General features: G+C 42.7%; 10 protein-coding genes across 31 annotated transcripts in view; 6 read left to right on the top strand and 4 right to left on the bottom strand.

The window, feature by feature from the left end:
- gpsm2 (G protein signaling modulator 2) overlaps positions 1–10,233 on the bottom strand; it is a 10,311-nt gene extending 78 nt beyond the window's left edge. The window contains exons 1-16 of one of the 9 annotated variants that reach the window (XM_035170504.2): positions 10,011–10,233; positions 8,906–8,944; positions 6,584–6,958; positions 3,869–4,090; positions 3,654–3,789; positions 3,400–3,539; positions 3,120–3,243; positions 2,908–3,023; positions 2,201–2,356; positions 2,014–2,122; positions 1,807–1,930; positions 1,626–1,702; positions 1,333–1,521; positions 1,067–1,226; positions 768–958; positions 1–669 (exon numbers count right to left, since the gene is read on the bottom strand). The exon at positions 1–669 is cut by the window's left edge and continues 78 nt beyond it. In XM_035170504.2, the coding sequence (XP_035026395.1) occupies positions 493–669; positions 768–958; positions 1,067–1,226; positions 1,333–1,521; positions 1,626–1,702; positions 1,807–1,930; positions 2,014–2,122; positions 2,201–2,356; positions 2,908–3,023; positions 3,120–3,243; positions 3,400–3,539; positions 3,654–3,789; positions 3,869–4,090; positions 6,584–6,648 (1,986 nt within the window). In that variant the 5' untranslated portion in view covers positions 6,649–6,958; positions 8,906–8,944; positions 10,011–10,233 and the 3' untranslated portion in view covers positions 1–492. Of the gene's footprint in view, positions 670–767; positions 959–1,066; positions 1,227–1,332; positions 1,522–1,625; positions 1,703–1,806; positions 1,931–2,013; positions 2,123–2,200; positions 2,357–2,907; positions 3,024–3,119; positions 3,244–3,399; positions 3,540–3,653; positions 3,790–3,868; positions 4,091–4,176; positions 4,248–5,529; positions 5,636–5,726; positions 6,513–6,583; positions 7,426–8,905; positions 8,945–10,010 lie in introns of those variants that run through there. The other 8 variants (XM_035170507.2, XM_035170509.2, XM_035170508.2 and 5 more) reach the window with 8 other exon arrangements.
- A 2,177-nt stretch (positions 10,234–12,410) lies between these two features.
- On the top strand, positions 12,411–14,722 carry LOC118118425 (tubulin alpha-1C chain). Its single transcript, XM_035171637.2, has 4 exons — positions 12,411–12,571; positions 13,151–13,373; positions 13,465–13,613; positions 13,721–14,722. Exons 1-4 carry the CDS (start codon positions 12,569–12,571, stop codon positions 14,696–14,698), a joined length of 1,353 nt encoding a protein of 450 aa, XP_035027528.1. The 5' UTR covers positions 12,411–12,568; the 3' UTR covers positions 14,699–14,722.
- A 3,987-nt stretch (positions 14,723–18,709) lies between these two features.
- Positions 18,710–27,477, top strand: LOC118117968 (microtubule organization protein AKNA). Of its 2 annotated transcripts, none has more exons than XM_047342049.1 (22): positions 18,710–18,906; positions 19,582–19,840; positions 19,993–21,131; positions 21,249–21,323; positions 21,414–21,519; positions 21,809–21,957; positions 22,036–22,095; positions 22,437–22,570; positions 22,660–22,852; positions 23,029–23,207; positions 23,669–23,827; positions 24,204–24,363; positions 24,492–24,586; positions 24,668–24,873; positions 24,967–25,081; positions 25,188–25,370; positions 25,534–25,589; positions 25,876–26,016; positions 26,144–26,239; positions 26,602–26,716; positions 26,801–26,966; positions 27,118–27,477. In XM_047342049.1, the coding sequence occupies exons 2-22, from the start codon at positions 19,642–19,644 to the stop codon at positions 27,283–27,285; spliced, it is 3,894 nt and encodes a 1,297-aa protein (XP_047198005.1). In that variant the 5' UTR covers positions 18,710–18,906; positions 19,582–19,641; the 3' UTR covers positions 27,286–27,477. The 2 variants fall into 2 exon arrangements, with proteins under 2 accessions (XP_047198005.1, XP_035026571.2); XM_035170680.2 differs by having other exon boundaries at positions 27,115–27,477.
- Positions 27,478–31,862: 4,385 nt separating this feature from the next.
- On the top strand, positions 31,863–41,226 carry fndc7a (fibronectin type III domain containing 7a). The gene is made up of 14 exons (XM_035170765.2): positions 31,863–31,919; positions 32,410–32,428; positions 32,608–32,865; positions 33,637–33,891; positions 34,300–34,557; positions 34,651–34,905; positions 35,920–36,174; positions 36,635–36,892; positions 37,839–38,096; positions 38,308–38,562; positions 39,008–39,271; positions 39,360–39,383; positions 40,159–40,195; positions 40,784–41,226. The coding sequence occupies exons 1-13, from the start codon at positions 31,863–31,865 to the stop codon at positions 40,188–40,190; spliced, it is 2,448 nt and encodes an 815-aa protein (XP_035026656.1). The 3' UTR covers positions 40,191–40,195; positions 40,784–41,226.
- An 18,460-nt stretch (positions 41,227–59,686) lies between these two features.
- LOC118117282 (fibronectin type III domain-containing protein 7) lies at positions 59,687–68,132 on the top strand. The gene is made up of 16 exons (XM_035169392.2): positions 59,687–59,939; positions 60,030–60,293; positions 61,172–61,429; positions 61,514–61,774; positions 62,513–62,770; positions 62,880–63,140; positions 63,411–63,668; positions 63,765–64,028; positions 64,116–64,379; positions 64,491–64,760; positions 64,946–65,206; positions 65,319–65,579; positions 65,668–65,958; positions 66,316–66,552; positions 66,634–66,681; positions 67,283–68,132. Exons 1-16 carry the CDS (start codon positions 59,918–59,920, stop codon positions 67,564–67,566), a joined length of 3,762 nt encoding a protein of 1,253 aa, XP_035025283.2. The 5' UTR covers positions 59,687–59,917; the 3' UTR covers positions 67,567–68,132.
- A 366-nt stretch (positions 68,133–68,498) lies between these two features.
- Positions 68,499–73,966, bottom strand: prpf38b (pre-mRNA processing factor 38B). Of its 2 annotated transcripts, XM_035170628.2 has the most exons (7): positions 73,521–73,580; positions 72,935–73,014; positions 72,571–72,722; positions 72,082–72,354; positions 71,700–71,758; positions 70,370–70,608; positions 68,499–70,006 (listed from the first exon to the last, which is right to left on the bottom strand). In XM_035170628.2, exons 4-7 carry the CDS (start codon positions 72,314–72,316, stop codon positions 69,268–69,270), a joined length of 1,272 nt encoding a protein of 423 aa, XP_035026519.1. In that variant the 5' UTR covers positions 72,317–72,354; positions 72,571–72,722; positions 72,935–73,014; positions 73,521–73,580; the 3' UTR covers positions 68,499–69,267. The 2 variants fall into 2 exon arrangements, with proteins under 2 accessions (XP_035026519.1, XP_035026518.1); XM_035170627.2 differs by lacking the exon at positions 71,700–71,758 and having other exon boundaries at positions 72,294–72,354; positions 72,946–73,014; positions 73,521–73,966.
- Positions 73,967–74,345: 379 nt separating this feature from the next.
- On the bottom strand, positions 74,346–82,711 carry LOC118118244 (protein FAM102B). The gene is made up of 11 exons (XM_035171267.2): positions 82,428–82,711; positions 80,487–80,607; positions 80,282–80,311; positions 79,764–79,880; positions 79,247–79,293; positions 77,923–78,026; positions 77,593–77,688; positions 77,279–77,486; positions 76,611–76,747; positions 75,447–75,510; positions 74,346–75,178 (listed from the first exon to the last, which is right to left on the bottom strand). The coding sequence occupies exons 1-11, from the start codon at positions 82,571–82,573 to the stop codon at positions 75,136–75,138; spliced, it is 1,113 nt and encodes a 370-aa protein (XP_035027158.1). The 5' UTR covers positions 82,574–82,711; the 3' UTR covers positions 74,346–75,135.
- A 1,160-nt stretch (positions 82,712–83,871) lies between these two features.
- LOC118118360 (calcium-binding mitochondrial carrier protein SCaMC-1) lies at positions 83,872–90,721 on the top strand. The gene is made up of 10 exons (XM_035171528.2): positions 83,872–84,515; positions 84,652–84,778; positions 84,896–84,983; positions 85,133–85,244; positions 86,250–86,408; positions 87,702–87,854; positions 87,938–88,045; positions 88,208–88,375; positions 88,535–88,685; positions 89,330–90,721. Exons 1-10 carry the CDS (start codon positions 84,297–84,299, stop codon positions 89,509–89,511), a joined length of 1,467 nt encoding a protein of 488 aa, XP_035027419.1. The 5' UTR covers positions 83,872–84,296; the 3' UTR covers positions 89,512–90,721.
- A 1,038-nt stretch (positions 90,722–91,759) lies between these two features.
- Positions 91,760–96,962, top strand: prkab2 (protein kinase, AMP-activated, beta 2 non-catalytic subunit). 3 transcript variants are annotated; one of them, XM_035169536.2, is made up of 8 exons: positions 91,760–91,908; positions 93,145–93,324; positions 93,461–93,618; positions 93,720–93,813; positions 94,073–94,187; positions 94,834–94,967; positions 95,082–95,150; positions 95,261–96,962. In XM_035169536.2, exons 2-8 carry the CDS (start codon positions 93,166–93,168, stop codon positions 95,336–95,338), a joined length of 807 nt encoding a protein of 268 aa, XP_035025427.1. In that variant the 5' UTR covers positions 91,760–91,908; positions 93,145–93,165; the 3' UTR covers positions 95,339–96,962. The 3 variants fall into 3 exon arrangements, with proteins under 3 accessions (XP_035025427.1, XP_035025428.1, XP_035025429.1); XM_035169537.2 differs by having other exon boundaries at positions 91,776–91,908; positions 93,142–93,324; XM_035169538.2 differs by lacking the exon at positions 91,760–91,908 and adding an exon at positions 91,915–92,125.
- A 1,352-nt stretch (positions 96,963–98,314) lies between these two features.
- Positions 98,315–137,819, bottom strand: LOC118117355 (myomegalin). Of its 10 annotated transcripts, XM_035169535.2 has the most exons (45): positions 137,194–137,819; positions 132,040–132,116; positions 129,497–129,620; positions 129,249–129,406; positions 128,913–129,069; positions 128,278–128,331; positions 120,479–120,616; positions 120,275–120,394; positions 120,093–120,185; positions 119,767–119,991; positions 119,504–119,662; positions 119,304–119,405; positions 118,527–118,664; positions 118,212–118,391; positions 117,726–117,920; positions 117,460–117,642; positions 117,268–117,384; positions 116,888–116,968; positions 116,667–116,773; positions 116,423–116,565; positions 113,816–114,110; positions 113,374–113,701; positions 111,954–112,158; positions 111,749–111,865; positions 111,394–111,656; positions 111,088–111,299; positions 110,761–110,878; positions 110,548–110,665; positions 110,197–110,251; positions 107,932–108,179; positions 107,750–107,854; positions 107,499–107,660; positions 107,075–107,329; positions 106,652–106,783; positions 106,452–106,568; positions 106,176–106,365; positions 105,974–106,095; positions 104,968–105,204; positions 104,759–104,860; positions 103,924–104,144; positions 103,701–103,844; positions 103,432–103,570; positions 103,016–103,062; positions 102,700–102,754; positions 98,315–101,108 (listed from the first exon to the last, which is right to left on the bottom strand). In XM_035169535.2, exons 1-45 carry the CDS (start codon positions 137,332–137,334, stop codon positions 100,978–100,980), a joined length of 6,810 nt encoding a protein of 2,269 aa, XP_035025426.2. In that variant the 5' UTR covers positions 137,335–137,819; the 3' UTR covers positions 98,315–100,977. The 10 variants fall into 10 exon arrangements, with proteins under 10 accessions (XP_035025426.2, XP_035025421.2, XP_035025418.2 ...); XM_035169530.2 differs by lacking the exons at positions 128,278–128,331; positions 128,913–129,069; positions 129,249–129,406; ... (1 more) ...; positions 132,040–132,116; positions 137,194–137,819 and adding an exon at positions 122,153–124,339 and having other exon boundaries at positions 107,601–107,660; XM_035169527.2 differs by lacking the exons at positions 128,278–128,331; positions 128,913–129,069; positions 129,249–129,406; ... (1 more) ...; positions 132,040–132,116; positions 137,194–137,819 and adding an exon at positions 122,153–124,339 and having other exon boundaries at positions 116,423–116,562.
- Between the last annotated feature and the right edge of the window lie 3,175 nt (positions 137,820–140,994).

Raw genomic sequence — 140,994 nt, 5'->3', positions numbered from 1 at the left:
TAGTTTGTTCAAATAGTTTTTGTTCATTTCCTGTCTGACCTTGGTAACTTTAAAACCAAAATCAAGTCCTCACATACAAAACAAAATACATGGATAGAGTGCTGTACTTCAGCGTTCACTCTGAGAATAACCACATGACTTTATAGTGGTGGGACGGCAGTTAGTAGAATCATAACGATCAGAAAAAGTACAATAAATACAAACTGAAGTTGTGTATTGAAAAATACACGTGAAGTGAAATATGCAGGAGCACAGAATAAGGAAAAACAAGGAATAAAAAACAACACGTGTCCCTGATACTATATGAGTTTGTTGATGTTGCGCAAAACAAGTCCTCATTAGTGTTACTGTATTCTACATAGAATGCTGACAGTGCTTTGTTTTGTCCAAAAGGAGAAATACTAAGAGAGACGAGGCTTTCTTCGGAACGACCACTCCACAATATCGTCCACTGCTACATGAGATTTACAGAAGAAAAGCCTGTCTGTCCCTTTAGTGCTTAGTTGGAGGGGGGCCTGGCCTTGGCGCAGAGGGCAGGGTGACGCGTTGCTCATCCATCCGTTTGGCCTGAGAGCGCATGATGAGGCTGAAGAAGTCCTCATCTGGTACGGTGGGCCCTCGGACCGGAGGAGGGGGAGGGGCACAGCGCTGGTCATCCAAACGGGACCCCTGGAAAGAGAGCATAAAGGTTGGGATCTGATTAGAGAGAGCGCACATTGCTTTTTGTTGTTGGTGTCAAACACTGATTATCTGGTTCCACCCAGTACCTGGCACTTGACAAGCATATCGAAGAAGTCGTCGTCAGGCTCAGCGTTGTCTGCGTTGGCCATCAAGTGGTTGAGCACGGCCTGGTTGCTGTTCTGATGGAGCCTGAGGCCGGGCAGGCTCCCCCCTGCTGCCGACGGCTCGTCTAACCGCCGGCCTTGTCCGCCCGTGATGTTGGCAGACTCGGACACAGCTGCAGAGGGAGAGAGGTTCAAAGAGGAGACAGATGAAGATGATGCGTTTTATTTCAGAGTGAAGAAGTTCCTCTGAACGAATTGGATGATTCGATGTATGGACTCACATTTCCTGATGGCTCTTGGAGGCTGCTCTGGGTCGCTGTTTAACGATACCCTGCTGCCCTTATCCTGTATGGAACAGCGCTGGTCATCCATGCGGTTGCTCTGGAAACGGCTAAGCAGGTCAAAGAAGCCCTCGTCTCCGAGCATGTCCGGACTGAGTCGCTAATGAAGAGGAGAAAACCAACATGAAACAGAGCAGAACAGGCCTTGTGTGGTGACAGCTATCTGAGACTGGATGAGGCGTGTGTGTGGTTATCAGCTGTGTTACCTTCTGAGGTCCCTGTGCAGGCGTCTGACTGGTGTCCAGCGTGTTGCTGGTGTCCTGGAGGACCTTACTGGAGCCACCGGCCTTGTACTTCTTCCCGCGGAGACGATTGACAAAGAACAGCTTGGAGGTGCTCTTAGCCAATGAGGGTTTGGGCGGTTTGGTCAGGATGTCGCTGTTCCACTTCTGATTCTTCACAAACACAGAAACAGATTATTTACCACAATGATGAAGGAAACAGTCAACAAGGAGAAATCTGGTTTGTGCTGAATAAAGCTGGAGACTTTTTGACTTACATTCATCTTGTCTGGAGTGAGTTTCATCAGCTCCAGGTTCTCCATGCTGCGTCTCCTGCTCATCCTGGGTCTCGCTCCTAAAACACATGAAAACTCTTTAAAACCTGTTGTACAAACGACACACATGATGTTATAACATCATATAGAAAAGGAAGGTTTGTGAACAGTTGCTTTTATTTACCATGCTGGTCTATATCTTTAGTCTCTGAGAAGGTGGAGTTATTTGTGCTATAGCTCAGACCCAGAACCATCTGGAGGTCGGACACATTCATACGGGCCGTCAGCTCCCCGCTCCTGTCTCCAGTCTGGAAACAAAAAAGGGTTGGATTTACAACTGTACAATACCTTAACATGTTTTGGAAGATTTTAAAACATTTCATTCATGAACCTCTTTGCAGATCTCCAGGTGCTTCTCAGCAAAGTGCATGGCCTGATCATGGTTCCCCAGTGCAGTGTGAGCATTTCCTAAACTCCAGCATGCACGGCCTTCCCCAATCCTGCAGCAAAACATGTTTAAGTCCATGTGCAGGGGCTTACTAAACACATTCTGATCCCTATAGTGAATGTGTGTGTACCTGTCGTTGAGGTCCTGGGCTATGATGAGGTGTTTGAGGTGGTAGTCTATGGCTCTCTCATAGTCCTGGAGAAGTGTGTAGGTGTTGCCCAGACTGTAGCAGGCCTGGGCCTCCACAGCTCGATCTTTCAACTGCCTGGCCAGCTGCAGTGTCCTCCTGACAAACACACACACAAGCTGGGTCAACACACTGCAGAGAGCCTCAGTCATCACCTGCATCTGAGGCCCACTTGTCTGGGGACAACATACAATGTCATACACAGAAAAGTGTCTCTGTTTTTAGACATTGGAATTATTCTTTTTTTAACAGTTGGCAGGTTTCCAGATACTTGTGTAAGGAAAAAAAGAAAGTAAAGCTTAATTTATGCTGAGTGGTGTAACACACCAAACCCAATATTTGTATCTTGGTGACAGTTATGTACAAAGAGAGAACAAGTGTTTGCTCAGTGAACCGCCTTCTACACCGCTGATTTGGATACGACAGATAAAATATGAGCACAGAAATAAAATTAAAACTATTAACAGTGCACAACTTTAGTCAGTCAATCAGTCTGATCTAACCTATCAGTTTAGATACTTGTTTTTTAATTTATCCTGCCACCCTTTCGGAAAAATGTACTTTACCATGGCAAAGCCTTTCCAGTACTTTGTGGTGTTTATGTGTTTCAAACACAGAAAAGTTTTTTAAAAGATTCATGTGCTGCTTACTTGTAGTGCTCGGCTGCCACTTCAAATTCTCCCAAAAAGATGTAGGCGTTCCCCAGGTTGCAGTAAGCGCGTCTCTCTGCCGAGCGGTCACCAAATTCCTTCGCTATGAGCAAGCGCTGAAATAGAATCATAATTAGAAACATAGCTTCTACTTGAAACACACACATTTGTTTCGATTGAAAAAAAAAAATGATTTTCAGGGTTCCCTGCACCTGTTCATGAGAAGCCACAGCTTTGCGAAAGTTTCCCAACAAATAGTGTGTGTTGCCGAGGTTCCCATAAGTTCGACCCTGGGCGGCCCGGTCTCCAAGCTCCTTCACTATCGCCAAGTTGGCCCTGAAAATCCACGAACAATCAAGTCAGACAGCAACTAGCGCTCTACTATAGATATTTGATACAATAGTTATGATAGCAGGCATTGTATCATTAATATGTACTGTATAAAAAAAGATTACAGATTAAAAACTCTCACACACACACTGAGCGACTTACTCGTAGTACTCAGCTGCCTGCTTCAGTGCTGTCATCACCTCCTCTGGGAAATCTCCAGGCTCAGCTCCGCTCCAGCAGATACTTTTGCCTTTGGCGTGGTAAACATTCCCAAAGTTATACAGAGCTCGCGCCTGACCCACCTGACACACACCCAGGAAGAAACAGTCGGCGTTACAAGGTCAATATTTTCCAAACCTTCTCATACACTACTGAATATATCACTCTTTGTTTGCCTGAACACACTATTGCCTCACCTTGTCGCTCATGTCTCTCGCTATGTCCAAGTGCCTCTGACAGCAAACTACAGCCTCATCAAACCGCCCCAACACCTTTAATGTGTTGCCAAGGTTACCACTGGCTTTGGCTTCTCCGAGCAGGTCCCCGATGGTTCTATACAACGACATATCATGTTAGTAATAATATAATAATGATCTGTTAGCAGAGATAACAGCGCTGCTGTATGTCTAACCTCGTCAAGGTGAGGTCATGCCGGTGGAACTCCAGGGCTTTGGCGTAGTCATGCAGGTGGAAGTACGCATTGCCCAGTTGGCTGTAGATGGCGCTGAGCACCTGCAGGTCCTCTGTGCCCACCTGGATGGCAGCCTCGAAGAAGGAGACACCCGCTCTGTAGTCGCCCACCTTACAGAGCCGCTCACCCTCCAACGCCAGCTCCAGGCAGGAGACCTCCATCCTACAGCAGATAGAAGCAGAGTCTAGTTTGAACCAGTGGAGAAAAATATTAAATTAGGGGCTCAAATGTGCCAAGAGTACAAATACAGTAATGAAGCCAAAGTTGAATAAGCTGTGGAGAAACAGATCCTCTGTGGCTGTGATGAGTGGCCAACTGACCGGACCTCTTTCTAAGCAAAGGCTTTCAACCGGGGAATATTGTTTAGCTACTTCCTTCCAGATACAGAGAACAATGGCTCCAGCTAGAGGTTCTTTGTTATGGTAGATCTCACATCCTTTTAAAATGCCTCAAAATAAGGTGGGTTCCTTTTACAGTCATATGAGACAAAGAACAGAAGTACATGTTTTATCATTACTCTGTTTATTAGCCTTGAATTCGTGCTACAAATAGTTTAAATGTTTTGTGTTGCTTAGGAGTTTTATATGTTTTAGCCCATTGACGACCAGCTGCATTTGGGACAGGATATTTCTTCAGTCTTCATAACACAGATGAATATTTACAGATGGTCTGGCAGTTCAGATTTGTGAGTTGGTTCTCAAAATTCAGTCTTTAATATAAGAAACTAGAATGGCACTTAGTATAGCGCATACCTGGATAGGCAATAAAAATGTAATGGGTTCTTCCCTGACCAATATCACATCCTTCCACCACATTTCATGGAAATCCCTTCAGCAAACAAACCAACCTATGAACAAACTGGTGAGAACATAACCTCCTTGGCGGAGGTGACGATCCGATTATCCTAGAAGTAGGACAATATGGCTTGTAAACTCAATGCTCTCTACTCCTAACAATGAGATTACTAAAAAGGCAGGTTGTTTTTTTACTCTTAAAAACAAATCTGGATTTAAAAAGATGCAGCAAATGGCCTCATGTAGTAAAACTGTGAAAGCATGGGACATGACTTTTAACACAATTAGTAGTGCGTCCTCCAAGTCGGCTGAACGACCAAGGTTTTTCAGTCTCAGGCATTTCTAGCTCAATGAAAGGGAGTGTCAGACGATTGCTGGTGGTTTAGCTGCAAAATGCTGCTTATCTGTAGCTTTAGCAGCATATCTGTGCAGAGCAAAAACTGAGACTGCCAAAGCTTGTTTTTCAGGAAGCTGTATTGTTGGAAGGAGATCAGCTTCACACAAAGTCCTTTCAGTTTGTTTATCTCCAGATTTCCTACAGCACCCAACCCAAGGCTTTGTCTAAAACTTATCAAAAAAGTGACCCAGAAGCACGAGGAGGAAAAGCTTACAGTCTACCGTTGTGCCATTAAAACGACACGAAAACACCAAGGAAAGTAGCTTGTTTCATCATCCAGCTCAGTTATAATTATAAACAAAGGCAAACATGGTCTCCTGAATAGTTGATTAAATAAAAAAAATCCTTTGTTTACTACCAGGTTAGCAACATATAATTTAAAACTACACCTGTGGCAAACACCAGCCTACCTGCTTCGTGTCTTACAACCACAGCAAGAGCACATGGCAGAGCTGAGAGGAGTCTACTGAGGTTTCCACTGGAAAGAACTCACAGACTGCTGCTCCTTTTCTTTCTCTGGCGCATGGAGAGATTAACTCAACAAAACATCGTAGCTTATATGAAAAGAAGATCTTGTTTGTTGTTTATTTAGGTCTAAAGAAATTACCTTCTTTTCTTGTGACAGCAAATCCATCTGATGTCACAGAGATATTTTCGCATCATACGTTGGAAAACCCTCAATGAGACGTGTGATGTGGTCATAGTATTAACTTCCTATGCATGGCAGCTGGGAAACTGTTCGATCAGCAGTTTCTCAGTTAATCTGCTTAACTTTCTATCAGGTTCTTCTCTGACCTGGTCACCTGAGCTTATGGCTGTGGAGTGTGCACCCGACAGATTAAAACGCTGCTAAGGAGATTTATTCGAGGTTTCAGACACAGGCAGACTCTGTAGTAATGTGTATAATGGAATCAATAAAATTAGGGCGATGATCCAGCATCTATTCGAACAAAAAAGAAAACAAACATCCTCCCAGCTTGCAGACACCTGCTCCATTCAAATGAGATGGACACACATGTGGCGAAAAACAAAGCTGGCAGTGATGAATTTTTTAGGGCTCGTTAAATATTGAAGCTGGATTCTTTTTGTGTTTAGCAGGTCACACCTGCTGCTGGAGTTCTGGATATATGAGGACAGCTGGTCGATGCCTTTTTTATTTTTTAGGAAACTTACCGGCCTTTAGTCAACAAACTCACAGAAGGCACTATGACAAGAAACTCCCACTCCACTATTTTTATATCCACACAATACCATCAACTAGGCAACACCCTCAGTTACTTGACACTAATACATCTTATGTACGTAACAAGCATTAATATAATCCCAATTATAAAGAGCTTTTCTTCTCTTTACATCAACTAATACATCCCATCTGAAAGTCATTATGAGGCAAAAATAAAAGGCTGTATCAAGTCACAGTTTCTACTCTACAACTACAGCTGAGTTGAGAGAGGAGATTCCTACCTGTAGCGGACATGAAGGGACTGCTCCTCAGCTTGCGTGCTAACCACTGAGCAACTGGTATCCATTGAAGTGCATAATATGAGGGAAAATCCCAGTTTTGTTCCTGAAAAAATGGTGGCGTTTAAAACAAGAGCCGACGGGAAAGAAAAATAAATCTTTGGTTGAAGGGGAGTTAAGAGGAGGCGATCCAAATAAAAAGTGACCCGACGTGATGAAGTACGCTAAAGTCCCTCTGCTGCTGAACGCTGAAAGGGAACAGTAACCCCATGAGTGTCAGACAGAGCTGCAGAGTCCTGAGTGTCAGTCCAGCCCGGCTGCTTTCGTACACTGAGTGTGTTTTGCGTCACTGCACCTCAATCTCTCGTCAGCGGCCCTCTGCAAAGAGAACACAAGATGCTGTATGTGAAGCCTCATTCTGGCCAAACAGTGCCATGGCAACCCCAACCAAACAGCAGCGTGCACAAGGTGGAGGAGGTGCACAGGCAGGGAGCGAAAGAGAAGGAGCGGGAATGGATGGGGGGGGGGTCAACACAGGCAAGCTGTCAATCTAAGACGATGATTCAATTCATCCAGGATTGGAGAAGTGCGTATGTGCTCCAAAGTTGCAGCAAGGTGAGAGAGCTAGGTTCGCTTCAGCAAGCAGAGATTCCAAATGATTAATCGAGAAAGATGTCACTAAATTAAAAGAGAAGCACAGAAACAGACCACACACGTCTTGCAAAAGGAAAAGAGGACAAACTTATGAATTGCTGTGTATGTGACTTCCACCAAAGGAAAGGACAGTGATAAGCAGGCTTCATGGATTCAGATAGACTAAGTAAAGACCAGAGCCAACCATGACCTCATTTATCCATGAGGTCATACAAGCCACACCCATTTGTCCCCCAACTTTAACTCATCACACCCTCCCCTCTGCACACACACACACACACACACACACACACACACACACACACACACACACACACACACACACACACACACACACACACACACACACACAAACAAAGGAAAATGACCAAGCATTAATTATATTCCTCTGCTAAATAGCAACTAAAAGACAACACAGACATAAAACAAGCAGTGTGCATATTTAAAAAAACTTTCAGAGACAGAGGCTATCTTTCATTTCTCTGATAGTTCCAGTTTACTCTGTCTTGACAGTTGAAACACATAATACTGTCAAATAAACTGCATATGATTTTATATATGAGCATTTTAAATGACAATCATTGTGTTCTTTTTTTCACCAAAATGTACAGACCTACACTAGAGTCACTCATTGGTGACCTCTTCCTACTGCCTTACCTTATTTTCTTAGCAAATAACTATGATTAACAAAATAACAATGTGAACATATGATAAGTTATTTGGATGTAACGCTTGTGAATTTGACACTGAAAACAAGCAACCCAGGTTTTAGAGTCTAAGAGTATAAAGTATACTATAACTATAAAAAACACCCCAAATGATTAACTAAGGATTATCAGTAGCTATGTCAGTATATTATCAGATAGTTACTAAATGAATGAATCTAGTTCTGCCCAGAAAGTTTAGGTGATGCTGACGTGGTACTTTTTACGTGGTATTATTAGCTCAGCACTGAGCTCATTCTGCAAGAGGAGCGCAAATCTTAAAAACAAACGACGACTAAAAATAGCAACAGAAACCTGTTGTGACAACAGACGACACCTCCACTATGCCTCATTAACGTCAGGGTTTCCTTTTTAACTGAGGTTAAAGCTGATACTGCTGTTTCTCTCACAGTGAGTGGATATCTGTGCTTGAGAATTAAAGGGGAACTTTGCTGTTGATTCAGCACATTTCTACCATAATCCACAAATTAAAACTAAACAGGCTCTAGCAGGTTAGGCCTCACATGTTAAGTAGTTGCGATTAAACAACTAATCTCAAAAGAAAAGAAGTAGCCTTGCATGAACATGAACAGTTAAGTGCATGTTGCAGCATTTTCCACCATTGTATGCCAATTGGGTGTGTTTCCAAGAGACCTGCCCTGCTCACAGAGTTTGTAAAATGGAGAAATGATGTGTGCTTACATGCACATAAGAAAATAGTTCTTTGACATGACCGCACCAAGGGAGGTAATCACTGAACTGAGTCACATGCAGCACATGATTTCAACCTGGACACACAGCAGATGTGATCTATGTCCTTGTGCTTACAGCCCACTGATGCACTGAACTGCCTCTGACCTCAAGATCTAAAAATGGAAATGCCACTATACTACAACACCATGAGCCAGCAAAACCTTGGAGCAAAACAAAAGAAAGAAACAACTGAAATGAGTAATGGAATACTGACCGGTAATTCTTCCTCACAGGAAGAGGAACTCTGAGAAGCCTGCGAGGAGAAGTGTGGTGACAAATGAATAACATCACACAGAAAATAATCAGGTGTTGAAGTTGTAGTAAAGACTCCAGATGATATACAGCTGCCAGTTTATTATTAGGTACACCAACCTAAAACCCAGTATAGATATAGATAAAATAGGTGTACCTATTAAATAGGGTTGGGCAATAAAACAACATCAATAATTATCCCAATATAATTTTCATCAATAGTAATATTTAAAAAAGTTCTTTATATACCTGTTTAATGCTTATGCATAATGTGCAAGCAACATAAATTAATTAACCTCAGGTTTATAAAACGTTTTGTTGTTTATCAAGTGTTTGTCATTTTATGTTCAAAGAAGAGTTTAAAACCACAACCTCCACTCAGGAGCATAATCAGTCTTTAAACTATTTAAGATATAATAATGTGACATTTATCAATATCAACTAAATAACAGGGTTATGTCTTGATATAATCTTTAGCCACATAGTTCAGCCCTTGCTATTAAAACAGAGTCAATGAAGTATAAAAAAACTTCTCTCAGTCGGTGTGATCACTACTTTGAATCAGCAGCTTTCTAAAGGTTTAAACACTGAAGCACTTATTGAAATACTATTGTATTGGACTGCACTAGTTTTAGTACACATTAACTGTACATGTCACATACTAAAGGTTCATGTGTGAGTGTGATGTGTAAACTACATAACATTGGTGCATTCATAATATAGTTTTAAATACCTAAATTTGTCATACATATACTCTAATTTCTTATATGAAGTACACACAAACTACTAATATACTACTGTGTACAACACATGTGATTGGCATACAGACAGTAGCACCATTGACTTATGCAGACTTCTCTGTCACTATCAGCTCCATTCATACACATACACTACTACACTGTCGAGAGAGGACGCAGGACTCCGTGCAGGAATGTAAACACCCGACTTCCATAATGAACTGTCAGAGGTTCGGCGAGTGAATGTAACATGAGAGGAGCCATTTCTCTAGTTACAGTATCAGCACCAGCTACAGGTCAGCTAGTTAGCATGCTAGCCGCTGAACTTACGTTAGTCGATCCAGCTCGAACAATGGGGGACTTCTCCTCTGTTTTTTGTCTTCACTGTTTCAAGAGAATAAAAAACATGGGTCCGTTTAAAAAGTAAAAAATGCCAGTAATTCATAGACGATGACATTAACATCCACCTACAGCTACATTATCCTTTTAACTTGAGCTAAAGTTACTTCTTACTTCTCTGGGAAAGAAGCAAAACCTTTCGGCTGAACGAGCGTATGTGTTTTTCGAGAAGCAGCCAATCAGAGGGGGACATTCAAAGATAGCCACGCCCCTGAAGCACAGCGATTGGACCAATACATTTGAATAGAAAAAGAGATGACGTAGGGTAAAATTGTATCTGACAGTGGACAGTGGGAAGTAAAGCTCTCTCTCTCTCTCTCTCTCTCTCCTCAACACTAATTATAACCTCAATAGAATCTAAAACACAAAGTTTATCATTCTCTGTCTTCACCAGATCTGTTTATTAATGAGCTCTAATACACGGATTCAAAGACATTTCACAACAAACGGTTCAGACATTGACCAACCAACTGTATCCAGAGCAGAGGTAGCCAACACGGTGCCCGTGGGCACCTGGTCGCCCGCAGGGACCCCGCGAGTCGCCCGTAAGGCATGCTCTAAATTAAAAAAAGATTTAAAAATGAAGGAAAAAAAGAAAAACTGAAATTTGAAATAAAAAAAAAAGTCAAACCGCCATCTCACTCTATGCTGAGACAAGCTAGCGGGAGCAGCAACGATGGCGAGCTAGATGTGTTTTTTACCCCCCAAACTAAAGAAAACATGGCAGAAAAGCGAAAAAAAACATACTATTTTCATAATGATTGGGAGGAAGAGTTATTTTTTACGGCAGTGATTTCCTACAGCACCCAACCCAAGGCTTTGTCTAAAACTTATCAAAAAAGTGACAAAGAAGCACGAGGAGGAAAAGCTTACAGTCTACCGTTGTGCCATTAAAACGACACGAAAACACCAAGGAAAGTAGCTTGTTTCATCATCCAGCTCAGCTATAATTATAAACAAAGGCAAACATGGTCTCCTGAATAGTTGATTAAATAAAAAAAATCCTTTGTTTACTACCAGGTTAGCAACATATAATTTAAAACTACACCTGTGGCAAACACCAGCCTACCTGCTTCGTGTCTTACAACCACAGCAAGAGCACATGGCAGAGCTGAGAGGAGTCTACTGAGGTTTCCACTGGAAAGAACTCACAGACTGCTGCTCCTTTTCTTTCTCTGGCGCATGGAGAGATTAACTCAACAAAACATCGTAGTTTATATGAAAAGAAGATCTTGTTTGTTGTTTATTTAGGTCTACACCTGAATTGATATTAATTTGAATATTGTCATTGAATAGAAAAAGTTGCACAACTGCCTCTCTTTGTGTATATTTATTTCTTGTACATTCAGCCTTTAACAGAAATTGCAAAAAATTATAAATATGACCCTCCTAAGTAGGTTTTTTGGAAGATATCAGGGTGGTAGCTCTCGGCTTACGTTTGGAATTAAAAAGTGCTCTTGGGCTCGAAAAGGTTGGTGACCACTGGTCTAACAGCTTTAGGTTTCGTGGTAGAGACAATTTCAAGGTGTGTAAGCCTATAGTGTTTTATATTACAAATACTAAGTCAGTTGTACTTTTCCAATCCACAGAACAGTCTCTGGGCAAATCATGTCAAGACTGCCTTGGTGATGTAACCAGTTTCTGATGCCAACGGGAATGATGTGTCTTTCTGCGTAATGACCTTTATCCAGATATCATTTTTAGATCTTGACAAGGAGTTGAGCTGTTGTTAAAACGATGTACAACAATCTGGTACACACGAATGTGGTAGGACTTGGCAGTGATGTCAATGGAACATGATGCTTAATGACTGAAACTGGAACACTGCTTTCTTTTCAATGAGTTACATAAAAAGACTCGTATTTACTATGACTTTACTCCTCTGTCTGAAATGATGATGGTGAGAAGCTGTTATTAATGTATCATTAGCCAATTAATGTTTGTGCCTTGTGAACTTCAAAGATTTTTTAATATTAAAGTCACTTTAACCCAGTTCTTTCTACAATACCTTTGATAGTTTTGATGCTTTAATTTAGTTATTGTGAACTGCATTTGCAGAAATAAACTTTCATAAACCAGTATACGTATATATATATGTATACTGGTTTAGTACTGGTATATGTTTGAATAAATCCAAACAGCTTTAGTTGCTCTCAGACAGTGGGCAGCAGTGACAACTGCCCCAAAACACTTGTGGCATCAAAGGCAGCTTCCTCAGTCTAAACAGTGTGGCAACAAAGGCAGCTGCCTCTAAACAGTGTGGCATCAAAAGCAGCTGACTTTACACATCAGTGGCAGTTTCTGTTGAAAACAGAAGTGCCTCTACGAGCTACCGCTGCCACGATTTGAGTTTGTCCTTACGCCAGTAATAAATAGCTCTGTGTAACGGCTGCACTAATTCAGTTGATCCAAAAAACAGGACAGATTGAGTCTTGTAGCCAGAAGCAAATCAACATCTTCGTTATTTAATCTTCAGTGTTCTAGGAAACATGGTGAGTAGGAAAACACTCTTTAAATCATGTGATCAAAAATGTCTGGAGTTTAGTTTAGCTCAGTTCAAGAAGCAGCTGCAGCTGCTAAAGTAGCAGAATGTGTGTTTTTCTGTGCAGCCAAATCCAATACAATTAATGTAAATGATGAGCATGTCTTCAAGTTTAAAAAAACTAAAAGCCTCCATGCTGCTGTGTGTCCATGCAGAGTTATCTGTTCAGTGGGTAAATAATGAATGTACAGAATCTGTCAGGTGATTTTGAATACAGGGCTGCAACAACTAAAATATTTAATCGATTATAAAAATAAAAATAAAAATAATCAATTAGTCTGGTCTCATATAATACACATCACGCACTGTGGCAGCGTGTCCTAAGGTGGGGCAGTAAACCAGCCAATCCTGTGCCTTGTTTCGCTCGCATGACGACGTTGTCTCCTCTCTGGAGCAAATGTTTGAAAAATGTCAGAGAGGAATGCAGCTAATGATACAGCGGAGGCAAGTCCTTAAAAGTGTGAGAACAATTCTTCAAAGAAAATAAATAAATGCACATGGTTGAATAATATTTCTCTTCTTTCCGCAGCGTGAGTGTATCTCCGTGCACGTTGGTCAGGCCGGTGTCCAGATTGGCAATGCCTGCTGGGAGCTTTACTGCCTGGAACATGGGATCCAGCCGGATGGACAGATGCCCAGCAACAAGACCATTGGAGGAGGAGATGACTCCTTCAGCACCTTCTTTAGTGAGACCGGAGCTGGAAAGCACGTCCCCAGAGCTGTTTTTGTCGACCTGGAGCCCACTGTCATCGGTAAACTGTCGCGAAAAGCAGAAACCACGGTTACTCTGATTTCCTTAAAATCAAACTGTTGAGTCATTTCTGACTGACTCTGTCTCTTCAGATGAAGTACGCACTGGAAGCTACCGCCAGCTGTTCCACCCTGAGCAGCTGATCACTGGTAAAGAGGATGCTGCCAACAACTACGCCCGTGGACACTACACCATTGGCAAAGAGATCATTGACCTGGTGCTGGACAGGATCCGCAAACTGGTGGGTAACTTTACATCAGGAGTTAAACTTTTATTAATTTTGACAAACGTCAGACTAAATCATAATATTGTCTCTCATATTTAATCCGTCAACCTCTCTGTCTTCAGGCTGACCAGTGCACTGGTCTTCAAGGCTTCCTGGTTTTCCATAGCTTCGGAGGTGGCACCGGCTCTGGCTTCACCTCACTGCTGATGGAGCGTCTGTCCGTTGACTACGGTAAGAAGTCCAAGCTGGAGTTCTCCATCTACCCAGCCCCCCAGGTGTCCACTGCTGTGGTGGAGCCCTACAATGCCATCCTGACCACCCACACCACCCTGGAGCACTCTGACTGTGCCTTCATGGTAGATAACGAGGCCATCTATGATATCTGCCGTAGGAACCTCGATATCGAGCATCCCTCCTACACCAACCTGAACAGGTTGATGAGTCAGATTGTGTCCTCCATCACTGCTTCCCTCCGTTTCGATGGTGCCCTCAATGTTGACCTGACCGAGTTCCAGACCAACTTGGTGCCATATCCCCGTATCCACTTCCCTATGGCCACCTATGCTCCTGTCATCTCTGCTGAGAAGGCCTACCATGAGCAATTAACGGTGTCTGAGATCACAAATGCCTGCTTCGAGCCAGCCAATCAGATGGTGAAATGTGACCCTCGCCACGGTAAATACATGGCCTGCTGCCTCCTGTACCGTGGAGATGTGGTGCCCAAAGATGTCAACGCTGCCATCGGCACCATCAAGACCAAACGCACCATCCAGTTTGTGGACTGGTGCCCCACTGGTTTCAAGGTCGGCATCAACTACCAGCCGCCCACTGTGGTTCCTGGTGGAGACCTGGCCAAGGTCCAGAGGGCTGTGTGCATGCTGAGCAACACCACCGCCATCGCTGAGGCCTGGGCTCGCCTTGACCACAAGTTTGATCTGATGTACGCCAAGCGTGCCTTCGTTCACTGGTATGTGGGTGAGGGTATGGAGGAGGGAGAGTTCTCTGAGGCCAGAGAGGATATGGCAGCTCTGGAGAAAGATTACGAAGAGGTCGGAGCTGATAGTTTGGGAGAGGATGATGAGGAGGAAGGGGATTATTAAACACATGCATTCCCTTGTATTTTCCTGAGCATTGTCATTTTGTTCTGAATAAATTGTGTTCATTGACTGCAGTATTGTTTCCTTTATTTAAATTTTGTCTCTCTCTCTCTCTCTCTCTCTCTAAATATATATATATTCTTTTTTCACAGAGCAGTGGATTTGTTGCACTTTCCATGCTCATATCAAACTGGATTGTATTTGTACACGGCAACAATCACTGATAAAAGTATCAGTTTTACATGTTAGATGTTTTACACAACTTAACATCTAGAATAAAATGTGTCACCATTTAAAAGATGTAATATGCTTTGATGAGATGATGCTTTAATTCAAACTGTTTCTTCATACTCCAATAAATGACAGACTGTGAGGAAATGCACAACAAACAAAGCTATAAGAATTTTAAATAAAACATCCAATCCAGTCTCTGTAAATCTAAAAGCGGTAAAGTTTAAAGTCTTGGTGGATATCAAATTTATGTTTAAAACTTTGACTACCCAGCCTTGTCCAGCCGCATTTGATATGAGGGGAAGTCGACATCAATTTAGAGGAATTTATGTTCAAGAAACAAATCGGTGACGACAAATACGTCTGTGGACTTATTACCTGCAGTTAACTGTCTAACAGCTTTAGGTTTCGCGGTAGAGACAATTTCAAGGTGTGTAAGCCTATAGTGTTTTATATTACAAATACTAAGTCAGTTGTACTTTTCCAATCCACAGAACAGTCTCTGGGCAAATCATGTCAAGACTGCCTTGGTGATGTAACCAGTTTCTGATGCCAACGGGAATGATGTGTCTTTCTGCGTAATGACCTTTATCCAGGTATCATTTTTAGATCTTGACAAGGAGTTGAGCTGTTGTTAAAACAATGTACAACAATCTGGTACACACGAATGTGGTAGGACTTGGCAGTGATGTCAATGGAACATGATGCTTAATGACTGAAACTGGAACACTGCTTTCTTTTCAATGAGTTACATAAAAAGACTCGTATTTACTATGACTTTACTCCTCTGTCTGAAATGATGATGGTGAGAAGCTGTTATTAATGTATCATTAGCCAATTAATGTTTGTGCCTTGTGAACTTCAAAGAATTTTTAATATTAAAGTCACTTTAACCCAGTCCTTTCTACAATACCTTTGATATTTTTGATGCTTTAATTTAGTTATTGTGAACTGCATTTGCAGAAATAAACTTTCATAAACCAGTATATATATATATCTGTATACTGGTTTAGTACTGGTATATGTTTGAATAAATCCAAACAGCTCTAGTTGCTCTCAGACAGTGGGCAGCAGTGACAACTGCCCCAAAACACTTGTGGCAACTAAGGCAGCTGCCTCTAAACAGCGTGGCATCAAAGAGATGCCTCTAAACCAGAGGTAGCCAACACGGTGCCCGTGGGCACCTGGTCGCCCGCAGGGACCCCGCGAGTCGCCCGTAAGGCATGCTCTGAATTAAAAAAAGAAGAAGAAAAAAATATATAAAAATGAAGAAAAAAAAGAAAAACTGAAATTTGAAATTAAAAAAAAAGTCAAACCGCCATCTCACTCTATGCTGACCTTGCATTTTTAACAGATATCACTGGGAAACTGAACCATTTGAACTGTGAGCTGCAAGGCAAGGGTAAGACTGTCGCTGACATGATAAGTGCTTTAAACGCATTTAGAGCTAAGATGAACCTTTTCTCTGTGCATTTACAGAGAAAAAAAGTGCTGCACTTTCCCTCCGTACAGTCAGTGTTGAATGACAATGCTTCTGCATCTGTGGCTTTTGACAAAGCTGTAGAAAAGTACTCTCAAGTCATAAACAGACTAGGGCAAGAGTTTGAGAACAGGTTTTGTGACTTTGATCAACTTGAGCCATGTGTGTCATTCATTTCAAATCCTTTCATGCAAGTAGACATGACATGCATTGCTGAGCAACTAAGTGCTATGTTCAACTTGGATGCTGGACAGGTGGAGATTGAAATCGTAACATTGCAAAATGACCTCCACCTCAAAACCCATCAGTCTGCTCCAAACTCTTGGTGCCTTGTGGACACAGAAAAGTACAAAGGTGTATGCACAGCAGCTGTGAAAGTTGCCTGCCTTTTTGGTTCAACCTATCTCTGTGAATCAGCCTTTTCTAACATGAACTTCATCAAGAACAAACACAGAACATGCCTTACTGATGCACATCTACAAGACTCACTCAGAGTTGCAGTGTCAAATTATACACCAGATTACAGTACATTGGTGAACAGGATGCAATGCCAGGCTTCCCACTAACAGACATCTACAGACAAAGAAAGAGATAACGTGTTTTCATTGAAATGACAACATTAAACTCAAATATTGCACAAAAATGTGAAAAATAATTTGTAACAGACGTTATGATTTGTTAAAAATGCTACAGATTTGGTGATTAGTACTAATGTAATAGGATTCATTTAAAAATGTGAAAGAGTTGATTTTTTTTATCTTACATAACTGATAATTTGTATAAACATGGGACAGAGTTCATGATTTGTTCAAAAATGTTACAATGGTAGTGGTTAGTACAAACGAGACATGATTTGAAGATATGACAGTTAATGATTTCCTAAACATTTTTAGAAGTGATAATTTGCAAAAAAAGGTGTGATTTTGAACAAAATGCTACAAATGTGCTTATTCATACAAAACTGTCAAGAAAGATATTTACAAAAATATCAGAGCTGTGATACCTCTGACTTTCAAATGTTGAAACAGATTAACAGAAATAAATGTTGCATGTTTTAATATATCTGTTTCCTAAAATCATTGTTAATAATTATTGTGAGGAATAATTAACATTGACGTGATCAGACAGTCTCTTCACATATATTATTATTATTATTAAAAGGTGATCTGTGCAACTTTGTTATTCAGGAAGTTTGTATCAAACAAGTAGCCCTTCGTACTACTCAGTACCTTTGAAGTAGCTCTCAGTTTCAAAAAGGTTGGTGACCCCTGATCCAGAGCAATTCAACTGAGCACTTGACTTAAGATAAGATTTTCCTTTATCAGTCTCAATACCGGGAAATGTGCCTTGTCACATCAGCGAAGGGAAAGGTGACGATAGAAACATCTGTTAAAATAATAAATAAGTAAACACAACAGTATAACAATGGGGATATTTAAAAAATAGATAATTAAAATATAGAAATAATATAAACAGAATATATAGTGTAAACTGAATATATGCAGTGTAAACAGAATATATACAAGTTAAACAGAATATACAGTGTAAACAGGGTATATGGGGTGTAAACTAAATATATAGGCTTACAATGTTAACATAATACCTACAGTGTAAACAGAAAATATAGCATATAAAGAGGAATATATACAATATAAATAGAATATATACAGTTTAACAGAATACATACAATGTTAGAAGTATACAATGTTACAGAATTGCACATAAATTGCACAATCTATCCTGTTTCAACACTAAGATAATGTCGTAACCTCTTCTCTGTGCACGTTGAGGAAAAGAATAAACTAAAATGTCTCTTACACTGTACATCCTTTAGCCCACGTTTCCCACGTTTAAAAACAACTTTAAATTTTATTTTAAATACCTGAAGTCCAAGAACTGCTGATATGTGTGAAATTGCCCAGTAGACCCGAATGCACAAGCTTTGAATGTAAGATGCTATTTGATAATTAATCTATTTCCATTTATTCTACCTTCCAATTTTTATTATTTACATTTAAAACACTTTATTTAATTTTTTGTTATTTTACTTTAATGTTATTCTTTTCATTTACACCTCAGATACAATATAACCCAATGTTTTTTTATTAGTTTGTATATTTTTTTTCAAATCAGGTTTGAATATAAAATATGGACGCTTCTTATTTCTCAAATTATTTCTATTTTGGGCAGCTCTGTATCGTTTAAAGTATATCATTTCTATAAATAAAGTACTGAGGTGTTTAACTGTCGTCTGTTGGGAGTTCCTCAACCGTTGCCTAGCAACCAGTCTCCGCCTGTGTGGCTGCCGGAGCGGCTGCAGAAGCGCAGCGCTGCCGCGAGGATTCATTATTAATGATGCCACAGAAACTAAACCTGTCCGAGGAACAGACCATATGTCGAGAGAGACACGGAACCATCGAGTCAACATGACGTGTGACGGGAGCGCGACTGTGGAGCCGATCAACTGTAAACTGTGAAAGCTGAAGGAGTCACAACCCGAGTAAGTCACCATCACTACAACCAGCACAAAATATCACCGCTTCATCGAGGCTGGAAATGAAACACAGACCTGAAGTGTAGAAAGGGATTGGGGATTGCACGTGTTAGGTTTTCAGTGCAGTAGCTTGGAGCCTGGAGCAGTTAAGTACAATTTTGAGGTACTTACTTATACTTGTATTTTACTTCACTGCAATTGTAACTCTACATTTATTTGACAGATATAGTTAATATATTACTTACATATTTTCCAGGCAAAACATATCTGTTTATATAGAAGATGCTTAAACAACCCAATAGCATTGAGATACTGCAGGTTAGTTGTAATTCTCCAATACTAATATGACACAGATCAGGGCTAATATGCAGTTAGTTTCAGTTATTTTATACATGCTAACCATGCTAACTTTTAAAAATTAAACCAGAAAATGTTTGACGTAATTTTGTGTTATTGCCTCGCACACACACACACACACACACACACACACACACACACACACACACACACACACACACACACACACACACACACACTTACTGTATGTCACACAACTTCTGTCCACACAATGTATTGATTGTTGAATAACTGGCTTAGCACGTCACCTCACAAGTTGTGTTGCTAAGTGATGAGCAGGTGCTCCATTCTTTTTTTTTCTTACCTCCTCTGTCTGAAACACAGGTGAAGAGAGGCTGAGCGGAGCGTCCACTTATATTTTCCTTTTGTAGAGACAAAGAGTCCATGGAGGGAGGAGACCCAGAGGAGTCAGACGGGGATGTGCAGGGATCCACCGTGCTGTGGGAGAGATGCATCCAGCAGAGCATCTTCGTGGACCTGAGCGAGGATGAAAGTCTGCATTTCAGTGATTTAGAGGCTTCTTTGGATATGCATCTATCCCAGGCAGAGTCTCCCGCCTCAGGGGCCAGCATCCATCTCAGCGGTAAGTCCTAGGGTCACTAACAAAAATGCCTTTATATTTTATCTTTTAAACAGTTGCTTGCTTTTTACATTCATGCAGCATTTGTTGTTTCAGATACCATTACACATTAAAGTCCTAATTGGGCATTTTTCGTTGTTCGTTGTAATTTGCAGGGAGCGCGTTGTCAGCATTGGACAGCACCTCCTCAGAGTCCAGTGTTGAGAGCAGTCCAAGTGAGAGGGTGGTAGAGGACAAGACCAAGAGCAGCATCTTACATGAGTCTGTCCAAAGACCAAACACTGTGCAAGATGAGCTACCTTTAAAGCAGGGTAATGAGGACCCAGGGCTAGATACCAGTGACGAGGATCAGGAGGACCTGCCTTATGATGGTGACCTTGGCAGCCCCTACTTCAACAAGGCCGCGAGCACTGAGGGCGACAGCAGCTCTGATGGAAGTAGGACTATTGGTGGAAGTCCTGATGGTCCTTGTCTGCTTGAGTTCACAACAGCAGATGGAGACGAAACCTCCGAACGTTTGGTTTCTGGTTCTGAGGAACCAGGAACTTTGTCACAAGAGGATGAAGGCGCCAAACAGGAAAACTGTGTTGATGCGTTCCAGCCAAGCGATGTTGCGCCACCATGCCCCAGTCCTACAGATATTAACCAGTTGTTGCTGCGACACTTCACCCAGGAAGAGCTGCTGCGGCCAGGTCGGCTGATCGATGCAGAGACCCTGCCGGAGGTGTCCCTATTGGAGAGCATGAGCTGGGCCCCAACATGCAACAGCACTGCAACTAATAACAACCACACAGAGATCCCTGCATGGGATTCTGAGATCTTCTCTGACAGGACTGATGAAAAGAGTCATACTGCATCACAAAACTCAAGTTTAGAGAACGAGGCTGAGAGGAGCATTGATAAATCCAGCAGAGACTCAAACCAGAGCAGTGGAGACAACACTGCCACACAGGCAGTGGTGCAGGAAAAGTCTGAAGAGGATGATCAGTTTCAGAGAGTCCCTCTTGTGCGCACCAGGTCCTTCTGTGAGATAAAGTATGGCCAAGGCCAAGTCCACTACCCCCTCCCTGATTTCTCCAAGGTTGCTCCCAAGGTAAAGATCCCCAAAGCTCCAAGTGGCCCTTCCAGGCCTGCTCCTCCGACGCCCGGCACCATGCACAGAGCTCAGTCCTCTCCAGGGATGTTAGACTTGATCAGCAGAGTCCTGGAGGATTCTGTCCCGCAGCCAGAGAAGGCTTATGTCTTCAAGGATGAGGCGAAACAGTATCCTTCAGGGCTGGCACATCATCTGCAGGTAGAGAACCCCACATTTTGGGGGTCAATTTTGCTTTTATTTCCTCCTATAACATTTATGTGAATGCTGTGCTCCCAGACATAGAACTAACATTTAACTGGGGTCTCATTTCTTTAGGCTGAATATGATAAATTACTCACCAGATCTGCTGAGGCAGAGAACCTCATTGATCAAATGAGACTAGGAGCCAATGTAAGTAAAACCTAAAATATCCCAAATAAATAAGAATTCAAATTTTGATGCAAGTTACCTATTTAATAAACCTTGTTTTTACGGACTCAGCCCTCCACAGATCTAATGCTTTATTCAGAGTGTGATGATGATCATCAGAGAAACTTAGCCGAGGGAAGCCATCTTGGATCCTTGGCTCCTCATCTTCACCCGTCAGGTACGATGTCTTTGTGTCATCTGATATTATGACGGCTCATCGCTTTGCATTGCTACCTGCGAATTATGCAGTGAAGTGCAACTGGTTTCCATAGTGACAAGTGGGGTCAGATGACACTATTCTGGTGACACAAACACCTTTACTTTGGTTTTGATCAGTCAGTGTAAACTGGACAAACTTATCACACAAATATTTGACTTGAACATATTTTTGGATCATTTTAAAATGTTAAAATAATGTACAATATATAAGACATGCTTTACTCTCTTTTCTATTTTGAATTTTTTAGAAAACTTTGGTCAGAGGCGAGGAACGGTGCCACAGAGCTACACTGCAGAGGTGATCGCAGCTTCCCTCAGTCAGCCGGAGGAGGGTCTCAGTGATGGGGAAAGAATGACTGCTGAGCTGAGAGAAGTCATCAGCCCGTTCATGCAGAAAGTAAGTTTGAAGATAAAGTAAAAAGCTGCGAAGAGAAACAAAACGTCAAAATCGATTATCAAACCTTCTTCTACCCAGGTGGAAGAGTTAAAAACGATTGTCAGCAACATGTCGATAAGCATTGCGGAACAGCAAATGGTAAGAACTGTTGACTTAGGATAGAACTCTTTAGAATAAAATGCAACAGAATAGAATACAATAGAAAGCCTTTATTGTCATTGTATTATGTTACATCGAATATTATTGTGCCACTCCACTTGGTGCATATAAAGATTATAACACATTTTAATCATATAACATACCAAAGATACAGACATAAAAGAGAACAAGAACCGGTAATATATAGTGCAAAGCTTATTTACAAAATATAAGAAATCTGGATTTTTAGCACTTTCTTTTAGTAATTTCAAGGGAAGTGTCACGTTTCTGTGTACCTTCCTTTTTGCTTTTACCTAAATGTGAAATGTGTCCTCTGCCAGATGTTGAGGAGCATGATGGAGGCTCAGGACCAGCTGGAGAGGAAATACATGAGTACGAGGGACGAGCACAGAGCTCTGGAGATGCAGAACTACATGGGTCTGTCCAGGAACACCGGCACCTTTGACCCAGACAGGTTCAGGAGGCATTACAATCGCCAGCATGTAAATGTGTCAGTATCATGTTCGTGCAGCCATTCATGTGTGCATGTGTGTGTGTGTCCAGGCTGGTGGAGGGGGACATATTCAGGATAGGGATGCACCTCGACGACATAAAGGAGATGATAGACAAAAACCTGTGTGAGCAAATGTCCCCACCCCACTCATCCTCCACTCCCATGCCCATGACAGACAAGCTGCATGTGAGGCCCGGTTCTGTCTGCATGCTCACCCCCTCACCTCCGCCATCCCTGCACGAGGTAACCAACTCACAGACACACCCTTGAAGGCACCCTTACAGTTTCTGCAAGTCTAGGAGCTGAGCTGTTTGAAAAGCGAGTCAGCTCTTCACTTGGTCCACAGTCAAAGATCTCAATGAATTTTGGACTGATTGCGATGAAATTGTGTGCCGACCTCTTTCCTTGGCGTGTTGCAGGGTCCGTGTGCAGGATTTTCCACTGTGACTTTTGAGATGGAGCCACGGACAGAGGAAGAAGAAGCGGAGGAGGTGGAGGAGAGGAACAGTGAGGAAAGCGATGGACTGGAGCAAAGCAGCGAGCTCATAACCGCTGACTCTGCACTGAAACATACCGGATACAACAACTGTCAATCACGGTAAAAACAAAAGAAACTCATGTAATTTTTTCATTAATTTAATGCATTATTTTGTAGTTAAGGCCCTATTAATTTCTTAAGAATATTCTCTTTTTTCCTCGTAGTTGTGATTAATTAATATCTTTAGTTTTTAGATTTTAAGAACACTGAACTATCTGTAAATATTGTAACATTGTGTATCCAATACAAACAAATGAGAGTGGATATCCTGGTTAGGATGCAAATATAATACACCACTATTGTGCATGTTCCATTGTCATTATTGTCTCCTGCTATAAATGATGTGAGTGGCGCTTGTTTGTGTGTTTGTGCTCAGATAATAGACACGTTCTCGGCCTTCCCGTGGGCAGATCGTGTTTCGGGTACAGGTACAGTGTTGGTGTTAGGTTTCCACCGTGCAGAGGGACCAGTGTGTTTGGAATCGGTGTGAGCAGGTTTTCCTCTCCATCTTGTTTAAGCAGCTCGCTGGAGAGACTGGACGTCCAGAGAGATGACAAGGAGGAGGGCGACGAAGAGGAGAGGAGCTCCGTGTTGTCAGAGGGGATAGTTCATGGCAACATCTCAGCACACCTGAGCAGAACCAGCTCAACCTCCAGACAGACGGAGTGGACACCTGAAAGGTCAGTGTTGTCATGCTAAAGTCTACACGACCGTAATACTGCTCTCCTATGAAATAATTTATGGGTCATATAACTAATCTGTCCTGTAATCCTGCCACAGAGTAAGTGAGCTACTTTTGGATATGTTTATGTCTATGTTTATTTATTTAAAAGGGACAATGCACATTGAACAACATATGTATTCAAGACCAAAAAGTAAATTTGCCAGATTTAGTCATGCAGACTAGTTTTCTACTGAAGTCAGTAGAATTAGGAAGCATCCACTGCACAAAGAGAAGCCATCATACAATTTAGGAAAACTCCACAGACTGAAAGATGCCTCCACATTTACATTTTTCATTAATGAGCTCAAAATATGTCTTTATTGTGGCTGCAGACGTTGCACCCCAGATAGTGTCCTTATCCCTGAGGGTGAATGTGATCTGGGTGATGGTGTGAGTCTGGCTGTGGAGGTCTCCTCTTCCTCTCATGCACCCAAACTCTCAGACACCCACGGCCTCTCGGAGCCTCCTCTCAACTCCCCATGTGCATCACAGGTCAGTCACAGATAATAGTCGGCTTGTTTGACAACTGCCGTCTCTTCTAGCAAGATTTTCAGGGATGCTGCTTGAGTTGAAGTGGTTATTAAGTGATTTTACCCGATGTTGTGTTTTGTGGGGTGCAGCGGCTCGTGAGCCCGGAGACAGACAGTGGATTTGGGAGCTCTTACTTGAATCTGTCAGCCTCTGGATCATTTCAACCAAACCTGCTCATCGAAAGGTAAAAAACATTAATTGTCTGACTGATCCACTTCACATGGGTCCTGGTAGAATAACACTCATTGGATGTGTCAACTTCCAGTGTGCCATCCCATAATGATGGTTTAAGCAGCTCAGACGGTGAGGGCTCCTGCTCCAACCTGCAGACAACCATCCATCCAGCCGCTCTGAATATCCAGCAGTGGTCTGGCTCCAACCCATCGCTCCAAACGCAGTTCTGTGTTGCGGCAGCTGCAGTGGACCTGTGGGTGGAGAGCACCACCACGGACCCTGTAGTCCGGCTACAGGGTCAGTAAACACTCATCTTGCAATCACAATGTAAAGTTTTTGCTTGTTCATACTGATGATGTGTTAAGTGCTTCTCCACCACTTACTGAACAGGATCTGACCCCGGCCTGCCTGCGCTCCTCGGCCACTGTGTTTCTGAACCTGTACTCAGCACTACCATGGATTCAGAGGACAGAGGCAGCCCAGTGAATTCCTGCTCCTGTAATAGGTCAGTTTATCCTCAGGGGCAAGCCGTGGTGGTGGTTGACTGCTGCACTACTCCTAAGCAGTTGTTTCAACAAGATAACACAGTGAACCTCTCTTTGTGTGTTTAGTGAGGCCATCCTGGCCTTGCAGTCAGAGGTGTCCAGGCTGAAGAAAGACCTGGAGGAGGGTTTGGTTCAGCTGCCTCACCTGGCACAGAAGATGGACTATCTCACCTCCAAGTACAGGCATGGTCGTCAGGAGCGCAGGTCAAAAACCAGAGCCAGGACTCACCTAAGACAGAGTTGTAACAGGTGAACCTGATCCTGGCAGTGAATGAAGATAATGGACGGTATTAGGATTTATTTGTGTTAAGTTTAATTGGTTCACAACCAGGTGAAAGACGAGATTGTTTTTACCATTCAACCATTCATTTTGTATTATACTGTGCCCTTACTCTTACTCTTATACTCCCAGTCCAACAAGAATAGAGGACTGGATTTCTTCAGACATGGATCCCAGCAAGAGCAAAGGTAATCACCCCCAGAGAGACAGTAGAGCTCTGCCAAGGCCTAACGGTCAAGATTCAATAAATTCAAGCTGCACCAAATTCCACAGACTCTTTGACATCAGTTCCCTAACTGTGCCTGATTTCTCCTCAGTAAGATTTGTGAATTATTCCACCGGGAAATTGGAGAAAATACCAAAATCAAATCAATGCAATATCCCAGCAAGTTTCTTTCTACAAGTGTGTCTCTAAATATCTGTGGGCAGATAATTCTCACAATATTCATTCTGGGTTTGATCATCTGCTCCCAGGTACAGACATAGGGGACACAGCAGGGTCCGACATCATGTTGCAGTTCCACAGTTCGTCTGCAGGGAGCAGAAGAGGCAGCGGTGTGCGCTCTGGGCCTGAGTTTCAGTACAAACTTCAGGAAGCTTTACAGTCCAGCAGAGGTCAGGCCTTCAAATTATATTTCACAGTAAAGTACATTCTGCATCTCTCTGTTTATAAGTATCATATACTTTATAAGAGTATATTCTGTCCAAAGTAAACAAAAAAACCCACATTTGACTCCTTTAGGAACCGAGGGAAACTACTCAGTGAAAACTTCTGGTTTGACCAGCTCCATTTTAAAAGGTGGAGCTTCTGACCGTTCTGCCAATCACAGTCCACAGTGTGAGTAACTTTCTCATCTGATGTTCAAAATATCAACATTTTAGTTTGTGAGTCAGTGAAACAACATAAATTTTACCATATCAGCTTTATTTGTCTTTAATGGACGAGTGAACCTGAGTTACAGCAAACAATAAAGAAAGAAGCCACACACTGACACAATGTCAAAGCATGGACACAAATCATCATCTCCTGTCATCTGTTATCACTAGAGATATATGACTTATATATGTTCTATATATTTTTATCAGTGTTTCTTGTCAGTTGGGAGAATAGTGTGTCTGTCATGATATTGTAAACAGAATTGTAAATTTGCGCAATGTTGTGTATTAGTTGTTTACACACTGTTCTGATTCTCATGTCAGCGGATGTCATGGAGAGTTTCTACTCCAGGAGGAGGTGGTCTCCCCTCTCCTCCCTGGCCCTCCAGAAGCCTCTCCTCCAGGTCAGCTACGGCTCCTCCAGCAGCCTACCTGCCAGGTGAACACACGTCTCATGGGCAACACAAACACACCACAAGTTGAAAAGTGACATGATATCTCAATATCTTGTCATCAAATCCAGCTATAAACTGAGGGAGCCGCCACAGTCCACGTCCCACCACAGGAAACGTTCCACCCAGTCAGACTCAGCTCTCCTGCCCAGTAACGTGTTCTTCCAGCGGACACTGTCCCCGGGGGCAGCGCCCTCAAAGACTGTCAGCAGGACAGGCACACGCAGGGGGAGCAAGGTGAGAGGTCTCATCTTTCATCACATGCATGTGCAGAGTGACATTCATTCAGTCAATTTTATAAACAGTGCATGATGAGAGCAGTTATTAGCTGCTGTCCAATCTGCATGTTACCTGGCCCTTTATAAAGTTTGCTGTTATTTTCCAGCAGGAGGAAATGAACAGGACTCTGGACCAGGCTATTGAAGTGGCCCGCAGCATGAAAAGGACCACGGACCGGATGGCCAAGAGACTGTCAGCTGACCTGGGCAAAGCTCAACTCAACAAGAAACTTCACAACACGCAGCCACTAGGGGGCAGGAAACACCATGCATTCTAACGCCCCAGTTTGTCCAGTAATCATCTGTGATAAATGATGCTTATGTAGAATATATTTTTATTGAATAATAAAGACATGTCTATGATTTTGATTTGTTTAAAGTGCTGTTTGTGTTAAATTGATTGTTTTGTACATGAGTCTAAATTTATAACAGGCACTGTAAAAAATAAAAAGTTAAGTTAATTATATCCACACCTGCATTTTGTTAGTGTTTTGGAGTTTTTGTTGATTGACAGCACTTTGTTTATTACCCCCACCTAAGAGGTTGTTTTCACCGCTAATGGTCACCTTTGTGATTTTTATGGGTCAAGATGTCACTCAGGAGATGAAGTAATAATCAGAAGCTCTGTCTGTATCCAATGTTTCAAGTCAGTGCACCTGTCCCACCTGCCTCTTGTTGTCTTCTTCCTCCAAAGTCTCAGCAATCCAATACACACATCAGCCACAGGGCAAAGAGACAAAGTTAAATCAAATCAAATCTGGGTCGTATTGGCATTATTGTGTTTCAGGAAAAACCCTGTCCGCCTTTACTTCAAATGAGTATCAACTTTTGTCCTTGAAGCCAATGTGCTCACTCGATGCCTCTAATGTCTGTCCCTGCTGGCCTGTGGGTGCTCGCACCACAGTGTCTTCTTACCGACTTTCTGTACGGTGGCTTTATGGCCCTGCTCCTGTCGCCATCGCGGCTCTGCTGCTGCCGGGGCTGTGCTCAGGTTTTTGTTGTGGGGTATTGGGTTTCTCTGTTGTTCTGAAGAGGGGGTATCAGGAGAGGAGATGTGTCCAAACAACATTCCTGCGCCGTCCAGTCCGATTGTTCAGGGAGCAGGGAACCTTCTTCTCAGTGTTTCCTAACCTGTGGATCACCAACATGACTCACTAGTCACAGTGACTCCTCAACCAGCTGTTTACCTGTTCAACCCTAATGTCGATCCACTCCCACAGATCAGACCATCCCATCAGGGACTGATGTTGAACGTGTGATGAAGCACTTTTACTTGACAATGCTGTGGAGCATTACTGATGGATTTATCTCAAAGATACACTGTTGTTGAAAAGCCACGAGCAGTAAAATACTCAAATCTCATTGTTGTATAACTGTACTAGACACCAAAAACATGTTTGCTGTTAGCTGTATCTCAAATCAGTTTTCACATTACTTTCAAAAGTGAAGCCCTTATGGTCCGTCGGGGGTGTGCATATGATGTGTGTGTGTGTGTATTTATGTATGTGTACAAATTTGTGTTACCCTTTAAGGACCTTTTCCAGCATTAACACTGACCTTTTCAAATCCAGGTCCAATGAACTCAATTTCTGAGGTCCTGCATGAGGTTAGGAGTAAGATGTGAATCGGTGTTAGGTTTTGGTTCAGTATCTGTTAAGATTCTCACTCATCCATGTCATAGTAACTTCAGGAGTTTACACAGTTGTTTACACAGTTGCAACTTGACTTGCTTGTGTTTCTTGAAGACGTTTCACATCTCATATTACAAAAAGCGACAGCTAAAATGGATACACAAATCCCAAAGAGTTGGTATTCAATTGACTAACATTTCTTCAGTGAAGGTTCTCTCATAATAAAGAGCATTTATGCAATTCAGCACTATTCAGTCTATTGGTTAGGTCTGTAATGTAAGTGTACATTTTTTCTGGTTTTCCATATTGTGATTCTACTGTTTCTACTTCTCTGTGGATGATTTCAGTATACAGAGTGGATATGTTGCTGTCTGTGCCTGATCAGAGGGAAAGGTCAAAGCACAGAGTGTTGTATGTTGTAACCCTAACCCCTTCTTAAGACGTTTGGTTTGAATTGAATCTGATACAAAACTGTAAAACACAAAAACACAAAAGGCAGCATGTCACTGTTATTTACACCTACCAGAGCTGGGGGGTGGATCCTGTTTGTGATTGTGAATTGGGAGTTTCTGTCTGATTTCAAGGGATGTCACCATTTTATGCAAAGTGAACATTTGTAGAAAAGCTCCACTTTTTGATGTAATCTTTTGGGGAGTAGAAAACAGAGGCATCTGGAATGCAGAAGAGTAGAAGAGCATTTGTTTTCTATTTTTTGACCTTGTTGGTCTGTAGAAGTAACTTTGGTCTATTAAAATAAGACTGACTCACAATCACATAAAGTCCCTGTACAGTGTAACAGTAACTTTACATAGTGAGATTAGTGTCTAAGGAAAAAACTGAGTATATGCACATTTTCTCACTTGAACAAAGACAAAGGAAACATATTCGAACTAAACACAATTTAATATAATGTATATGTTCCAAGTGTGACATGATATATTTCAATTAATGAGTTTCCCTTCATCGAGGAGAGTTTATCTTGCACATTTTCCATTATTTATTCAGGATTGTTTCAGTGCGAGCAGAGAGGCCCTGCTCACATTCGCCACACTGGTTATCTGCTGGTCACTGAGCAGCTCCTCTAAAGCCCCTCAGGGTACATGTGCCTTCTCAAGAGCATCTCAGGTGTTCATGAATTTAGAAGTCAGATAACCAGAAGCCTCTGATGTGGTGGTGTGTTCGGTGCCTTCAGTAGAGAAATAGATAAGCGACAGTTGATCAACCTCTTTTCTTTATCAATCAATCAAGCTGTGGCTGAGGAGGTAGAGCAGTTGTCCTCAAACCAGAAGGTCGGCAGCTCACATCCCAGCCCATGCCGAAGTGTCCTTGGGCAAGATGCTGAATGCCAAAAAATGGCCCCTCATAGATGCTGAATGCACTAGTTGTAATTGTAAGTCGCTTTGGATAAAAGCGTCATCTAAAAATGACATGTAATGTAAAATAAAAGCATTTAAATTTATATTATATATATAATATCATCAATGTTGTTTATGTTGCTTAAGAACACATAGTGGTCAGTTTTAGACATTAATCTGCAGCCATATCAGTGATGGTGATGTAATTTAAAGCATAAGGAATATTTTCACTCTGTACACAAACTTAATTTGGGGTTAACTCTTTTAGCTGATACAAATATTCCATCTTTTACTCTGTATTGAATCACACTGGAGCGTTATTTACTGCATGTACAAAACATTAGAACAGGTTATTTTGGAAATCTGACACTGTAGTTTTTTGTTGTGAATTCTATAAAAGTGGCGATTATCACATGCGTGTGAAGTCAAATTTGATCGGCTTTCTCCTTTTGGCCTTTATTCACAAAAGAGTTAGTCCATAGCCGGTCCTCAGGGATCCTCCCAGCCATCTTCATAATACACACCTGACGCACACAGCGGGCCACTGGGGAATAGAGAGACTATTATTCAAACCTTGTACCTTTCAGCGGGTCGGATTAAAGGTTGGCTCCGTCCCTTTAACTGGAGTTATGTGCTCATACAGCGTACATTCTGTACTTCTATAGAATATATTTCCCATAGGCATACATACAAACTAAACGATTACTCATGTTTTTGTAGTTACATAAGGCTGCATGTTTCTCTTGTTTAGTTTTTCAGTCTTATGGTTTTATATTTCAGAAGGAATCAGGGTTTTGCAGATGAAGGAAGAAGCATTCACATTCTTTACTCTAAAGAATTATTCCACTCTGTCATTTTACAGCCAATACAAGAGGCGAATTAAAGGGTTTATATATTTATAATTTTCTAGACATATGAAGGAAGACCTCACCCTTCAGCTCAGTTATTCAGCATCAACACATGAGGATATACATGATTTACCCTGACATCTGAAAAGTAACTAAAGCTGTCAGACAAATGAAATGTAAAAAACGTACACATTTATTTCTGAGGTGTAGGGGAGTAGAAGTAGGCAGTTGGATAAATGGCAATACTAATGTAAAGTACAAGTACGTCAAATGAAGTACAGTACTTAAATGTACTTAGTTACTGTCCACCACTGGGGTTTTGTTTGCATCCTAGGGTCCAACACCATCAACTGAAAATGCTTTACTTTAATGAGACCCGACAGAACATCTATATTTATATTTCACATTACCTTAGAGGTGTTTCTGGTATGGGTTTCATTAGGTAATAAAAAATTGAGGTCAAAAGTGGTTTCGCCTATAACGCAATATCATGGACATAAAGACCAGGAGAGATCAAATATTGTTTTGGTGAAACTTTAAACGCTCTGAATGCGAGCAACAGAAACAGGTCATCACTTGTATCATGTTATATTTGTATGTAAGGTGTGAGATGGCAGAGTCTAATGGGACATTAAAAACAAAAGATTTAAGAAAATAAACACTATTTTCGCGACTTTCTACATTTCAAAGGTCGTGGTCGCAAAAACAAGTTAAAAAGTGTCTTTTTCTTTCAATCTGTACCCTCGTCTATCACAGGTGAGCTTCCTCCTCTCACTCTCATACGCCACTCATACACCCCCTGAGGGGAGGAGTTACGGCCTTTGGGCTCTTTGGTATTTGCTGAAACAATAAAGGACCTGTCGTTTCATCTGAGTGAGGGAGGGAGAGAGAGAGAGAGAGAGAGGGGGAAAAAATCAAATTATAATATCAAGCTCGAGCTGCTTCCCTGAAGTCATTTTGAGAAACAGCATCACACCTCTCGCCTCCAGGCAGTGGTACAACAGACAGAAAGGCTGAAGGCATGGGAGCAACTCAGATAACGATGCTGAAACTTTTACTTTTATTGACCATTACAGAGGTAAGAGGACATTTATTTTCTATGAAGCAACAACATACTTCAGAAAGCAACTTAAATATCATCAGTGCACACCAGATATTCCTGTTTTTAACATTGTGCACTTTGTATATATCCAGATAAAGAGTAGTGAATAGCTGCATGACTTTTCAAACACACGAACACTGGCTCTTTTGACTGTCACTGCTTTCAACAAGTGCGTGTGGCCTATCCAACTGTAGCTCAATAGACAAATTCATCCCGACCTGAAAGAAATACCTGCAACGACCGGCCCTGAAATCTGTGTTGAGTGAAAGTAATGTGCAGCCTGCTGCCTCTCATGCTGCAAGAACATGATCCAGGTCATAATTAGGACATAATGTGAAATACCAATAGCCTGCTGCTACCCCTGGAATGATGTCTTTGTCTTGAAACATCTCTCTGTTTCCTGTCATTTGTCATCAGGTTATTTCTTCCTTTCATGCATTAATTTGACATGTTTTGTCATTTTCAGATTTGTGCAGCTGAAAATGGTAAATCATCTTCTTTTACACTTTCCTCTAGATACTTTGAGACAATCCCAAGGATGGACAATGTATCCCTTAATTTTTCAAATACAAACGACAATTAACACCCCCCCCAAATCAATATTTATACATATAAGTATTTTTGAATATGTCCCAGCATTGTTCTCTTCTCTTATCCCCTTTAGACATGACATTGTCAGTGTTCACGGTCACGTCTAAGACCATGACAGTGCAGTGGAGCGGCCCGCCTGGTGCCAGCTCCTACAAGATCACGGCGACCCCCAAGAACTCCTCGAAATACCCTGTCTTCGCTCAGTTCAGTGGTTACTTTGTGATGGGCTCTATCAACTCCCTGTCCCCAAACACGCTGTACACTGTGCGGATAGAGGCCATGGACAATGCTCTCAATGTCCTCAGCAGCGCGTTGACTGAGGAGACAACAGGTCAGTAACTACAAGAAGGAGGTGATTTAGATTCAGAAACTTTACTATACTTACAAACAGAAATGTGAATACTTACTGATTTATATAGCAGTGGAAGTATTCAAATCCTCTACACGACTAAAAGTAACAATGCTACAATGAGAAAAGTATTACTGAAGCAAACATACCCCATAGTATTATTAGCTAAATGTACATAAAGGTAAAAGAGTCAGAAAGGTCTATGTCTATATCGCTGACATAGACCAGTTAATTGTATCTGCTTTTTTGTAACGCAATCATAAAATCTTAAGATTATCAATTCATAATCAATTTTCAATGGCATGCCAACCATTCTGTAGCTCCACTACTACAGACCTGCTGCATTTCTCAGTTTTTTAAAATCACTATAAACTGAAAAAAGTCCTGATTATTATTATAGAATATTCGCATTATTTGCATTTAAAATAAACATGTTAGAGTAAAAACTACAATATTACATTCCTTAAATGTATTAGAAAAGAAATATAAAGTTGTATAAAAAGAAAATAACTTATTATTTTATTAGAAAAAAACACATAAACACTTCATTCAATGTACATTTACTTTAAACAAAGTACCGTAAATGTACTTAGTTACGTGCTACCTGAGCATTTATTATATATTATTATATATAGAAAAAATACAAAGACAATCCTAAAAGTATTCTGACCCGACTTCATCAATAACTGTAATATTAAAAATGCTTTTGTTTTGTTGACAATTGAACTATTTCACTGATTTTTTCCCCTCCAGCTCCTGAGGTGCCCGCCATCATACAGGCCTACTCCAAACACAGCGACAGCATCACTGTCGAGTTCACGGAGGTCTCCGGGGCAACCGGCTACATCTTGAGGGCAGAGTCAGGTGACTTCTTCTTCGAGACCGAGGTGAGCAGCACCCCCGGCACCGTGCTGCTTCTCCAGCCCCTCACCAACTACATGATAAGCGTCATGTCCGTCAACTCGGGAGGGAGGAGCCAGCCCTCGTATCCCTTCAAGGCCAAGACAGGTACGGATAAAAAGCTTATTAGAGATGGTAATCAGTGTGTGGAGAGTGAAACGCAGCCTTTCTGTTGTTCCTGCTGGACAATAGATTGTTATCTGTCTCTGCCGGCCCTAACGGCATGTCATTTCATGCCCATTGTCACACAGTCTCTGCTCTTTGCAGCCAACTCAGGAGGGTGGAAACTGTATCCACACCTCTGCACCATACTGTTCTCATGATATGAAAAGAGAAACCATGAGAACTAGGTTGTGTCCCGTCCTGAAGAAGAAATGAATGTAACATAATCACAGGGATTTTTTTTTAAATTTTACACCTCTTTCAAAAAAATGGGAGACAGAGCACAGAAGTAGGAAATGTGTTTCTCCATTTTGATTTCAATCCTCATTAGTCCTTGTTTGTCTTTGCCTGTAGTGGTGATCGCACCACAGTTGAACACCACCTCCCCGACCAACGACACCATCCTTGTGAATTGGCCCGCGGTTCAGCAAGCTGTCCTCTACACACTCTGCATTATCCGAGAGGGCTCCAGCACCCGCATCAAAGTCAACACCACCGACACCATGGTAACCTTCGATGGTCTTGAAGGAGGGACTAGGTACTGTATCAAGGGCACAGCCTGGGACACTGATGGTCGCACTGGAGACGACCTCACTGTCTGCCAGATCACACGTAAGCACGATAAGAGATAAGTTGAAAACCTACACTAAAACCCAATAGGTACGTTTGTGGTGACATCATTTCGTATGGGTTTTTCACTTTCAGGTCCAACAAGCCCAGATGTGTCCTTTGTCCAGTTGACTCAAGGTCGGTCCCTTGGGCTCACTGTGTACTGGGTGCCAGTGCAGGGAGCAGAGGACTACATAGCCCTTACCTCTGATGGAGAAAACTGTACCTCAACAGCTAACAGCTACTGTTTCATTGTAAATGTGGAGTGTGGCCAGAACCACTCTCTTACTGTCACAGCCTTCAACAAAGCCGGTCCCAGCAGCCCCTCGAACCCAGCTGAATATATTACATGTGGGTATATCACACACAACGACAGCAACATAAAGCATACTACGTAAACATATATTTTTTAATGCTTTTGTGGACATTTTAAGGTTGGGTGGAGTGGTGATGCAGTGGTTTGCATGGAAAGGCAAAAAGTTCCTTGGTTCGGATCCCAGGTCGGCCTGGGCCTTTCTGAATGGAGTTTGCATGTTCTCCCCATGTCTGCGTGTCTTTTGTCCAGGCTCTCTGGCTTCATTTGACTGTCCAAAGACCATAGGTGTGAATGTGAGCGTGAATGATTGTTTGTCTCTATATGTTGGCCCTGCTATATGCTGGCAAACTGTCCAGGGTGTAACTCACCTCTCGCCTAATGTCAGATTGGCTCAAACTACCCCTGTGACCCTTGGAGGATAAACAGTAAAGATATTGGATGAATGGATAGATTTTTATGCCTTTATTGGATAGCACAGTAGATAGCGTGAGAGAGTAGAGGAATGACATAGAAAATGGTCCAGTCAGCTGCTGCAGATGCGCCATGTGGGCAGCCTAGCCAATCAGCCATCAGGTTTCCCCTTACTTGTACACATTCAGCAAATGTCCTATATGTGCACACGAGAAATATGATTAATTTCAATTCCACTCTAGTTCTGTAGCATAATTATGAAGCTAGCTTCAATCGCCAGTTAGCTTAGCATAAAGATGATAAACAGGAAAATAGCGATTCCACTGACCAGGAAGCTTCCAAATTAATGTGTTGAACAGAAGAAACTGTGCCAAATTGAGAAATAATCCTGAACATAACCAGAAATGTTGTGTTATATTCACACTTTTTGCTCAGATGAACCAGTAAGGGTGATTTTGTAACCAAGCTAGCTCTTCCCCCCTTATTTTAGTCTTTATGCTAAGCTAACCATCTCCTTGTAGTTGTATACTCACCACACAACATGAAACTGGTACTTTTCAAATCTTAGAACATGAATAACCTTTTAAAAAGCGATGTCCATTTTCTTCCCTGAACCTTCATCCCTCTTTCTCTGCCAGACCCATGTCCTCCAGAGAACATCTGGGTGGAGGAGCCTGAGGCAGGCAACTGCTCGCTGGTGTGGGATAAGGTGCAGCTGGTGGAGTACTACATAGCTTTCATAAAGAGGGATGATGGGACAGAGCATTCGTGCAACACCACTGAAACCACCTGCCAGTTTTTCTGCATGTGTGGCCACACCTACCTAACCACCGTCTTCCCCTACAACCAGGCTGGCTCCAGCCCTTCTTCACATGTCCGCAACTACACCACCAGTAGGACCACCGCACAGAAGCACCCACATGCATTATCACCACCAACACATGTGTTTGGTTTTAAGTCAAAGTTAATTACAACTGGTTTTGTATTTTCAGCTCATTAATTTAACCTTAACAGCTGAACACCATTTTGTAACATAAGAAAAAGCCCCAAATCCATATCATCCTGTTTGTTGTCCTCCAGGTTTGTTTTTATGATATCATCGCCTCTGACTTGGTTCCAACGGTGGAACACAAGACATCTTCTGATAGTACAAGCCCAAAACATTCACTACATTAGGAGGAAAACAATTTGCAGTGTGATCACACTTCAAACTATGCTGACATGAAGTGAAAACAATGGCAGTGTGGAAGATGCAAGAAAAGATATAAAAATAAGATATAAAGATATATTCACCCAGTGTTATTATCATTCTCACCAATTTATGTTTTTTTTCTTCCCACCCAATCTCCCCAGTTCCTTGTTGTCCACAGAATGTTACTGTACAGCTGGTTTCCACGGAAACCCTGGAGGTCATGTGGTCACCGGTCGCAGGGGCCGAGCTGTACGAGACAACAGCAGAACAGACCAACGACGTTGTGCACTGTAACGACACAGCGCCAGTGTGCGCCCTGTCTGACCTGAGGTGCAACACAGCTTACTCTGTGACAGTCACGCCTTGCAGCGAGTCTCGAGGCTGCAACCGCACCTGCACACCACACACACACGAGACAGGTATGACTAGGCTAATATAAAACACATTAGGTGAGATGTAGAGTGAATAAATACACACCTGCACACTCGTGAAATGCAAGAAATTCTTTTAAATAGGCAGATCAACCCACCTGAACAGGTGAACCCAAATAAATACTGTGTTAAAGGAATAGTTTAAAATTTGGGGAAATATCCCTGCTTGGTTTCTTGCCAAGAGTTAGACCAGTAACATCTAACGTCTGTAAAATAAACTGTGAATAAAGATGGACGACCCTTCTCCACTTCCTCCCACTATCCAGAAATGAAGCCCAAATATCCCAAATACAAAATGCTGCCATCGTGTGCATTTGGAGTCTGTGCAGTAGTGATCGGGGGATCGAGCTGCTGTAGTGAGATCCCGCCACTACATGTGCTCGACCAATGGAGAGTCGGTCTCAACTGTAGATTATGAGGTTTTACCTCATTGTTACAGGATTAAATGAGTAATTATTATCATTATAATGTGAAGAACTACCTAAAATGAAAAATGTATTTGACGTATACAGGATTGGATTTATGACATATACTGCAGCCAGCCACCTGGTGGTGATCATAACACTTTGGCTTCACTTTTGGGGAATTAACAGTCATGTCGTCCATCTTTATTTACAGTCTATAGTCTGTAAACCAAATATAAAGGTAGAGATGCTATTATAGGTGGATATTGTTACCGTTGGACGTAACCAGGCTAGCTGTGTTTTTGGCTTAAATTCCGTCTTCATACTAAAGTAAGCTAAGCTAAGCTAAGCTAGGATGTCGTTTTATAGGCCTATTTACCATACAGACAAGAATGTAGTACAAATCTTCTAATCTCACTCTCAGCAAGAAAGCAAATCATATTACCAAATTTGTAATTTTTTCTAAGAACTCACTCTGAGTTAAGAGATTTCATTATGACTTCCCTTACTCTTTGTCTATGTTTCCACAGCTCCGTGCTCTCCAGAGATCCTGAATATGACACAGACAAACAACGCCACGTACAGAGTTCACATCACCACCCCCAACACACCCAACACAAATTACCAAATCACTGCCACTGGACGCTATGACACACACACTTGCCACACAAGAAACAGCTCATGTGAGCTCACACAGCTGCCCTGCGGTTCGATCTATGACGTCACAGCACTGGCCACCACAGCTGTAGGACGGAGTTTACCCGGATACAGTAAATCTTTGGAGACAGGTATGACAGTATGATTGGTTATCACCAGGATTATTGTTAAATCAAATCAATTCTATTACAGTAAATAGTTTAAAACACGTTTGTCTGAGGGAGCCATGTTCTGAATTATTTGAGGTATTTAGAGGTTATTTGAGTCCCTCTCACTATCCAAGTAACTATTTACGCACATGCACAACAGTATTGATTATCGTTCTATACTCCTCTCCCCAAGGTCCGTGCTGTCCAGCGTTTGTGAATGTGACCCAGGTCACGCAGGCTATGACCAACGTGACATGGTCACCTAGCCATGGAGCTCGCTCCTATATCACCTCACTGACCTCCTCGAAAGGACACGCTAAATGCCACACCATGGACACCCACTGCCTGATGGGATGCATCACCTGTAGCACCAACTACAGCGTCCACCTGGAAGCCATCAGCAGCACAGGACACAAGTCAGAGTGCCAGTATCATGGATTCTCATCTAGTGAGGACTAATACAAACTTTTCATTTACATAGGATGTATTAATATTGAATGATAATCATAATAACCTGGATTTATATGGCACCTTTCAAAGTACCCAAGGTCACTTTACAGACTTAAGAAAACAAAGAAGGTAATTAATCAAATAAAATAAAACAAGATAAAATGAAATGAAAAAAAACAGTAATAATAACAGTAATAATCGCAATGCTTGCTGGAAATAAGCGGTGATTAGCCTGAATTCCAGAGGTTGTGGGGATGACATATAGGGGTGGAAGAGGTCACAAAGGTACTGGGGGCATAGAAAGATGTATTGGTGAATAAGATAATTTTGTAAAGTATGCAGAACTTGACCAGAAGCCACTCAAGTTAGATTAAATCATAAAACACGATCGGAACTCCCAATTTTTTTTTCGATTGCCTAAAACACCATTCACTTTTTTGTAGGTCCCTGCTGTCCATCGGGCATCAAGCTATATCGCACGGCCAACAACTCTCTCAGGGTGTACTGGCGCTCTTTGGGCCCTCAGATCCACAACCACAGTGTAGAGTTGTACGGGACTGGAGCAAACTACACCTGCATTGCAGCTGCTGGTCGAACACACTGTGACATCCAGGAGGATTCGTGTGGGGATGTCTATACAGTAGTGGTGGCACCAGTGACCCAGAACAGGATCAAAGTCCAATTCTGTCAGCCCAGGAAATACTCGGGTAGGTCATAACGTAGACTCCGACATGATTAATTACACAAGTCTTCATATAATTTGTGTTTGATATGTGTTCAATTTTTCTTTCTCAGTTCCCTGCCCAGGAAGTAATGCTGGTATGGCTGAGTATCCTCAACGCTTCACTTTTGTTAGATGTAGTTAAAGGAACAGTCTGGCATTTTGGTTATTATACTTGTTTACTTTCTTGCTAAAAGTTACATGAGGACTTATGAAGCTCCAGAAACCGGACAGAGTAGCTTAGCATTCTAGGAGAAACAGCTAGCCTGGCTTGATCCAAAGGAAACACAATCTGCAGAATACCTTCAAAGCTAATTTACAACTTATATATAGTTTGTTGAAACTGTAAAAAATATAAGTGTAAAAATTATACAAGGCATTACTTGTTACAGAGGGGCATGGTCCACCAAATTGCATGATAATAAACTGCGGATCCATCAATTTAGTTGGTAGCACTAACTATACCTGCACACACATAAAATTCTCTATCTGGACATGCAGCACTCTCTCTGGGGGGGATGACTGGGAGGGGATGGCAGAATTGACAGGTTATCAAGGGGAATGGGGTTTTTTTTGTTTTAAGTTTATGGGATCCCCCTCTTGTCCACCTACAAATTGCCTACTGTCTTTGGGGGGGGTATTGTGCCACCTAATTTCTTGGACTGGCACAGTCACTTTATGAGATAATTACTTTTGGACAGAGCCCGGCTGCTTCCCCATCTCCTGAAAGTTCAATCTTCCATAGCACTCAGCAAAAAAACTAATAAGCATATTTCCCTGATGCTAAACTGTTTCTTTGAAGTCTAATTAGATTATAAGCAGTTTAAATTGTGTTGCTGCCCTCATCTCTCATCTCTTTGTTTCTCTCTCAAGTGATCTCTCGTGGAAGACGAAGCTTGGATTAAATGTCGTAAGTTTCTGTGTGACTCATCTCCATCCTGATATCAGACCGAGTTATGTAACATCCTGAGACAATCAGCACACTTTTCTTTACATCATACCGTTGACTGTGAACATATGTGAAGGAAAGTGATGAAGGCTTCTTTCACAGTACGAGTCCATTGTACTTTGAAGGGTATAGTGTGACGGCATCACAAGTATCCATAAATTGACTCTATCTACAGGGCACTGGTATAACAATAGTCGTGAATGAGAGAGCAGATAGACAGGTAGCACAGGTGAGGCTGATCTCTGTCTGTCTTTAATTCTGGGACATCACGTGTCTTTTTACACCGACGTACATGTCTTGTCTATGAAACATGGAAACAATGAAGAGGGGAACGTGACTCAGGTAAATGAAGATGGAGATATGCTGTGGGAACATGACACAATGATGAGTGGTAGTAAGATGATACTTATTTATTAGCAAGTCTGACAAAGCAACCATTTCTTGGCAATAACCAGGTTTTCCACTTTGTCCATGTTGATTATTTCTCTCTCTCTCTCTCTCTCTCTCTCTCTCTCTCTCTCTCTCTCTCTCGTTTTTCTTGCTCTACAGTGAACACCCACCCCCACCACCAACAGACCAGCACGGACACAGGACTGCGTTTCCTGTGACAATCTAGTATAACCAGATGAAATATCACTCTTGTTTAGGAATATCCCTGTTTTGTTGTTAATGTTTGTAAGAAAAATTGTCCAACAAACCGTTTCTGCTGAATAAATATGACAAACAAAAGCTGAAACACAGAATTAAAACAATTCGGACAGTTACCCATTATTAATGAAACTTTATCTACAAATAAATGCAAAGGAAGCAAAAATGGAAACTTGTCAGTGAGCACCCTCACATGAAATCATGGCAATTATCATTTGAAAACAAAACTAATTTGAAATAACATTTTAGGACTTCTCCAAGTAGAAGACCTCCGTATGGCTGCTGTTTGACTTATCTGGGCTGTAAAGCAGGTTGTTGACCGAGAAGAGGGTCACAGTTAGAAGTAGGGCAGCAGGTATCCATCTCTGTGGCCTGGAGTCATGTATGCCAAGTGGATGATACGTCTGATCAGATTGCTGAAGACAGATTCAGTGTTACCTCTGCTTTCATTGGATTTGTTTTCTCTGACTTGACAGACGACAACAATAAAACACATTGTTTCTGCATTACAGCATCGTGTGCCGTCTTTTTATTTCTCTCCTTTATAAGAGGTAGAAATGTTCTGGTGTTTGGGTTGATGGAATGCATGATGAGTTGACTATCACTGACCTGAAAAATTGTTTTATATCTGACCCAAGTGGACTGTCTTTGTCTGAGCACACTGCACATGTATTATACCTTTCAATGGTGGACAATCAAGCTCAGTGGCTGAAGAGAAAAGCTTGAAAGACTGGTCACTATCGAATCCTGTAAAATACCATCCATAGTTTGATATGGGTTAGGGTTAGATGGGCTAAATAATCAAAATGGACAATCTTAGGCTTTGAAGTTCAGTTGCACAGTATGATAAGAACACACTAAATATAACTGAACATCTCCAACTGATTTCATTTTGTGTCTTTCTTTAATGTGAAACTTTAGAGTTAGAACTAAGAATAAAGTGGAGCAGAATGGCACTACTTTTCAGTATCATCTATTCATCTCTTCCAGTGTGTTTTATCTTTACCGATTATCATTTTATCATTTCAAATTTCATATCAATCATCAGACCCAAATGATGCACCGACAATATTGTGCTCCTAAGCACCTTGGTACTGGCCTTGATATCTAAGTGTGTATCATGGCTGTTTTTCTCCCGTTGAATCACTAAGAGTTTGATGTAAACACTTTAAAATTAACTATCGGCTTCATCCCACTTAAGCTCAATATTAAAGAGTGTCTGTAGACTGGATTACATTTTTCTCATTCTGGACAGGGCCCCCTCCCTTTGGAACTCTCTCCCCCCACACCTCAGACATCCTCCCTCACTCACCTCCTTCAAAAATGGACTCAAAACTCACTTTTTTAAATCTGCTTTTAATCTGTGATTTATTTATGTAATATATTTGTTTTGAAAGGAAAACCAGATTCCTTGTACTGTATAACTGATCACATGTATCATGGCCCAGACAAGAATGATGGTCAAAAAACACAATTACCAGGCTCAATTTACAAAAAGCTGCTCGTATTCAAGGATCGTTGGCTCTCGCATCGAGAGTTACTGGACACTCACAATGGGATAGATAATGCTCAAGTAAAACACAGGCCACCAGGAAGAGCTCAGAGCAGAGACAGAGGTGTGGACCTATTATCAACAGCTCTTTTTGTTACACACTGCAACACACAAGAAGCGATCACATTCAGTTCGGTAACACTAAGCCTAAAATCGGGATACAGCACATACTGTGAGCAGGAAATCCCTGTTCACTTAAGCTGGTAAGGAAGTTGTGAGTCAGTTTTGGGTTGTTTTCAATATCCTGTATCGCAAAAAAGCATATGAGATTAAACTTTATTAAATTAAATAATACTGTATGGATAAATACAATTTGAACATGAAGCCAAACATTAATTTAGATTTAATCCCAGGCTTTTCAAAGCAGTCTGACCAAGTTGAACTTACTTCTCCCTCATAGTATGTGAACCCCAGGGATCAATCACAGGACCATTATTATCATTATAACACAAACATGGTGTGATATTAAAATTGTATGCTGATGAAGTTTCCACCTTCAACTTGTTTTTAATGTCCAGCTCTACAAAACTAAATTTTTTGTCTTGAAATCTTACAAAATACATATTTTATTGACCTTCTAAGGACAAACTATAGAACCAACCTCTATTTCCAAGTGCCAAGTGTAGTTCAATTGAGATGAAATAGTTGACCCTATTCCTTTAAATAAATATTAAACCATAGTTGATTATCTTTTTTTTTCGCACCACCTTCAGATTGCAACTTATATGAAAACCCTGTTTCACAAGTTTTGTATTTTCCAACTAATTTCATTCAACTTTATCCATTTAATTAATATTTATGCTGCATGTTTGTTGAATTTCAAGCGGAGCTGTACTTTCTTGCTGCATTGGAATTCCTTAGCTTCGGGTTTCAAACTGATATGGTGCTCAAATATCTAGCTCTATAGCTCTATCCAATTTCAAATCAACTCAAAGTTTATATCATCACAAAAATGATTACAAATGCCAATGGTCAAAACATCACCGAGCTGATGACAAGAGCACACACTTTTGTTCCTGTCCCATTTTCACCAGCCAACACAGGCCAAAAGCCAGCCATTATAGAATGATGACTAATGAGCATTTCCAAGACAAAATGACATCAATCCAGGAAGGATCTAGTGGAGGGACTGGGGTCAATTCACCTTTCAGTGTGTCATACAAAGGAGATCATGTTACCTCACAGTTACCAATCCTGTGTTTACACAAGGAAGGAAGAATTATTAAAGAAAAAATGATGTAATTTCTGTGTGTGTATCTTTTTATACTTCAAAGCTACATTGGTCCAGTTCAGACAAAGACTCCAAAGTTATGAGTCAAATAAATAAAAATCTTCCAGGGACATGGAAGACGTGCAGTTTGAGCATAATGGGGTGGGGGATTGACCCCCACCTCCACCTAACCAGCCACATACTTCCTTCTCACAATGACAGGGAGCCCACAGGCATCTACCTGTCCTCTTTTAGGACGTCCTGATTGGTTCCCATGGAGTTGATCTACAGCGGTCAGCCTTTACAGATTTCAGATGAGCTGCTGAGTGCAAAACAGACGTATGGATTTAACTTCCTGAAGCCTTCACACTAACAAAGGATAAGATGTGGACGTTTTATTCATCAGTCATTCTTTTGTCTGTCATACAGGTAATTATACATTTTATTCAGTTCTTTTTGTTGTTGTATCATTATCATGTAATTATTTTGTAATAGTTCTTCATTAATTCACTTTATGATTTTTTTTTAGATACAACATGTTTCCGCCACAGGTGAGTCTTTTGACTGATTTCAGAAGCACCATCCCCAATCAGGGAAGTGGGATGGGTTATCATTTTTACAGTGAATCAAATATTAGCCCAATGAATTTTCATATCTTTGTAGTTCTGCTAGTTCAAAGAAAATACTGAAAGTAAAGTAGATAAAGTAAAAACAGCTGATTGTGGTCAATTATTCATCCAATTAAGAGTAAACTCTCCTATTGGTCAGTATTTCTAATGAACCAGCACGTGGACATGAGTGATTATTAGATAGACATTCTTCTCTCAAGCAGTTCTTAGTGTTTTTAATGCTCTTTTTGTGCCTTTAGCTTATTGCAATTCAGGAAGCCTCACACATTTTTATGCAAAGCACTTTGAAAAACCTTGTTGTTGAAGTGGGCCATGAAAATAAACTTGCCTTGTCAAAGAAACAATAAAACAATACTCCAATAAAGGCTGAATTCATATATAAACTGCTCAATATTGACGTTATCTTTTATGTGTGAAAACAATATTCCTAAATGGACAATATTAGATGAGGTTTTCTGGTTAAAGATAACATTGATGTTATCACACCGCTGATATTATTATAATATTATACAGTTTCTTATTTTTCTTTCAGTATGTTCATTTCTACAGAGTATTTTACGATGTAAATTAAATTAAAATCTCTGCTCTACTGTTTATAAATATATCAAATCACCTATTAATTTCTTCTTTCTTTTTTCAGGATGTAATATTGTGTCAGTGACGTCTCAGTCAGCATCTACACTGAATGTGATATGGAGCAGCCACCCCAAAGCTTCATTTTACATGCTGGACTTGAAGGTTGTGAACTCAACCAATTTCGCCACTGTGGCGGTGATGCAGTCAGCACCCAGCACACAGAGGCTGGTTCAGGGGTTAAGACCCGGACGTGTCTACCAAGTTACACTAAAGGTCCTTGAGTTTTGGAACGTCGTGTGTCAAGATGTGGAAATAACCATGACAGGTAAAGACACACTTTAAATAAAGATGCATTTAAATAAGTCAGAAAAATCCCTTTGTTGAGTAACCCTGAATTCCTTATGTTACATTTCCACAGTGCCCGCCACATCTCAGATCACCTATTCCAAAGCTATTTCAAGTACGTCTATAGAGTTTGAGTGGTCCAACGTGACGGGGGCGGACAGCTACACCCTGTTTGTGGAGGTGTTGTTTGTTGTTCCCGTAATCAAATACAACCAGACCTTCACAACCCTGAAAGGACAAATGGACGGCTTGTCACCTTCTACAACCTACAACTGTTACATCTTCTCCTCCAACATTGCCGGGAGTGGTGCCAAAAGCAGTATAAGGTCAATCATGACATGTAAGAGCACACAAAATGCTGATGTAGTTGACCCTAAATCCCTTCTGTCTAAAAGGAATCACCAGCTTGACTGTCAGAGAGCTACTTAACTGCAAGTCATGTGTGAACCATTCATTCAAGTTAAACAAAACCATAGTGAGTGATTTCTAACTACATGAGAGTAACACCTGTATTTTCTCTTGGAAGTGGTGCAGCCACCAACTGGTGTTGCCCTCGTATCAATGGGAATCAGCTCGGCTCACCTGACGTGGGGCTCTGTGAGTAAAGTTCTGCTTTATCAAGTGACTGTGAGCGACATCGACAACCCCAGCAACACGCCAGTCATCAAAGAAACTTCAGGCACATCCATGGACATCACCAATCTGGAGCCCTGCTCCACCTATACAGTGGGAGTATCGTCAGTTAACGTCTTCCTGGAGCCTGGGGAGCCCACAAATGTTAACCACACTACATCTAGTGAGTATTTTAACAAAGGAATGAATTCATACAGTCTCCCTTTAAAGCTGGTGTTGAGTTGTATTGTTAAATTTAATTTCGTCATTGTTTAATGTGTTAAAAACGCTTTTCATAAATACATTATCAAGTGATGCGGTCGATGAAATGGTAACATTTAGTGAAGGTGACGAAACATGGAAATCAAGTATTGCTGTTACATAGGGAGGCACAATGGCAGAGCTTAGATCTTTCTAGATCAGGTACCACTTCAAAAAAGCTTAGAAAATATAAAATCTTAACAAATTGTCGTATTTATTGTTAGTATTGTTCGTGGCTAGTTTTTTTTTTTATGAGTAAAGACAGGACAGGGTCACTTCAGGGACCAATCAGATTTCAGCTGGAGCCAGTGTCCCCTTGACTCCGCCCCTTAATTGTCCCCTGGTGGTGTTGGATAACAATTTAAATTTATGAGCTGATAAAAATATGGGAAAGACACAAAGTATGAAGAAGGCAAAACAATGTTACTCTTGTTTTTTGAGTTTTCAAAGGGAGCCTGCAGGGGACTCAAGATTAATCATTTTCATCTCTTCCCACACTTTTCCTTCAGCCATTAACCCGGTGACGACAATCTCCGTGAGTTACAACTGCTCCAGTGGCATGGTGACAGTGACCTGGGATTTGGTGTTTGGGGCCAACTTGTACAGGGCCACAGCTGTTGACAGCAGCGACCAGTCCTTAAACTGTACATCGGCCTCCACCAGCTGTCAGATCACCCAGCTCAACTGTGGCGAGAAGTACCAGGTCCATGTCACGGCCATCTCTGACGACTGCAGCAACACCTCAGAGGCCTCTGCCATGTTCGAGACAGGTGAGAGCACGAAGAGCATCAAAAAACGGGGCTTGTATTTGTCTGTCAGTCCCTTTTCAACGTGTGCTTTGTCTTTGCCTTATCGCCTTTCTGTGTATGTTGTACACATGTACGCACACACTCGTGTTACACCTCTGGACAAAAACAGTAATCTAAGTTCTTCTTCACTCACCCTCCCCATAAGTCTGTCCTGTGGGATGCTGTTTAGGTTTCTCCCATGGTGTCCCATGCTCTTTTCTCATGCTGAGCAGGGATACACACCCTCTAATTAGCCACAGAGACCTGCCACCTAACACCAGTCAATCTAAAGATCTATACAGTCGACTGCAATCAGGGAGTTATCTCAAAGGTCAGCTATAGTCATCAGTGTGAGAGTGACAAGGTGGAGGAGACACACACATACAGTCCACCTGGGGAAATGATCTGATATCCTCACACAGCCAGCACACATGTTTGTTTCATGCTGATGAATTACTGAATGCATACAAAGAGGTCAATTACAAAAGGAGTCCGATCCCTGGTTCCTAATGTAATATTTGTGGACTTTCAAATAACAGAAGGTGAGATTGTATTTATCTACCTCCTGAATCAACAGTGGTGGAGGTACTCAGACATTTTACTGCAGTAAAAGTACAAATATATCGACAAAAATGTACTCTAGTAAAAGTACAACTAACTTTTCTACTTTCTTTTAAATATACTTTGAGTATTAAAAGTAAAAGGACTTGCTGAGTGAAGCCTATTCCCTAGTGAACAATGTCCTACATCATTATAACTGAGTCTCGGCCTCTTCTGAATTCACTTGTGAGTGATGCTGCTGCAGGAGGCGGGGTCTAATGTTACCTGATCGCTGTGATAGGATCAATCAACCGATTCCCCTCTTGTAATTGACTACTTATACAAATATAAAAGCCAATGTGAACATGTAAAGTACTGTATAGTCAAAATGTAGTGGACTAGAAGTAAAAGTGGAAAGAACCCAAAAATTATTATATTTGAATTCAATATGGTGTTTTACAAAGTTCACTAACTATTATAAAAGATTTCCTCTCCACCACTTTGCATTTAATGCCCCATTTATTGTGGAATCCTGTCTGATTCTCTGTCTCCTCTCTGTTGCCTTCAGTCCCCTGTGCTCCAGTCAATCTCAGTACTCAGCACGAATGCTCCAGCAATGTGATCCTCTTTTCCTGGGCGCCCACCAACAAAACCTACTACTACGTGGCCACAGCGGTGGACGACGCCGGCGAAGTGACTGTGTGCAAGACAGTGGACACCGTGTGTTACTTCTCTAATGTCAACTGTGGACAGTTCTACAGGTACACTGTGTACGCTGTCAGCTCCGGGTGCAACAGTGAAGTCAGCCAGCCCAAGTCTGTCCAAACCTGTGAGTAGAGACATTGTTTGGTTTGTTTACACACAACAGACACACTATTTAATTGTTATTCTTCTCAAATTGTAACAAGATCATTTTGATCATATTGTATTGTATCATTTCCTTTCCATGAGAAGACAAAAACAATGAGGTTTGAGATACATGACATCATTAGGAAGTCACAATGAAGTCAGAAAATTACATAATGCATAGTTTGAAAATGCATAAAATAAAATAAGAGAGAGCAACATACTACACTGCTTCACTCCTCACTTTTTTTCCCCGTCCTCCAGCTCCTTGTCTCCCAACAAATGTGAAGACATCAGACCAGTGTCAACCTGATGTGCTGATCACGACCTGGGACTCTGCTGCTGGAGCTCTGTCCTACAATTTGGAGGCACGGGGCAACACTGAAGAAAGCTACAACTGCACCTCGTCCTCCAACAGCTGCGCCCTGACCGGTGTGCCGTGTGGCGAACACCTCAGCGTGTGGATCACCGCCTCCAATGACAACTGCAACACTACCAAGGTGCTGGGAGGACCGGCTCAGACTGGTATGTACTGGGAGCTCTGTGAGGTGTAGTGTTATATATCATTCCTACGAGGTGAAACTTACAGTACATTACTGGTGCGCTCTGTATTCACTGTATGTAAAATGGCACCCCCTCTCTCTCCAGTTCCCTGCAGCCCAATCAATATCTCGGTATCAGTCGACTGCAGCCAAGACTCTGCAAAACTTAACTGGACGACAAGAAATGGTGCCATATTCTACATTGCCGTTGCTCAAGATACAAGTGGAAATAAACACAGCTGCAATTCATTTGGAACCAACTGCTTGATCGAAGGCCTGACATGTGGACAGAATTACACCGCCAGCGTCATTGGCACCAATCTCAACTGCAACAGCACGGCCAGCGAGGAGGTCACCTTTATGACAGGTAGGTCAGAAGGTTGGCTTACGTGATTGCACCAAATTTAGTTATTACGCATCTCCTTTAAAGCATGACAGTGTGACAAAGTCAGATTTACTGTATCCACACTCTCTGATTCTTCTCCAGCACCGTGTCCTCCAACCAACATCGAGGCATTCAGGGACTGTGAAGCCAACCATGCGCTGATAGTGTGGCAGAACCATAAGCCCACAGGCCTCTACACAGTGACTATAGTGGAAAGAAGTGGAGCTCAACTCACCTGCACCAGCAACACAGTCAACAACTGTAAAATCGAATCTCTGCCCTGCGGAAAGACGTACAATGTATCTGTCACCTATAATGATGGACACTGTCAGTCCACCTCCACAACTATCAGCATGGACTCAGGTAATAAACTCAGAGGGGTGAACTGTGTCTTTCTGGAATAATAACAAACAAAACTTTGAGTTACTAACTTCGGGCACTTCTGTCTCCTCTTCTTTCAGTCCCCTGTGGCCCTGAGGACGTGAGGGCCAGCGTGGCCTGCGTTACCGGAGAGCTGTCTGTCACCTGGAACATCTCTGCCCCTGCAGAGAACTACACTGCCATCATCTCCAGAGGAATGGGTCAGGCTCTGCACTGTAACTCTACAGACACACAGTGCACCACGGGAGGGTTGCTGTGCGGAAGCTCCTATGGGGTGATCGTCTTTTCTGTCACTGGGTCGTGCTTCAGTCTGCCGAGCACAGAGGCCCTGGTGCAAACATGTGAGAAACATATATCGAACCTATACCTGCAGCTATGTGATTCTCTTGAACACCGCCTCAAACCTCTCCTGCATATTTGTTTTCCCGATCAGTGCCATGTCCTCCCACCAACGTCACAGCCATGCGTACGTGTGCTCCGGATTCTGTCCCTGTGTCATGGGTGGCCAGTGACAGTGCCAAACACTACACTGCTGTTGCCCTGAGCAGCGGAGGTCACAGGTCAGAGTGCTCGACCAATGGCACTTCCTGCAGCCTTCCTGTGCTCCAGTGTGGGGAGAATTACACTATTGGCGTTTCGGGAGCTGATGACAACTGTACAGGTCAACAGAGCAACACTGTCTCTGTTATAACAGGTAACAAAACCCCCAGCACTGATCTCATGAACAGGCGGATCAATTAGAAGATTTGAAGTGGTCATTACAGTGTCACTAACATTGACAGTGGTTGGTGATTTGTGTGATTTTCTCTCCAGAGCCATGTCCTCCCTCTAACGTGTCCAGCCAGCTGGTCTGTAGTGCTGGCATGGCGCGATTGTCCTGGGCCCCCAGTGCGAATGCAGCGAGCTACGATGTGAAAGCCTACAGCGGCGGACAGAACCTCACCTGCACCAGCTCCAGCCCCAACTGCACGCTGAGCAACCTGGTCTGTGGCCAGGCGTACGACATTCACGTGACCGCGACCGACGGCACCTGTGTCAGCAACTACAGCGCTCCCTTCACACAAGACCCAGGTACCGAGAGAGAACTCAGGTCACATCTGATCAGACCTATAAAACTCAACCTCTGGAACAGGCTGTTGATCTGAAGTAAAAACAAAACTTATAGGTTTTAAAGAATTTCTAAAATATTATTTAATATCTATGTCTATGAGCTAATCACAGACATAGTGTACTTGTTTTCATGATCAGCTGCTGCATACGAGATTTGACCTGATTAGAAATAGCTGATCTTTAGGCCTTTAACCTTAAAAGACAGTAAATAATTATAATGATGATTTAGAAAGTGATAAATTTGTTTAATTGCTTCTTAAATAGGCTTTTAAACATGTGTAAAAATACACAGAGTAACTGGAGTGGCGCTCCACTAAAACCCAACATTCCCATTGATGAAATTAGTTTACAATCCACTTTGGAGGAAAGTGAAGCCATTACTTTTCTGACTGGCTGATTTTGTCTGTTTTGTGTTTCTGTTAGTACCGTGCGCTCCACAAAACATCAGCACAAACCTGTTATGTGGCACCACTGGCTTAATGGTGAGCTGGACACTTCATAACGAGCCCCTCAACTACAGCGTGACTGCTTTGCCACTGGCTGGAAACCTCAGCTCGTTGACCTGTCACTCCGGCAGCAGCAGCTGTAGTCTGACTGGTCTCCGGTGTGGATGGATGTATAATGTCTCAGTCAAAGCTTCTTCCGGCAGCTGCAGCGGACCATGGAGCACCCCACAAACTGTTCAGACAGGTATTGATGGTACAGCAACAATAATATCCATTAACTCTGCTATTTTCATGTATTTCATGAACTGGTGATACCCTCTTCCAGCTCCCTGCCCCCCACAGGGTATAACAGCCATGGCACACTGTGGCACGGACTCTCTCATGGCCTCCTGGAACTCGTCTCTTGGAGCTACCACCTACACAACAACAGTGACGGGCCCTGACAGCTTCTCTGACTCCTGCTCCTCATCAAACCTCACATGCTCTGTCTCTGGCCTGCAGTGTGCCAGTCAGTACAATGTCACGGTAGCATCTGAAGACGGCCAGTGCACCAGCGCTCCCAGTCGAACTGTTATTACAACAGGTGGTTTTTGAACGTTTTTTGTTCATTTTATTCATCTCAAAAAGATTTGTTTTGACTTGAAACACATCATGTGACACATTACTCTTTTCTAACTCCTCGGCCAGGACCATGCGACCCCGTCAATGTGACCAGCAACCTCCACTGTGGCTCCGACATGGCCACGGTGTCCTGGGTTGCCGCTGCTGGAGCTGTAGCCTACACCGTGTTCGCTCGAGATAGCAGCGCTCAGAATAACATTTCCTGTAGGAGCAGCTCAACTTCCTGTCAGCTGAACCAGCTTCGGTGCGGAAAAGCTTACAACCTGACGGTGGTGGCTGAGGATGACACGTGTAACAGCACTGGAAGCACCGGAGCAGTCCTGATGACAGGTAGAAGACAGGAACGCTGGACAGACTGAAGCTTAATTGATCCGTGTCTTAAGAAACATCTAGAACATCAACCTTACCCAGAACTGACCCTTCACCCTCTCTGTTTCCCTCTCAGCTCCTTGCTCTCCCTCCGTCCAGAACAGCACCCAGATCTGTGGAACCAATTCTTCCTCTCTATCATGGGGGTCAATGGCTGATGCAACAGGTTACATAGTTAACGCGACATCTGCAAGTGGGCACAAGGTTTCTTGCAGCTCAGCCTCTGCTACTTGTACCCTAACTGACCTCCTGTGTAGTGAAACCTACACGGCCACAATTGTTGCACAAGGAAGCCAGTGTGACAGTTCACCTGGACCCAGCACCAACATCACTACAGGTCAGTGAGTGCATGGGTGTGAAAGGAAAGGAACCCCCTTGTTTTTCCTCCACCAAAAACACTTTGTTCAACCTGTATCCTGTGCTTTCTTTTTTCCAGCCCCTTGTCCTCCATCCGTCATATCAAAGCAGTACAACTGTGGCACCAACACAGCCGTGTTCAGTTGGACTGACCCTGCGGGAAGCCTGAGCTTCCGAGGTCAGCTCGGAGCAGAAGGGTACCAGGATAGCTGTCAGACTACAAATACCAGCTGCGTGTTCCAAAACCTTCCCTGTGACTTGGATTTCAATGTAACAGTCCAGGCTCAGGGGTTGCACTGCACCAGTGTCCCGAGTGTCAGTGAATCCCTCAAAACAGGTCATTATTCCATTGGTGTGCTGCTAATGAATAAACAAGCGTCTTTTCAGATAGTTCTTTTCAACGCGGCTCCATCCCCCACTGCACAGATTCTGCCTCCAAATGTGCAAGATGGAAGCATTCACATCCACAATATTTCTGCTTAACTTCTGGATAGTGGGAGGAAGTGGAGACGTGTCGTCCATCTTTATATGGAGTCGACATCCAAAAGCAATAAATCTGATTATTGCAGAGACGAAATAATGGTTTTAAAGCATGCATTTAATACGTTTGGAACATATGTTGTGCCCATGTTGATTAAGATGAGAAGATTGATACAATTTCAATAAAAATGGCTAATTAGCTAGTAGCCTGTTAGCTTAGCATAATGACAAAAGGAAACAACATACCAGCACATATACAAGGTATTTCTTTAGTAAATTTCTTTGATCTGTACAAAAACTGCAGTCATTGAACATGACAGCTAAATGGTTTAGAGGTGCTGTGTCCCCATGCCTCCCATCACTTTTTTCTTTTAGCATAAAAGCACGAGTAGTATCATTCTTCTCTCTCAACTGTTCCTCCAGGTCTGAGTAACTGATGCCTTTTATGTTTATCAATCCACTGTCACCCATATTTTCTTTTTCTGTTTCCCCGCCCCAGTCCCGTGTGCCCCGCAGAACGTGAGCGCCACTCTTGGCTGTTTCAATCACTCAGCCCTGGTGACGTGGGTAGGAGGCCCCAGTGCCGTGGGATACAACGTGACAGCGACAGGCCAGGACGGACACACACACCACTGTCACACCAACACGACCATGTGTCAAATACCTGACATCCACTGTGGTGAAACTTACATGATCAAGGTCACACCGTTCTCTGAGACATGCACAGGAGACCACAGCGCAACTTTAAGCTTCAGTGCAGGTGCAGAAAGACTTGATAACCAAAGTTTAACTGTTACAACACTGCTTAGAACAAAAAAGGACAATATTAAACCTTTTTCTTTCATTTCCTCCAGGTCTTTGTGCTCCCAGCAACGTCACAGCGTCTCCAGCTTGTGACGACAGCACTGTGTCTTGGTCTCGAGTAGCAGGGGCAGAGATGTACTTAGCAACAGCAACTGCAGACGATGGACACAATCACACTTGCAGCTCAAACGTGTCCCTCTCATGCAACTTCACCGACCTCCACTGTGGGGAAACCTATTCTGTTGCCGTGGTAACCGTGGACAGGGGCTGCTGGAGCGAGCCGAGCTCAGCCGTGATGCTGAGAACAGGTGACGGGATGAACTGCAATGAGTTTGGGTTATTTGATATGATGTTGATGAATTGTTTTCAACTTCCTTTTGCATTGCCCAGGTCTGTGTCCATCTACTAACCTGACGGGCCAGGTCAACTGTGACAACAACACGCTGACCCTCATGTGGGACCCGAGTCCAGAGCCCGGGGCCACATACACTTTACAAACTGAGATGATGGGCGGTGCACTCCCTCCTTCAGAGCACACCACCTCCAACACCGTACACACTTTCACCAACCTGCTGTGTGGACAGAGATATGCTTTCCGCATCGCAGCACAGGATGGAAACTGCAGCAGCAGCTACAGTCCACCCACTGAGATAAGCACAGGTAGAATGTGTTTCTATGGCAATGGCTCTAGTATGGCAAAAAAATGATCATCACCTAAAATCAACATATATTAAATATCACTTCTTTCAGCCCCTTGTCAGCCCACCAACTTCACTGCTCGTGTGGACTGTGGCACAAACAATGGGAATTTCTTGTGGGTTGAGAGCATCGGAGCGGGTTTCTACACTGTTGAGGTGACGGGAGAGCATGGCCACGTGGCGTCCTGCTCCTCCAACAGCACCTCCTGCACAGTAAAACTCCACTGTGGCCTCTCGTACTCCGCAACACTGGTGGCTTCCACAGAAAGCTGCAACAGCACCAAACACGCCGACATTCATTTTGAATCAGGTGAGATATGTGCGCAAATAGGCAATTATTACACAAAATATAGATACAAACTCATCCTCATCTCTCCTATCATGTGACAGATCTGAACCTCCCACAACCGTCTGATAAAGAATCCTTTCTGCTTTAGTTCTGTCTTGGTGTCAACTATCATTGACATTCATAAAGGGGCTACACAATTATTTAACTACTTTCAGAACTCAGTGTATCAAATTCAGTCAACAACAACATATACGATTATCATAAAAACAACAGATAGGTAATATTGGACTTTCCTCGCATCTGTCTATAAAAAATGCTTGTTCCTATGTCAGCCATGTTTGAGGGAAAGGGAGAGGGGGAGCATCACATCCTATAACACGTACACATCGCTAAAGCCCACGATGTCCTCTTTCCAATACAGCAGGGATTGATAGAGTAGCTCAAAAGAATAGATTTCATATTTTGTCACCAACTCTTTGTATTTACTTATTTCTGACACCTCAAATTCTTCTGAATGCCTTTACTTGCAGCATATGTGCTTATGTGTGATCAAACTCTCTCCCATAGCTCCCTGTCTCCCAGGCGATGTGGTAGCAGACGTAAACTGCGACACTAATGTGATGAATGTGAGTTGGACGCAGAATATGGGCTCAGACGACTACACCGCCTGGGCCATCGGCACGGACGGACACAACACGTCCTGTAACTCAACTTCGAACTCCTGCTGCATCCATGACCTGCAGTGTGGCAAAGTGTACGAGGTGGTCGTCACCTCGTCCTCCATTCACTGCAGCATCATCGCTGGCTCTGACTACAGGGTTCAGTCCGGTGTGTGCAGCTCTTTTGTGTTCAGAATTTAAAACTAAATCATGTTGTTGAAGAATAAAGTTTGATGGTTGCTAATGGAATCTTCTTTCCACCAGCTCCCTGTAAACCGGAGAACACCACTGTTGACCAGAACTGTAGCAGCAACGTCATGACAGTAAAATGGGACCGGAGCGGTACAAACCAGAACCACACTGTCATAGCCTCGTCTGCTTCAGGCGTCAACTCGACCTGTGACTCCACCGAGAGCAGCTGCTCCTTCCTGGACCTGAGCTGTGGTCAACTCTACACTTTCACTGTGACGGGACACACTAATGTGTGCATGAGTGAAATAAGCAGCCCTATAGAGAAGACCACCGGTACATTGAATGAGTTTACTTTGATAACCACATCTTAATGGAATACTTTGCCTTTTTGATGGAAATGCACTTGTTTGCTACAGTGAGATTGATGTCACTCTCATGTCTGAACGCTAAATATGAAGCTACCACTAGCAGCTACCTCGCTTAGCTTAGGGAAATATCTACTAAATCACAGATAAGAAAATCGAAACGCACATTGTGGTTTAAGACGTTTATATTCCAGATTATTTTTTAGTTGGATGTTTGTATACTTTGGTTATTGGTTCTTGTACTACATCATTTCTCAGGTTCACAGAAGAGCATGGATAACTAACTGAGCTAACCCCGTCGGGACCCGACCAGTTGGGCTGGCGATTTTTTATGCTGCGAACACCTTTATTTGGGGAAAACATCGAGCTTGGGGGTTTGGACACAGAAAACATATTGTCTGTTATTCGGTTCAGTTCAGTGTTTGATTATTTTCTCCTGGGCTCAGTCGGGTTTAGAGAGAATATCGCGGCCCAAGCTGCACTTTCAAGTGCGCACAGGAGCTGGTAGGTAGGTATTTTTTGAATTTTTGACAGAGCCAGTGTCTAGCATAGACTGTATTTAAGATGGACGACGCGTCTCTACTTCCTTCCTCCTATGATACATGTTTTGCCCACAATTTTACAGCACCAAAATTACTGGAAAAATTTGAACTTGAGCATTCATCAGTGTGATAAGAACTATCTAAAATTACAGAAACTGTCTTTTAGACCAATTTATTTCATTCCTTTCACTGTTCAGTTTGCTCCATGTCTTATCCACTAACATTGAGGAGGCAGAGTTTATGACAACCTATAATGTAGCCAGCCACTAGGGGGGATCGACATTCATTTCACATTTGAGGATCTGTCTTTGGTTTCCCACGCTTTATGCTAAGCTAAGCTAACCAGCTGCTGGCTGTAACTTCCTATTTAGCGTACAAACATGAGAATGGTCTTCATCTTCTAAAATAATTCTTGGCAAGAAAGCAAATTAGCATTTTCCCAGTTCTGCAACTCTTTCTATAATTTTAGAGTATTTTTATTTTCAATTTCATTGGTCTCCTCTTCTCAGCTGCCCTTCTCTCTTGTTCTAGCCCCGTGTCCTCCCACCAACGTGTCAGCTGAGCTGAACTGTACCACACACAAAGCTCTGGTCAGCTGGAGTAGTGCAGCTGCAGCTACAGCCTACAGCATCCAGGCAAACTCCACCAATGGACATTTCTCCTCTTGCAGTGACATGGGAACGTCCTGTCATCTGGACAACCTGGTCTGTGGACAGCAGTACTCTGTTGTTGTGGAGGCAATGCACACTGGGTGTCCGGGACCTGCCAGTCCCCCGGCCATGCTCACTACAGGTGAGTACAACTCAAAACTTTAGAGGTTAATAGCCATTTTATTTCAATGAAAATGGCAACTACATTATTCTTCCTCTTTTCAGAACCGTGTGTTCCCACAAATCTCTCTGTCCACTACAATGTGAGCACTGCTCAGGTGATGTGGGACGCAGCAAGTGGTGCCAGCTCCTACTCTGTTGAGGCCGTGACTGACCAGGGCTCGACAGTCACCTGTAACACCACCAACAACGGCTGCTCCCTGCACGGCCTCCAGTGCGGTCACATCTATAACGTGACTGCAACTGCAACTGCACACAACCAGGCCTGTGACAGTTTGATCTCTGCGACCCATCACCTCATGACAGGTTCGTTACCTGCTCGGGAAGGGATTGTGTCTACAGGTATATAGGACAAGTCATATTTACACGTGTGTTTTCCCTTCACTTAGAACCCTGCCCACCCTCCAACGTTCAGGCCAATATATCGTGTGAACAGCTCACTGCCACAGTCTCCTGGGAAAGGAGCAACCTCGCTGTGGATTACGTCGCCTACCTTGACAACCAAAATGGCCAATACACATCCTGCGCTACCATAGACACCCAGTGTACTGTCTCAGGACTGGCATGTGGCACCGAGTACAACGTCTGGGTCAAGGCCCTGGGACAACAGAACAACAGCTCTGACAGCACAGTGGTGTCTGCTACATCAGGTAAATTCATGTTTGAAGTAACACTTTGCAACTTTTTTAACTTAAAATAGCCGCTTATCAAATCACACACCCCAAATCCCTGTTCTTGCCCTTTGTTAGTTATGTGAGCGGGTACGATCTCCTGTGAGAAGATAGTCACAGCTTAAATTGCCAAAATCAGACCTAGCAAGTTCAAGAGTAATGCCTAACTGTAGATCCGTTAAAAATACTTAAGAACCAGCGTTAAGTGAGAAAACATAAAATATTAAGGATTCTGAACAGAGTTTGGTGTATCTGTTACCACAGCAGTGCTTCAGGTTCCTATTCATGAGGAATTCAGTTTCAGTTCAGTGAGTGGGACTACGCAGTGTGTCTGGATGTTCATTTTTGTATAATAGAAAATTATGTTGAAGGGAATGCCCAAAGGTTCTTGGAATTGGAGAATTGGTAAGTGAGGACTGTGAGATGCAGTTGAAAGCTGTTTATGTTTGATAAGTGGACCATTGAGCTGAGATCCTCTTCACAATAAAACTGTTAGTAATGAATTGGTCGTAAACCTTAACTCATAACACTCTTCCTGGTCCTGCAGGGCCTTGCAAGCCGAGCAGCATCGAAGCCATTATGGACTGTGAGGTCTCCTCTGCTACCGTGTCATGGCAGCCCAGCGTCGGAGCTGTGTCCTACGCTGCTGAGCTCACAGCGTCATCCGGCCACACCAGCAGCTGCACCACCAACCACACCAACTGTCAGCTGAGCCCGCTGCAGTGCGGAGAGGAATACAACGTCACCGTGACGGCTCGGGGAGAGGGCTGCAACAGCACTGGTCCAATGGCCGGACACCTCACCACAGGTAGAGCCTGGTCACCTGTGTGTGTTTGTAGCATGTCTGACATTGTGTTTGAGGGAAATCAACCAATAGACATTCAAATATATACTGGTTTCCCTATTTGTTCAATTATTGTTCACAATTTATTTGTAACTACCTCTGTTTTATCTTTTACTTCCCCCCAGAGCCCTGTGTTCCCCAAAATCTCTCTGTCCACTACAATGTGAGCAGGGCCCAGGTGATGTGGGCCGCAGCCAGCGGTGCTAGCTCCTACTCTGTTGAGGCTGTGACTGACCAGGGCTCGAGGGTCACATGCAACACCACCAACAACAGCTGCTCCCTGAACGGACTGCAGTGCGGTCAGATCTATAACGTCACTGTGTCGTCACACAACCAGGCCTGCAACAACACCGTGACCTCTGAACCCCAATGCCTCATGACAGGTGGGTCACGTGATTTGTGAGAAACGTAAAATGGCGGACTCTTCTCATTATGCACAATTGTGACCCTGTATATTTCACCTTTGTGTTTAAATGTGTGTGTTGTCTCTTCACTCAGAACCATGTCCACCCAGCAATGTTCAGGCAAATGTGACGTGTGAACAGCTCACTTCGACTGTTTCCTGGGAGCAGAGTGACCTCGCTGTGGGTTACGTCGCCTACCTTGACAACCAAAACGGCCACTACACTTCCTGTGTCAGCGCGGACACCCAGTGTAGCGCCTCAGGGCTGACCTGCGGCACAGTGTACGACGTCTGGGTCAAGGCTCTAGGAGAAAAGTACAACAGCTCTGACAGCACAGTGGTGACCCTCACATCAGGTAATGACTCAATCAATACCTCCGTCAATTTATCCACATTGTGGATTCTTTTTGAGTCCTTTCATTAACGTTCTTGTGCTGTTTCCTCAGCTCCGTGCCTGCCTGGAGCTGTAGAAGTAGAGGTCAACTGTAACTCTGACGGTGCTGCCGTTGTGTCCTGGAATACAACTCATGGGACAGCGAACTTTTCCCTGACAGCCCCCGTCAGTGGAAGCCTCCAGACTTTTTGTACGACTCAGCAGAACTCATGTAACGTTACAAATTTGACTTGTGGGGAAACCTACAACCTCAGCCTCACCGTCAGCAACGAACAGTGCAGCCTCGCAGTACCGATGCCCGCTAACCTCACCACACGTAAGTGGATTGTTCACAGTTAGTCCTTATGGTGCTCTGGCTTTCATTCGTTTAGAGATTTGACCCTTGACCTATCACACTTCTCCTCAGGTCCTTGTCCACCTCAGCGTGTGGGTGTTAACCTGCAGTGTGGCTCCAGCTCCACAGTCCTGTCCTGGGAGGAGGATTCTGATGTTGATCTGTACACAGCAACTGCCATAAAGGCATCAGGGGGAGAGGTGAAGAAATGTAACTCTACAGGCTCCACCTGTCCCTTCAACAGTCTGGCCTGTGGAGAGACGTACAACTTTACTGTCACTGCTCACAGTCAAGGCTGCTGCAGCCAGGCCAGTGATACTGTGTCCATTCAAACAGGTACTTTCTGGTCTATTATTCAGCTGTGTAAATTAACTAAATACACTCAGTCAAGCAATACACTTCAGTTCAGTTTTAAGATACTTCTACTTCACTGCCACTAGATGTCGCACTAGCACCAGCATCTCAAACCAAAACAATATTCAATACTCTCATGTCCTCAGAAGATGGGTGTCGTGTAGCAACAAAGAGAAGCACAACTCAATTAAGTTAGTTTGTGTAGTGGATTCAGTTCAGCTGCTCTGCAGACCGGTTAAATGGATCTAAAATTCAAACAAGCTGCCCCAAAATTACACACACTCATAGATATCATCCTCTAAATATGGCTAACTTTTTTCATCATGTTTCATGAATCATTCCCTGGGAAATCAGTGAAAAAAACAACAACTATCATGCAATATTAAAAAAAAGTCCTGGATCTGCCCCTTTGTCCACATCATTGACAAAATTGAATGGGGTATCTCTTATCCCATGTCCCATCCTTCCACCAAGTTTTGTGAAAATCGGTTCAGCGGTTTCTGCATAATCTTGCTGACAAACAAACAAACAAATAAAACACTAAAGTGCAAACCTCCACCAAGGCCCCACAGTTCCCTTATGAAACCACATTTTAATGCCAAAGAATTAACCAAAATCTCGCAAATATAAAGATATTAAAAAGCCCCCTGATCTGGAACTGCACCAAAATGTTATGGGATCTTCCCTGACCCATACCCATCATCTCACCAAGTTTTTTCGGACCATTTGTGCTGTCACAGTTATGGATCACAAATCACAAAACTAATTCATTCAGTTCATGTCATGTTTAACTTTTACTGAAGGAGCTGAATATTTCTTCATCTGTTTCTCTCTATCTCCCCTCCTCTTGCTCCTCTCAGAGCCTTGCCAGCCTGTCATCACGTCAGCTCAGGTGCTCTGTCAGAGTGACCAGGTCCAGATCTCCTGGCACCAAGCAAGTGGTGTCATGAACTACTTAGTCACAGCCATGGGGAGCCTCGGATACGTGGACGCCTACAACACGACCCAGACCCTTCTGTCAGCCACCCTGCCATGTGGGCAGGACTACAATGTCACCGTGCAAGGACAGGGCAGCGAGTGCGACAGCGTCCGTAGCAGCCCTGCCTTCTTCAAAACTTGTACGGTTTCGTATTTCACACCTCACTAATGTTTTATCATTGCGTGTGTGTGTGTGTATGTTTATACCCCTCCTCTCTCCACAGCTCCATGTGTCCCCCAGGATGTGACCACCTACGTTCAGTGTGAGTCTAGCGTGGGCTCTGTCAGCTGGGGACCCAGCGACGGTGCCGAATCATATGTTGCCGTAGCAACTGGCCTTGATGGCCACAATCACCAGTGTGTCACCAACACCACCTCGTGCACGTGGAACGACCTGCACTGTGGGGAGGAGTACACTGTTGTAGTGAGAGCCAAGGATGACAACTGCACCACTGTGCCCAGCAACAGCTCGGTCATCCATATGGGTACGTCATGCATATTTATACAGCACGGATAAATAAATGGTTGTTTTTGTATTTGTATGTATTTTCTTTTAAATAATTTCTCCTGGAAAGAATAATGTAATTTGGTACTAATTGTAGGGAAAATAGAGAGTGTGTTTGATTTTTTGCATTTGTCTAAAAGCAAACATACATATTGATGGAATCAAGTTTCCAATCATTAATCTTTAATGGATGAATCTTTGCTTCAAATCAAGTTTGTATTTTTCTTGCAATTTGTACCAAATTAGTACATTTCCTAGGAATTTATTAGGAATTTACAGGCCCAAGAATTAAAAATATTTCCAAATAAATAACAACAATGGCACTCGGAGGGGGCGTATACCTCTGCCAAGGCCCAACAGTCCCCCAATGAAACCACTAGACCCAGATTTTTATTTGGATCTGTACCAAATTGCGCACACTCTAAACTGAGAAATCAATAAAAGCATTGAAAACCCAAGGATAAATAAAGCACTGTTTAATGGGTTCTTCCCTGACACATACCACATCCTTCCACCAAGTTTCATGGTAATCCGTCCAATCAGTTTTGCATAATCTATTTTACAATCAAGCCAACAAACAAAAGGACAGGGGTGAAAATATAACCTCCCCAGTGGACATAATAATTGTACAGCATCACTGAAATCCGCTGGTGTCTTAACAGCTACATATGGTTGAAGGTCTCTGGAATAACCCATCCATCATCTTTCTCTCCTCCAGATCCCTGTGTGCCACAGAATTTGGTTGCCTCTGCGGACTGCAACATGAAAGTCGTCTCCCTGAGCTGGGATGCAAGTAATGGGACCAAGTTGTACATGGTATCTGCTGAGGGAGGAGACAATACGACTGGGCTCACCACTAATGTCACCACAGCTCACTTCTCTGACTTAGCGTGTGGACACAACTACAGCCTCACAGTCACACCCCACAACCCGCAGTGTCCTGGCAGCTCCAGTGCACCGGCTTCCATACAGACATGTAGGTTCAATACCTTTTATGTGTCAGGTGTGAGTTTAGTTGACTTAAACATATCAAGTAATAATAGTAGGAGTAACCTCGGACCGATTATTATTTGTCTTTTCTCCAGGGCCATGTCCACCTTCGGGAATCTCTACCACGCAGGACTGTCTCTCTGGTAACGTCACGGTAACATGGCAGGCCTGTAATGGGTCCGACTACTACACAGTCACCATGGAAAGTGACTCTGGCCTCTCGGAAACATCCATGTCCAACTCTAATCAGAAAATCATCCCAGGCTTGACCTGTGGACACAACTTCTCTGTGTCGGTCACCGCTTCCAACCAACAGTGCAACACCACCTCTAGTGAAACCACCGGTCTGCAGTCTGGTGAGCATCAAATATTGATAATGTAGTGATTATGTTATTAGTTAAATTACACCACAATACCTTCCTCACATGTAACGTATAGTAAATACTATCTACTTTATGACAGCATAAGTTTTTCTAAGTGGTAAATTGATTCTCCTTTAATCTCCTTTAATTCTCAACTGAAGGATAATCAAAATAGTATCAGCCATAAATACATTCATTATTGCTGATTGTTGTCCCAGCTCTTCTACAAACTAACTATTTTCGTTGTCCGTCCTTTATCTGCAGTTCCATGTGTCCCCACTAATGTCTCCGTGGTGATGGACTGTGCCAACAACACCGCTCTTGTGTCCTGGTCTGCCAGTCGCGGGGCTTTTCAGTACTCAGTGACAGCCCGCGGTAGTCATAGCAACGTCAGCTGCCAGACCTCTGACCTCAGCTGCAGCCTTGGCAACCTCACATGTGGCAGCAGCTACACCGTCCAGGTAGCAGCCATGGACGACAGCTGCTCTAGTGTCCCAAGCCAGGCTGTGGTGTTAAACTCAGGTGAGACAAACAACAACAACAACAACAACAAACACACTCATGCACAGTTACAGTCTTTTTTTGTGCTGACTAATCTGTTTATCTTCTTATTCCCAGCCCCCTGCCCACCCCAGAACGTGAGTGCCCACTTCAACTGTTCTTCCAACGACATGACGATTTCCTGGGACGCCACCAGGGAAGCGGACCACTTTCTGGTGTCAGTGGTCACAGACAACGGAGGAATCAGCGAGTCATGTAACACCACAGACACAGAGTGCTCCCTCGGCAATGTGACCTGCGGGAAAACCTTCACCGTTCATGTCACCTCTGTCAGAGGCGACTGCAGCAGCCAGCAGAGCCAGACCCACACCGTCCAGTCAGGTATGAGGGTGTTAAAAAAGTCATCCATCATCTGATTAAAAGAACGTCCATCCAGTCACTGATTTAACATTTCTATGTTCTCTCTAGCTCCCTGCCCTCCTCAGGGAATCAGGGGCAACCTCGACTGTGTCACCAATTCTGCTTGGATCTCATGGGACGCGGCTCCGGGGGCCGACAGCTACACTGTGTCCGCTGTGGGTGGAGGGAACCACACGGCCAACTGCAGCACTTCCAGTAACACCACATGTGAGGTGGAAGACCTGGAATGTGGTGTTCTCTATAATTTCAGCGTTACTGCTAAAAACAGCCAGTGCGAGAGTCCACCAGGCGCCACCATCGACTTGCAGACAGGTAACAGACTTCAGCCTTTGCAATGAGAGAAATTTGCCATTTTTTGTCATTCCAAAGAGGAATGACTGCTACAGTGGCACTGATAATGAAATGTTCCTCCTCTTCCTCCAGCCCCCTGCTCCCTCTCTGCCATCATGGCCATCTCTCAGTGCCACAACTCCTCCATCCTCGTCATGTGGGGACTGATGGAGGGCGGCGTGGGGAACACAGTGTACACCGCCACAGCAGAGGCCAGCGATCACAGCCGCCTATACTGCAATGACACGGGCACTAGCTGCTACCTGTATGGAGCGCAGTGTGACCTCCGTTACACCATCATCGTTGCAGCTTCATCAGACCAGTGCAGCAGCATGAGAAGTCCTCCCTACAGAATTAGCATGGGTACATTTTATTTTATATGATCAACATTTTCACAAAAAAAGAGATAAATTCAGAAAAAAAGTTGGATAGGAACTTTGTTTGTTCTTACTACCTTATCGTAGTCAATCCCCAGTTTAGGACCAACTGGGTTTCATGAGAAAAGCCTGTTTTAAGCCTCTGAACACTGATTTATACCTTCTTCCCAGAGCCCTGTCCACCCAGGAACGTGACGGTTGACTCCTCCTGTGAGGACCACAGTGCGCTGGTGTCCTGGACTCGCTCTCCTGTTGCTGAAACCTACAGTGTTGTTGCTATGGCTGCAGATGGACACGTGCATATGTGCAACACCACCTCCAATAACTGCAGCGTATCAGATCTCCACTGTGACGAGCAGTACACAGTATTTGTGACTGCCCACCATGAGAACTGCTCCAGCAGAGCCAGTCAAAATGCAACAGTGAATACAGGTACTTATTTTATATAAAGAATGTGATACTATAAATTCAAGAGCCCCATTATGAGTGAAAAATACTTTTAGACTGTCAGGCACGATAAGATTTAAATTTTTCTTACATCCAGGTCCTTGCCAGCCAGATGGAGTCTCAGTTACCTTCCATTGTAACAATCAGTCTGCAGTGCTTTCATGGACGCCCAGGGATAACGCTGTAGAGTACTATGGCTGTGCTCAATCTGCGAATGGAGAGATGCTGTACTGTTACAGCACAGATGGAAATTGCACCATCGAGGGTCTTGAATGTGGAACAGTTTACAATTTCTCTGTCCAGGCCTCAGATGGCACATGCAACAGCTCCTTCAGTGAATCAGTGCAGAGGGGAGCAGGTAACAGAGCTGCATGTTCCTTCTCCCAATCTAATATTAGTGCATATTAAGTGGAGTCATTCATTAAATCCTACCCTCTCTCCTGTAGTTCCCTGCCCTCCAGACACCGTAGAGGTGCAGCTGCTGCCGATGCAGACGGAGGTGCAGGTGACGCGCGTCAGTTGGACACAGATTTCCTGCAGGGACACTGAGTACATGTTGACGCTGACAGGAAGTTTGCTGGGAGACAGCCAGGCCCTGTTCGAGCTCAGCTCCTATTGGACAAACAGCACGTACTTCGAGATTCCTCTCCCCTGTGGTTCGTCCTACGAGGCCACAGTGCAGAGCAGGAACAGTGCTGGTACCAGCAACGCGTCTGTGGCTCTCAGTGGAACAACAGGTAGACTACACCCACCACGCGAGCTACTGTTCACACTGATTTAACTGTTACACTTCAACATTTACAGTACTTTACACTGAAATGTGGTGAAGTAGAAAAACACTCAAGTCCCTCAAGTGTGTACTTTAGCACAGAATGTGAGTATTTTGTTACACTGGTCAGTTTTGTGTTGATTCAATCTTATACTAGGGCACTTGTTGATATTGTTAGTTACACTATGCTTATTCCCTGCTATGACAAGGCAGACCGTGAGGCCTGTTATTTCTCATTTAGCCTTGAATATTGAAGGTTCTAGGGCAAAGCCTTACTCAACCAAGTTTTCAGGTGCTTTAACTTGTTTCTTGTCTCTTCCCCCAGCTCCTTGTCCGCCATCAGCAGTGGTGTACAGCGGCAACAGCACCTTTGCCTCAATTTCCTGGAACGCCTCAGTGTATGCCACTGTATACACGCTGTACGACAACAGTGTGACGCCATGGACTCAGCTGTGCAGGGTGGTGGGTCTGTCCTGCTCTCTTTCCAACATCACGTCCAGCAGCCTGGTGATCACAGCCAGCAACGCAGCGGGAGAAAGTGAAGCTGAACTAATAACAAATGGTAGGAACTGTTGTGTACGTAAAAAAATATGCAATATGCTGTATTTATTCAAACAACCTGACGTCAGCTTTTTCTCTTTAGTGATACCGCATGTACGGAGGAGGAGACATCTTCTTGAAGTGCAGGATGGTGAGTTTGTATTTGTAAGAAGCTCTTGTGACTGATTTTGAGACGTACTTGATGTGTTTGGCTCAGATTTTGGAGCTGATAGCCATGGGCCGGATACAGGGGCGGATACAGGGGGAGGTACTGGCTCCATCTGAAATCTGATTGGCCCCTGTCCTGTCAGTAGTCATTAAAAAAATTGCCACTAAAAATACTAACAATAAATATGACAATTTTTAAGACTTTTATTCTCTATGTTTTTTTGAGGTTCACAATGTGCTTGAACATGGAACAGTTACAAAATGTATTTACTGATTTGTGGCTTTGCTCAAATCTATAGAGCTAACAGCAAACAAGGAACGACTTAACTGTGAATCTGGAGTTGTGCACAGATGTTGGATGTATAATTGGCCCCTCTGTGTAAATTGTGGCCCCTTTATGGCCCCCGATTTAGAAAAATCCTAATGTGATGGCCTTCCTCCTGCAAGTCTTTCCTTTAATGAGAATAACATTTTCTAAATATATTCACTTAAATCTCTATTTATTTACCATAAATAGAACTAAAGGCCATAAACCAGTCAAAACCAATTTCACACTTCTGTCTTGTCACCCCCCCCCCCTACAGGAGACCTTTCAGCTCCCGTTCTACACATCACACAAATAGCTTCAACAGTTGTGTTAGTTAAGTGGGAGACAGAGGACGATACATCCCAACACAGCCTGGTGAGAAGGAAGCAGGACAGTTCCAGTCCACCTGAGGAATTAACAGTCTACGGGGGAATGATCCTAGTCACTGAATTGAGCCCCAACTCCAACTACTGTTTCACAGTGTCGGCCAGCGGCTCGGTCACTAGTGGACCCGAGTCAGAGCCTGTGTGTGTGCAAACAGGACCAGGGCTTCCCCAGTAGACAGGAACGCAATAATTGTAGACTAGAGGTCTGTGCACGTCTCCCAATTTAATGTGATGGTCTTTAAGGCTTTTGGGTATTTATTCACAATAACTAAAGCTAATAGAAAATGGGCGTTAGTGTGGGTTACTTGACATTTACATTTCTGATGGATTACCATGAGCTGCAGTTTTTTTAGCCTTTAGTGCGTGTTGTGTAACTGGGACTACTGTAATACTGAAGCCACGGCCTACTACACGGAGCCTTCCTGTATTTAACTACACCCATATGTGAAATATAACTAGATGTCTTCAAAATAAAAGCCAGTGGCCTCAAGATTTGAAGTTCTATTCTGTACTTGTGCCCATTGTAGTTGTATATGTTTGGTCTGCTATTGGTTGAGGTTATATATTTTTTATCTGGGGGTTTGTTCCTCCTGCTTTTTATATTTTATTCACTTTTGTAAATTATATATTGGTCTTTAAAGGTAATATATCAGGAAGTGTTGCACATGTCCAGAGTATTCACGTGTTTGTCATTTCTGAATGTATATTTAACATGGAAATTATTTTCACACTACATTCCAATAAAACTACCAAAAACATTGCTTGCTTTCAACGTTTGCATTTTACCCATCTACTGTTTCTTATGTAACTAGGAATGGGCAATACAACTATATCAATTATCGCAATATTACAAAAGAGTATTAATATATTGAGAAAATGTTTGTTTAATCTACTCAATTTACAAGTTTATTTGCATTAAATTACAACTTAACTATAAATCAGTTTTTTTTTTAATGTGGCCTTAATATTCGCTAGCAATATAAGTCTATATACATATATATCATAATTATCGATATCGATTTATGTGAAAAATGTTATAAAATAATTTTGGCCATCTCGCCGAGCCACTACTTAAAACACCCCTTTCTTTGAAAAGAAAAACAAATGTTCGTAAAAGTGTTTATTAGAAAACAAAATGCAACAGAGCAACAATCCAATCACAGCACAAGCAGGGCTGAACTGTGTGTGGTAAAAAAAAAATTACCCTTTGCATACTGCCCTTTGGAGGATTAAAATATTTTCAGGCTGTCAACAGACGATCAATGATGGAGTTCCCTTGCACTGTCTAATCGCTGTTAGGACTCATTGCCACTACACATGATATTTAACCGTTTACTTTGGACTGTTCAGAGAGTTTCATCAGAATACAGCAGACAAATGAGTTTACGAATGAGGGTAATTTCAGTCATATTCTCTGTAGTATTAGTCAAATATAAAAAAGGCTTCTGCACAGCCTGAACAGTTAATTATTATTAATTATATGGCGACGGTGTTGAGCTGAGCTATCGGCACGGACCACGCCCAAACCAGCGGTGAACGTAACTCCGACCACTTATCGTGTGTAGACAGCTTTCAAAACATTATATACAAACCCATCACATCCTGGGGCAAAAGAAAGATCCATAGAAAATTAAAATGCCATTTTTGCCTCTTTCCAAATTTCAAGTGAAGACTAACAATTGTCTAAATCGGGAGTGAAAAAGGCAGAAAAACACAAAACGTAAAGCAACATTGCATTGGCCAAAGATAACATAACCAGATGTCCAGCGTGCTAACATTCCCAGTCTTCGGCACAAGAGACAGATCAGACAACTGGGTAGAAAAAAGGGAGAAAAACACGGGGAATCGAAGAAGTAATATTGCTGCGGGGCGACATTTACTCAGTGCTCTGACTCCTTCTGCGTTCACTATGTTTACTATGGTCATTATTGGACTCGCGCTGATGATGACTCTTCTCTTTGCTACGACTACGTTTGTGGGGGCGCTGTTCCCCATCTCTGTCCCTGTCCTTCTCTTTGCTGTGGCTGCACTCTCGTTTCCGGTTCTTCTCCTCGCCACTTTTGTGCTTCCTTTCCCTGCTTCGACTCCGACTCGACCGTTTGGCTTTCCTTTCTTCTCTGTGTCTCTCCCTGTCCTCTTTGTGCCTCCTGTCATCAGTCTCTCCCCTGCTCTTCTTATCCCTGGACTTCTCACTCTCAGTGCCTCTATCTTTATGGTGATCCCTTTCCTTCCTCTTGCTCCTGTCATCTCCACCATCTCTTTCTTTGTCTTTGCGTTCGCTTTTTCGGTCCCGACTGCCGCTGCGACTTTTTCTGCGCTCTCGTCGTTCTTGGTTCCGGTCTGCGCTGCGGGACCGCCGTCTCTCTCTGTCCCTATCCTTATCTTTATCCTTGTCCCTGCCCTCCCTCTCTTTCTTTTGCCGGTCACGCTCTCTGTCAAGCTCTCGGTCGAAGCTGGGGCCGTGGCGCTCCTTCTCGCGATGGTGGCTACTGCTCCTTGACCGTTTGGGCGACCGTTTAGGCGACCGTTTGGGTGACCGTTTAGGCGACCGTTTGGGTGACCGTTTAGGCGACCGTTTGGGCGACCTTCTGGGGCTCGGGGATCGTCTCGGTGTCCTAGGAAAAAAGGTACCATAAGCTTCAAGCACTTAAACATTCTTATCTAAATCATTACATGATAAGTCAGATCATTTGATTTAACCATGGCCCAATGCTTTGAACCTGGAAATAAACCTAACAAAAACAAATAAATAAAGAGGATGAGTTTCCCTGGATCAAACATGACAATACATGCAACCAAGTATCAGTAAAGGTGTAATTTTGAAGGAATTTTAGAGAAATAGACAAAATTAACAACATCTAATATATGTCATAAGGAATAAAGATGAACTGAACTGTTTCACTTAAATCAGTTACAGAAAAGACATGATGACGGGTACGTTTTAAAATGAAATACTCTAAATAGTTTGAATCCCTTACCTGGAGCGCCGTTTTTCCCCTTGCCTCCCTGCCTCCCCTGTGAATGTAGCATCTTCCTCCTGTGTCTCCTTCGGAACAACCTTACGAGGTCTCGCCTTTATCTGCTGGTCAATAATTTTCTGCACAGGCACTGGGATACGGGGGAAGAGCGTGGAGAACCACTCGAGTTTGGTCAGGAAGGAGCGCAGCATCTCTCCGACGGTCATCACACATCCACCTCCTGCCTTCACGTCGAGCTCCTACAACAAAATGGTGGCAAAGTGCCATAGAGAAACTCAATTAGCACTCACAAGCAGGAAGCAGGTAAATCTGACTGATTGCTTTTTCAATTTTACCTCAAACCAAAAAGCAATTTGTGATGACCAAGTACTGAACCTTCACCTCTGTTCATCTAGCTTAATCTTGCATTTCAAACAAATGTGTCTGGTTTTACTTCTGCTAATTTTTACAAGAGGAAATAACATTTAAATATAGCTAAATGTTTCAGCTGGCAGATCCTGGAGTCTGCATTTACAAAGTGAGCTTTGATAATCAAGTAAACTTTATATTTTGAAATATTTTTTCGATGATCCATTTAAAAAACATCAAAAAGTGTCTGCAACTACTTATTACAGACCATAAATGAAGAGAATAGAGAGCAAAACATTGAGACAAATCCTAATTGAGCTGAAAGGACAAAGACAGAGGAGCCTTGGCTTCTTTCATCTGTCTCCAAACAACACAATAAATAGTTCACCCAAAAATGGAATTTCACTCATCTACTCACCATGTCGATGGAGGGGTGGCTGAAGTGTTTGAGTCGACAAAACACTACTTTCAGGGGTGAACAGCGTTGAACCCAAATCAAATACGATTGAAGTAACTAGGGACCACTTCTTCAAATGTATAAACAATTAAATGCCTCCACACTGCTCCTGTGGGGTCTTCCAAGTGTCCGGAAGCCCTGACATTCCAATTTGAGTCGAAACGGCCATCGAGTCGAATTTGAATGCCGGCTTACAGACACTTGGATGACACCACAGGAGCAGCATGGAGGCATTGTATGTTTTTCTTACGTTTGAAGAAGTGGTCACTATTTACTTCAATTGTATTAGATTGGGCTGCAACGCTGTTTATTCCTGAAACTCTAAAAGGGTTTAGTGGACTCAAACACACCTCCATTGGCATAGTGGTGAGTAGGTCAAATTAATTTTCATCTTTGGGTGAACTATCCCTTTAAGGTGAATACAAGTGCCCACAGTGTAAACACAGACTGGCGCAGGTAGGTAAGTGCACACCAGTTGAATAGTTGTCAACTTTATATGGTAGAGAACAGCTGCTTTGCACTCACACACGCAAACCAACAGTGCTGAGATACAATTTCCAATTCACCTGCCGCACAATAGGCATCTAAAGAAAAAAACAGGGGAATTAACCAGGTGGGTAAGATTCCATATGATCAATTCAAATATAATGCAACAGAACATCACAGGAGGCCTGGTTGCACAGACTGGGATACAATTTTATCTTACTTAAATATAAATAAACCACTAGAGAGTAATGCAAAGTTTGGGTTCTGTTACCAAATTTATGTTTGTTTATCCATAGGAATGTTCCAATTCTCCCAAATTTGGCTGTGTGCAACAAGTCCTGATAAAATCTGGTCAAAAACAGAGCATGCCTTGATATCACATTGGACTAAAGATTGACTCAGCTTTACATATGGTACTTACCCTGATAAAAATCAGCAGCAGAGGAGTGAGCAAGTAACCTAGCTACTCCGGTTTGGAGGACAAAGACTGAGACAATTAAGCCAAATGAAGGCAAAGGTGAAAAATCAGTTATGAGCATCACATGGGGGGAGGGCAGGCAGATTCTATAGTGGGCGTATGACTGTGTATGCAATAGAGAAAGAAACATCAAATTATTACCCGGAGTGACATACCTCCTCATCATCCAGGAAGCCATCGTACCAGTCGACCAAATCTGCCGGGGGCTGAGTGTATCTGAGGCAGAATAAAGCAGGGCACAAATCATACGTCACATAATCGTGTCGCATAGATTTCAATCACATTTGTTCACAGATTTTCACTCGTGAGGTTGTTAAAGTGTAAAACATGAACACCACAATTTTGTAATTTCATTCGTGACTTTAAAAAAAGGGAAGCCATTACTACACAGAATAAATGCAATTGGGAAAAAAGTATCTCACCAGTACATACCTTATGTACATGAAGCCAAGTGCTCGGATGTATGGCGAGTCTGTGTGAGTGATCAGACCCATCAGCTGTTTGCGAGTCAGCTTGAGGGTGAACAGTTTGTATAGAAGACAGAAAGCAGTCGACACAATGCCACCGGTTCCAACTCCACGCACCTAGCAAGGAAGACAGTTTGTTTGTAAAGCAGCATTCATTGCGAAATTTCTCACAATAACCCTAACCAATACAAGCAATAGTGACACGTGTGAATCTGCTTTACTAAAAAAAATCACATCAAGCAAGTTCCAACAGAACCCTCTGGGTGTTTATCCAAACTGCTTAGGGAGAATAAACCGGGGGTAAAAGGTGGGGAATAAAAAGCACGTACTTCTCACTTACCCCTCCGCACATTCCAGTCTGACCTGCAGTCTTCCTGCTTCCCTTTTCCCAAGGCTCCGCATGAGTCACCTGCAGGCGTAGAGACAACCATGTGAAACTGGGGAGAGTGTGAGAGTCTCTCCTGATCATTAACAGAGGCTTCATGAGATATTCTGCGTCTTTCAGTGATTCACCGTCTAGAATAGTACGAACACAGCGTATCTGGTAACCACAACCAGGCTCGACTGTCGTAACACGACATGAGCTCTGACTTAGTTCAACTTCTAAACACCAAAACAACACACTTACAACAATATCTGAGTTAGCCAGACGTCATGATAACGTTGGACTATTGTGTTTAATGGCAGCTAGCAATCGCCAGCTAGCTAAAAAGTCCCATACAATAAATAATAGTGTTTTGGTCAATTACATGAAATGGCTTGACATCTTCTGAAGCTAAAAAGTTAATTTCGAAAATAAGCGCGGTCTAGTCTTTTGAATTTGAAACCGGCAGCACGCTGCGGCCACTGTACCGCTTTCCCCCCCTGGACACGGGTTATCTAACTAGCATGCGGGTTAGCCGACGCTAACGTTACCTTGAAGTAGATTTCGTCCACAACTTCGTGGTACGTCTTGAGTTCATAAAGCTGAACTTTGAAATATGGCGAGGACAGCACGTTGGTGAGAATCATCGGGTTGAGGTTCATGGTCTTTTCGTTGCCCCACAGAGGCAGTACATTTCCATGTTTCCCTGGCGCAGGCTTGTTAACGGCCTGTGGTGGTGGCTGGTTTCCGACGTTAGCCATGTTAGCTGGACCGCGCGCCGCTACGCTTGCTCTGCAGTTGGCGTATTTCCGTTTAAAGAGCCATCGATGTTAGATGGCGAATAGTCGATCTTTAGCGATTCCGTCCGTCCAGTCGTTGTTGATTTGAGGGTAAATTGATGATAACAACTTCCCGCCGTCGTTGAAGCGCCAGTCCCGCTGCGAGGTAGAACCGGAACTGTACCGTCGCTGCTGCAGTGTGAACGGAAGTGCTGTCGATGATCCGCCAATACGTTTAGTTTGGAAAATAAAAGCATTTAACCACAAGGGTGAGAGCTTTTGTACAATTAACATGTAATAATTACATTTTTATACTATGGTTTAAAAAAACATGTTTGTTTTAATATTTAGAAATCCAGTAAACATTTACTTTGAAATTTATTTTTTGTCTAAACCAGAAAGTTTGGTGAAACTTTATGTTAGTTCCAGTGTGTCTGATTGTGTAGAATAGTAAATATGACAACAGTTTATTAACCTTATTAGATGTTTTTTTCCACTTTAATGTAGTCATATTATATATATTAAAATTGTGTTTCCTACTCTTGTAAAAGTTCTAGTGAGATGCAGGACAAAAAGTGTCTGGGAGTTATCTATATCCAGAGTGCACATCTTTTTTAATTACAGATCTTCAATGCTGCATTAACATTTAACATCTTAAAAACAACATATAGATATCTTAACACATCATGGACTTTACATCAGCTGACTTTCATTACATGGACCATAACTTATATACTACAGATATGACTCCTTAAGTGACAGCAAATGTACAGTAACTCAATTTGGCAGATTGACACAAATTTAAGTAAAAATGAGGACAACACTCAAATGTGTGACAGTATTTCTTATACAGTATATCCAGTCTGATTTAAGAGAAACACCTTTGAACCTGTTTTCAGCTGCAACAACTCAATCACTTTGTTTTTTTAAACAAATTAAATACTAAAATTAACACAATAAAATAGAAACAAAATCAAAATTATAACAAAGTAAAAACATGACACTTTAATATATATATTTTAAATAACAGGGAAAACCTCCTGCTCCCTGACAAAGAGGAGTGAACAGATGGATTACAGCACTATTAATCCAATGTCTTACATTTTCATTGCGCAGAACAGAACAAACTGAATTTGTCAGTACACCAGTCATTTCAGTCACCGTAATTGTTCATAAACTGTGCTTTTTAACTCCACTTCATGAACACTGGAGGGCTCTCCTGGTCAACAGAAGCTGTATGTCAGATGTGGAGGGATTGCATAAGAGAAATTAAATCTCCTGGAGTGAGGCCTGAACAGGGTCTTATGGCATCTCCACTCGTCAGGCTTGAGTCCTCCGCATTGGTGTAATACGGCACCCTTCATGTGAGGCACATGCTTCCCAAAGCCTAACGCTTGAACACCACCTGCTCAAAGGCTCCAGTGGCAACCCTGAAAGAGAAGTCACAATGTGTTACAAGACAGGAAATGGTGGCGGTTATCCTATCTCTTTGTGGGTCGTTCTTTTATGTGCGAAACTAAGTAGTGAAACTGAAAACACAACATTTGACAAGGTAGAGAGAAACAACATGACGACCAGCTGTGTGTTTATGGCAAGAACTCTTTGTTAGAATCCAAATTTAGCAAGTGTGTAATATTTATTGGTAGTAAATGCTTGCTGCATGTTACAAACAGTTCTCAGTTATGTAATCACACCCACCTTGTGTGCTGGCTTCCCAAGGCTGTACTCCCACCAGGACCAACAAACAAGCGGAGCCCCTCTTCTGCAGCAATAAACACACACAGAAACACATGAGAAATAAAGAAACTCACAACTAATTAACATTGTCGGGTCTGGAAATGCCTGGCTTACACTTAATTTGTAAAAATAAATGACAATTGATTAGAGGGCTATGGTGACACAACTGACAGCAAACCACAGAGAAACAGAGTAAATGTAAACATGTAAAAATGTGTGCAACATTAGTCTGATTGACGAGGGAGAGAGTCACTGTTGCTTCACAAAAAAGGGATTCGTAAAATGGCAGCGTGTTGCTGAGCTAATCGTTAAACTGCCCCTGTGTTATTCATAACTGATAAACAACCTAAACTCTGTAGTCTTAGATTGAATAATCCTTCCCATTTAATGCTGTAAGTATGCACCTAATTTTTGATTAACCATCACTAACATCTAATCATCACTCATCATGTCAGGAAAGAGCTCGACTAGAGAGTGTGAGTTTGTATTTTTCTTTTGTTACAGTGATGTTACTCTGTGTAGCTGGCGTTAACGCTAACCCTGTGGTGTATTGCTACTTTGTAGGGCTGACAAACAGGTGGGTATTGCTACCTAGCGCGAGGAAATTACTACTCTCCTTTCTTGGCTAGCGCTATGTATTGCAACTTCAACACTAACCGAGCAAAGACAACTAGAATTGCTCCTAGCTGGCTGCTGCCCTATGCATCGAACAACTATCCAGATCAAAGCGTTCAAAGACCGAGTTGTGCGCTCGGATCTGTGAACGGTGAAGCTAGGCTCTGGAGCAGCTGTTCCGATGTGGGCTTCTGTGAAGCGAGAAGAGGTTTTTCAACGATGAATGTCGGTATGTCAGCTCATTATATAGGGGGAATGCTGGTCGCCTCCCATGACATACGCGACATCAACGCCAATAGGCTGGCGTAATGTAATAATACTGTTGAGGGCACGTAAGGGGTGTTTCACCAGAGTGAGACACGAAACAAATGCTAAGAAAGAGAACTAAGAAACATTGTGTTGTTTTAGGACAAGGCCTGAAAGAACTTTGATCCCATCAGCAGGATGGTGGGAAACATTCCAGGCCAGTGTTAGTAAACCCACTAAGTTACAGATTAAGTGTGTACACACCCTCTGCACTGGAGTCCAAGAAGCCCTGGCTGAAATCCTGGCTCTGCAGGATTTTCTCTATTACGTCATCAGCGTCCACCCTGGTGGCATCGACTCTCTTCAACTGATTCTCCATCGAGTTCTGCTTTACAGGGTGTCTAATGGAGAAACAGAGGGTGGTATATCACAAATATGACCTCCAGAGGAAAAGACATAAGACAATGTATTCAGCTGACTGAGGAAACATTCAAGCATGAGTCCCTGGCTTGTTTATAACAAGCTCATTATACACAAAAGGTAAACAAATGTCATCAAAAACATGCCAAAAAGAAAAGTGCGTAACAGGGAAGAATATAAAAAAACAACAGATACATTTTTATATTTTACCTCAATGCAATGTCTTCTCATTTCTGGTCATTATTGAGAAGCACAGTATAAAGCCAGTCAACAAACATAGGATAACAAATATAGGGTCTATTTATTTAGTTTTACATACAGCACATAATACTAGCACTTTAAATGATCTCCTGTAGCATGTCATGTTAAAGTATGCGGTGACAGCAACAGTTTGTCCATGACAGATTTTTAACTTTTTCACTCAGATTGGATTTTTTAGAATGAAAAGTATTAAAGTCAGAAAACAGAGAAAGACTCACAGTTGTGACTCTTCTCTTGAATGAGTATGTTACCTTAGCACCCTGGCGGGGGTGGAGGGGTTTTCAGGTGCAGGGTGACAGGATGTAGAGACTGGTGGAGTGGACCTGCTCTCCCTCTCTACTCTCTCAGCCTGCTGGTCACTGGGTTCCAGGATGCTGCCGATGCCTGTGGAGGCAGAACCTCCGGATGCGCTCCTCCGATGGCTCAGATCTGTTAAACTGGAGTGATTTGAGCTATAACCTACAAGTACAAAAGAATATGTTTATTATGTGTGTAATTCAAACTTAAACTAAAATAAATTAGCCTTTTTTGAGGGGGAATAAACATGTGTGTCTGTGTTTAGTACCTGAGATTTTGGACTGTTGACTTGCATAGCTGGATGTTCTAGAGTGACCATACACTACCAGCTCCTCTGGGACTGACATGGATTTCTTTGGAATCTCTATAAACACAAAAGGTATGTTTTCAAGGACAAAATACACACACACCTACAGTAAAACTGTATCCACAGACAGTGTATGTCTTTTACGTTAAAACTATAGAAGATCAAAATGTTCAACTTGTCACTTTTTTGAGGGATAGTTCTTTGTAGACTATTTTTAAAACTGTCAACCACAAAATCTGAACTGAGAAATTAAGAGTGATTTATTGTAAAACAGAGCAAAGTCATGCATACCAGTGAGTGAGTGGGATATGTGCACATCGCCTCCCTTTCTGTCCTCAAGAAGACACTCTGCTTCTGCCTGTGGGATTCCCAGAGTCATGGCTGTAGAGGGAGGACTGTGGGCAACACAGGAAGTCATGAGGTTACTTAGAAACAAAGTGGCACCTTAGAGCTTTTAAATGTTGTTGGAAAGGATCTGACAATTTAATTAAAGTTACTATGTGTAGGGTTGACAATTTCAGAGTGGTGAGTCATAAACACATGGTATCAGAAAGCAACAGACCCTGCTACTCTGGGATTGTCAATTATTCTATGAAAAAAAAACATGGACAATCTAAATCAGTTTATAGATGCTAAGATAACATACAAAATCTGCATATACAGACTTAAATGTGAAGCTCTCAACTTTTAGAAATGTCCTTCAAAGTAAACAATTGACAACATCTGGGAATAAAATAATGTTTTATGCAGATGATCATCAAACATACCTTTACATTTGAAAGTACTGCAATGTGTAATAACTAAACAGCTGACAGAGCCAGCAGTTTCCGGTCGGGTCGGACATTACTTATAAGTGCATTATTAATGAAGTGTATTTCAACAGAATTACAATTACAGGAAACCCCACTTCTTTGTGGCTGGGATTCTACATTAATCACTGGAGTTATTGCTTAACAACACATGAAGAGTCAGACGTCATCTTTCTACTGTGCACTGTTGTAAATCCTCCACACACAATGAGTAACGCTGCGTGGGATGAATGACTGTAAAATCCTACACGTCAAACGTCTCCCTGGCAGCAATGTCTGTATTATTACACCAAGAAGTGGCTGGAACATTAAGGAATACAAGGGAAGACCTGTGTTGGTTGAAGAAAGCCAACTGTTTGCACTTTCTGGTGGATTTGCCAAGAGTCTGATTATACATCATGTCCTTCGTGACAAACTGCTCGACACACACAGCCTCTGGGCCGAGCTGATCACATATCAGCTGCTGCTCACTGCTGAGGTCAGGCAGATTAATGTGTGGGCAAGGTCTTATTAGTTCTCAGATAAGACTGTGATAAGACCTCAGCTACAAAACAATACTTCATAACTTTGAACCCTCTGGGTTTTAGTAGTATCAGGCACGAGGGTGTGTTTTTGGTGGCAGACAGGATGTGATGAAAATATTTCCTCTGTGGTGAGGTGCAGACTTTCGTAAATGCAGAGGATGCCATTTATACCGTTCTATATCTGAATAAAGTTACACTTAAAGTCATGACTTCCTTACCGTTTTGAAATTGAATAAATACTTCTAAATGAATGAATGGAGTGTGGTCAGGAAGAGCTCTTACGTTTTGAAACAGGGGTCTCCAGACATAAGTTGTGTGGTGATGACGACCTGTAACAGAAAGAGAACAGTAATGCCAGCTTTAGTCTGACAAGCAACTGCACCAATGAGACATACAATGACACAATTTTCCTTGAGTGTGGTGTCACAAGGTTGTTGTTATTCATGATTTAGAACAATTAACCATTTAAATGTATGACTGTAAGTCTGGGCCCCAGGAGGAAGCTGTATGTTATGAATGGGTTTCCCACGGTTCCAATGGCTCATGCAGGTAACGTGTCACAGGCTCAGGCATGTCACAGGCTCAGGCATGTCTAGTATGGATATTCAGCTTTGGTGAACTCAGGAACTAGTGACTTTGCTTTAGAGCTACATGGTTTTACAAGCATAGAGTGTCATGTTTATCATGCAAGAACCCATTATTGAACTGGACCAAAAACACTGGCAGAGCGGTAGAAACACCTAAGGGCATTTCCCATATAATTTAAAGGAGTTGTGTGTTTGTGGAGTTGTGCACATACCTTGAGAATTGAGTTGTCCTGTCTGGTGTTCTTTGTGTCATATCCCTCAAGGAGACACCGTCGCGTCGTGCTGCCAGACCCAGCAAACTCTGACAGGTTCAAGTCGGCAAAGCCCAGCTGCACACAGGATCAATAAGAGTGAACTGTTAAGAAGTCAGCTTAAATTGATCTATACTTTTACTCTATTTAAACTATATTAAATGGTACTGGGGCAGTTTTGAAGTGCTTATGAAACACCCTGCAGGTGTCTCAGACAAGACTTTCAATATTTTAAAATAAATAGCATTTAAGTTATTGGTTAACATGGCATAGTTTTGTTTTACTTATTTTTCAATCAGTAACCAAAGCCGGAAACTAGAAATAAAAACACTCCCTCAACACAGACTCACCTACAAGTCCTCTAAGGGCACTTTAAAGCTGACTACACATAGATTCTATGATAAGATTGTTCTAATGGGGCACTGATACTTAATCTGCTGTGTGTACAACAAATTAACACTTTAGAGGAGAAGTGTTACCTTTGCAAATGTTTTTCCACCCTTTAACTCCTAAAATGACAAAAAGAAGAGAGGTTGTATTTTCATTAAAACATTTGTTACATTTTGCAGTACAGTAACAGTCATCTTATGTACAACATTGTATTGGCACATTCTGGAATCAGCTCTGCTATAGAAGAAAAGCTACATTGCATTTTTTTAAGTGTTAACAAAAAAGTTCCTATACCTTGCGCACAGACACCCGGCACAGACAGGGGTCCAGTACACCTGTCCCAGCATTAGCACTCATCTTACACATGAAAGAGAATCTCTTCCTCCAGTGCACACAGTTGGCTTGGACTGGCTCCCTGTGAGAGAAACACACAGAGATACACGAGTTCATACACAAACCAAAAACACACGGGCATATTGGAAAGTGAAAGAGTGGACAATAAGCAAAAATATGCCAGATTCCTGCATGATTACCCATCATACATAGAGAGGGTGTGTCCCAGAGCATCAAGCATAGTGAAAGCTGAGGTTTTGCATGTTTCTAATTTTATACAGAGGATGTAGAAGAATGTAGCAAATTATATGCATGTGTTTTTTAGTCCAAGAAGTGAGCTTGTAATTTTCCTAAAGACTTTCACCTATCAATGTTTTGGTTCTATCTCTGACATTAGGAGAACTGAATAGTGTTATTATTATGTGTGTGAAGTTTGGACCCACTTCTATGATGGTATGCTCACTGTACTTGACGTCATTGTACATCCTGGATGCAAAATAAACAAAGCTGCTCATTGGTAGCAGCAGTAAGGCAGATTTAAAGAAAGTTGCTGCCACCAGCATAAAGAAAATGTTACACTACCATGACTTGCTTTTTAAAATAAAAACATAAACAACAATGTTATGTTTGAATTCAACAAAGAGAAAGCATCTGTGGTCGTGCCATTGTAAACTAAGAACGCAGTGTTTATACTACAGTTTTTAGGAACAGACGGTTGCTATGGCGAGGTAATGAGGACTAGTGGTTGACATGAGCTACGCCTGTTTTCCACAGTGACTCATTAAAGTGCCACGAGCAGTTTTAATCATATAAAAACCTGGAGATTAAACTTGTACGGTCCTTTGCAATGGAAGGAAATTATGTGTTTAAACCAAACATAAAGGACCAATAAATAGATACCAAACATACAAATGAAAGAAAGAACATTTGCTGGTGAAGAAATACCGTGCCTGTTCTATTTAACAACCTCAAATTATGATTATTTTTATTATTACTATTACTGTTATAATAATAATAATAAAATAATAATAATAATAATTATTATTATCATTTATCTTATTCTTCCTTCTTCACAGGAGAAGGCTCCTTTGATGACAGTCTTCTAAATCATCAAAGGAGCCTTCTCCACAACTCCAGCTTGATTATGTGGAACATCTAGGTCCTCAGCATCAGAGATTTCCGACTCAGAATCAAGACCAAGAATTGCCTCCTCATTATCGTCATGCTGTTCTTCATAAGCATCTTTATGAACATGTTAACCGTGAGTCTGAAATGATTGCGACCAGCCATATTTAGTTTGTTTATAAAGTAAGAAAGTAAAAAGGGAAATAATGATTTTTGATGTTGAAATCAAAAACACGCTATTTAATGAATACTTAGATTATTAAATGATCAAATACATTCATTAAAAAAATATTGCACTCAAGAAACACTCATGCATGAAATAACACCGGGAAATGATTAAGGGCCACTTTTGACCCATGTTGTGCATTAGAAGGGTAGCCAAACAAAAATGATATTTATTCAAAAAGTAACAAAGGAAAAATTAGGATTATTAAGTTAATTGGGGAATACCTGAAATACTGAATTCATTAATTGCAATGATAATATTCATTCAGTACAAAGATATAGAAAATAATCACTTTCGACCCATGTTTTGTATCAATAGGTTAACGTGTGTCAGGTTAGCTTGTAGCTACCTTCTGTTGTGTAGCTGGACATTCAAGTTAAACATTAGTATAGAGGTTGTAAAAGAGTTCATGGTCGAAACTGAAGCAAAATAGAGACAGGAAATGTTAAACACACGTGTCCAAAGTAAAGTGAAGACGGACTCAAAACAAGTTTCACTTAACTTAAGCAACAACCAGTGAACTCCTGCTATAAATAGCAAAACATTCTTACCGAGTCGACTGCTCGGCGAAGCCTCCATCCAGGCGCCGGACTTTACAGAATAAAACTCCATTCACGAAGGGAACAGAGGACAACTCCTCCAAGTCGAAGTCCACCTTGAATTTAAACCTCTTCTTCTTGGTGAGGATGAAGGACATGGTGTTTGCTGGAGCTGGCTGTCGGTGTGTGGAGTGGAGGAGCTGACAGGCAGACAGCTGACCACTGTGGAGCCTGCTCTCAGCTGTTCTGCTCGCTGCTGTGTTGCCTTTGCTTCACAGGCTGCAGATTCGTTTCAAAGTTCAAATCTCTTCCTCCACACCCACTCACCGATAGAGTTCCTGACGTGGAGGCCATGCTGGGGTTTGATTGGATGCTGCAGCTGCAACAGTGACTACCAGGACACGACTGTAACTGACTGCTGTTAGTCTGGCTGACAGTCATTCAAAACCACCACACCACTTTCTATATCACTAGACAACTAGACAACAAACTACAGTGAAGAGTCAATATAAGGAAGGGACATTATTCTTAATTCCTATGACCACAAAAAGGACTGAAGTGGTGAAAATAGAGAAAGCAAAAGGCCATAATTCATCAGGGATGTGGCCATAGAAGAAATGGGATGCAAAAGGACCAAATTTAACATATATATGACCATATCTTACAGTGTTAATTAAAAAACAACAACTGACACACGTCACATATATTGATATGAACCTATAGTCACCTAAACCTTTTCTACTTTAAATTTTTATCTTGAAGTTTTTATGCTTGGTTTATTTGTCACATCAATAATTGTCAATCTTATATACTCAAGTATATTATGTAATTAATTATTGTATACTGAGTATTACAATTTAATTATCTTTTAGTATTGAATTTTTATGGAGTTTATGTTGGAAGCAATTGGGCCCTTCTTAAAGCTGCCACACTGTTCTGGAGACTCAAATACAAGTGAAAGTCTGGTATTCATTTGTTTGAAAGTAGGTGAAGGTTATGGTTTTAAATTCTTCATTATCGGCATAGAATAGAATAGAAGGACTGACTCGGTTATACAGATTCACAATCCATTTGTTGGAGGTTTGTTGGATTGTTGAGGCCCCAGAGACCCCTCATACAGGGACCACTCATACAGGGAACCCTCATACAGGGACATCTCATACAGGGGCCCCTCTTACAGAAACCCCTCAGAGAGAGACCACTCATACAGAGACCCCTCATACAGGGGCCCCTCTTAAAGAGACCACTCATACAGGGACCACTCATACAGGGACCACTCATACAGGGAACCCTCATACAGGGGCCCCTCTTACAGAAACCCCTCAGAGAGAGAGAGAGACCACTCATATAGAGACCCCTCAAACAGAGACCCCTCATACAGTGGCCCGGACTCCATCGCTCTTGCCCGATGAAACACCGCCCTCTAGCGATCACCCCTGTTACTGAGCAGTCTGAAACATGATGCTGTGTGTTGTGAATGTGACACGTCCCCCCAGATGAAGAGATTACGCCTCCTTCGCAACGCATCACCAACAACACATCACACAGATCCATGGCAGGATGACATATGATTCAGAAGCACGAGCCGGATTATGTTCAGGGTTAATCCACGATGTGGATCATTCCCCCGCTTTTTTTTTATTTCCCCGTCTTTCCTGCTTTTCCGGTGTAAACGTCGCGCAGCTACGTCGCCTTCCTCGCTCCGCCCTCGACCACTGCGGATCCTCTTGAATCGCTTCGGAACCACACACCTCTGCATGCGACAGTCTGACTGACACAGTCCCTCTACTTTACGCACGATTTCCACCGCGATCCACGGGCTCGTGTCAGGATTTGTGCAGGTTTCATGCATGAGCTTCAACATGGATTAATAACCTCAGCATGACTCGCCCGGACGCTGCTTCCACACCAAACCCCACAATGTATCAGCTGTTGCGGACGTCTTTACTACTGAACGCCCAGTGCTGGGATGCCGACAGTAAGCGGTCATACCAGGACCTGTTCGATAAGCTCGACACCAACAACGATGGGAAGGTGGACGTCGCGGAATTACGAGCGGGCCTCAAGGCGATGGGTATATTCCGCCAGGGTGCTGCACAGGTACACAATATAGATCCAGGGGCCATCGGAAGTTTCAGGAGTTTCAGATCCTGGCTTGCACGTTTGGACAGATCAGGTCTTGTATTCGCGACTTTGTGATGCAAATGGTTAACTCGATCTGATCTCGTCTTTGCAGAAAATCGTCTCGTCCGGTGACCGAAACCAAGACGGGACTCTGGACTTCAGCGAGTTCACCAGATATCTGAAGGAGCACGAGAAGAAGCTGAGGCTCACGTTCAAGAGTTTGGACAGAAACAACGATGGTGAGCACAAGCAGGGAGTGACTCAGAGTACAAATTACTGAGTAGACACACCTTGACATATGTCGGCGTGTTTACAAAGCCATGTGTCCACATATTCATTTTTTTATGTTGCCACAGGGAAGATTGATGCCTCAGAGATCCAGCAGAGCCTCGCAGAGCTGGGCATGGACATCAGCAGACAGGATGCACTGAAAGTCTTACAGAGGTTTGAGTTCCACTAATACCCACTGTAACATGTTGCTTGTGTGTCATGTGGGGACTTTATCTGGGTCACAGTTGTTCTTTTCCCAGGGTATTACAACATAATAAGTCAGCAGTTCACGGGTTAAGAGCTTTCTCTGTGTTTCCTCATAGTATGGATATTGATGGCACCATGATGGTGGACTGGAATGAGTGGAGAGAGCACTTCCTGTTTTACCCTGGACACAATCTGGAAGAGATCATTCGCTTCTGGAAACACTCCTCGGTACAGGATGTGGCACACAAACACTCTTAAATACCCTCTGTAGATAAACACACAGGGAACTGCAGTGGGATAAATCACGTGTAGTGGAGTCCTCCTGTGTTAGATCTTAAAGATTTTCTCTGCTGTCCACATTTTGACAGTAGCTTTGAATTATTGCACTCATAAAGCAATCAGGTGACAACACTATGCTCAGTCTATGCATGTCTCAGCTCGCTCCTCTAACGCTCCTCTAACGCAAAGATGTGTTGTGTCACTTGTGCTGCAAAATATTTTTGCTCAATCAAGGACAAAACAGTGCTTTTCTTGATAAAACATGTACAGTGTTAAGGAATGTCTTCTGCATTCCACATTCATGACAACTTTGCTAACAAAAGAAGACAGAAGCTGCATTCTTGTACCATCATGAGACATATAACTAAAAGCCTTTAGTTTCTCTGTAGCTTTTTATTCAAATGCCACCATGCCTTTATGCTTATAGAAAAACACAGGGTATGTTTATCTGAGACAGCTAAAGCATGCCAATGAGGGCTGAGGCGGCTCAGTAATACTGATTTCACAAGCGCTGCTTGCCAAAGAATAAGAAGCTCAATTCATTAGTTTTTTGTTTGTTAAAATGAGTTACAACCACAGCTGTTCCTCTTAGCTGTTTCCTCATAATCTCTTAGGCCTTTTTTTAAAACTTGTGTAAAATGAGTTGTGGACCTGATGTTTGTCTTCCGCCTTGAAACTCACATTCATGGTTTTGTTAACGTCCTCTCTCCAGGACACAATTTGGTAATATTGAAAGAACAATTGCTGCATCACTGTGAAAATAGACCTCAAAAGGAGAAGTGCTCAGTTAGCTTGTGATGTCACATCAACCACACAAAGAGTTGCTATGTGAAGTGTACATTCCTGAGAAATACATTCTTGAAGGCCTAATAACTCATATCACACCGGGTACATGTGTTTATAACTCTACCAGAGTTTATTAGTGGTGAGTCAACATGCTTCTGTGTTTACCAGGTGCTGGACATAGGTGACAGTCTCACCATCCCTGATGAATTCACAGAGGAAGAAAAGAGCTCAGGAAACTGGTGGAAGCAGCTTTCGGCTGGTGCTGTGGCGGGCGCCATCTCTCGCACCGGTACCGCCCCTTTGGACAGGATGAAAGTCTTCATGCAGGTAAAATTATATTAAAAACATGACAAACACTCAGTAGAGTGCTTTCACCTGCCAGGACCCAACAGTCCCCTTGTGAAACCACATTTAAATTGACTAGATCCAGATTTTAATTTGGATCTCCACCAAATTACACCACATGATTATCAGTTCCCTAAACGTCTATCAATTAATTATTCTCTGAGAATTCAACAAAAATATAGAAAAATGCCCAAATCGTAATGTTAAAGGGACATAGATGCATTTACAAAGTTGATATGGTTCTGGGTCTTAATGAAATGTCTGTAACATACTTGGTCAAATACCAAAGGATCATATAAAACAACTACCTGTAAAAACAGCCACCGGACCTGTTGACTGCCTGTCAAATGCTAATGAGCCAGCTCCTCCCTCTCCCCATGATTTTAAACGATATAAATTACATATTTATAGATATAAATTATCAAATATGCATCCATACTTGTATTCCTTGTTGTCCTGGTTTAATTTAATCATAAAAATGTCCCCTGCCATCCTACAAGCACAAGAGACAGACAGAGAAAGAGAGGGGGGCAAAATCATTATTCAACAAAGGGAGCAAAGACCTATATACAGTCTAGGCGACTGCGTGTGAACAGCGCGCGCGTGGGAGCGCTGCGCCCCGCGGCCTTCCGCTGTACGCGGATGACGAACTCCCGAACTAGTAACCCGCGTAGATGAACCTAGGTCTTCCCAGCTGGCGAGACGGAGCGCTTCCAGCAGCCGCCTGCTGCAGGCATTCCCGCTGGTCGCCATAGATATATGGTCAGCCTCCTGTCTTGTTTGAATGTGGGGGTACACGAACACTAGTTGCTCGCTATACCACGGGGGCGCAGAGCTGCAGCCTCCAGTCCAAGATCAGACAATGCCGTGAACGAGACCCGGAGAATGGTCCGTGAACACGGTAGGGCGCCAAACATGGGGACGGGCCAAGACCATGGGACTGTCCTGTACCACCGGAGAACGACTTGACTAGAACTATAACAAAGTTTTTCCCAAGTTTTGAGACATGTACCATTAACCTGTAGAACACTAACAAGGGAATTGATGCTATTCCCTTTAGAAACCTCTTGATCTGACCCCTGATCTGAAGAGTTTAATAAACTTATTTTCTGACCAATTCTGCACCCTTCCCCCAAGTTTCCTGCTAATCCTATTTCTAGTTTTTGCTTAATCCTGCTTAGACAGACGAACAAAAAAAACTGTGTTCAAACGCATTCTCTCCATCAGTGGACGCACATGCAAATGTCATGTAAATGTTGTATTTTTGCATTGCAGGTTCACTCTTCTAAGAGCAACACGATAAGTCTGGTGGGAGGCTTCAAACAGATGATAAAAGAAGGAGGTCCGTCGTCACTGTGGAGGGGAAATGGAATCAATGTTTTAAAGATTGCACCCGAGACAGCAATCAAATTTATGGCATATGAACAAGTAAGCGAAAACAACATTTGATGTTATTGATTACACGCGCAAAACAATTAATTGGCATTTCTTGACTTGTGTTTTCTTTTCAGTATAAGAAATTGTTATCAACAGAAGGCCAAAAGATTGAGACACACAAGAGGTTCATGGCCGGCTCTATGGCTGGGGCCACAGCACAGACAGTCATCTACCCAATGGAGGTAAGACAACTGTTGCATCATCGCATCATTGACTCAGCAAACAGCCTCATTCATGGGATTCGTTAAACCCCTCCCCCCACAAACTTTTAAAATCCCTCCCAAATCAGAAGCATTCACACGGACACAGAGGGCCTCTGATTTTCTTCTGTTTGTACAATTAAGGTATTGAAAACTCGACTGACGCTGAGAAAGACCGGCCAGTTTGCAGGAGTGTTTGATTGTGCTAAGAAGATCCTGAGGAAGGAGGGTGTCAAAGCTTTCTACAAGGGCTACATTCCAAACCTACTGGGCATCATTCCTTACGCCGGGATAGACCTCGCTGTTTATGAGGTATGCAGTCTTCCCCTTGAGTGCACTCTGTTAGATTAACTAATTTATATGCTCAATAAAGTAATTCATCTCCGATTGCAGGGTTACATTAAAGTCAATCAGAGAAATAGATTTTTGTGTTATGCTGATGTACACTCTCCACTCTCTCCTGTGCCTCAGAGTCTAAAGAACACTTGGTTGTCGTACCACCCCAAAGACTCGGCTAACCCTGGAATTCTGGTGTTGCTGGGCTGCGGGACCATCTCCAGCACCTGTGGCCAGCTGGCTAGCTACCCGCTCGCACTCATACGCACACGGATGCAGGCACAAGGTAAACTGAATCTGACATTTGATAACAGCTAGACTAGACTAGTTAAAAAGCTATTTTGGACATATTTACTCCACACAGACGATTTCCAAGGCTATATTGGCTCCTAAATGACCAAAAAAAGCCACATGAGGGAATCTGAATTCGTCATTTCAAAAACATTTGGGAGTGCAAAAAAGATTAGATATTTTATCTGTGTTTTTATACAATATTTTTATGGACATTTTTATAAATATTCTATTAATGTCTTGTTGAGCTGCACCAAATGATTTTATAATGGCCTTGTAAAATTTCTATCAAACCTATAAGACAAAAAGCTGTGACTACCTATAGTGAATACCACCTACGCCCTAAGGTACGCAGCTGATGTAGCAGCAGCAATATTAGCGTAACTACAGACACCAATACAACATACAGCACACTTGAGAATTGTGTGCAAGAACAACACAATCCAACAAACAGCAGCGTGTGCATGGCCAGTTTACTGACATTAATATATAATAGTTTTATATTTTGAACTATTTATTTTACCCCCACCAATGGGCACACTCGCTCCCTTAGTACAGCTGTCTCATGCTCAGGACACACAAATAAAAAGTGCTCTTCTGGATAGTACACTGACTCCCTGACTGAATGTTTCCTTACAGCGTCTCTGGACTCATCAGACCAGCCGGCCATGAGTTCCCTAGTAAAGAGGATCATAGCCGAAGAAGGCTTTTTCGGACTCTACCGGGGCATCCTGCCAAACTTCATGAAAGTAATTCCTGCTGTCAGCATTAGCTATGTGGTTTACGAATACATGAAGACTGGCTTAGGGATCTCCAAATGACCGTGCGAGCAAATCCAAGAAGAGGAACCTTTACTGTATTTGTCAGACCTTAAAAATGTCTGGAATAACTCCAAGAAGACAGATGGACATGAAACATACAGAGCATGACTTCCTCAGCTGGCACAGGAGCCCAGCGGATGGAAAACCGCATGTATCCCAGGGTTGTCCGTCAGTAGCTAAAGCATTAATCGATTGTGGAGAGCATGCTTTGATTTTTATCCTGCTGTCACACATGACAGACTCCCCACATTTATACACTCACCAAAACAATACTTGAGAAGCAGAAAGAACTGTACATGAAATATGCATGAAAGGTGATTATTGAGTGGGACTCAGCGTCTTAACAAAGGAAACATTTTCTCTGGAGAAAGGTGGAGCTAATCCCATGCGACTACACAGCAGGATTAATGTCTGTTTTCAACTCATTAATAGTAAAAATGATACAATGCCAGTTTACATTTTTAGAGGTATTTTAACACTTACACTTTAACACTTCCAAGTTGTCAACATCTGCCCCTGTGACAGCTCCGAACAAACGGTGCTCCAATCAGCCGCTGTCAGCAAAATATAATTTTCCCTGAAAAATTATTACTACACTGGAATACTGTGGGGTGTGTGTGTGTGTGTGTGTGTGTGTGTGTGTGTGTGTGTCAAAAACCCTTTATCCACAGGCCATGTTTTTTATTTTAGTTTATATATTAAAATACTGTATGTCTGTATATCTGTGTACATATATATTTATACAGTATCTTGTAGTCATGTTAATTTATGGGGTGTAATGATGGTTATGCAACATGGCAGCATTTGAAAGAAAACACTGATATTTTGCTATTGGACTGAAAATCTTGCGAGGAGCGTTTGTCTTGTATTATTTTTCATTTCGACACATTTAGACCCTCACACCAAATACACACCTATTATAGGTTCCTGTTACATTTAACATTTCCTTCATTTTTCTGTCACACTTTGGGAAGTTTATATTCACCGTGGTTGATGACAATCAAAGCATTTTGTCTTTTATGTTTTCAAGTCATTAAATTGTCCTGAACTTGTGGAAACTTCACAGAGAAGTTTATATGGACTTTGATGGAAGGCTGAATGTAGAACAATGGTTCAGTGATGTCTGGTTTGAAGATGATTGAGATCGTACTGACTGAGGTGTGTGGACAGCGCCACCCACTGGTAAATAAAGACAAAACACATGGAACAAGTGGTATGATAGTGGTTTATTGTGTGTGTCATCAGAAGATACTGGAAGCAAACCAGAGCTTAATCGTATCTAAACCCTTAAAATGATTTGTCCTTTGTTATACTAGTATTCCGGGTATTAGACTTATCAATCTGCATCCTACCTTAAAGATTAAACAAATGTATACTGCAGGCTTGACTAAAACACAAGCAGCAATAGAAGATAGAGAAAGTTGATATAGAATTAACTCAGTTGAAGAGCTAATACTGAGAAAATTCCACCAGCTTTGCATTAGTAAGTTGGTGTTTTGGATTATATTAATATAAATTGTTGAACTTTATTCTAAATCAGATTTAGGAGTAAAAACAAATTAAATAAATTAATATAACTGAATAAATTAATATTGTTGTGTAGATAACTAATTCTGCACAGCATAGATGCATAACAAATACCATGTCCTTTGGGTTTAGGTCAATATAGTACAACACAATAATAATAAGATGATGAGGAAGAAGAAACTTTATAGCACTTTTCAAAAACAGGACTGACCAAGGGGTTATAAATTTAAATGTATAGTTGGCAGGCTTAAATCAGAGACTTTCTTCATTTGTACCAAGTCTTCATGTCTAATCTCACTGACTAAAAAAGAGAAATCTATACTTTGAGGAGACACAGTCCTGCAGGAGCCGAATCACAACACTTTGAGGAAAGTGAGCTCCAAAGGCAACCCAGTGTAACCCAGTGTTTATCAGTGTAGACACATATCCACTCCACTACTATTAAAACACACTTGATTAGGACTATAGACAAAGCGATACATTTTATTAACATTTGTATACATATTCCAGTTGGACCCCTCTTAAATGCTCCCAGAGTCAAGAACACTGCAGCTCTAAAGTCTTAATTCTTAATTCATAATTCCCTTGAGTGCTGTAATCTCAGTCTATCTGTACAGCATCTGGATGACAGTGTCTGTAAATGACCTTCAGTTTCCCTCCCTGTGATGTTTACAAAGTTTGTCCTTCTCTCTCCTGGCAACAACCACGTGGAGCTCCTTTCTGGTCCTCGCCGCTCGCCGTAGACAGCCGGGGCACCGACGGGCTGCAGCAGTTGTTGTGAGGAAGAGGAGGAGGAGGAGGAGGAGTAAGAGGAGGAGGTGTTGGACCCTGAGCCCAGAACAACCTGCGAGAGATCAGCAGCTGCTGTCGGTGAGTTTGTCCGCTCACTCCTCGGTGTCTACACCACGAACGCGGCCACTTTTCCTCGCGTTACTTTCCACCTCAAACCCGACGTTGTGAACAATTAGCACCGTTAGCTTGCTAGCCGCTACAAAGTGACAGCTAGCTGCTAGCTTAGCTGACAGCAGCAGCTAAAAATATTCCCCCAGTAATCTTCAGCGGGCGCAGGCAGAGGGGTGACACCGCGGTAGGTTACATGTCCGCTCTTCACCACAGGTCAGACCGTGTGTGATTTAAGAGGAAACTTGTTGCTTGTGCAGGTCTGTGTGTGTTTGTGATAATGTTGTGTGCTTGTTGTTGTTGTTGTTGTTGTTGTTTGACCTGTTCAGGCAAGTTCAGGATCACAGCTTCAGGACACTCACAGTTTCTTAACTCATGTCTTATCTGTCTGGTCTGTTGTTAAACCTTTTAGCTCCTGGAGAAGCCTTCAGTCCTGTGGCTGAACCCAACTCATTGTGTTCACAGTGTACATCTCTGGAAACTGGTTCTCGTTCCTTGTTTTTAAGTTGTTAGTTTTCACGTTAAATTGGACATTTCTTGTTGTATTATCATTATATTGCAACGATTATACACTCGAGGTCAAAGTGGGGCCAGTCGTTAGTCAGTGTAATTGATTTTCATGTTGAGAATCAGCTTGAATATCAATGTTCTGCTTTGATATGACTGATCTTGCATGAAGCAAAGATTTATGGAAACAACAGATCTTGAGGCTTTATTAAGATTCATCACCAGTGACACAAATTGTTGTCAATTTTCCGCATCAGCTTCACTGAAGTTGCAAAGCATTCAAACATGCATTTAACACCAGCTATTATATTGTTTACTGCAGATTCTATTTAACAGCCTGTGTTGTTTTAATTAGCTTCCATGTTTCCTCCACCAAGGAGATTATGTTTTCACCCGTTTGTTTCTTTGTAAGTAAGATTACGCAAAAACTATTTGACGGATTACAGGGAAACTTGGTGGAAGGATGTGAAATGGGTCAGGAAAGAGCTGATTAATAGATTTTTCTGCAAATTCGGAACAGGGGGCAGATCCAGGACTTTTGTTTCCCCTTTCTTTAACATTGCACGATGGGTCATTTTTATTTTGACATTTTCACTTATATCCCAGGGAATTTTTAAGGGATCTTAATGGAAAAAAAATCAAGCATATCTATGGGACTGGTATCTATGAGTGTGTGTAATGAGCTTTTCTTTCCAGCAGCATTTGAATTAGCGTGGCATCATGGGCAACACAAGTGACAGAGTGTCTGGAGATCGCCATGGAGCCAAATCCCATCGCTCCGACAGCAGTGGCAGCCACAAAGACCATGAACCCAGCAGCAAGATGGTGGACAGCACAGACGACCCAAACATCTTCAACACCCATGGGCCTGAGTCCAAGGTACTGCTGGAAAAATAGAGAAATACAGATTGTTATGCAGAACCTTGTTTGTTCTCCATAAACCAATTTAAGGTTTCAAAGCCATTAGTTAGGTTTGAAAACATCTTAACATAATATTTGCATTATTTGCTTTCAGGCATCAGGAGAGAAAGAATTGACCCCAGATCTGGATGACCTGGTGAAGACTGGTCCTCAGTCTCGACCCACTGTGATCCGATGGGCAGGGGGAGGGAAGGATGTCTACATAGCTGGTTCCTTTAATAACTGGAACACAAAGATACCGCTAAATAAGAGGTAAACAGGATTGTTTTTGCTGCAGATGTCGGTACATCCACACATCCACTTGTTTTAACTGAGAGCAAACCCTACCCTAAATACCTTTCCTCTCTCCAAAGCCATAATGATTTTGTTGCGATCCTGGACTTGCCTGAAGGAGAACACCAGTACAAGTTTTTCGTAGATGGGCAATGGGTCCATGATCCCTCAGAGGTAAAACATCATTTTATTGTTCTTCCTTTTTCTTGTTTCGCTCATCATTTTAATGTCAAAGGGATCTGTTCCACACTCTGAATTTTCACATGTTACAAAGATCTATGCTGTCATAAATATGAAAGGATAGGAGCTCTTCAGTTCTTACCCAATGTGTTTTAAGTTTTCTATAATATCCAGGGAAGTGTGTGCAGGTTTTTATGAATGATAATTATACAAGGCCCGATCATAACATCTGGGAACATTTCTGTCCTTGCAGCCTGTGGTAACCAGTCAGCTCGGCACCATCAACAACCTGATCCAGGTGAAGAAGTCCGACTTTGAGGTGTTTGACGCCCTGCAGGTTGACTCTCTGGAGTGCTCAGACACATCAGGTCAGCCTGCATCCACACTCTTTATACTGACTCTCATTTAGCTCATGAAAAACATCAATAGTAAAAACAAGCATTTTATTATGTTCTGATATAGGTCACACATATGGACCTGCATGGTTTGAAAATGTATGAAACATTTATTTGAATAGCCTTAAGAACTGCTGGTCCAGATTAGTGCAGATCCAGGCTCCTCATCTTCACTTCTTTCTGTTTAAACATAAATAAGATGGATTGGATGGCAAACATTGATTGTGCAAATATAGAGATGTTGCTACATTTCCCCCCTGCAATGTATGACTCTGACTTTGTGATGATGAAACAAGTGTTGGATTAATATCACTCCTTAAAATAGAATTAAACTCCCTGAAGGGATTTTGCTCGGCTTTGTCAAGCCTGAAACCTGCTTATCCCTGCTTGTTGCTTCCTTACGTCGAGCACAGATGGGCTTGAACGCAGGCATCATCACTATATTGGCTATATTGATTATTTGTTGTATTTGTACACTGACCAGCAGCTATCAACTTTACTTCTACCACTGTTTTTCAGTAAGCTGTAAACTGTAAATATGATCAAAGCTTTGGAAAAGTCTTAAGAAATATGGAAACCTCACCATAATAGTGTGAATATATCTGTTGTGTGTTGACAGATCTGTCCAGCTCCCCTCCTGGTCCATACGGACAGGAGCAGTACAGCTTCAGACCAGAGGAGCATTTCAAAGCCCCACCGATTCTCCCTCCTCACCTCCTTGAAGTCATACTCAACAAAGACACCAATATATCTGTCAGTATCTACAACTTTCCAACTGCTACATCTCCCATCTCCCCATTTCCCTGTTTGTTGTCGTTACTTACCATTTCCTGATTTTATTTTAATCTCTCCTCTCTGCCTTGTCAGTGTGACCCCGCCCTGCTGCCTGAGCCCAACCACGTCATGCTAAATCACCTTTATGCTCTCTCAATAAAGGTAGGTTTAGCAGAAACAGCTGAAATACTTCTTCTTACTCTCCATCTATTTTCTTCGTGTTCTTCCCACTAATGGCAGCTTGCCTGTCTGTTGTTTTCCTCTCCGTGTAGGATGGAGTGATGGTGCTGAGTGCGACTCACAGATACAAGAAGAAATACGTCACCTCTCTGCTTTACAAGCCTATTTAAACCGCAACTTGGGTGCACCACAGTCTTTTTAGAAAGCAGCCTGTTTGTATTCTGCTGTTTTTCTTTTTCTATCATCACATTTAGCCAAATCCTGCGCTGAAACAAGTTTACAGGTGAGCTCAAGGCCAGTGGCTGTGGCTGTGGCTTGGGTTTTTAAAATGGTTGCACTTCTGGCTACATAGGGTTCTGAACAAAAGTAGCACAGTGTGTGTGTAGGGTTTCAGACAGAGATGAAAACCATACTGTGGCTTTTACCTGTAATAACTGCAGACAGATAAGAGACGGACTAAATCACTGTGTGCATTTAGGTTTTTGCTGCACCTCGTGATTATTTGCATGTTGATGTGTAAAACGTTTTTTTGGGTGTGCACATCCATGTCATATGCCACCATGACAGGTAGAAGATCTGTGGATGATCTGTTTCATGAATGATCTCAGTAACTGAGGGATTTTGAGTGTTTCTCGTGTGGATCAACAGTTAGATTTGTAAGTGTTGTGTCAACACATCCTCCTTCAGCTGATTCAGTTAGGTTTTTAACAAACTGATGTGGCATTTCTGTTGGAAAGTGCATGTGTAATGTGGAAGATAAGAGTTTGAGCTGCTGACAGGAGCAGTAGATTTGGTTTTGTTTGAATATGAAGTGCAATAATACTGTTGTATCTGATGTTGTCAATTAGGGCTGCACAATAAATCAAAAATTTACCGCCATTGTGATATCAACATACGCGGTATACGTATTGCAAAAGACAGCTTGAACTGCGATGGTATTCCATGTGCCATGCATTCACGCTCTGCCTGTCTTTAGCACTTTACCATCCTGTGAACATGTCGATAGAAGCTTCTAACTATGCAGCAGACGACTCTCGTACTCTCTGGACTATACCAACCCATTTGTGCTTTTCTTTTTAGATGTGATGAACTTGCAGTGCTTTACATGTGTGTGTGTGTGCATCTGTACCAAGCTCTCCTTATCGAATAGAATTGTACTGTATGTATCTGCTGCATCGTCACACACAGACAAACAGTTTCAACTTGCTGCTTTGCATGTATTGAATGTCTGCAATGTACATGGATACAGCGCTCTGGTACACAGTCAAGTTGACCACACACACCTCAAAATGTGACCTGACGCACATTTTCAGATCATTTAACAGGGCTATGAGGATGAATAGCTACCATGAGTTTAAATGATGTGAAAACCTGCTCGCACATGTGTGTAACTGTTTGAAGCTCATCTGTATTTTGAGGTATGGGGGCTTTAAATGTCTGTTTGTCTCTTGTCAGTTGTGTTATTAATTGTGTGCACTTACAGAACAGTATATACCCACAGTTGATACACCATTTCAAGAATTCTGCTGGTGGTCAACTAGACGCTGAAAGTATTTTGTGAATGTTGAGCCATGAGGTTTTGTCCAAACCAGTTTTTCAGACAGCTATATGATATGATGAGGGAGTATATGGACAAACGCCATGGAAGTGGGGATATAAGGCTAAAACCAAAACTTGAATTTTTCAACTGTTCCATGAATGTTTTGAAAGTCTTTGCAGAACCAGTGTGAACATCCACTGTATGGAGTTTTACTTGTTTGCAAATAAAGAAAGGACATGCTTGTCCTAACTCTTGTCTGTTTGTCTTTCTAGTGTAAGAAGCTCATATTCTGGGTTAAAACTCTTTTGGCTTCAAGTCTATTATAAGTTTCAAGTCTGTTTAGTATTATGACTTAATGCTTGTATGTTATATGTATTTGGGGTTTTTAAAAAAAAACATTTTGACATCTTTTATACTCTTATACTCATTTCAGCTGTATTTTATAACTGGAATTTCCAAACATGTCTCTTGAAAGATGGTGTCGATTTTTGTATCGTGTTAAAGAAATATTCCTGCAAATATATATATTTATATAATATATAGGGTTAGGGTTAGCAATATATATATACATATATAGATTTTTATAAAAAAAAAAAATTGGGGGACAGTTAATCTTAATTAGTTAATCTAGTTAAAGATGAATGTTTTCTTTGTTGCCAAACATGGTTTCAAACCTGGAGTAGCTGGCTTTATCCAGGTCACTTTATTTGTCACTTGACAAAAGCTTCAGCTGTTTACAAGACGACATTATAGAACACTGTCTAAGCAGTGCTACATCTTCAGCTCAGACTGGATTTTAAAGTCACCGGCCTCAGGGCTTGGTGGTTAGCAGAATAACATCAGTAGGGACAAAAAAAGTTATATAAATAAAAACTAAATGTGTCCACCGCCAACTCTTGATGAGTAAAGCATTTAACTTCGATCCAAACTCAAATTTTTTGCTACTAGATTGCTAAGTAAACTGCTGTAAATTCTAACTTAGGCATCGTAGGAATTGTAATTGATCTCCTGCTACGTTATGAACCATCCAGACCCCTCAGGTCGTCTGGAACAGATCTGCTTTCTGTCCCCAGAGTCAAAACTAAACATGGAGAAGCAGCGTTCAGTTTCTATGCTCCACATTTATGGAACAGGCTCCCGGAGACCTGCAGGTCAGCTGTAAATCTTAGTTCTTTTAAATCAATGCTGAAGTCCTTCCTGTTTGCCACGGCCTTTTATCAAATCAAATATTTCTTACACTGCACTGTTATTTTAACTTTAATTTCTCATTCTATTTATTCTATTATGTATTTAACTCTTAATTTCTTTTGAAATGTTTTTTTATAATGTGTTATGTTGCTTTTACAATTTTTCATGATGCCTTTTATATTTCATGTAAAGCACTTTGAATTGCCTTGTTGTTGAAATGTGCTGTACAAATAAACTTAATACTGCAATACTGCACCTCACGGTGTGACATCACTCCTGCGTGTGGCCAGACGTGCAACAGCCTGGTGTCAAGTTACTCAAAATATATACAAACATTTATCTACTTGCAGATAGAGATCAAAATAAAAAACAAACATTACATAAGAATTGAAGCTGCCTTCAACAAAAGGAAACCACACAAGATTTTAAGTGTTTTATTCATTCTTTCCCAAAATCTTTCATTGCTAATACTTGTGCCAACACAACACGCTGTTAACTGTCATCAGAGACAGGATCCATATAAGTCCTGCATCGGCTTTCTAGTTCATTATACACAAAATCCGAAAAATCTGCTTTCCACTCACATAAAAGCTGCACCAATCAAAAAGCAGTATATACATACGCAACTCAGGACCAGCAATACATCGTTTCAAACTGCCGTTTGATTCCCTTCTTATTAAATAGCAATAAGGCTTTGTTTACGCTCTAAAAAGGTGCTTTGTGGATCCAGTGTTTCACAATCGATCCAGTCATTGGCTTTTCTGTTTCTTTTTTACAGTAGACAAATCTTTAAAACATTTCCCTTTAACTTCATTCATTTCGTTAGGAAATATGAAACTATTGAAATACTTGGCAACTTCTGTCTTTTTCAGAGGACTCGAGCGCAAATAAAACCTAAATTGGCAGATTTCAGGTAGACAAGCACTAGTTCAAGGCCATTTCTACCACGGAGAGCAGGCTGTAGAAGCTCTGGGGCTAAATTTAAAGGCAAGCGAAGCAACATTAACCAGAGCTTTGTTATCTGTGAACAATACTGTGACATGTCATGAAGGCTTTGCTGATGATTTCCTATCTATGTGACTAATCGAGTCAGAGTGACACAATCCTCTAACACACACTGCATATGACTCATACACCGCAGGGGGTGAATGTAGCAAACGTGTAATACAATGATGTTTAACATCAAAATAAAATACATAAAGCTATTGCACAGCTACCCAGATGATCAACTTTGCAAAAAGCAAATGTTGGATGTTTTTTCACACACACACACTCAGGCACACACACATGCACACACGAACACTCACACAAAAAAAAGGTTCATACAGAAAAAGCAAGTTATTTACAGCATAAAATGGCAAATGTACAGCAAGACAACACATCAAACTAAATGTGAAATTGAAGTGATAGGAGTGAGTGAATTACAGAACAACGATCGCACCAGTACCCTGCCAAAGTTTGTCATCTATAAGAACTTGATAACCCAAATTGCCATTACCATGGGAATGTTAAGACGGCCTGAACTAAAAAGAAAGACCATAAAGACTCAAGCAGAAAAAATCCACTGTTAAGTTTTGGTCCAAATTGTCGCACATTTCAATAAAATAAATCAAACCACGCGTGTTAACGGTTACCGTGGCTCTAGATCCGCTTCAAAAAAAGTTTCATTAGACAGTTCGTCATTCGCATGGATACGGCAAGTCAAAGTGAAATAAGAGTTCAAATTTCAAACTTCGGCAAGGATGGCCAATCCACTGTTCCATAGCTCAGATATTTTTTTTTTCCATTTATCAATCTCTTTCATGCATCAACACTCCAGAAAAAAAAGTACAGTCATTACACTGATAGTGTCATAATATCATAATGAGTGTGACTAATAATCCAGTGTCAGGCAAAGAAATAATAATAATAACCTGCTGCAGCATGATCATTCAAGAAACAACGTTATTATTGCACATGCTCGTATGAGAACTCCTACAGAGGAGCTTGAATACGCGTTTAGCCTGGTTCCATTTGAGCACTTTGACCTCTTTGTAGAAATCACATCCAACCGAACAGAAAGTGGCCTCAAGAATTTTAATAATTCAACTCAACTATTTTCTTTCACAGCCGTGCTTTGGTGCCAAAAAGCTCCGTCAGGAGCTAAAGACCGAGTCCTGTGACTGAAATGGAACCGTCCTCTGGCTTTCTCTTCTACTATTCACAACCCTTGGCTGACATATCATTCATGAGCTTCCTACACTTGAACTACGTAGCAGTGATCGCCCACCTCCTCTACATTCCTCCACTGTGTCGACTTGTGATACATTGTGGGCGTCATTGTTCTTTGCATTGCATTTGCAAAAAAAAAAAAGATGTCCTTGTTAGTAGGAGTGCCACCGGGGGTAAACATTTCTGTGGCAGTGGTGGTTGAGGGTGTTTTGTCTTTGAGTGAGCTGTGTTCAATCACACACACATATGTAGATATGTGTGTACATGTGTGCAGAATTCCCCCGCAGGCCATTTCAAACATGCATGAACAACTTGTCTGTCCACAGGCTGTCTTGCTGTCAGGAGAGGATGCTCTTATAGACACATCATTTTATAAAAGATTTTCAGTTAAAAGATTTCTTTAAATTCTCCAATGCAAACTCTTTGTCTGTTGGTTATTTTTGGCACTAACCTAAATTCCGATGATTAACATAAACATTCTGGTCACGACAAAGATATATCATGACTGAGATCCGCGTCTTAAGAGCATCTTCAACCAGCTCCATCAGTAGGACATAGGTCACTGAATCCATCAGAGGCACATTTCACACACCTTCTTCTGTCACACACACACACGAGGTAAACTGCTGCCAGCATCACTCATAGACAATCATACATGGTGGTAGTTGGGGGAGGGGGGGGTGAGAGGTAAGGCTCGAGGTGCAGATAACGCTGTGCACGTGTTGCCCAGAGGAGCGAGGGAGGGATGGACGGAAGCACTCTCATGGCAAAGGTTGGGGGGGGGAAACAGGGAGGAGTTTGAGGGGTCTTGGCTGTTTGAGCACAGAGGTCAGAGAGCTGGTAGCGTTGAGGCTGGTTCTTATCAAAAGTCTAAAGCAGGCATTCGCTGCTGCGCTTTCTAGTCGCTGGACGCAGAATGGCTGTGGCCATTGTGGCTCCGCTGGCCTTCAGGAAACCGCGATCAGCACGCCATACTCTGGCAGCACCTCCTGGGTCCTCAGCTGGGTTCAGAGACAAAAAGGAGAGGATACCAAAAAATAAGTTATTATACAACTTCCCTCAAACAGCCCTGATAAAACTCACAAACCGCTGGTGAGGTGATATGTTCAAGGAGTAGTTCAACTTATTGGGAAGAGAGTTAGATGAGTTCGATGAGACGATGTAGTGCACTTTTATGTCTGTACGGTGAAAATGACACTATTTTATAATGTGCCCTGAGTTCCGCCTCTCAGGCTCCATACGGGCCGGCCTTTCTATTTTTGTTTTACCTTCACTTCTAAAAAAATATATATACTTCATTACAATTTCTCCACTATTTGAAAGCAGCATTAATTACTGAACTTCGAATGTACTTTTCTTGGTTTTAGATGTTTTTTATGTTTACATTGTTTATGCTAAGCTATGCTACCCTAACCCTGGCTCTTCCATCACATGTAGTGTTCAGAAAACACAGTGGGGGCAATCTTCTCACCTCACACTCTGCAACAAAGCAAATTCTCCTTTCCCAAAATGTGAAACTATTCCTTTAAAACAAGTAACACAACAGAAAAGAGCGGGTTGTTGTGCTTCATTAGTTGTAATAAAATCCCCAAAAAGCAACCGCTGGCAGATGCAGAGAATGAGTGAGTAGTTCAGCATTCACACGTTTGTGACACGGTGACAGCAGACACACATGGAAACTGGCGTTTGATTATTTTAGCACAACTGTGGGGGTCTGAAGCTGTAAATAGACTCAACCGTGACACAGTGGACACATAACAAGTGACACTATGGTGCAGTGGCGGCTTAGTAGATGGATGTGTTTGGAGTTTTGTGTCATTATTGTGAGATTTGTGCTTCAGCCATGACAAGGCGTGTGAGAGTCATACCAACCATGGCAGTGTCTCATATGGAAGTGCAAATAACAACGACAAATTAGGACAAATAAGAAAACACAACAATATAAACTTCTAACAGAAAAGGGCGGTAGCTGCTTAGAGGATCGTCCCTGATTGTATGAATGCACTGTCTGTCTTTCTAACAGGAAGTAAATGCTGTTTTCACGTTCCTTGTCCGGCGGCGGTGCCCAACGTGTGTCCAATCAGTGACGAGCCTTATCAACAGGTAGCAGGTATCACCCTTTTCCGTTTGGAGTTAACGTCATTGTGTTTTGTGATTTGCCGAAGTGTATCCCCATTTTTCTTGATTTGCACTTCCGGGCCACCGTAGTTCCAGGTAGAAAACAAGGCAACCAATGTAGCTGTGTGTGTGTGTGCGTGCCTGTGTTCCGTTGTCATCTTGTTTTCTACTCAGACACAGAATGTTTCATGTCTCACTATTAAAGCAGAGATGTCTCAAAATGTTAAAAATAACAGTTAAACCAGGATGGAGTTGTCTGTTGGACAGGATGGTGAAGCGGTGATGCCAGCATTATTAGACAACAGCAAATCCACACTCAGGTAAAAGCTGCCCCAGACACCAGACATTTACTTCAACTCTCACAGTTTAAGCAGGAGGAGAAGTCTCACTACTAACTCAGTGCAGTTATTCAAATAGTGAGTATCTGGGACAACGTCTACCTATCGGCAAGGCCACGAGATGACAGACAGTTACCAGCATAAGGAGAGGAAGAGGAGGAGCTTAGAGAGGAAAGTCTCAGCTCATTCTTCTGGGGGTGTAAAAAAAACAGGAGCAAGGACAGGAGAGGAGAGGAGGAGACAAATACAGAATGGAGGAACAAGTGAGACAGAAAAGCCCAAAGTGATGAATTTACATCACGAATACCAAAGACTTGAATATGTATAGGACAGCAGGGACACACAATACAATACTGATAGACAGAAAAATACTGTGATCGATGGAATATGTACACAAATGTAAATAATCATGTATAATATGATATGTGAGAGTATATATGAATAAAACGTACCTCTAAATTTGTCCTTGCTTTCTTCAGCACATCTCGAGTCCTCGACACTGCAACAAAACAAGAGCAAATACAGTTTAAGTGCTGCTACAACACTACAACAGCAAAGAAGTGATAATAAACAAACCAGCACACTCATTTATAATAATACGCACATGACAAAAGAAATAAAAACTTTCCTTTTAGTTTTTTTGGGGTATTTAGACCTGGGACATATTAAGCAGACTTATACTTTTAAGATAAATCCACAGAGGCCAGTATATTACAGATGTGTGGACGATAAATCTACTAATATCTCTCTCTCCACTACCACAAAGGGTCTGTCTCGCTGTCCCTTCCTTTACCTTATTAGGACTGTTGTTTTACACTTCTCTCGCTCTCTCGCTCTCTCTCTCTCTCTCTCTGTAAGAAACACTTACACTGATTTACTATGAAGTGCTCCATGTTTTCCTTGGTGCGGCTGGTGCTCCTCAGTCTCTGAACCGTCCCCTTTAGAACCTCCTCCTGCTCCGACATCCGCAGTCTCAAGGACAAGATCTCTTCGTGCATACACTGCTCCTACACACACACACACACACACACACAGACACACACACACAATTTTGTTACCATGGCTCGACTTAACTGACATAACATGTTTGACTGTGAGAGCTATTAAAGATCGGACGAGTCATAAAATATCACAAACCTTCTTGAGGTTTTGGACGGAGGAATCAGTGCTGGGCAGAGCCGCTCTCCAGAACATCTTCAGCAGAGACAACGACTCCTCCAGGATCTGCCTCAGCGTCCTGGTGTTGGACAGCAGACTCTTCACATATCCATAGTCCAGAACCTGCAGCAGGAACTCGGTTATATTTGTGGTCTGCAGACATTAGTTGGTGATTTGTTGAAAATCTTTCTCTGGCTCTCACCAGATCACCGCTCTGTTTCTCGTTGCTCTCCAGCAGCGGCGGGCCCAGGCAGGCCTGCAGGGTCGTCTCCATGCGCTGGACGAGGCTCCGACCCTCGAGGACTTGCTGCTGCAGAGCACTGAAGTCATCCACATGACCGATGGCGTGGCGGCCGTTTCGGTTGGCAAATGATCCGTCGGGGGCCTCCCCCTCGAGCTCAGAGTGAGGGTCCAGAGTATCTGCTGGAGATACAAGGACTTTAAATGTATGTAAGGTATTGTTTTATACTGGAGTTAAGAAGTGATTCAAATAAAGTGTCAACAGGTACTTTTAATAAACCATAGACTGTATATAAAGATGGAAGACATGACAAAAGTGAAGCCAAATCGTCTTGATCGCCCCCTGGGGGCTGGGTGCAGTATATATCATAAACCTCGCCTCCTCCATCCTTATTGGATGGAACATGAACCAAACAAAAAAATCGAAATACATGTTAAATACATTTTTCTCAATAATGTTTTTTGTCATTTAGTTCTTATCACACTAATGTTTCTGATGCTTCACACTAATGTTCCTGTTTCCTGGGTTTTAGGGGTCGTCATGATTGACAGCTGAGACTGACTTGCGATTGGTCAAACACGTGTTTCGGCGGGACCTCAACACCACGGCTCCACACCACGATCACTACTGCACAGACTCAAAAGCACAAGATGGCGGCACCAGTATCCAGGATATTTTGGCTTCATTTTTGCACAACAGGGGGAACTGGAGTCGTCCATCTTTATTTACAGTCTAAGTAACAAGCCAACAAATCAAAGATTAAGTTGTAGTCATGCAGTTACAGTGTAAGTCACACCATTAGCAGTGCTATGGCTGTCGTCCAGGTCTGAGTAGGGAGGACCGGGCGATCCACAGTTAAACAGACCAATGTCCCTGACTGGTGGAGATGGAGCTGGGTCTGTGGAGCACACAGATGCACAAACCAGGCTTGGACATAACGCAAAACCACAACACAGCACGCTGAGCCTGACCACCAGTTAGTACATCTCGAAGTTTCCATCTCACCGTGCAGCAGCTGACGTCTGTAGAAGTTTTCTCTCTGAGGGCTGGCAGTGAGGGCAGAGAGGGAGGGGATCCGAGGGGAGCCGGCACCCAGCTTCTGCTCCAGCTGCTTGTGGAGCTCTAGTTGTTTGAGGGCGCTGTTCTCCTGGACGCTGGTTTGCAGCTGGGCCCGCAGACTCCTCACCTCCCCCAGCAGCTCCCCCAGCTCCACTGGCAGACCTTGGAGCTCACACAGGTAGCCTGAAGACAACATACACATTTACTGGGGAGTCTGGAACGTGTTTGTTTGCTTTGCTTTGACCTTGCATGTCAGTATAACTTTTACCAAATGGCCATTACTTGACTGTTTTTTGCTATTTCTTATGTTTCTTTTATCGTGTTCTTTTGCCATCACTTTTAAATAAAATATTGTAAAACCAGACATAGTTTGCTTTCAGAAAATCGAATTGGTGAGGATCATCGAAAGGAAGCATAATTTCAAAAATCTATGTGAACACGCTGCAATAAAGCAAATGTGTATTTATGTTTATGGAGTGAAAGTGTGGAATTCTCTGAACAATGATTTAAAATGTTGCTCAAATACAATTAAATTAAAACTAAATACAAATAAAAATGTATCAAGAAAAATAATGAAACAGTATGATCTTGATTTGAAATGAAAAACATTTATGTTATGATGTTGGCTATTGATTAACATATAAATGATTTATAATGTGATATGTGAAAAGAAAGGAAATCAAAAAAAGGGATGGTTATCTGTATTTATGTCACATTATTTATATGAACGGGGGTTAACATAAGATTTTTGTTCTTTCTGCTCCTTTTTGTGTTCATGGAATGTGTATAAGTGTATTGTTTTATTTTGTGATTACGAATGTGCATTGGTCTAAAAGGATGTCATTCATAATACAACCAGGAGATGGCGTTAAAGTAAGAAATTCCACTGATAGTTCTACACATAAAAAGGTAGTATATTAAAAAAAGCTAGTGTATAAAATACACTCCTGACCTTTGCTGGCCTTTGTGGTGGAACACACTCGATCGTAAACTTGCAGTTCACTCTGCAGTGAGTGGATGAGCTCCCTGCTCTCACATAGCTGCTGCTGCAGGAGACAAACCTCATGCTGGAGCCTGAAGAGGAACATAAACAAACACAGTGAGGTCAAGTGACGTAAACAGGTCAGAATCTATATGCTCACAAATGCACCAACCTGTTGGTTCTCTCCTGACTGTCCTGTCGCTCCTGCCTCAGTGTGTGTATCTGCTGTCCCTGCTCCTGACTGTGAGTCTGAAGGCGTCTCAGCTCCTCCTTCCACTGCTCGGCCTCCAGCTCCGCCTGCTTCAGACGGGCCCGTGCGGTAAACACGGCCTCCCGCAACTGCACAACCTCCTCACACGTGTCTGAGGGACGAGGAGAGTCCACAAAAGTTAACACACATAAAGAGAAAACAAAGGAGAAGACTTCAGTTGGATTTCAGATACCGTACCTGTGCTGGCCTGCAGGCGTGACTGGAGACCCAGGTTTTCTTGCTTCAGGACTCTGATCTCGTTGGACAGTTGAGCGACTGTATCCAGTCCCTGAATGTAGATGTTTGTTGGTGCCCCTGGAAAAAACACAAGCGATTTGATGTCATCTCTTAGAGAGGAAGAAGTGATCATGTTTCTGAGTGTAGGAGGGTTATTGTACCTCCATCTCGCCCGCTGCTGGCCAGTCTCTCTTCCAGCTGCTGGCGCAGCCTCTCGTTTGTCCTGATGGACTCTTCCAGACGCTGGCGGAGACACCTCACCTCCCGCAGGTGCTCCTCTATCAAAGTCACCCCTAGAGACAAGTACATTGAAATGTTTTATTTAATCTTGTTTTTACTATTGTCTCATTTGTCATTTTTTATTTTTGAATTTGTGCTCTAATGCTGTGTGATCTTCAAATTGCTTGTTTGCCTTCAATTTTACATTATTAACTTCTAACGCACCTTGTAACTGTGTTTTGAAATGTGCAATATAAACATTATCATTATTATTATAACTATTATTATTATTTACAGTTATCTGCTGATTATTTCATTGGCCAATTAGGATTATACAGAGCAGACAAAAAATCACTTCTCCCCACCTGTGTGGCTGCTGCCTGGCTGGTGCCCAGATGATCCAGGGAAGCTTCCAACTTGCTGAGCCATGTTCTCCATGTCCCACAAAGTCCCGCCGGACACTGGACCTGAGTCAGATTTAAGAGGGTGGCCTTCAGGGATGCCACCCAGCTGGTGCTGTTGAAAGGCATGATGGGAAAGCAGGCTGTAGCTGGAGAGGTCGTGCTGGTTGTGGTTGTTGAAGGGGGGGAACAGGGTCTTGTCATGGGGAAGTGCAAAGCCTGTAACCATAAACACACAGACAAACAAGAGTGAGACCCTTTCATTAAAGCACTAGAGAGGATTATGAGACCGTGCTTACACACACACACACAGTGGAAGTTATGAAAGTCTTTAATTTATGATTTGGAGATAAATTTCCCATATGACACACTCTCCCTGGCCCCTCACCCCTGTTCTGCTCATTCATCCGTTTGTAAAGCTTGTCCAGCTCTGGGCGAACAGCGATCACAGACAGGGCCCTTGGCCAGGGGTCAGAAGTGATTTCCTTACCCCAGATGTCAGGGCCAGGGGGGACAGGGAAGAAGGGGGAAACAGGTTCACTGAAAAGAGCTGGGGGAGAATGACAGGAAGTGATGTGTAACATGGAAGAAGAGGAGGAAAAGGTCATCTATTTTTTTTACCATTTTTGAGTCCCATACCTCTGGAGGTCTGCCTGGTCAAAGACAGAGGGGCATAGCAATGCATGTTGGGACAGCTGCTGGAGGACTTGAGAAGGCCATGAGGAGGAGGGAAAGATGGACGGACTAGAAGAGGGGGAATGGAAGGTGAAAGGATAGAAGAGGTATGTTGGCACAGAGGGAGAAAGAAAGATGAAACTTACCATCTGGTTCGGATCCGTGTGCTGGCTGCTGCAGCCGGTGCTCCACCTGATACTCTCTGCTGTCTAAATCCGAGCACAGCTCCAAGTCCTCATTGGTCCTGCACTCGTCGGACGCCAAGGAGGTCCTGTCTGATTGGTCGGTGGTCTCGGAGAGGGCGTGGCAGCTGGACGGGGTCTCCGGACGCTCCTGCAGCTTGGTGTGAAGCGACTCAATGATTTTATCTTTCTGCTGCAGCTCTTTACTCAGCCTGAGGATGAGAATCACATATTACACAGTGAGCTGATAGAAATGTTTTTATACTTAAAGTATTCATGATACATTTACATGCGTCATTAATAGCTAAACAAGAAATAACATCATTAAATTTACTTCACTGTAAATTTAGGACAGAACATTTTTATGGAGCTTTGCATTTTATTATTGATGAATTGTGATTTGTTGATTCATCAATTTGCTGATAAATTGAAATGTTTCCAAAACTGTTTTGTTAATCAAATAACTGGTTTAATGTAATAACAGGTGGTTTTTTGAAGCAAAAAGAAAAAAAATCTAAACAAATTCATTAAATGGGAGAATTTGATGCTTTTCTTTGCTACATGATACTACATGTTATTGTCTTTGGAGTGTTGGCTTGTTAGTCATACAAAATAAGTATGTATCACAAGTATGAGATGACACATTATTCCCTGAGACAAAACAACAAATACATTATCAATTTCATCCATCTTGTATTCTAAAAAATCTCAAGCTTAGTCATAAAGTCATTTTATTTTCCATTTCAGTAATCTCTTTTAATGAGTTAAAGTTAATCCTCTGTACTTGGGCCAATCTGCCAGCATTTCCAAGTAGTAGTGTTTGTTTTACAGCGGAGCTCTGCCTGTAAATACGCCTGTGATATTTAACCACATGTGCAACTCTTACTGTTTCAGCTGTCGGAGCATGAACTCCCTGTCTCTCTCCAACATGTGGGACATCCTGCAAAACGCCGCCTCGCTTGCCTGTCTGCGACCCACAGAGAACGACCACAGAGAGTCCCTGTATATGGGGCTGCTCTTAGAAAGCATCGATTTCCACAAAGGAGCCATCTGGCCGAGTCCAGTCTACTGACCTCCGTCTTTAATGTCCTCTGGTGCTTTACCAGTATCTATCGTAAAGATGAATTCAAAACAAAAACTCCACAAGAAGGCAGCAGTTCTGATCAAGCAGGAGACGTCTTATGTTCAGCAGTGTGAGGCACCACCAGGAAAACCCTGTCACACTGAGCCTCCTAAGCCTGGCTGGTGGGACACCTGTAAGTCTATTCAACTAAAGCAACTTAACGGTAAAGGATCCGCACTTGGGCCAGTATGTGGATTAACAGCAACCTTCTGTCTCCTCTCCAACATAAGGAGCCATGTGGACGGCAGCTTGCGTGCAGCAGAGCGTCACATGACAGAGGGAACTAATCAGTGCGACAGAGCCAGCGCTCTACACTGCGAGCTAATGACTTCGAGGGAGATCCAGTGATCACAGTGTTGCAGGGGATGCCACACACACTGCTGCTGTGTTGATCTGCAGGTTTAAAGGTGGCCCCTTTTCAAATGCTAAGAGCTGCAAAATATAAAATACTATCTAGAGTAGTGCATTTCTCCAACAAGGCCCAACAATCCTACACATGATTGTCATGTTCTTATAGAAATATAAAAGAAATACATCAGATCTGAATCTTCCCCAAAACGTGTCTTATTTGTAAATATGACATAAAACTATCAACTCAACTATCAACACTACCTTGCTGAATCCACATGATGTCAGATATATTTTTTTTAAATCTTGATCTTTGCATTATTCCCTGAAAATGTTGAAAAATGCCAGATCTTGCAATGTAGACAAATGTGGAAAACATCGAATGGCTTCTTCTCAGGCCCAGGCCCCATCGTTCTTAGTGAGCACAAACCTCCACCAAGGTTACAGCACAATCTCGCCATGTCAAAGAAAATACAAATAAATCCTGGATCTGCTCTTTTGTCCAAATCTATTCTCACATTTAATCCTTTGATAGTGCCCCATCTCTTCCAAGATTTCATCAAAATCCATTGAATTGTTTAAGTATAGTCCTGCTACTTCTGAATTGATGAAAACATAACCTCCTTGGTGGAGGTCATGATATATAAATAGGATATATATTTATATTTATTGCCACTGTTAAATGAATCTCACCACCATTTCAAGTTGTGACTAATATTCTGTTTCACTCACACATTCATCATGTGGAAATTACTCACCTCAGGGCGAGCAGCTCATGGCCCGCTTTGTCATCATGGCTGTCTGCTCGGTCGCCTGTGTAAACATGTAATTGTAAATTGTGCGTATTGTTGATTTAAATATTTACTGTGTGTTGTCGAATGTGAATTATGTGTGTATTGTTGAGCCCTGTCAGAAGGAGGACAGATAATCACTTGGGACAGGCAATAAAGTACTTTCTTTCTTTCTTTCTTTCTTTCTTTCTTTCTTTCTTTCTTTCTTTCTTTCTATCTATCTATCTATCTATCTATTTATCTATTGATTTAATATAAAGCTGTAAGACATGAAGTAGCTTTGTGTGCGTGGGAAGCAAAGGGGAAGACGTGTCTTACGTCCGCTGATCTTGGTGACCACTCTTTGTGCCAGGGCAGAGCTCTGTGCCAGCTGCTCTCTGAAGCTCTGACCCATGTAGTAATCAATATCGTTCGCTCGCAGCAGCTCCTCGAAGGCCTAAACGTTGTGGAGAATGTGAGCCAGAGCATTAATAATAAATAGTCTACATAATGAATAGAGAACTGAAGTAATTCAGAAGGCGTTTGCAGTACCTTAGTGGTGTCACCCAGGTGCTGGGTGAGGATATGGCAGACCCCCTGCCCCTCTCTCGTCCTCTGCCTCAGGTGGGACAGCTCACGAGCTTGAGCCTGGATCAGAGAGTTGTACTTCCTGTAAAGGGAGGGAAAGCATTGGAGGAATGTTTTTCTAGGAATGTTTTCAGAACACTGTGTTCAGTCTTGACTGTGCCTCTGTTGACTAATTCTAGATAAAATAAAGGTGTCTTGGGTTATTCATTCAGGGATTATTGACCCACCAGGGGTAAGAGATAATCCTCACAAGCCCCAGTCCCCACAGCCCTTCTGTCTCTGTCCACTCACCCAGGCCAGGTGGCACATTTCTCTTCTGCTTGGCCTTTCCCCTCCAGTCTGGAGCTCTTCAGTTGTGCCTCCAGTGACGTGACTCGTTCCATCAGCTCCTGTAGCTCCCTGCTGGGTTTGGGCCCTGAGCGGATCCCTTGGGGGTCAGACATCCAGCCCTCATCCTCCTCCGCACCGCTGGGGGCTGGTGACTTCTCAAAGGCCCAGTTTACCTAGAAGGTGAGAGTGAAATCACAAAAAAAGCTCTATGAAGCATCAGTAATATTACAACAATGACGCAGACCAGCTGATTAATGGTTCCCGTACCTTTCGTGGGGTACGTTCCAGACTGGAAGCGTAGTCGCTGGTGGCAGACAGGGAGCGGACACGCAGCTGCAGCCCACGGATCACTTTATGGCAGCGGGTCAGCTGTGAGCGCAGATCCAGGACCAGATGTTGGACAGAGGCCTCATCCCCCATTTCATAAGTTCCTCTGTTACTGCTGCAGTTACCACTTAACCAGCTGCTGCCTGCACCATCATAGTCCTGAGGATGGGACAGTGACGTGCACATCTCCAGATCGTCAAACTCTGCAGGGGGGAGAGGTTATTCATGCATGATGAATGTGTGCATTATATAGGAGAACATTTATGTTGGTTGTCATGTTTTAAAAGTTTGTCACCAGGGCTGCTGGTGTCTTCTCTTTCAGCTTCGTTCTCACTGCGGCCACACGTCTCATAACCCAGATCCTGAAGATCCACCTGCACCTGTTTATTGGCTTGCTGCACCGACGTCTCGGCTGCAGAGAGAAACGACCAAAACCTTTTACACTTGCAAATGCTTGGTTGTGGTTTTGAACACTTGTAGTCCCTGGGTGTTAGACTCACTGAGCAGATCTCTGTAGTCCTTCAGCTGCTCCGCCTGAGCGTGGACCGTGGCCTCAGACACCATCAGTCTCTCCTGCAGCTCTCTGTTCTCGTGGTGGCTCAGAGCCAGGTCCGAGCGCAGGCGGGCCGTCTGCTCGCCGGGACCCTCGTCTATATCCTGCCAGAGCGCTCCCACCTCGCTCCTGTCGCCATCAGGCTCCACCTCCTGCAACAGCAAAGTGTTGAAGCGACATGTAAAACAGGAATGCAGTGGTGGGATGAAACATCCAGCATTTACATCATTACTGTACTTAAGTACATTTGCCACGTATCTTTACTTTACTTAAGTAGATTTATTTTCAGGTACTTTCCCCCTGTACTCCACTACATTTAAATAGCTGTACTTTCTCCGCAACAACATTTTTGCAATGCATTGTGTTACATGTTCACATTGTTTTTGTATATTTTAAGTAATCAATAATGACAGGGGAATTGATCCACTGATCCAATTAGACCAGGCAGGTAACATTAGACCCCGCCTCCTACAGCAGCAGAAGAAGAAACACCTTAAATGGATTCAGAAGAGGCGGAGACTCTACCATAATGATGTAATGACTGTATTAGGGAATAAGTACTTTTAGTCAAGTAAAAAGGTGAATGTGGTACTTTTACTTTTAATTGAGTACTTCTAATTTCACTTAGGTAAAACATTGGAGTACTTCCTCCACTAATACCGGTATGTCATTTTCCATGACTTTAACAAATGGAACATTTTGTTTTTATTGACTGTAGAGTGTGATGCTAACTGTTGGAATATCAATTCAAGCTATATAAACAACCACAGGACTAAAAGAACAAAACATCCTCATACGGAGGCTGTAAGAAACAACAGTGATAAGAGGTCAGGGGCCTGGAGGCAAAGCTGCTCTAGCACAGTTAGCTAAACTCTGCTTTACACAAACACATGGCTTATAAACAGAGGTGGAGTATTACAAAGCTCTTTTACTACCTTAATATTGTTTTATATTTTGCCACTTCTATTCACCTCAAAACGTTCATGCACTGTTTTTCCACAACCATGAAAAAATAAATGAATAAATGTCTATCATAGTAAAAACTAGCCAATGCCCAATTGTCTCCTGAAATCGAATCAAGCTCCACCAAGTGTCCCACACTCACAGATAACGGTTCCCTAAATGTGTCAGATTTTGTTTCCCTCTATTATTCCTTGTATCCCCTGTAGCTCTGTATGAAAATATTATCAGATACACTGATGGAGAAATATAAGAAATTCGAAAGGATCATAATACATTTCCAGTGAATTTATTAAATCTTCTGTGATGGTTATTAGCTGCTCATATGAGTCAATTAAGCGTCCCAGTTGTTTTTATTTTATGGACATAAACTAATGTAGATTCCGGTGTAGAGTACAATGTGTTACCTGGTGTGTGTAATGATGGGACGTCAGCGTGCCGAGGTCCAGGGAGCATGGCCTGGTGCAGCGCCTCTTCCCCTGCTCCTCACTCACATTAACACACGGAGGACCTCGCTTCCCAACCAGCACCGAAGATGTTCCCTTCTCTTCATCTTCCTCCTCCTCCTCCTCCTCCTCAATGTCCTCCTCAATGTCCTCCTCTTCGTCCTCCTCTTCCTCTTCTTCCCAGTTCTGGCTCCTGTGACTCTCCTCTGTGTTTGTCCTCAGTCCCAGGGCTCCAGCTTGTCCTTCTTTCAAAGCCTGGTTCTCCTCCTGCAGTTTCTGCACTGCACTCCTACAGTGGAAGATGGAAACCAAATAGACTTAAACATATTGAAGCTTTCAGGCCAACACAACAGTGAACAAAGTTTTCGAAGACAATCAAAACATCTCTGAGACAACTACGCACCTCATCTGGGCCACAGATGTGTATCCATCCCTCTCCAGCTGTGACTTTATTTCCTCGAGCTGGACTTCAAGTGACTTCTTTTCCTCCTCGAGCTGCTTTAGATTAGCTCTCTGGGACAGTGAAGCCCTCACCAGCCCTGCAGTCACAGCCTCGGCTTCATGAGACGTCACAGAAGCCTGAATGAAGGACAAACTTTTCGCCGTCACTTTATCCTCATCCTCCTCTATGCTGTCCGAGAACTCGTCACTGCTGCCATCTTCATCGTCTCCTTCCTCCTCCTCCTCTGTGCTGAGCTCTGGAAACGCATAAAACATATAATTAGCTTCTTGCTCTTTAGTTAAAATCCTAATCAAATGTTTTTCTTCTTATTCTTGTACTTTGAAATCCCTCCCTCTCTAGTGTTCACTCTCTGCCTCTCCACAGCTCTGTCTGTACTGGATCACCACTTTGGGAGTCATGGGTCTAAAATAAAATGTTATGTCATAGTGCGAACCGGCCAAAAGCACACTCAAGGCGGTACAGCCCAGTGTGAGTGTCTGTGTGTGTTCATGAAAAAGACTTAGAACAATTCAAACTGAAACAAATGTATTGGATTCAAGATCCTATATCCTTTACACAAAGGTTGTGTAAAGTGTTTGTGTTCCAAATCTGAAAATAAATATATAACACAGTATTGTGTTTTGTGTTGCTGAAGTATTGTACACACACTCACACACTCACGCAAAGAGCCAGTGAGGAAACACATACATGGATGTTGGTTTACTGCCAGGAAACAGAGGCTGGGCGGAAAATAACGGGCAGGGATTTCAAAAGAAAAGTGTTTATGTAATACGCCCAAATGACACACAACAGACACAAAAACACACTGTGCCATGGGGCATGTGAATCATAGGTGTTTGGGTGTGTACCTCTACGGGGCATTAATCAGACTTAGTGGGATTACTTCATAATTAAGGAAAGTTTAAAAGTACTGACATTTAAATGGGAGAATTATCTTTGTGCTGCTCGGGAGAGGGCAGGAAACTTCTGGGTTATTTTTGATTGAACAATGTGCTCTGTAAGCTGAACTGACTGGACGTGGGGCCCTGCTAACACACTGCACACTGTCATCACTCTCACACTGGACACATGTAGCTGTGCACTGTGCGCGTTCATGTGTGTGTGTGTCATTTCAACCAACAGGGATTTCATGTTTTGTTTTTATATCAGGTGATAACTGAGTGAAAGGGCTCACATGAGCTTCCCCTTTATTGACGTTGTGAACGTCTAACTGTTAAAGCAGAACAGACATGCAAACATGAAAACCATGCCACAATCTCATGCATGACATGAACGAAAAACACTTGTTTGGATTGGACATGTCTGGTTACACATATTGTACGAATTATCTGCAGAAATCAGACAATTTCTCATATTTCTGACATTTAAATGTGACATTATTTAAAGCCATTTATAACGTGTGGGTTCCTACAGCCCCTACAAAGATGTGACAGGACATTTTAGGAGATAAACTGGGAGGCTGAGGAAGAAAAGACAAAATGCAAGGTGGGTTGATCTCTGGAGATAGAAGGAAAGTGTATCGAGGATCAAGGTGGGGGATTTCAGGGATTTCAGGTTTGGGATATTCTTAAAACAAATCCCCAATTAAACACAATAAAAAAGAGAAATCTGACGAAAATGCCAGCACATGTTTATTTTGCAATTAAAATACAAAAAAAAAGTGTCGACAAGGATTCCATCTTTGAGAGATCAGGACACAAATCCCAAGAAAATGCACTTTGCCTACTATAAATACTTAAAGAGCCAATGTTATGTCTGGCATTCACAGGTTGTAATTTAACTTATTTATATATATTTAACTGCCATCTTGGTACAAAGCTGAACTGAAGCTCAACTAGCAGCTAAAAACAATACACAGCATATTAACGTTGACCTAATGCAGCTGACTTTATGTTTCATGCATAACTGTCGGACTAAAATGTAACTACAGCAGGTTTACTCGAGTCGGAAAGCAATCCAAGGTTAAGCTGAACTGGGGGAAACTTCACTGCAAACTGGTCTGGCTTTGTATCTTAAGCGTGCACATCCTATTCACGCACAGGTGGTGTAAAACAAATGACGGATGGTGAGACGTTTTCACTGTAAGGCATGAGTTTGTTGTTTTCTCCACAAGACGTAACTTCACTGTGACGTTAAGGCTGGAAGAGTGACACGGGTGAGAGACAGTAACACACAACAATGGCAATACAGAACGGTCGCACTTCGGTCGCAGAACGGTCGATTTCATCAGACAATGTAAAAACATATTCACACCACACTCACAGAATATATTAATAAATAAGACTCTGAGTTGCACATTGCCACTTCATAGCATTACGGTTCCTCTGTAGTGTTTGTGCTACCTGAACCAAGCCGTCTGCACACTGACGGTCCTGCTTTGATTTTCATTCACACTTTGAGCTTCACAGGTTTTTCAGAACAGTGACCGCCAGTGGCTACAGGAAGCTTCTTCCCACATAAACAGTGCTAGTGTCAGACAGAGCATCACAGAGAGTTAGTGACAGTGCCCCCTTGCAGCCCCTGTGGCTCGACCCTGCCCATCCCCACCTCCAAAGTCGGGCTGCCGCTTGGCCGCCCTTTCCAGCACCAACGCCATGTTCCGGGTCCTGGCCAGCACTTCCTCCAGCTGTCCACGCAGCGCCTGAACCGAGTCGAGCTCAGTGTGGAGGGCCTGCCTCGCCTCTGAGCTGCTGCCAGGTGGAGAAGACGAGAACAGAAAAAGTGTCTTAAAGGCAAAAGACTTACTGCATTAAGAGGAAACTGTGATAAGAGCTGGGTGCAGCTGCCCTACCTGTCACTCTTGGTGTGCATGTGCATGAGATTTTGGTATAATCTCTTCTCTGCCCTCAGGGCATCATTCAGCTTGTTGTACTCTGACACAAGCTGCTCCAGCACACACTGAATCAGATCGGCAGGCAGAGTGGAGGAGGAAGGAGATGTAGAGTAAATGCACAATTCTTAATCACCTCTAAATATCATCTGACTGACTGGGAATAAAGAGAAAAATCCTACTTGGGGATCAGAGCCGTCTTTTGTGGCCACTCCTTCGACTTGCTGCTGAGCTAAAGACAAACTCAGAGCAGAGAGCTCCTCCTGCAAGAAGAGGACACAACGGCATGACTTGATGTTGTAAGATTAAAAAATCAAAAGCAAACACAGGGACTGTTCCTATGCATCATCTTAAGATTTATTCCTGGTGTTCTTAACTTAGAAAAGTTTTTAACTGAAACATTTTTTCTATTGTTTATTAGTATAGCCCTATGATATTTGTTTTCCTCCTCTTTTTCTGTCTCAGTAATTTAACTCAATATCACTGTAAATCAGGGTCTCCCCCCCCATCAATGATTTCTCAAGTATAGATAAAGATTGTATTTCAGGGTCCACACAGATACCTGAGCCTCTCTCTCCTTCCTCAGGACCAGCTGCAGCTCCTCCTGGAGGGTCTTCATCTCTGCCTCACTCTCTTTAGAAGACAGCTGCATTGCCTCTTCCTGACCCTGCATCAGCTCCTGTCGAGTAAAGCACACAGTGAATTTCACATATACAGGAAACGAGAGCAAGGGAATGCATGCGTGGACTGATACCTTGATAAAGGCTTCCTTCTCTTTGAGCAGACTCTGCAGGTGCTCCTTCTCTCCTCCCATCTCCCTCTCCTTGTCCCGCCTCAGCTCGTGCAGCTCCTGCTCTCGTAGCAACATCTGTCTGCGTAGCTCCTGCAGCTGGCCGCTCCGCTCATTAATCACTAAGGACATTCTGTAGGAGTAATCCTGGGAGAGAAGGAGGGACGCATTGAAGGTTTTCTAACTTATTTTAGTTGTAAACAGTTTGATGTACTAGTCACCGTGCATACCTGCAGATACTGGTCTTTGGAGCTCAGCGTGTTGAACAGATCCTGGACCCGTGCTTGGTGTTCATTCGACTGGCGGCTGCGGTCTGACAGCAGCTCCTGGAACAGTTTCTCTTTGAGCGCCAGCCGAGCCTTCAGCTCCTCCACAACCTCAGTGGGACCGGCCTGCACTCGGGCAACGAGGGCGGCTGTCAGATCCTTTACACACAAATACACACAAAATTAAAGTGCGAACAAGCAACACAGGTTCGTCTACCTGGGATGGCTTTCCAAAGCTTTGAAAATTGCACAGCAAACAATTAGAAGCCATGTTAACAAAAGCCATAAAACGTGTGTGTGTGTGTGTGTGTGTGTGTGTGTGTGTGTGTGTGTGTGTGTGTGTGTGTGTGTGTGTGTGTGTGTGTGTGTGTGTGTGTGTGTGTGTGTGTGTGTGTGTGTGTGTGTGTGTGTGTGTGTGTGTGTGTGTGTGTGTGTGTGTGTGTGTGTTACCTGAGTCTCCTGGCTGCGGCTCTGCAGGGCCGCCTGCAGCTGGTTGATGATGGTCTCCTTTTCTCTCAGAGTGTTTCTCTCCTTCTCCTCACTCTGCTGCTTCAGCCACTGGAGGTTCCTGTAGGCCTCGGCCGCCTGCTCCAGCTCCAGCTCTTTGCCTCGCACCAAACCGTCCAGACTCTAGTCGTCAAGATCACAAAAAGAAAGATCAGATCAGATTCTGTGGGCAAAAAGACTAACCATTCTGTTTCAGCTCAGACCCTGGCCACAAGTATAAACCAGCAGGTCTGATATCTTTTGGTGCAATGAGCGTACCGTGATGGTCTCTTCGTTGTTGGACAGGATGCAGCTCAGTCTCTCCAAGTCTCGCTCCTTCTCCCTGAGAGCCAGCTGCAGCCCCCTCACCTGGGCCTCGCGCTCCTCCACACTGCGGAACTTGTCATCAATGGAGCGCTGCAGACAACGAGAGGTACGGAAAATCACTCCACTGCTAATTCTGCATTATTCGTCATCTATACAGTGTTCAGTTTGCAAGTTCATGGCAAAAATTAGCCATTATGAAAGATTCCATTGTCTTAATATTGATCACAAATGAATTAAATCAAATGTGTTCGGGTATGAAATTAACATTTTAGTGATTTTTGGGGGGAAATGTGGACACTTTTCATGGAACATTTTATTATGAAAAGCCCACTGCACTAAGTTCTGACATCTAAGCACTTCCCCACCACTGCAGTATGGTTGCCACAGGATTTAAGAGAACAATAGAGATGTTTTCCCTCCTGTCTGAGGCAGAAATTTATGCTGACTCACTGCTTTTGTGAGGGATTTTGCATAACTGTCTACCGCCGGCTCTTTCTACAAAATGCACACTTCACTCTTTTCTCATGAAGAACCTCGATATTTTCCCAGGCAAGGCTCCCATGACTGTCCCATGAATCCCAGTCTATTGTACTGTGATCCACATGACACAGCAGTCTTCACTATCATTGTGTATATGAGTGTGTGTGTGTGTGTGTGTGTGTGTGTGTGTGTGTGTGTGTGTGTGTGTGTGTGTGTGTGTGTGTGTGTGTGTGTGTGTGTGTGTGTTACCTCCAGAGCTCTGTCTCTGTCTTTAATACGCTCTTTTAGTTTCTCCAGCAGAGCATCTCTTGATTTGGAGCTTGCCGTTGAATCCAACATGTCTGAGTAGTCCTACAGAGAGAAAAGGTTTTTAGACAGGATCAGAAATCTGTGTACGTGTGTATCTATATACTGTGTGTGTACAAAGTGTGTAGGTATGTGTGTGTTACCTCCAACTGTTGCTCCTTGTCCTTCAGGCAGTGTTTGAGCTGTTCGAGGCCTCTTTCTTTTTCCAGCACCACAGTGAGTCTCTCTGCTTCGCTCGCCTTCAGAGCTGCTTCTTTAGCCTGAAGCTCACAGCGAGTTTTCTGGAGGGCACAGCGCAGGTCCTACAGCGCAGCGATGAGCGGTTACACACACGCTGCATTGTCGACACTTCAAGGCGACTGAATGTTTAATTTATTCACACTAACACATTCGCAAACACACTGACCTGGTTGTGTTTTTCGGTGACCTCCCGGTGCTGCAGCGCCTCCTGCAGATCAGAGTTTAGTCTGTCCTTGAAACTCACTAAGTCGTCTCCTTGCCGTTGGCTCTGTCTCAGACTCCTCTGGCTGGCCTCCAGTTCCAGACCGAGGGAGAACAGGGAGCTCTGCACCCCCACCAGGTCACTCTGCAGATGGGCGAGGGTCAAGGACTCGCTGGCCCCCTCCTGAACCTGGAGAAGGAACGACCACGGACCAAGGTCACACAAACAGCAGGACATTAGCCTGGAGACAAGATGTCTCTCTATCATTAAGGATGTGTATCAGGTCTCACCTTGCGTTGAGTGAGCTGGTTGCGGTGGACTATTTCTTGCAGCTTGCACAGGGTGGCGTTCTGCCCTTCAATCATCTGATACAGCTCCTGAGCCTTAAAGCAGAATGAATATGTATGAGCACCTTCTCCACCGGAGCAGGCAGCACCTCACACTGACAAACAGCACAAAAACAAACACACACCTCAATGTCTTTTGTGCTCATTGACTCAGAGAGGTCCTGGATGGTTCTTTCTTGACTCTGAGCCGCCTGGCGAAGGGAACGCAGCTCAAACTCCATCTCTTTCAGATTCTCCTGCAGCCTCTACAGATGAAGACAGAGATCGCAGTCAGGCCGTCATCGGGCCACAAGTGTGCTTTTAACAAAGGCATTTTTTACATGTCATACCATATTGTTGGCCTCGCTCTGGTGGATCTTGGCCTGCAGAGACTGAACGTGGAGCTGGGCCTTCTGCAGCTCGTTGACACACTGACCGGCCGCACACTCATACTGGTTCAGCTGGCTTTGCTGCTCCTCAACAAGAATCTGTAATAAAGACAATTAAGATAAGAATTGAAAAATAAAAACCTAAAAAAGCAATATTTTAGTAAATATACAATTCAGACGGTTTAATGGTTCAAACATCAGATCAAGTCCAGCTGCTGAATTAATTGTGACAAAGACAATTTGCCTCGTGAACGATACAGAGTCTGAAGGCTGCATAACTTTCACAGTGGGTTGTGTAACACTGTGTGTGTACAACATTTAGAAACTCTGCTCATTCACGTGTATACTTTGTAAAAAGCTTGGGTGAGGAGAGAGCCCCTGGAGAGTGTGTGTGTATGGTAATGTGTGTGTGTGTTATCTGTGTTACTATTATCTTTACATAACCAGTGTATGAATAATTCCAACTTTCAAAGAAAAACTGACGGGGAGGATATCATTATGATACACACTGATTTATACATTAATTTAAGATGATATCGACAAAATAAAAAATATATTTAAAAAACAACGTTATCACTAAACTGATGTTGCTGCGGCAGCCAACCAGTACTGAGACAAAAGGGTGGTCTGACATTGCGTGGATCACTTTGCCTCAAGGGCTCTGGGTGAAAATAGGACAGTAGTGGAGTCACTCTGTCTTAATGTCTCCCCCCATGTCTAACCTACTTCAGTCAGCAGCCCCTGCACCAAGATCACGCACTCTTATTAAAGAAGATCATCTCATTCAGATGCAAACGCACCCCCAAAGACTATAATGATAAAAAGATGATTATTAACTAGGGGAGGGGAAGCCGGCTTTTTGCACGTACTCAAACACTGACGCACGTTCTCTTTGTGTGGTGCAACTTAATTTACAACTGGAAATACTGGATGAGGTATCTGTCTGCAGGCAGTGTTCATGATTCAGAGTATTTATCAGCTGCAGCAGAAGTAGACATGGATCCACAGCATCAAAATTCTGCAAAATGCCAGTGTTTTTACTCTTTACTTCCAATTTGTTGACATAACCAATGACCTCTTTCTACATGAGTGCACACACACACACACACACACACACACACACACACACACACACACACACACACACACACACACACACACACACACACACACACACACACACACACACACACACACACACACACACACACACACACACACACACACACACACACACAAGGAAATTAGGCCATGTCCTGTTTCACCACTTACCCACACCTGACCGCTCATGTAACGTATTCTAACACACAGATAACTAAGCAGGAGACCCACACACATCACCATAGTTCACATTCTCCTGAGTAAAAGCTTGTGGGAGAGGCTGTGGTAGGATTCAATCGACTGACAGCTGGATTATGAGGCTAATTACGCTAAAATAATGTGTGAGACGTGGGGAGGCTGCCCCATTTGCCTGTCAAAGATTAAAGCCTGTTAGACTGGTTCACTCGAGGCTGCAGATACTGCAGATTTGCAGTGCATAGGAAAAAAATCCTACTTCTCCACCAAGTGTCATCATCCTACAGTAATGAAACACTTCTAATCAGCAGCATCACCGTCCTCGTCAGGGTTTTATACCTGGTGTGGAGGTGGGCGAGGATACTCTTTGTACAGATCTTCTAATATATCCTCCATGTCAGTCAGGTTGAAGTTCTGATTCAGTCTGATCAGAGGGGTCTCCAGCTCAGGTGTTGGCGTCAGGATGTAACTTTCTCTGTCTGGAGTTCCATACGACATTCCGAGGACAGAATCAGGGAATCCCAGCCTCATGCCTCCATTACTGGAGCTCTTCCGGAGGAGCACTGGCAGCTTGCTTCCCTTAGAGCTCCGGACTGGCCGGTAGATGGTACAGCTCTGCAGAAAACAGAGGGCCGGAGAGAGGCTGGCCCCGGGTGAGACTTGACCATGTGGGGCTCCCATGTGCTCCTCAGAGAGGGAGTCAAATAACTGGTCATCTATGGGGTCCTTGGGGGACCTCAGAGGACCATCTATTATGGCCCCAGGCTGCAGGTATTCCTCAGCCGTCTCCAAAGATGCTACAGAGGGGCTGGAGCTGATACGTCCGGCCAGGGTTCGATCACTGTCTGATGTCCTCGAGGGGTCCTGAGAACCGGGGACCAGAGTGAGAGAGGAAGGGTGTTCTTCTGAATCGTCAACACTTTCTAGGTCTTTTTCTCCACCACCTCCTACTCCGATAAAACTGGCTGAATATCTGGTTGATGGCCCACATGAAATGCTCCTTGCCAACTTCCTGGGCACCTTACAAACGGCTTCATAGTCAGAGTCTGCCACCCGCCAGTGGGAACATCCTCGACACCTCCTGGGAGTGCTGGGCAAACAGCGCTGTGAGCCTGCAACTGTAATCTCTGACCCTGGTCCTGCAGGACACTGTGGGTGGTGGTGATGTTGACCGTCTGGGTTGTCGTCAGCCCAGGACTCGTACAAAGAGTAGACCAGGTCGTCCTGGAGCAGGGCACAGTACTTTGCATGAGTGAGACCCGAAATGTCCACCATGCCATCACCTGGCACTTCATTACCTCCAGCAACTGTAACTGCTCCCTCTTCTGAGTTAGTTTTCCGGTACAGTCCACCGATGCACTGCCTCAGCCGGTGTTTCTCCTGCAGGAGCCGCTGCAACCTTTCGATGGACAGGGCCTCCACACGGGCGATGACCGTATCAAAGCGGTACATGCGGTCCAGCATGAAGATGCACTTAGAACAGGCAAACTCCCCTCTGCCGTCCCGGGTCAGCTCTTGCCCCAGGGCATGGGACAGCAGCACCTGGAGGTTGAGCTTGGGGGTGGGGTGGAAGATCCATCGCCTCTGGTTGCCGCAGAGCTCCCGGCCACAAATGCGACACGTCTCCTTCATCTTGAGATCGAGCATTCCACAGGTCAATGATGATGTAGGTGCAGAGGAATATCGTATTAGCTGTCACATGAAGACACCGAGGCACCACGGTGGTTAGTCGCCTCCCAGTTTGAACCACGGTAAGGCTGGGGTCTTTCTTTGTGGAGTTTTTCTCTTCCTCCCACAGTATTAAGACATGCAGCTTGGGGTTAGGTTAATTGGGCGTGAACTCGTCCAAAATGTACCCCACCTCTCACCCAATGTCAGCTGGGATCGGCTCCAGCATCCCCCTGCCACCCTAAAGGATGGATGAAGACACCTGGTGCCTCAGTGTAAAGAAAAGACACCCATGTCAAAATAAGCTCCTCATGACACTGGTCCTTACAATGGCATTTGATTCATTGGCTTAAAGATGAGGTTGAGGCAGCAGTGATCAGGCTGGTGGAGAATGGACGCACATGTGGTTCTTAGTAGCAGGGAAGGTAAAGCAGGTTGATAAATACTGTGACCGTCACTGAGAGGGTTTCATCAGCTCAGGATCCCCGTTCTTTTCCTGGAGGTGCAGGTGCATCGGGAACATGGCGCATCTCCCCACTAATGTCACCGTCTCGTCACGTATTTATCCGTGGTGTGTGTTCAGGATTCCTCCACAGCACCGCGCGCTCCTCGGCACCATCCCCCGGCTGGCACGGACACACGAGCCGCACCGCGAGCCGTCATTACCGGTCATTACCGCCGGTGATCGGAGATAATAACCCGCAGATCGGAGCTGTAACAGGTGTCCCGGGACAGTCTGAGTCCTTCCCCCGGTGTCCGTCTCTGATGAGCGGACTCCTCGTTCATTTCAGGGCCGATACCGACACGTTCAGCGGGAGACACACACACGCACCGAACTCGATCCTCCGGGCCGATAAACGAAGAGGCTGCACGAAGCAGACCTGCAGCGGAGGACCGAACCATTCCGGGGACGCGGGGGTGGAGGAGGAAGCCCGGTGCAGTGGTCAAACTCGTTTAACATGCACTGTTGTTCCGACTCGTGGTGATGAGATTCATTTCGAAAGACGCACACATTGATTGTGTCGTGTGTCCAGAGAATATCTGCTTTATCTCAAGGTTTGTTGTTGAACCGATGGAGTGATGCTCCCCCGGGAGTCTCTCACTTCCTCCTGCCCGGTTTACTGAGCTCTGCTCGGCTGACTGAACATCTACACGCTCACTAACGTGGAAGCATTAGTGATGCTCTGAAAAACAACACTATATCCTATATAATAATGCATACATGTGTGTTTCAATTGTTATCTTCACGAGTACAGGGTTACAATTACATTTTTACTAGCAATTTTCTAATATTCTTCTCTACTGCAACAATTAATTGATCTATTTTTGTATTAATCAATAAATAAAAGAAATCAACAATGAGTCAGTTGCAGCTCTAATACGAAACAAAAAATACTTAAAAAATAGCCGCTGTAATAAAATAAGAGCTACTTTAAATTTTTTCAATCACAGCACATTATTACAAATGGAATGTACCTGGGACTATTGTTCTATTCTATTCAGGGTCATGACCTTTAGTCGTTCATTAGTGCTTCATCATTCATGCTGCATCATTAGTGCATTACTAGGTCACAAGGCTCTGCAGACTGAAGACAAAAGCATGTTTTCTCAACAACACACATAATGATCAGTGAGCTTTGAAACTATCTACTAGGACGAAGCTATGTGGGGTAAAATATGAACATAAACTCTGAATAGAAGTCATTATCACATTGGCACCAGACAGAAAATCTGTAATCTTGTATAAAGTTATTATGCATAATAATTATACATAATAACTTTATACACTTTTCAGCTTCATAACGACTGTTGTAATTGCTGCTGTCTTGTAAGTTATCTATACAAAATGGAATTAAACATTTTGAAGACATGTTAATGTAAACTCTAATCATACTGATGTATTAGTCTTGGACGTCGCTGGACCACTGTAATTTTCACCAGCACACTCAAAACATGTTTTTGCTGGAAGATTATTATTAGTTTTTCCTGTTGTCATGGTGCAGATATTTCCACAATGGTATGACTGTGAAAGTAAAACAACCAGGTCTTTCTACTTGTCTCCACAGTGATCGCAAATTTTGTTTTCCTGAGGGCACGCACACAGATCATGCTGCCACGTGGTGACTTCGATCGTCCGTATGCTTCCCTCCTCAAGGCAGTTCCTTTGTGTGAGGACAGAGAGTGATCTTCTACATCAACGTGAGAGGCAGAACTGTGAGTCCCTAAGTCTCTTTTAAGGTTATATAAGGCTTAATATCTGGATTTGAGTCATTTTCTCTAAATCTGATATTTTAGAAAGAAACACATGTAGGAAGGGTCAGGCTGAATAATAATAAGTCTAGACATGCAATATTCCATTTGTATGTTTTGTGATTGTACTATTTTATATTTTGCAAAATTGATGTTCATAAATACAAGCATACTGCAAAGCGTATACACAATCAGGCAGTTTACAGTCCACCAATCACTACAATTTATTCTTGAAAAGGAAATCCTGGACATAATTGTGGGGAGAGGTTTCAGGCGATAGGTTTTCCTGCTCCCCCCTTTCTCTCCAGACACAGATTGGATCTGAATGGCTGTGGTGTCTGGGGAACTAATTAAGAGCTCTTGTTGCGGGTGTCCGTCTGAAACAACACAACTTGATATCAGTGTCAGGGTCGCAGATTAGTTTAAGGTCAAGCTGACCCATCGACGACCCGGCTGAAACCAGAGCCACTAAACTGCAAACCAGCGAGATGCACACACGCACATATGTAAGAGGGCACCTCGGGGGAATGAGAAGCATGACTGTTCAACGGGAAAGGGCTGCACACACACACACACACACACACACACACACACACACACACACACACACACACACACACACACACACACACACACACACACACACACACACACACACACACACCCCATTTACACTGATCCTGACATGATCTCTTTTGATCTTTGTGAGAAGATGCAAATGCAGTGTGTAGAAAAAAACATCTGAACAGATTCTCTCGCTCACCGTTTCATCACAGTAAAATAAACAGTTGTCAATTAAATTGGCAAAGTAAGACAAACTACTTGACCAATATTGTTTCACATCCCCTTATGAAACCACATTTAAATTCACTAGATCCAGATTTCTTTCCAACAAGATCGATGTATTATTCTCTGAGAATCTAACAGTGTTAACAAAGTGAAAAAAAATCCTGGGTTAGCAACCCTGATCTGGATCTGCACCAAACTTGAATGGATTCTTCCTTGGACTACAACTTTCATGAAAATCAGTTCATCTGTTATTGCGTAATCTTGCTAACAAACATACATCCAACCAAAAAACTAATGGACAGGGGTGAAAACACAAACTGTCACTTTCCTTTATTTTGGAAAGTCAAATGTCCTCAACATTGACCCATCAACCCACTTTAGAACACACAGGTTGTTCGATAGAAAAAAACAATCCTTATAATGCACATCTCTTTCCTTATGTACATAAACCAAATACTTTCACACAAAATGTTTTGTAAAGTTTCTATGAAGATTATTAGGCACCGGCTCCCTTTTTTTTTCAGTGCACATGAAGAGACACACACTGGCACACTTTCACGCCAACATGCATCCCGTGTGAAATCTGAGTAGAGAGCCAGCCCTGCCAAGTACATTTGCATCCTTCATGCAAAACTGATTTACAAGTTAAAGCGCCACAGCAACAAATTATGTTTGCAACATCAAATAACAGGAACCAGCCCTGCGCGGGTTTTGCAACACATATGCAGTTATGATTATCAATTTAAATGACTAACAAATGGTAAGGGTGCACTCTGGGTGGAGGGAGATGCAGTCAGGATAATGATCCCTCTCCATTTTGTAGTTCCATTATGTATCTGTGGCGAAAATGTGTCCCTGAGGATGTCACTGTAGCCGAAGCCTGTAAATGTAATAAGATTCTGGCACTTAAAGTGATGAAATCAACCCCTCGGAGAGATGGACTGTACTGTCACTGGAAGCCTTGCGCCTGGCTCCCTCCACTGCAGCTTTAATTAACTCTTTTTGCATGTTTGAGATGCACAGTATGAATGCATTTGGCAGTCTGACTGGAATAAGCCACTGAGCCACAATGTTTCATGATAAATTAAGATTTTTCGCACAAAGACGAGCAAAGTGTGACGGTTTACTTTTTACTATGACATTGTTAACAGTTCTTTCAGCAATGGTGTAATGTAGTTGCATTGACTTTGTTCCATTATTTCTGCACAAAAGATGGAACGAATGTCTTTAATATTGTGCTTTTCTTTCTGTTTGGTCAAATTCAGAGGAAGTTGGGTGATTCTGTATTACAACCATTCTGTTTATTTTTACTATAAATTATACTGAGCTTGACATATTGTGACTGTGGCTCTGGATGAGGAGGTTAGTGGTTCAATCCCCCGGCTCCTCCATACAGTGTTATGGGATGTATTGACCCTGAATTGCCCCTGATGGCTGTGCCGGCAGTGTGTGCGGGATGTGGTCATAAAGACTAGAAAAGCCGCTCTATAAAATACAGACCATTTATATTTACAAACTCCATATTTTTTTACGACTCTGTAAAACAAAAATAAACTGACAAAATGATTCAAAAGTACAGTTGTCAGCTCTGGTGTCAAAATGCTATGTGTCACTTCTCCATAAGGAGGCAGAGTCTGTCAACAACAAGCGCATGTGACCGTGCTCTGACACTTAGTGGAAAACTGAACAATAACACGTGAAGGATAATGAACCAAAGTGGTTTTAAACACTTAACTAAAATTCATGGATTCCCTTACCTGCATCTCCTGTTCGATACGCAGCCTCTCTTGACCCAGTTCCTCCTGATAGAACTGTGAAACACAGAAGACAGACTATAAACCCACTGCCATACTAACTCAAGAGAAAAATCAATAATTATATTCAACCCTAAGATTAATGGAGGAAGCGAACGCACAGAGAAACAGGAAAGTGACTAAATAAACCTGCACCGAAATATTAAATGACTGCTCTCATCAGATGACCTCATGATCTTTTATTGGTGTGTGTGAGTATGTGAGAATGCATCTGCATACATCAGTGTCTGTGTTTATTTACGTAGTGGTTTGGGCGTGTAAACTGCTCTTATGACCCACATGAATAGTTGTTCAAATAAGGCGGAGGAATGTCACATCTGCTGCTTCAGGAGCCTCTTTCTAGAATAGAAGCCATACCAGAAAAAACATGGCGGTCCAGAGGAATGCAGAAAGAATAGAGGGGCGGGGTACATTTTAAAGGCTTTCACTGTCATACTTCACATACATGAGGGAGGAATAGCTCAGAGAAAGACAAGTACTTATCTACATTTACAAGTTTTTCACAGGTTAGAGAAAGAATGGGGCAAAGTTTGAAAACCCCTTTGCTTGTAAGTTGTCATTGAAGGGAGCTTTTATACCTCCACATCCTTGTCCTTCTGCAGCAGAGATGAAGACAGCTCGTGAACTTGTCCCTCCAGCTCTCCCACTCTGAGTGTGAGCGTCGTCTTCTCTCCGCTCAGCTCTGTGATGACAGCCTCCTTGGAGCGAAGCTCTTTGGTCAGCTCCTCTATGAATCTGAACACACACACAGAGGCAAGGTCAGTCAGTAGCACCTGCTGTCCGCAACTGACTCAGACATGTGCATTCTCACATACAGCCCCTCTGGATAATATCAGGAGATTATCCAGAGTTTGGAGCATGTCTCGAAGCAGCTAGATCTAGTTTGTTATTTGAGAGAGGTTTATTTTTTGTACCTGTCTTTGCTGGTGTTGAATGGGGACAGGACGCTTGGAGGCCTCTCATCCTCTGGGATGTCCTCCATGGGGATGTCTAGGGAGAGGAGCGAGGCGTGGGAGTGTGATCCAGCCAGCGAGACCATCCTCTCGGCCTCGCTGCGTGCCAGCTGGGCCTCCTGGAAACACACAAAGATTGAAACTGTTATGATCTTTACATCTGAGGCACCTTTGATTTTTTCTTAAAAAGCTGAAGGAAGAAGACCGACCTCCTGCAGGAGCTGGATCTTGGTCTCGAGCACTTGCTGCATGTGGTCGATTTCCTGCTGCCTCTCCTGACACCGTCTCTGCAGCTCTGCCTCATTGTGATTGGTCAAGCTCACTGCTGTCGTGCTGTCGAAGAGAAATCAGACTCGATCACCACATCTGTGAGCTACCAGACTGAACACTGCCCAAATCTACTCATACAGATGTTGTCAGAGGGTCAGTGTTATGACACGGTGGAGACAGTAGCGAGGAACGAAGACGATAAAACGACAATATGTGCTCTCACAGAGGTGATGTTCAGTTTGGGGCCTTCTTCCTTTTGAATGTAGCAGTTGTGTTAGTGAAGTGTTTATGTATATCTGTGGTAAAATAATTAACTGAAATACATTGTGAAAGGATGAAACATAATTATTTTACATGCAGAAACACCCTGTTCCTTTGTGTTCTCCCACAACCTCATTAAGTGGCTCACGACACAAGTGTCCCCCCCACACTCCTTTAGACTCCAACTGTGCAAGCATCTGTCCATATCACTTAGTCAGTCAACAACCCTATCCCAGAATTCCTTCTCCCAGAATGGCACACGCCACTCTGTCGCCATTGAGTCCCGTCCTGGACGCTCTCTACATACGTTTTTAACTCCGTCCACCACATGCAACAGCTCGAATAACTGAGATATTTTGAACCAGTCTGAGTAATGCAAATGTCTGTCTCTTGGACAAGTGTCCTTTATTTGTAGTGGAAAAGCCTTTCAGCCTATGAGGAGAGTTTAAACACCTGCCTTTCTGCAAGACGTTAGAGGATTCAGTACAACACATACATGTCTGCATATACATAATTCTAACTACCAGGAAAGACAGCTGGACTTAAACCCAAGAATCTGTTGAACAAGATTTTAAGATACTCAATATTGGGGAGTAAAAATCTCCAACGCTGATATATTAGCTGAATTTAAAAAAAAAAGATTTCTAAGAGGTTTTTATCAAACCCTCTAGACAAAGAAAGGTAATTAATTTAATAAAATTTTAACCATAAACTGTATTACGAATTATTATGAATAAAAAGTAAACACAAATCAAACCAAATATATTGAACTTGAATTGAGAAAATAACCATATATTTTTTTAATGTAACCAGTAAACATGCACATTTTCTGCATTCATTGTGTAAAATAAATGTTTTCATACCAGCAAACATAAACATCGATATGTCTGTAAAAATATCATATCAGTATACAATATCAGCAAAATAATATATTGGTTAGGCTCTGCTCAAAACACACCGTGTGGCAAAAATCCTCCATGTTTGTTTTGGGCTGAAATTGTCCCTTTTCCCAACAGGGGAGGTCAACAAACAACCACACAATATCTGGTATAGAATTCAAATATAAAGTAGGAAAACTGTCACCAGCAGCGTAGCAGAGTCATATTATAATAACCAGCTTCACTGTCACAACCATCTTTGCTCTCATCTGCAATTTTCCAATCACGTAACTTCAAACCAAAGTAAAGGATGTGCAGAGAGGGAGCAACAACAGCAGCTAAAATAGAAACAAGTAATAAGAACCAGCGTATGTTTTGTAAGAGCACCAACAGCTGCCCAATGATGATGATGATGAATTTAAAGGTCAACAAGCACAACCTTTAGGATGCATCTCTGACAATTTCAGGAGGAGAAAGATTATCCCTCTCTATGTCAAATTAAAGTAGTGCAGGCCCCAACAATGAAGAAGTCAAAGTCCACCCACGGGACACAGAAGCTCCGCTGATGGCTTTTGAATACAACACTAATGTAACAGAAGATCCTGTTTCTCTCACATGTCTAATGAAACCCCAACATATGGCAAGATCTCACACAACAATATCAATAACTTTTTCAATATAATTTTCATCATTAGCAATTTAACAAAAGTCCAATATATATCAACATCATTATGTATTGTGAATCTTCTTTGAGTGTGTGGTGTGTGTGTGTGTGTGTGTGTGTGTGTGTGTGTGTGTGTGTGTGTGTGTGTGTGTGTGTGTGTGTGTGTGTGTGTGTGTGTGTGTGTGTGTGTGTGTGTGTGTGTGTGTGTGTGTGTGTGTGTGTGTGCTTCTTGTCTTTATCAGCTGCTACATGACATATGAGCTGTTAGAGATGTGAAGCGTTACTACAGTTAAGACACAACGTATATGTAAAGAATCCCAGCTAATCTCTGGTGAGGTCCATAGGTTCACAACCACACATAAAAAACACAAAGCTCTGACACTAATGAACATCAGTTTTCATCTTAATCCACTGAAGCTCCTTCATATCTGGCAGCTGTGATACCACACGATGTAGAAAATTAGACAACATCTATGTGGCCAAAGAAAAGATGAAAATGATGCAATGATGTTACATGAGCTGTTGCTGGTCAGTTGACATCAGCCGGTCTAGATCAGACAGGCTGGAGAGACCTTTGAACTTTTGATGCAATATATCACAATTACAGATTCAGAAATCTTAATTCAAGGGTTGAAACTGTCCAACAATAAACATTTATGATTAATATTCATGGACTTACAGGGCTTTGTCCAGAAGCTGCTGTTTCTCTTGGAGCTCCTGCTTCAAGCTCTCTACTTCCACCTTCAGCTCGATGTTCTGCAACAGAAGAGCAGTGAAGTCAATCAATCAATCAATCAATCAATCAATCAATCAATCAGTCAATCAATCAATCAATCAATCAATCAATCAATCAGTCAATCAATCAGTCAATCAATCAATCAATCAATCAATCAATCAATCAATCAATCAATCAATCAATCGGTCAGTCAATCAAACACAGTTTGTGATCAGCAGTGCTTCTCAGCTACCAAGCTGTGACCAAAAATATTCCCAATGCTAGTAACAGATTCATTCACAGAGTCAATACAAATATTGAGCGGTTTATGACTTTTTACGTTGTGGAGGGGTCTACATCCTGGACAGGTCACCAGTCCATTAAGGGCAAACAACCATTTCTATGCCTATACGGTCAATCAATGTAAGAGTACCTGGAGAGAACCCACGCAAACAGGGGGAGAACATGCACTCCACCCCAGCCGAACTGGGATTCGAACTAGGACTTATCCCTGCTCCACCGTGCCCCCTTGACTCAATGAGACTTGTAGCAAAGCTTGTTATATATTGCAGAGACAAAAGAGCCTTGAATCCATTTCAGGATCATTGTGGATGTATATAAGGGAACTATGTGTAGAGCTTCTCTGTATGTATATAATATATACTTAAAGTAAAGATTCTATATACTATATGTAACAGTTTCTGTGTTTACTGGGTTTAGTCTGAATCTCTCCTATCCTCCCGACATGTCACGTTCTCACTCCGTCTGCTCAGTCACATCTCTCCATCTCTGCTGAGTGAATCACTGCTGGTGGGTGTTGTGTATCAGGAGTGCAGAGCATCTGACTGAGCTGTCACGGCTGTTATATTTAGAGCTGGAGAATTCAGGGAAGCTCAGATACTCACCACTGGGGCCAAAGGCTAAACTCCGCAGTTTGTTTACCTGATGGACTCCACAGAGGACGTTTTCGGGCCAATCAGGGATCTTAAACTGGGCTGGAGGACAGAGGGGATTGGTGGAGCTCATTCTTTCCATTATGACCTCAGGACAGGAGTGGGGACAGTTTATCTGTGTGCCTGATGGATGAGATGATTGCTCTCATTGGTTTTACCACCTTTATCTCTGCAGATTGGCTCACGCTCATTTCAACAGAATTAGCCGCCCTGTATTTTCCTCTCTCTTTTCTTTCCTGCCTCGTCCTCCCTCTATTTCTGTTTTCTGTGCCTCTTCGTACATGTCAGAGTCTGATGACCTTCCCCCGTCCTTGCCAGGGAGCTTTACGTGTGTCGATAACACTCACAGTGAGCTGGGCGACACATGTACCGGCACTCGTGGACTGAAACCTACCCTTAAACAAATTCCTGAAACCCACCACGACTGCTCAACACAACCAACACCATCACACATGTATCATGTGCATGTGACCGGAGGACATAGAGATCATGTTGTTGGCTGACATCAGATCAATCAACAAAATTCATAAAAAAAACATTTGTAAGTAGGTATAGGATGATTTTACTTTTCATTTTGAGGCATGAGAAAATAGCTACATGTTTTTTCAGACAGCCAAAATCAGGATTCTTCAATAATAGGCTTATAGGCAACTTTATTAGTAATTGATCTGGTACTTGATTTGTATTGATCGTAGTTTTGAGTACCTCCGCCAGGAAGGTTATGTTTTCATCCCTGTTTGTTTATCTGAGTGTTGTTTGTTTATTTGTAAGCAAGATTACGCACAAACAACTGGCTGGATAACAAAACTTGGTGGAAGGATAGATTGATTTCTTTGTGTTAGTTGTATTAAATCAAGACTCTTTGATTCCCTGATTATTTCAATCATAATGGTACTAAGACCAATTGATCTCTTACAATGCACTCTACTCTTAGGATACTAGTGGTGCAGCGGCAACAACAACTAAAGCAACATATGACCACACATATGCTCATAGCTAATAATAGCAAGTGATTTGCCTAAATGCTTGAACAATAAATAATGTACCTCACATGTATTCCTGTGTGCGTGTCAACGTGGTTTACAGTAAGAGACACAGTTCCCCATCTTGAAAACAGCTCTAAATATAGACGCCCATCACAGTGCACCTGCTATTCTGGCCCCTCCTGGCCTGTGGGCCCCCAGCAACAGATTCACTTATAACCATTCAGAGAAGGAAGAGGGAGAATGACTGCACTGACACAACACACACACATACAACACATACAACACACCTACACTGCTACAATGACTTATCGCCCACTGACAGGTTCACATCTGATGATGGCCCTGCTCATTGTGTTTTAATCCATAATAAAGGGTTACATCCGGTCGTGTTTATTTAAAACTAACTGAGGGACAACATTGTCATTTTCAACATAAACAAACATCCACATGGTCTAACTTCTCAAATGTAAATGCAAATCTGTTTTTGTTGAACATTTTAAAGATTAAACAATCAGAAAAATAATCAACATATTATTGTGGTAAAATAATCATCAGCTACAGCCCTAAAATCAGCAAATTATGCTCTACCACACTATAAGCACCAGATGCTAATTGTAGCCATGTTTCAACTAAAAGTATCCAAAAACTTTAGTACCAGGTACTTTTTTCAAGGGTTCAAAGGTTCCTGCAGACCCTTGTTCACCTGTGTATGTATACAATTCATTTAAAATAGTGGGCCTAAGTTATAAAGTGTATAATGAACTGACATGTCTGACAATGAATGCTTCCAAAACACACCGATATAATGGACCATATGGTGAAGAGAGATATATAAACACACACATACACGTATGTAACAAAGTGTGTCTCATGTCATGTGGACACTCCCATGAATACAGGAGATAAATAAATCAGTGTACTCAAGCCTGCTCTATAAATAGACTCTGTCAAGCTATGGGGGAGATCACTATGTGCCCAGGCAGCTCAGGTCTGATAACACCACACTGCAAAAAATTTGATCTCCAATCAAAACCGTGATTAGTCTGATTAACCTTCAGCCACACAGAGAAAGAGGCCGTCGAGCACAAGGATTAAAGTCCAGTTCTGTGGCTGTGTGAGGTGCGATCAGTTTACTCAGTCAGTGCTGGTGTGAAGCACGCAGGTCCCGCTCAGCTGGCTCAAGCAGCCATTTAATTTTCAAAGAGTTGCTGATGATCGTGAGGGATTTGGAATGAAGGGAGGGAGAAAGAGAGGTTTAAATGTCGACTGGTTCGTGCAAACAGACACCAGCTGAGCGGGGTCACCTTATTGTGGGAGCACGCACACATGCAGAGGAGAACACGCTCATCGTGTCCTGTTCAAAATGTACAGACATGGAACTGCTGGTCTTGTTTGGCAACAAGAGTTTTTTTTTAATCACACACAATCAATATGTCAGCATGTTTGGTCCAGTGTAAACAAGTGGCACAGCAAGGATTCTCTTAATGGCAACATAGAGGGAACTCTATATACAAACACAGTACAATTCATGCACATGAATGCTGTAGCATTTTCCCCTTATTTCATTTTCTTTTGTTTATGTTATAAATGTCGAAATAGCCCATAATAAGTCCCCAGAGCTCAGAGTGATATTTCATTTCTGAAGAGCTGGACTGAGGCAATACTTGTCATGTATTTGTCATAAATGTTGTTGTTTTGCAAAATAAGTATTTAATACTAGATTATAAGTACTACATATTGTGATATCTAAGCTGTGCTACCATTAACAAAGATAATTTACTACAGCTCTCTGTATTATGACAGATCTTTTGGAGAGCAACCCTAATGTATGAACACTAGTTTATGGGGTCATCTATGAGGCTATAACCTACTCTGAGGATCACAAATGTTTATATTTCCAAAAGTCAAAGTTCTTAGATATTGATCACAAATAGGAAATACAATTTAAAATCATTCCAATGCTTCAACTCAGGTTATTTAGCTATGTATTGATCTAATATGAGTGCTCTCTTTGGTGCAACTAAAGATCTGTACACATCACTATGGTGTTAAATAAGGTAACATGAGGCCAAATGTGCCAGTGTATGAATGAACATATCTGAGAGTGAAAGACTGACATTTTAAAAATAACTGACAAGGAATAGGTGGATCAGTCAGGTCATGGCCAATACCATTTAAAATACAGATCTTTTAATTATGTCACTATCTGCAATAATATGGTGTATTGGTTTGGTCCATCTGTAGAAAAACAACTGAGAAAACGATGCTGTTCAGGGATTTGACATCAACTCCCAGATATTTATTTGGTGCAACATTTCAGTTAGTCTTTTTGTTCCTTTTATCTTTCTATGTCTGGCCTTTTGCTCCATTACATGGTCACAGGTTTAAAAAAGGTATAACCCACTCAGTCAATATTTATGAAGCTGCAGAAAAGTATCCCTGGGTTGTGGAGTGAGACTAAATTAATCTTGTCGAAATACAGGACATAAAATCTGCACAAATCCCAGGATAAGAACAATACACAGTAAAGCAAAGCTCCTACTGGACAGCTGACACACACATAGACAGACACATACAAACACACGCACACACACACACATTCTTGTACTTCTATCTTAGTAGGGACACTCATTGACATAATGCATTTCCTAGCCCCTAACCCCGACCTAAACCTAATTCTAACCCTAACCTTAAAAACAAGTCTTAACCCTCGAACAAGCCTTTGAAAAAGGGAGGACCGGCCAAAATGTCCACACTCCGTAAGGTCTCTGGTCCTCACAAATATAAGTACAAATACACACACACATGCGCACACAGACTTGGAGCTCCTGAACAAACTGCTAGTTAATGTGTAGTCCTTCACAAGGAGGCCACAACTAAAAACAAGCACTTGGTCAAACACACACATGGCAGGTCGCATCACTCAGGTCAGCGCAGCAGCTGGGTCAACAACCAGTGGAAGTGGCTCAGTGCCTCTGTAGGACTTCCATGATCAAAATGATCTCAATTGATAAAGGCACAGATCAGCTCTTTCATTTGCTTAGTTCCAAACTGATCATCAAAGTCGAAATCAACTGGTGCTGATCATTGTGTTGTTCTCTTGTTCTCTGAAGTGCAACCGGTCACAGCCCCATTCATCCCCAGTCACACAGGTTCCCATTCATCTCCGTCCTACTCACCGTGCGGTAGACATCCTCACTGCTCTCCTCGAACTTCTGCTGGATCCTCTCCTCCAGGAAGTAGATGCGGAGCTTGAGGCTGAAGTTCTCCTTCTTCAGGTCATTCAGGTGCTGCGACAAAGTACGGTAACCGTTAGACATGACCGTCAGAGAGCACCGACACCGCTTGACATGTCCGTTATAGGTAAGAAAAGATCGGTCGTCTTTGACCCCTCTGTACTGTGTGGGAATACAGAGTCCATATTAAAGGACAGCCATTGTCCTGGCATGTCCTTGCGTTAGAGTCCGGTAACCGTTAGACATTCTACCTCCTTCTCCAGAGCATAACGCTGTAAGTGAAAAACGCCAAATATTTACAAAGCAGCATCCCGACCTCTAACAGGCCATTGGGATACCATCTACAAAACCACACACACACACACACACACACACACTACAGTCTAATGGGCTGTTTGCAGGGCAGAGGGCAACTCTGCAGCCCGGGCGGTCAGAGATGCAGCCATGTCAGCTCCATGGTGTGATCTGGTCTACTAGGGGACCGGACAGGAACTTATTTTACTGGAGGAGACATCCCAGGAATCCCAGACTGCCGAGGGAGAAGGGTGGAAGGGGAGTAGGGGGGAGGAGAGAGCAGGGAGGGAGCAGGAGGGGAGGTAAAAGGCTCAGAGCTCACAGGCACTTGTGATATGAGGGCAAATCTCACCCCTCTGCAAAGCAGAATTGTTGAGTGGAACAGACACAGAGAGAAGAGGAGGGGGTGAAATCTGATTCCATTTGGGATCTTTTCATTTCATCTGCTTCCTCTCAGACATTATATGCTGAAGGTGAATCTCAAACCCTTCTCAATATTCCATATAGTCTGGAGGTCGTCCCCTATTAAGAAAACAGCTGACAGTCTGTCCACACCAGCCTCCATGTTATATAACCACCACACTGACTCACCTCTGTTTAGCCTCGTTTGTGAAATAACAGTCTGACTAATATTAGTTTTATTTAGTTTTTTAAGCACATTGAGCAACTGTCTTTTGTAATAACTCACTGGGGGATGCTAATGCACTTTACCATTGTTTCCAGAAAACTCTAAATATAGGAAACATGTCACTTTTGAAATGATAAAAATGCCAACTCTGAGTCAAATGAAAACGTCTAATACAAAGATTTCTAGAGACAAACCAGCAGAAAAATCAACCAATCAACAAGCTGAGCTAGTTTTTGTCACTTTTAGCTAATTGTTTTGGTAGTAAAGCTCAAAAATGTAGTTTATGAATGAGTGAATTATGTGTCAGTCAGTGGCAAGTGAATGAAGAAAGTTAGCAACCTTTTTCTGTGAGGTTGGTGGAGAGTCAAAATATTGAACGTTTATTTATCTGGTAAACATTTTCATTCGTGGCTATAGGCAACAGTTTACTAACACGTTAGCCATAACATGTATAACAGCCTGTGTCCTTGTGCATCGTAGTTGTCAAACTAAGATTGTTTGTAATGAAACAAAAAGTCACGAGGCACAGAAAAATACAGGCTAATTTTCTTATTTCCATTATAATATTACAGGATAATTCAATATCATCTGGCATTTGAGAGTATCCTGAGCAACCGAGTCCCACCCTGAATTTACCATATGTGTATGATCGATGACAGTTAAAAATCAGGAACTCCCCTGACATGACTAAAGTCAGAGGGGCGGAGGGGAGTGGGATAGACAGGTGAGCTGGGAGAACTTGGATGAAACAGGAGACCTGGAGCACTCAGCCAAAGTGCTATTAATAGTAAGGTGTCCTGAATCTCACCTAGCAGAGAATCCCTCCATGTTCCTCAGAGATGAGTGAACAGCAAAAAAAGAAACAACAAGGAAGACAGGCTCCTCCAAGTCTTGTTTTAATCTCACAACAGTCGTGGCTAAAATCTAAATCAGGTTTCGTGTGCAATGCAATGCAATGCAATGCAATGCAATGCAATGCAAAAAAATAAATAAATAAATAAAAGAGTTCCTGTGTTCCCAATACATGAGATTACGTCATTATTAGTTCTTGATGCATTCAGTGAGTGTGCCCGTTAAAGTGTCACGTTACATCCTGTTGCTAAATAATTCACAGGAAAAAATAGGCGAGGCGCCAAGGGGAGTCTCCACACAACATTGGGGATTACATCATGCTAGTGTGTGTTTTTAACCTGATCCACACATACATCCACTTCTTCTCACTGTCACTTTTCAGCTCATGAAATAGTGAATGTGTGTAAATACGTGCGTGTGCGTGCAGTGTCCATGTCAGGTGTAAAAGAGGAACACATCCGAGATCTGGCAGCCATGAGAGGAACTCCAGCTTTGAGTTGTCGTTCAGAAAGTAACTTCAGCTTTCATGACCGGTCGGTGATACCTCTTCGTTTCCACAGGGCTCAGCAGCACCAGGGGAGGTTTTAGTGTTTTATTCAGATCTGGTATTTGTCTGAAACATCAACAAGTTTTGGAGTAGAGCACTGAGGTGTGTATTGAAGGGATTAAAGAAAAATACATTGTTATGAATATGGCTAGTATAAGTTGCTCAGGTTGGTGATATGTTGATTATACCGCTGAATATTGCTTTGCATTCATCTTGAGCATTAATGCACGTTCACTTGGTTGTGATTGGCCAGCGAGCTCAGTCTCAGAGCACATCGCACACGACTTGAATAAAAGGCACTGTTAAAAACTTAATGGACCAGCCCACCCATTCAGAGACCAACCGGGATTCATCCCAATATTCCCGACGGCCATTACACCAGTGCATGTACACTCAGGCAGGAACCGCTGTGCCTTTTTAATGGGCCTGCGTTTCCCCCCTGTGTGTAGCTACATGCCCTCAGACTACAAGATTATGTGCAGTTGGGTCATTCACTGTCTGTTTACCTTTTAAATAGACTTTCTAACAGCCGTCAGGGTTCACTCACAGTGTTACACCCCCCTCCCTTCACTTTTTATCACTTCAGATACACTGATCTCATACAGGGCCTCTCTGGATTCCTACTGATAGAAGGAGAGCTTTAATCCCTGCTATTGAAGAAAAGTGGGTTTGACTTGAGGAATCAATGTAACACTGTTTTAACACAGTCTGGGTATTTCACAAGATTATCAGCCACGCTTGTCTGACGGCACTATTTCGCAAAGAGGGTAGACACTACTATTGAGTCCACTGGGACGAGGCCACTAATGGACAGTGCATTCTAGGGAACAAGGGAGAAGGTTATGAGTGAATGGCAGAGGTTGTATGAAGCTGCACAGTACAGGGTGAATAGATAAACTGTTATTAATCTAGGATAATAAGCTATGTGTTTATGTTATGTAATCTATATATCATACCTATTATCTATCTATCTCATTCACATATTGTTAAAAAACTATTTTGCACTTTAAAAAAAAAGTTTTTGACCAAGGGAAAACAATGGTGCACACTTTGACATCATACGTCCCTGTCTACACACCCATCCTGAAATCACGCTGGAAGGGGTTTTGCAAAAAGGCCAAAACACATAGAAAAACCTATGTTTTACAAAATGTCCATGTGTGCTCCCACTGGGCCTAAGACTCAGAGACGTTTCACAAAAAAGACTTAAAACTTTCATTCCGTTCACGCTATATCTTTTAATTATAATTACCAAGACTCACAGCAACAACAAAGCTGCAGTTTGTGTTGAATCTGTGCCTTGTCAAGTCCACTTTCATAGAATAAGAATTACTCTCTATCTATTGGGTTTGAATATAGTTCATAACTGTCTGTTCATTACATTATGTTCTTTAACATTAAACATTATATTTGACATAGTATT

The sequence above is a fragment of the Hippoglossus stenolepis genome, chromosome 11, assembly GCF_022539355.2.
Source record: "Hippoglossus stenolepis isolate QCI-W04-F060 chromosome 11, HSTE1.2, whole genome shotgun sequence".
Taxonomy (NCBI): Eukaryota; Metazoa; Chordata; class Actinopteri; order Pleuronectiformes; family Pleuronectidae; genus Hippoglossus; species Hippoglossus stenolepis.
This window is presented reverse-complemented; position numbering and strand designations above follow the sequence as displayed.

Coding starts and splice junctions, on each gene's coding strand:
- LOC118118425 (XM_035171637.2), top strand. Junction 13,374..13,464: donor CCTGGAGCCCACTGTCATCG/GTAAACTGTCGC, acceptor CTGTCTCTTCAG/ATGAAGTACGCACTGGAAGC. Junction 13,614..13,720: donor TGGACAGGATCCGCAAACTG/GTGGGTAACTTT, acceptor CTCTGTCTTCAG/GCTGACCAGTGCACTGGTCT.
- LOC118117968 (XM_035170680.2), top strand. CDS start 19,642: ATGGAGGGAGGAGACCCAGAGGAGTCAGACGGGGATGTGCAGGGATCC. Junction 21,520..21,808: donor TCCTCATCTTCACCCGTCAG/GTACGATGTCTT, acceptor TGAATTTTTTAG/AAAACTTTGGTCAGAGGCGA. Junction 25,590..25,875: donor GGATCCCAGCAAGAGCAAAG/GTAATCACCCCC, acceptor ATCTGCTCCCAG/GTACAGACATAGGGGACACA.
- fndc7a (XM_035170765.2), top strand. CDS start 31,863: ATGGGAGCAACTCAGATAACGATGCTGAAACTTTTACTTTTATTGACC. Junction 36,175..36,634: donor TGTCCGCAACTACACCACCA/GTAGGACCACCG, acceptor CAATCTCCCCAG/TTCCTTGTTGTCCACAGAAT. Junction 38,097..38,307: donor CAGTAAATCTTTGGAGACAG/GTATGACAGTAT, acceptor CCTCTCCCCAAG/GTCCGTGCTGTCCAGCGTTT.
- LOC118117282 (XM_035169392.2), top strand. CDS start 59,918: ATGCCCGCTAACCTCACCACAC. Junction 63,669..63,764: donor GGCTGTGGTGTTAAACTCAG/GTGAGACAAACA, acceptor TCTTATTCCCAG/CCCCCTGCCCACCCCAGAAC. Junction 66,682..67,282: donor TCTTCTTGAAGTGCAGGATG/GTGAGTTTGTAT, acceptor CCCCCCCTACAG/GAGACCTTTCAGCTCCCGTT.
- prpf38b (XM_035170627.2), bottom strand. CDS start 73,730: ATGGCTAACGTCGGAAACCAGCCACCACCACAGGCCGTTAACAAGCCT. Junction 73,015..73,520: donor TGGACGAAATCTACTTCAAG/GTAACGTTAGCG, acceptor CTACGCCTGCAG/GTGACTCATGCGGAGCCTTG. Junction 72,723..72,945: donor AGACTGGAATGTGCGGAGGG/GTAAGTGAGAAG, acceptor CTTCCTTGCTAG/GTGCGTGGAGTTGGAACCGG.
- LOC118118244 (XM_035171267.2), bottom strand. CDS start 82,573: ATGTCCTTCATCCTCACCAAGAAGAAGAGGTTTAAATTCAAGGTGGAC. Junction 79,294..79,763: donor AGGACAACTCAATTCTCAAG/GTATGTGCACAA, acceptor TTTCTGTTACAG/GTCGTCATCACCACACAACT. Junction 78,027..79,246: donor GGAGACCCCTGTTTCAAAAC/GTAAGAGCTCTT, acceptor TGTTGCCCACAG/TCCTCCCTCTACAGCCATGA.
- LOC118118360 (XM_035171528.2), top strand. CDS start 84,297: ATGACTCGCCCGGACGCTGCTTCCACACCAAACCCCACAATGTATCAG. Junction 84,516..84,651: donor TCCGCCAGGGTGCTGCACAG/GTACACAATATA, acceptor TCGTCTTTGCAG/AAAATCGTCTCGTCCGGTGA. Junction 87,855..87,937: donor AATTTATGGCATATGAACAA/GTAAGCGAAAAC, acceptor TTTTCTTTTCAG/TATAAGAAATTGTTATCAAC.
- prkab2 (XM_035169536.2), top strand. CDS start 93,166: ATGGGCAACACAAGTGACAGAGTGTCTGGAGATCGCCATGGAGCCAAA. Junction 94,188..94,833: donor GGAGTGCTCAGACACATCAG/GTCAGCCTGCAT, acceptor GTGTGTTGACAG/ATCTGTCCAGCTCCCCTCCT. Junction 94,968..95,081: donor ACAAAGACACCAATATATCT/GTCAGTATCTAC, acceptor CTGCCTTGTCAG/TGTGACCCCGCCCTGCTGCC.
- LOC118117355 (XM_035169525.2), bottom strand. CDS start 123,460: ATGCTCGATCTCAAGATGAAGGAGACGTGTCGCATTTGTGGCCGGGAG. Junction 119,406..119,503: donor ACAAGGAGCAACAGTTGGAG/GTAACACACACA, acceptor TTCTCTCTGTAG/GACTACTCAGACATGTTGGA. Junction 113,702..113,815: donor ACATCTGTGGCCCAGATGAG/GTGCGTAGTTGT, acceptor CTTCCACTGTAG/GAGTGCAGTGCAGAAACTGC.